The sequence below is a fragment of the Malus domestica genome, chromosome 12, assembly GCF_042453785.1.
Source record: "Malus domestica chromosome 12, GDT2T_hap1".
Taxonomy (NCBI): Eukaryota; Viridiplantae; Streptophyta; class Magnoliopsida; order Rosales; family Rosaceae; genus Malus; species Malus domestica.
This window is the reverse complement of record NC_091672.1, coordinates 24,348,638-24,492,816: the sequence shown is the minus strand read 5'-3', so window position 1 is coordinate 24,492,816 and position 144,179 is coordinate 24,348,638. Positions and strand designations below refer to the sequence as shown.

The window sequence follows — 144,179 nt, the reverse complement described above, 5'->3', positions numbered from 1 at the left end:
TATCAATAAATTTCACTAAACGATGAAAATCGATGGATTTGTAAAACTTAACAAACTAATTAGATTATTCGTGTAGTGTGACTAAGCCCCAACCGTCATTCCCAAAATTAGTGTATAAAAACAAAAAAAACCGGAGCACAACAATTGCTTCACTTATGGCAAATGAATGAAAAAGAAAATAATTGATAAATATGAAGAATTACTTCTGCCTCCTTAGCATCTTGATGGAGTTTCGCTTCATACTCTAGCTTCCTCATGTAAGCTCGTCTTGCCGACTCCCTATTGGCAAGAATTCTACACAATAAATTCAAATGTATTCAGCCATTAGAGAATTGAGATTAAATAATTAAACAAAGAAGTATTTGTTGATTTGCCCTCCCAAACTTGTATAAAATTGTCAATTTCTTCCTTGAACTTTAATTTTAGCCGATTAACTCCCTGAACTTTATAATTAAGCCAATTTTCCTCCAAAACTTTAATTTTAGCCGAATCCCTCCTAATCTTTTATAAATAGCCAATTTCCCTATGGTGTTAGGTTGTAAAAATTTCCTCTAATTTTTCACCTATCCAATTTTCTATCCTTTTTGCCCTCGTACAAATGTCATGTGTTGTCCGCGGATCAAGATGGATGGAAAATTGAATGAAATTTTTTAAAATCTAATGCCGGGGGGAAATTGGCTATTTATAAAAGTTAAGGGGGTAATCGGTTAAAATTAAAGTTCAGAAAAGAAATTGGTTAATTATAAAAGTTTATGGGAATAATCGGCTAAAATTAAATTTCAAAGAAGAAATTAGCTAATTATAAAAGTTCAGGAGAATAATTGGCTAAAATTAAAGTTCAGAGAAAAATTGGCAACTTCATACAAGTTTGGAGAGCAAATCGACAAAGATGCCTCAAACAAAACAAAACATGTGCTACTGCATATATCCTATTATCAGCATACGTAGCTACAGTTTACAACATCAATAATAGCAAACTTAGGGTTGGTTTGGTATTGATGTGCTTTGAAAAAAAAAAAAAAATTGTTTCTGCTGTGCTGTGAGAATAAGCTCAATTTTGCTGCTTCAAGTTTTCAGCTTTTTTTCACCAAAAACTGTGAAAATAAGTTATTTTTAAATGTTTACCAAAAACCTTTTTGAGCTCAGCTTTTTTTTTATATCCACTTTTTATAAAAGCATATCAGTACCAAATCAACCCTTACTCACCTCAGCAGTTTCTTGGGGTCAGATGGCCCAACATCTCCAACATTTGGGGTCATTTCCATGTGAGAAGACTTATCATCAAGTGAAGAAGGTGAATCGCTGGCAGAATGATGCCCTACAGAAGCCTTAGCTGCTTGTTTGGAGAATTTCATATTAAATGCTTAGTGAGTTCGAGATTTCTTTTTAGCTGCACAAACATGAAAGAAATTTGTAACCAAAAAATTTTAATTTATAAGCTAAAATCAAAATGCAAAATGAAAGGGAATGCGTGCACATTAGTAGCTTGGAGAATAGCTGAAGAGAGGAGAAGGTGGTAGGTGCATTTTCGAGGTTTGCCTAGACTGCTTTTATACAAGAAATTTGCAAGGAATTGTGTTACACCTAACAACAATGAACTTTGCAAGATATGTATCTAGCAATATATGGAAAGTGCATATCATACCTTCCAAAACTGTACTTTTGCATTGACATGTCTACCCTCAAGTACGCTGTCTGGCCAATTATTTAAATTCATATACCCACGGTTATCATTTGAACGGTCAAGATACCTTGGTCAAAGAACAATTTTTTTTTTCCAAAAAGAAGTAATAATATTATCAAATACGCTATAGATTTCCTACTATACGGTTTTTATTCAAGGCCAAAAAAAAAATATGTCGGATTTTATTTGTAGATTATTTTTAAACCAACCGTGCATCGTGTTAAACCTAACACAACGAGCTTTGCTAGATATGTATCTAGGAATATATGGGAAGTGCATTTTATACTTTTCAAAACTATAATTTTGCAGTGACATGTCTATCCCGTGCAAGTACACTGTCTGTCCTATGTAAAGCTATAGACAGTCAAGCTCAATCCAACGATCAAGAAGATGCCACTTGTCAAGAGATTAGCTGGTAAAAGTTGTTAGTTTGTAAAGAATTAGTTTACTTACTGTGTAAGGAGTGTAACTAGTATAAATAGAAAATCCTTGTATCCATTGAGATTGTGAAGAAATTGTTGGAGCAATATTAGAAAATATGAAAAATAACAATATAATTCCAATGATAATAATCATAAAGAAATTCACAACATCAAATATATATGAGATTAATATAAACCACTGTTCTAAAAATCCCCGCCTAGGCGCTAGGCCCCAGCCCACCGCCCCGATTAATGCCTAGGCCCCAGCCCACCGCCTAGACCACCTAAGCACCCGCCTAGCCCGCCTAGCCCGCCTAGACCCGCCTAGGTTGCAACTCACTTAGACAGAAAATACATAACTTTCATTTTGCATTTTGTTTTTTTCCAATAAATTGTAAGAGACTTGTTGCATACTTGAATGAACAAACATTATATCCTTATTTCACATGTTTTCATTATGTTCCAATACTTCATGATATATATGCATTCTATTTTGTAGTTTATGATGAAATTATATATATTTCAAGTAGAAGCAGACACTTATTTACCTGAAATATGATAGATTTACTTAAATCCGCCTAGTCCGCCTAGGCTCCCTCCTAGCCGCCTAGGCGCTAGGCCCCAGCCCGCCGCCCGACTAGCGCCTAGCGACTTTTAGAACCTTGATATAAACAATTAGAGACAAAGTTAGAATAACTGACAAATTTGGAGATTGAGGCTTGCATAAATGCAATGTCCTAAAGACAGAATTTTGCCCCTACTCTTGTGCTTGTAGTTCGATAGGCGACAATCTCCCAGGATTCAACAATCTATAATCCGAAGTCAAAGCACTTCAATCTTTGGACTTTGGCGAACTTTATATATTCCGTACTCTCAAGACACGACTTGGAAGTTGACACACGAATCATTTGAGAAACAAAGTGGGGAAACCCTATTTCTCAAGAGTAAAAATTAACTCTAATTTTCTATATCAAATACCAATGATTTCATGGGTTTATATAGAATCCAATTTCCACTTATTAAAGAAAATGTAACTTTTCATCTATAAGTATACATCACTTATCAAGGGTGTTGATGCACAAAACCGGAGGGATCTTGGAACAACATAAATCCGACCGTGAATCTACAAGAAAGTAAATAACACAAGATGTATCGTGGTTCACCCCAAGGTTTGGGCTACGTCCACACTCATATTGTATTTCTGAGGGAGAGAGAGCTCTGAATATGAGAGTGAGAGCTTTGAGAGAGCTTAGAGCTTAGGGGATGTGATGAGGCTTCATGGCCTAGGAATTGGCTTCCCCCAATGAGGAGAGTGAAGAGTCCTTTTATAGAATAAGGGCTCCTCACTTATTACATATTTGCCCTTTCCTTTATTACATAATTACATTTGAGTCCCCCGAGTATTTATACAAGATCTAAATACGGAGGCCCTAAGTATGGTACAAACAAAGGGAATACACCTAAACAACATAACCTTTCTAAGAAATTGGTTAACACTATTTTTCATTCAATTATTAAAATTATATATTACAATATTTCATATTATAATATATAATTTCCAACAGAAATAATATCGGTGAAATACTTTCTCATTCTCTTCGATCTCTCTTTCTCTCTCTAGATTATGTGCTTACACTTTCTCTCTCTAAAACACCATTGTTGATCTTCAAGCTCAAGACTGCTTAATTCAACATGGTATCCTCACCAGGGAAGGTTTCTTCTCTCCAATCCTAATCTTCTCTACTTCCGCGTTCATCTCTGTAGTTACTGTGGTATGCGATTCGTCATCTCCAATGATAGGAAATTACATGAAATTTAGTCAATTCTTCTGTGATAATCTTCTTTGCAAAATTGTATTCGCTTTTTTCTTCAAGATAAATCAAGAACATTCTTCAAAACACTAATTTCTACAAGAAATTTTCTCTGATCTTCCTCTTTGCTTACAAGATTTAAGTCAACATGGTGACTGTTGCACAGCTACAAATAGTGCAATCTCCAATCACGAATTTAATTCCTTATGTGTCTATTTCTGTTATTGTCAAATTAGATGATACGAATTACCTAGTCTGGCATTATCAAATGCAATTGCTTCTTGAAAGCCATGGAATTCTTGGTTTTGTTGATGGTTCTCACAAGTGTCCATCTCGTTTTGTTGATAATTATGATGTTAAGGGTATAGAAACTGAAGCATATCAAACCTGGAAAATGAATGATCGTGTTGTAATGCAACTTATCGTTGCAACTATATTTGTTACTAGTATGTCTTGTATCACTGGCTGCACCAATGCAAGTGAGATGTGGATGAATCTTAAAGATCGATTTTCAACTGTTATAAAAGCAAGTATCTTTCAGCTAAAAACTGAGCTACATAATATTAAAAAGGGATCTGAATCAATCTCTCAGTATCTGCAAATGGTTAAGGATGCCCGTGATCATTTGGCTGTTACTGGAATGCCATTTGATAATGATGATATTGTCATTATAGCTCTTAAAGGTTTACCATCGAAGTACAATACTATCAGAATAGTAATTAGAGGGGGAAACAATGTTATTTCACTTGAAGACTTTTGAGCTCAATTGATTGCAGAGGAAGCTACACTTGAAAATTCTCAGTAGACTGATTCTTTTATGCCTACTATGTTAACTCAAGGCAATGACTCTAAAAGAAAAGGTTTGTTACTTGCAAAAAGTTCATCAATGATGTGCCAACCTGTCAAATTTGTAACAAGAGAGGTCATATTGCTTGTGATTGCTTTTAGAGACACTTTCCCACCACCGTTTCTTCTTCCCCTATGCAATGCCAAATTTGTTGGAAATTTAGGCATTTTGCTATATAGTGTTATCATAAGGCAAATTTCTCATATCAAGGTAGGTCACCACCATCAACCCTCTATGCCATGCATGTCAATTACCAACCTTATGCTCCACATAAGCAATTATGGGTAGCTGATATTGGTGCAACTTCACATATGACATCAAACTTGGCAAATCTCAATCTGGCAACTCCTTTCGCAGGTAAAAACACTATAACCACAGCTAGTGGTTTATGTTTTCCAATATCTCATACTGGCTCTTCCATTTTAAAAGCTCCTAAATATGATTTTGAATTGAAAGAAATGTTGCATGTTTCCAAGTTATCTCAACACTTATTGTTAGTATATTAACTATGCAAAGACAATCACTGTAGGTTTATATGTGATGAGTTTTGTTTCTGGATTCAAGACAAGATCACAGGGATAATAGTTCTCCAGAGGTTGTGTAGAGCTGGATTGTACCTAATTTCGTTCCAAATACCTACATCCATACTCAAGCAAGCATATCAAGCATCTCACTTACCTACACACCATCAATGCATTATTGGTCATCATACATCTCTTGGGCACAACAGATTAGGTCATCCTTCTAATGTTGTTGTTGCAAGAATGTTGAACCAATCTCAAGTTCCTTTTTCATTAGATCAATCTAGGCATGTATGTGTTTCTTGTTTAGAAGGGAAAATCACCAAGTTACCATTTCCTTTTCCTGCCAATAAGATTGTAAAACCCCTAGAAATCATTCACAGTGATGTGTGGGGACCCTCTCCTACATTGTCAATTGAGGGTTACAAATTCTATGTTACTTTCATAAATGAATGTACCTGGTTTACCTGGATATTTCTATTAATGAATAAAAGTCAAACATTTGTGTAGTTTCATGCTTTCTTACTTACTCAATTTTCAACTGCAATTAAAATTTTTCAAAGTGATGGTGGTGGTGAGCATTGCAGCAATAACTTCAAACAGTTTTTACTTAACCAAGGCATCATAAATCTTGCCCTTATACTCCTGAACAAAATGGCCTTGCTAAGAGAAATCATATGCACATTGTTGAAACTGCCTAAACACTTCCGAATGCTTCCAAATTACCTTCAAAGTTCTGGTTTCATGCTTGGCTGCTTCAGTGTACTTAATTAATAGAATGCCCTGCACTACCTTATCCATGAAATCTCCCTATACTTGTCTGTTTGGCACAACTCATATTTTAACACATTTAAAAACCTTTGGTTGCAGCTATTTTCCTTTGTTAAAACCATATAATACAAACTTCAACCAAAAATTGCACAGTGTATTTTCCTGGGATATGCAGGACAATACAAAGGTTACATTTGTCTACAACCAAACACAGGGAAATTTTATGTGTCTCGAAATGTTTTCTTTGATGAAAATATTTTTCCTTACATGACTTTGGTCTCTAAACCAGCAATATCACCATCTATGTCTAAACCAGCAATATCACCATCTATGTCACAACACACTCTTACTCCAGTTATTCCTCTAGTTGCAGACACTAATATTGTTGTTTCACAACCTTAATCATCTTCATCACTATCATTATCACAGACACTTTAATCATCATGATCTGCATCATCAAAATCATCAATCCCTACTGCCTCAAGTCTTTTAGTAAACCCATTAGTGCTTCAGAGTCTTTGAATGTTCCAACTTTAGCTCCAGAGTTGTTCAATACCATGCCAATCCCCACTACCTCATCTAGTGCTTCAGAGTTTTTGTCTACATCTCCAGAATCTACAATAGCTACACAGTCCCATATTTATGTGGATCCTGATTTTCAACCAGAAAGTCTCATAGTTATTCTTCCAATACCTACAGTTAGTCTTCATCCAATGCAGACTAGATCTAAGACTAGAATTGTTAAAAGGAAAGCTCTTTCAACCATTATAAATACCTCTGAAAGTTCTATTGTTGAGCCAACTACCTACAGAGCTGCTAGTAAAGTTCCAGAGTGGCAAGCAATTATGCAAGATGAGATTAGTGCCCTGCACACTCAACAAACTTGGGATCTTGTTCCTTTTCCAAATTGTAAAACCTAATTGGTTGTAAGTGGGTTTATAAGGATCCATTTCCAGGTATAAGGAAAGATTAGTTGCCAAGGGATATAGTCAAGATGAGGGAATTAATTATAGTGAGACTTTCAATCCAGTTGTCAAACCAACCACAATGAGGTTAATTCTTGCACTTGCAACTCAGTTTCATTGGAATTTGAGACAATTGGATGTCAAAAATGAATTATTGCATGGAGAATTGAATGAAGAAGTATATATGGCTCAACCTCCAGGTTTTCTCAATCATATTCATCCTTCTCACTTTGTTTGCAAGCTGGAAAAGTCCTTGTATGGTTTAAAACAGGCTCCAAGAGCCTGGAATGAGAAGTTTACTAGTTTTTTACCAAGCTTGGGTTTTAAACCATCACTTGCAGATCCTTCTCTATTTGTAAAACACACTAACCTTGGTATTGTAGTGTTGTTATATGTTGATGATATAATCTTAACTAGAAGCAGCTCTAGTGATATATCTGCAGTGATCTTAGCTTTAAATCAACAATTTGATATGAATGACTTGGGACAACTTAATTACTTTCTGGGATTACAGATTCAGTATCGGTCTTCTGGTTTGTTTGTTTCTCAGACAAAGTATATCGAGGATTTATTGGCCAAAGTTGATATGCATGATGCAAAAGCATGTCCTACTCCTTGTCTCCCATCTCACAGATTACTCGAGGAAGAAGGCAAACTCTATCACATTCCAGAACAATACAGAAGTATAGTGGGTGCATTGCAATATCTTACATTTCCCAGACCAGATATTGCATTTGCAGTAAATCAATGTTGTCAATTCATGCATTCTCTTATGGATTCACATGTAGTTGCAGTCAAACGAATTCTTCGATATCTCAATGGTACTATTGACTATGGTATTCAATTTCAGCCTGGAAAGTTGTCTTTACAAGCATATAGTGATGCTGATTGGGTAGGGATCACAATGATAAGAGATCCACCTCTGGTTATACTATTTATCTAGGTTCCAGTCCAATTTCATGGGCTTCTAAGAAACAACACATGGTTTCTAGATCTTCAACTGAAGCATAATATAGGGGCTTTAGCTATAATTGCTGCAAAATTGGCATGGATAAGGCAGCTTCTGGGTGACTTACAGGTTCCCTTATAAACTCCTCCATCGTTGTATTGTGATCATATATCCGTTATAGCCTTGTCTGCTAATCCAGTTTTTCATTCGAGGGTTAAACACATCAAAATATACTATCACTTTGTCCAAGAACGAGTGATTCGAGGAGATTTAGTAGTGCATCATGTGTCTTCCTAAGAACAATTTGATGATATCCTTACCAAGGGTCTTTTGATTTCCTTGTTTTAGCATCACTGTTCCAATCTCATGTTTGGTTCCACCAAACATGCGATTAAGGGGGGATGTAAAGCTATAAACAGTCAAGCTCAATCCAACGATCAAGAAGATGCCACTTGTCAAGAGATTAGCTGATAAAAGTTGTTAGTTTGTTGAAAATTAGTTTACTTACTGTGTAAGGAATGTAACTAGTATAAATAGGAAATCCTTGTATCCATTGAGACTGTGAAGAAATAATATCAGTGAAATACTCCCTCATTCTCTTCGATCTCTCTCTCTCCATAGATTTTGTGCTTACAATTTCTCTTTCTAAAACATCATTGTTGATCTTCAAGCTCAAGACTGTTCAATTCAACATCCTATTATTTAAATTCATATACGCATAGTTATCATTTGAACGCTAAGGGTACTTTGGTCAAGAACAGTTTTTTCCAAAAAAAAATAATAATAATATTACCAACTACGCTAAACATTTCCTAATATGTGGTTTTTGTTCACGGCAAAAAAAAATATTATGTCGGATTTCACTTGAAGATTACTGTTAAACCGACTGTGCTTCCGGCTTTTGCTAATTAAATAATAAACAAACACTAAATGTCCAGCCCATTCCTTAATTACTTTAATACTTAGGCCCAAGTGTAAAAGTAGGTACAAACAGTTGTTAAGTGTTGAAAGGCAAATTAGAACATGAACTATGACATCCACAAATATGATTTTCAGTCTTCATCCAAGTGGTTTAAAGAGGGTCAAAGTCACTCGAAATCGCAACACAAATTCGACTGTTGATTAGGTCTTGATCTAATTATGTTTGGGGTCAAATCATGTTATATCGAATTTGACTCGTAAATAAATGTGTTAAATTCAGTTTTTCTTAGTATGAATCAAGATAGACATCTAATACGAAATTAACCATATTAAGTTAAAAAATAAAGGTTTAGGGCAAGATTCAGAATTCTCTAATAATCTTACAATCTTTAAAATAACTTCAGAATAACCATTATGGGTGTCCTAGTGGTTAGAGATGAATTTCAGGCCCGTATTCCACAATGCACATCCTGGATTTGATTCATGGCGCTGGTGAATCACACGATGGTGACCAAAGGAAAGCTGAAATGTCTTTGTGACTCTTCCCAGCTCCTAGAAGAGTTGATTGCCACAAAGCCATCAATTGGTCTTTTAAAAAATAAAAATAAAAAATACAACTTCAAAATTGTTGTAAACATTCCTAGTTTAAGTGTGATTGTGTAAATCCTAGATTAGATTTGATTCTAGTTATCATTTCCTATTACAACTTGTATTACTTGGGGAAGAAATAATATCTTTTCTCCTTGTACTACTATAAATAAAGGCACAATGTAGGAGGGATAGCAACACGTATTCCCCTACAATTTTACAAACACATCTCTCTTAATCTCTCTCCCTCTATTGTCGGCCCCCTTTAACCTTGTCAGATAAAATAGACCACAACACGTTATCAGTACGCTTCTACCACTACGCCTAGGAATCTGACGTTGAAGAATTTTTCTGCATCAAACCAGTTCATCCATATCATCATGCAATCAAGTTCTTTCAAAACAACGATTTTTATCTTGATATTTTTGCAGCCCTGATAGCATGAACATTCACCATAATGCATGACTCAACTTTACATTTTTCAAATTTTAGATTCTACATAAATTGCGTATGCATTATACTCATAATTGTTGAATTATGTGAATTTGATATTTGCCATAAATTGCATCAAATATATGTACATGCATTAAAATTATTGAATTGCATATGCATCAAATTGAATATATTTTGAATTAAAAAATAAATAAACTTGCGATTGGGAACCTAGGGTTCTTTGAACCCCCGACACCACCCAGGCCTGCAATTTGATGTTACGCCAAGCCGAGAACCACGGAGCCAAAAGCTTCGAGCTTCACAACTCAGAAAACTCAACACCATTAATGGTGTCTCTGTCCATGATCACCACAGGTATGGCCTGCAGCCACCACCCTGACCCTTTTGGTTATCAACACCGACGACCTGAAGTCGTCCCCAATGAAATTAGGACCGAGATTCGATTAAATCTCATTGAAATTTTTTCAAAAATGCGATTTAAATTTTCTAGGGTTTGGTTGTTATAACGTTGAGAGTACATCATCCCCGTTCACCACCAGGGTTGTCAACGACCACCATGACTCAACTCGAGTCCTAACAAACCCCATACCGCCACCAGGAGCGACAGGTTCGGCTTTCCTCTCCTGCGAAACGCACCCAGCACACACTAGGGTGTTTGGTTCCATAACCCGAGCCTTTCTTAGGCTTGGCCCATTCTCAGTGACAGCTCCAACCCGTTAGGCTTTGGAGCTCCCCTCAGCCCAACTATTTTCCCAGACCTGCCAAGAAAAAAAGAAAAAGAAAAAAAAAATTGGCCCGCCTAAAGCGGGTCATGTGCAATTTTTTGGAGGGCTCGCTTTTAGCAGCCCAACCCCTTTTTCCTCTCTGTTTGGGCCTGCATCCCCACCTCGAGACCAAACCCAGCCCACCCTAGGGCCTGGGATCCACAACACCATTTTTTTTAAGCCACCCGTGGGCTTTGGCCTATATTTTTAGGCCCCGAGGTTTATTTGCCTAATTATTTTAGGCCCAATGAGTTTTATATTTTTCCACCCACACTTTAATTTGGCCCAAAGTCCAAATAATTAATTCAATTATTATTATAGACCTAAAATTATATTTTGCATATTCTTGTTGCATATTTCTGTATATATTTGTGTTTACCTGTAGGAATATATGAACCTAAAGTTCATAATTATTTTGAAACATGAAGTTTCTTATAAACATGCCTTGTTTGAAAACCTGAAGTTTTCACTTAAAACATCACCCATGAAAAGCCGAAGTTTTTCATGAAAAATTAAATCAATACATGTCTATTAGAAACTGTATGTTCTACTCCTATGTGAATTGATTGATTTTTCTTCCCGCTATTGAAGAAGAGACGGATAACCATGTTGGCGAAGCTGAAAAAGCCACCGCTATGGTCTTCATCCAAAGACATATCCATGACGCTCTGCAAACTGAGTATCTTGCTGAGGAGGATCCAAGTGCACTATGGGTCGTTTTGGCTGATCGTTTTGATCACCAAAATGACATATTCTTGCCTGAAGCAAGACATGACTGGCAGCATTTGCGCTTCCAAGACTTTAAGTCTGTAAATGAATATAATTCTGAAGTTTATCAAATCCGATCACTTCTTAAGTTTTGTAACGAAACTTTGACCAAAGAGGATCTCCTGGAGAAGACCTATTCGACCTTCTATGCTTCTAATATTGTCTTGTAGCAACAATATAGAGCTCAGAAGTTCACTAAGTTCTCGGATTTGATCAGTCATATTTTCTACAGCAATGTTAACCCCGTGTTCTCGAAGCAGTTTCATTAAATCCACCATATGGTGAGGAACGACAGTGTAAACAATGGAAAATAAAGACTTCCCCGTAGCACGATGCACAAAACTTTTATAAGCAAACTCCATTTGAGGCAAGGCATAGTCCCATTGTTTCGAATTTTCTCCACGAATGTTTCGAGCCATGTTGCCAAGAGTCCTATTGGTGACCTCCGTTTGTTCATCAATTTGGGGATAGGTAGTAGTACTTCGAGTCAAAGTAGTCCCAAACATCCTCCATAATGTAATCCATAAATGACTCAAGACCTTGGTGTCTCAATCGGAAGTGATGGACATAGGTACTCCATGCCATCGAACAACCTCCCTAAAAAATAATTTGGCTTTGTTTGATGCTTTGCAGTCTTTCTGCAAGCAATGACATAAGCTATCTTGGAGAATCTGTCAACCACTACAAAAATTGAATCCACCCTTGACATCAAGCAGTTACGGTGGTCGCCATCAAGTAGTGATGACGATCGACATCAAGCAGTTGCGGTCGATCTATGCCCAGACCAAGCAAAAAAGTCGACGAATGCCCAGACCAACCACAGAGAAATCAATTTTCTTCTTATTATTTTTTCTTGTAATTGTATTGGTAGACATTATCCTAGACCAACCATAAGCAGCCCATGTTTATAATATCTTGATTCTATAATTCCTTGTAGTTTTATATAGGCCTAGCAATTCCTGACACGATCCGATAACTCGATAGGACACGACATAAAATTAACAGGTGTTCGGGGTCGATACGATAACGAATCGGGTCGTTATCGGGTAACCGATAAGCACTTGTTAAGATAACGGGTTGGTTCGGGTATACACGTGGGTAACACGATACACGATAAGAAAAATATTAATTTTATAATTTTATAAACCTAAAAAATACTATAATAATTATATACATTAATTTAACAAAAACTATGATAATTATATATATATATATATTAAATTAAATATTAAAAATTGGTGACCTTTGGATCGGCTTAAATATACATACCGTTCAATTTCTTAAGTGTTATATGTACAAAATAAATAAATTTAAATCTACTTAATAAATATATATATATATACACACACCATTGAACTTGATGGGATACAAATTCTACGAAACTAATTTCAACGATCCAACCGTCAAACTTGTTTGTATATGATTCGAGATCGCATCAGCAAAAAATCGCAAAAAACAAACATTCAAAGATCAAGTAACGGGACAAAACTTTTTTACGGTTATCAACGAAAAATCACGATTTAACGGTTATTTTAACTCTGATTTTGATTATTTTTTACAGCTACCCTCCTTGACCCTATATGAATACAATGAATGAACTCGATCTTCAATTTAAAATATTTACACTACTTAATGAAAGTATGAATAAACTCTTAAGTCTTAGTGAATCTATTGTTTTGATAGGATACGCATTCTACAAAACTAGTTTCAACGATCCAACCATCAAACATATTTGTATATACTTCAAAATCGCATACACCAAAAATTGCAAAAAACAAACATTCAAAGATCAAGTAATGGGACAAAACTTTTCGACAGTTATAAACGAAAAATCACGATTTAACAGTTATTTTAACTCCGATTTTGATGATTTTTTACAGCTACACTCCTTGACCCTATATGAATACAATGAATGAATTCAATATTCAATTTAAAATATTTACACTAGTGGATACTACAAAATCTTATGTTATACTTAATGAAAGTTTAAATAAACTCAAGTGTTAGTGAATCTATCCTTTTGATGGGATACGCATTCTACGAAACTAATTTCAACGATCCAACTGTCAAACTTGTTTGTATATGCTTCAAGATCACATACGCCAAAAATCGAAAAAAAAAACATTCAAAGATCAAGTAACGGGACAAAACTTTTCGACGATTATCAACGAAAAATCACGATTTAACGGTTATTTTAACTCCGATTTTGATGATGTTTTACAGCTACACTCCTTGACCCTTTATGAATACAATGAATGAATTCGATCTTCAATTTAAAATATTTACTAGTGGATACCACAAAAACTTATATTGTACTTAATGAAAGTATGAATAAACTCTTAAGTGTTAGTGTATCTAGCGTTTTGATGGAATACGTATTCTACGAAACTAATTTCAACGATCCAACCATCAAACTTGTTTGTATATGCTTCAAGATCGTATATGTCAAAAATCGCAAAAAACAAACATTCAGAGATCAAGTAACGGGACAAACATTTTCGACGGTTATCAATGAAAAATCACGATTTAACGGTTATTTTAACTCCGATTTTGATGATTTTTTACAGCTGTACTCTTTGACCCTATACGAATACAATGAATGAACTCGATCTTCAATTTAAAATATTTACACTAGTGGATACCACAAAATCTTATGTTATACTTAAATGAAAGTATGAATAAACTCTTAAGTGTTAGTGAATCTATTGTTTTGATAGGATACGCATTCTATGAAACTAGTTTCAACGATCAAACCGTCAAACATGTTTATATATACTTCGAGATCATATATGCCAAAAATTACAAAAAACAAACATTCAGAGATCAAGTAACGGGACAAAACTTTTCGACAGTTATCAAAGAAAAATCACGATTTAACGGTTATTTTAACCCTGATTTTGATGATTTTTTACAATTACACTCCTTGACCTTATATGAATACAATGAATGAATTCAATCTTCAATTTAAAATATTTACACTAGTGGATACCACAAAATCTTATGTTATACTTAATGAAAGTATAAATAAACTCTAAGTGTTAGTGAATCTATCGTTTTGATGGGATATGCATTCTACGAAACTAATTTTAACTATCTAACCGTCAAACTTGTTTGTATATGCTTTAAGATCGCATACGCCAAAAATCGCAAAAAACAAACATTCAGATATCAAGTAACAGGACAAAAATTTTCGACGATTATCAACGAAAAATCACGATTTAACGGTGATTTTAACTTCTATTTTGATGATTTTTTACAGCTACACTACTTGACCCTATATGAATACAATGAATGAATTCGACCTTCAATTTAAAATATTTACACTAGTGGATACCACAAAATCTTATGTCATGATGATCGATGAAAATTGAGGATTTTGTAAACGGAATAACATGCAAGCTTTGAGTTCCATTGGCAATGTTTAAACTTTTGAGAAAGGAAAAACAAACTCTTTCATTTTGCTTATCCTTGCACATTTAATATTTTGTAATAGACTACTAGTGTATGGATGTTTGTTTATTAGGCTCTTATTTTAGAGTGTAGATTTAGTACTTAAACGATAAATGTGTTTTAATGTTTTGAAGTAATATTTATGTGGCAATGTGTGGTATGTGCAAATTTAAGAAGAAAAAAAATATTTTTCTTAACGGGTCATAACGGGGTAAAGTGACCCGACCTGTTAAAGACCCGTTAAGATAATGGATATGACACGACACGACCTGTTAAGATTACAGGTGTTATATGAAAATGACACAAACATAACAGACACAACCCGTTTGTCTGGCCTAGTTTTATATATATAATCACTTTATCTTGGTTGTAGAAATATCCAAAACCAATCTCTAACCTCTCTCAGTAAGAGGAAAGATAAAACCTTAGCAATTCTAATGGTCCAATCATATTTTGAAATAACTGAATTCCCTAGAAAATGTCAAAATAATCTAATAGAAACTAACCAATATTTATACATGCAATATAGAAAAGGGGTGACTCAAACTCGATACCTCAGATGTAGAGTAAATATTATTAACCAATTGAGTTAAAAGTCTTTTGCAACCAATAATATTTAGACGAAAAAGAAATGTTAATCAATAACTTACTTAAAATAGCTAGCATTGGTAAGAATAATGGCAACACTTAAGGATAAGGATATATTTTACAATCAAACCTAGATGGGAATAAAAGAACCAATAACTCACTAATGCTTCATCTTGAATTATTATGAAGTTCTTCCATGCTATATCAGAAGATGGAAATAAAGATTCTGCCACACCCATTATTACTATAGCCAGGCTAGCTATGAGCATCCCTCAAATTGGGTCCATGATCAGCTTCATGTGAAGAACCAGGAAAAGTACCCCTTCTGTGGAGAAAGAGTAAGAGAGCAATGAGGAAGGTGGCAAATAGCAAGACTAGAACCAGCATCATAATCTCCCCTTGGACAGCGAATTTTGGGTGACTGATTAAGGGGAGAAGCTCATCGTTTTGAGACTTGTTGGGAGCCAATGAAGGTGACAATAATGGAGCACTTGCCATGCTGAATAAAATTAAGGTGTAAATTAATTTCCTTTGCTCTAGGAATTTAAGAGATTGGTTCATGCTTTGCCAGGCGTTTCAATTGTTAACTGATTGGTTGGTCCATACTTCTTGTTGTTAGTTGATGTTGTGTTGTCATGTCTGCATGTGAAAAATGAGGCCGACAGATACAGAGCACGCAAGGAATGTATTATGGGCTAGTCCAACAGGATCCTCTCCGGATCTTTTTCTTGAGGATTCGTGAATCGTGTCCATTTATCATACATCATGCTGTCAGTTTTTATTAAGTATTATTTATATTTATTTTTAAATATAAAAAATTAAAATAATTTCTAACCGCATGATGTACAATGAACTAACACGATTCACTGATCATCGGATCTTCACAAAGAGGATTCGGGCGAGGATCCGGACTTTGGCCTAGTTTGGTATTGATGTTTTTTTTTTTTTAAAGTTTTTTATGTACTGTGAGAATAAACAGCTGTAAAATAATATTGTTAAGTATCTGATAAAATTTTATATAAAATTGTTGTAAATATGTTATGATTAAAAAATATATATTATTTAATGTGATATAATAATTATCAAAGAGACTAATGCAATGAAAAATATTATAATTTTGTAAAATATGCAGAAGTATACTTGTTATTTAAAATTTTCATTAAACGGGTACTGTTCACTAAGTTTTGAAAAAAAAAACATTTTTTTAGAAGTATGGTAAACTCTGATTCTGCTTTTCTACTATTATTGACAACAATTTCTTAAATAAGTTTTTTTTTTTTTATTTTACCAAATTCTAATTTTTTTCCAAACCAACCCTTACATAATATACTACCATTAGATTTGATACAACGTCCGGCTACCATCTAATCACAAATCAAGTTCGCAACTATATGCCATTAAGTAACATCTATAAGTCTATACTATGTTCCCTCTCATCTGATCTAATGTACGTTAATGGACTTGAATGAGGATTCTTTCCGGATCCTCTTTGTGAGGATTCTAAGAGGATCCTCAAATCGTGTCTGTTCATCGTACATCGTACGGTTAGAAATTATTTTAAATATTTTATTTAAAACTAAATATGAATAGTACCTGACGAAAATTGGCCGCACGATGTACAATGAACGAACATAATTTGAGGATCCCTAAAATCCTCACTAAGAGGATATGGAGAGGATTCTCATTCAAAGGACTTATCCAACATTAGACCAGACATTCGTGTCGTGTTTTTTGTGTTCGTGTCGTTTTCGTGTCATACCAGATATCTTAACGGGTGTAATACCCGTTAAGGTAAACGAGTAATATGACCCAACCCGAAATCGACATGTTAATATTATCAGGTAATATAAGCTGACCAGTTACCCGTTAAAGAAAAAATATTTTAAATCAATAAATAATGAAAATGAAAAACATAACTTGACCAAAAAAAAAATGGAAAACAGAATACTAAATTAGTATAAGCCTGCATACCACATTGTCACAATAATAGGGTAAATCGCCAAAATGGTTCATGATATTTGCATAACTCATCACTTTGGTCCCTGAGATTCCAAATTGATAAAAGTGGTCCCTGAGATTGTCCACCATCCATCATTTTGTTCCTTCCGTTAAAAACTCTGTTAAGTGTCCGGAAGTTCTTGGCCGGAAGTTTGGGCAATTTTCAAAGCTTCGTAACTCAATCGTTTCTTAACCAAATTCGACCCATAATATATCAAAATGAAGATAAGAAAGTGTAGAATAAGATTATACCTATTTCAAAGCCCAATGGTTGCCGAAGATGGCCGGAAAATAGTCTCAAAGTTGACTGGTCCGAGTGAAAACTTGAAAACTCACCGGAAACTGGGTAAACTTTAAATGTTCATAACTTCTTCAATACTCAACAAAATCAAGTGATTCAAAAACAAAAATCATACTTCTCGATGAGATGAAGAGAATGGTACCTTTTTTTATGCTACCTTGCCGTGGTTTGGCCAAAAAAGAGCTTGAAAGTGGCTAACTCGAGACCAAGATAGCCACTTTTGAGCCATTTTCCGGCCAAACAATGGTGCTTTATCCATCAAAAAAATGTATCATTCTCTTTCTCTTGTCGAGAAGTATGATTGTAGTTTTGAATTACTTGATTTCGTTGAGTATTGAAGAAGTTATGAACGTTTAAAGTTTACCCAAATTTTGGCGAGTTTTCAAGTTTTCACTGAGACCAGTCAACTTTGAGGCTATTTTCTGGCAATCTCTGGAAACCATTGGGCTTTGAAATATGTATAATCTTATTCTACGCTTTCCTATCTTCATTTTGATATATTATGGGTCAAATGTGGTTAAGAAACGATTGAGTTACGAAGCTTTGAAAATTGCCCAAACTTCCGGTTAAGAGCTCCGAGAAACTTAACGGAGTTTTTAACGGAATGACCAAAATGATGGATGGTGGACAATCTCAGATACCACTTTTATCGATTTGGAATCTCAGGCACCAAAGTGATGAGTTATGCAAATCTCAGAGACCATTTTGGCAATTTACCCCACAATAATATTACTTCAAAACATGAAGAAGAAATAAAACATTTGTCTTTCAAGTATTATATACCCCAAAATAAGAACCTAGTGAAAAAAAACATTACTTCAAAATACCAAATATTTAAAGATATGCAAAATGAAGAGAGTTTTGTTTCAAGGTTGAGAAACCTTGCACGTTTTTTACAATAAAAATTCAAAAGATGATGTACCCATCCGAAAAGCTTAGAGGATGCGATCACAAGTGCATGCATATTTTCTTCATATTTTTCACACTTGTATTATAATTTTTTTTAATGTGTTTGGTTATTTTAAATTACTTGATATTTTATTTTTAATGTGTTTTATATTTTTTTAATCTCACTCTTTGCCTATAGTATACTAAATAAATAAATAAATTTTATAATTTTTAATTTATATAGAATAATAATACAATAATACATATTTATTATACAATATATACCTATACATCTTATAGTAAGTTGTTTTGTAGTATAAAAAATTAAAATCCTCAAAATAACTTTTTTTTCTTAACGTGTCGAAACGGGGTATCTGTGTGTCACCATCGTGTAAACCTGTTAAGGATCTAGTATTAACGGGTTCTTATCGTGTAACCCGATAACGATTTGATTAGTTATCGTGTTGATCCGAAATCCGTTATTTTCGTGTCATTAACGGATTATGTAAGAAATTGTCATGTCTATCCAACATGACTTAGGGCTAGTTTGTGAATACTTTGATAGGAAGCATTTATAATAATAATACTATTTGTCATCTGAAAGTACTTTTGTTAGAAATGTTATTTGTCATCTGAAAGTTCTTCAAGTGATTTGAAAGTGCTTTTCTTTCAAAATTAATTAGAGTCAAACAAGCCAATACTCTTGTGGCTTTGCAGTAAGCATGTTTACTAGATTCGAAATTAAAATGAAGTTTATTAGTTTTTTTTTTCTTATATTATTTTGTGTTCGTGCTAGAGTTAATTGTGATACAATATAAATGTGTGTATATATTATGACACGTTCATGGGCTGAATCTAGTAGACTAAAAGAAACTCTATGACGGATGTAGCCCCATTGGTCTTTCTGCTTATATGTTCAGCTTCTATGTCTGATGCCACTAACTAGAAAATCATTGACCAAAAAAAACCCAACCCCATAAGAGGGATAAGATCCTAGTTATTGGGTTTATATGTTTATGGTATTTTATCTTATCATTGTAGTAGTTGGTTTCATCCAACGATTCTGAGGATAGAGATGTGTTCCCATCCCTCTACTAGAGTTGTATATAAGCCTCATTTTAACATTTGAGAAATGGATAAATGAAAAGAACTTTTATTTCTTACTTTCCTTGCATTTTCCTTTTCTTCTCTATTCCTACGGAATGGGTCCTATCATCTGGTATCCAGAGCCCAGGTGTGCTTCCATGGGCAAGCGCTCGACACCGGTTTCTGTGGCCGACGTTTCGAATGCGGTATTTGACCGGCAATTTCCGCAAGAGCAAATCCTCACTCAAATCCAGACCCTACGTGACAAGGTCACGATGATGAACGTCCGTCAGGTTGAGCTGGAGCACCAACTCACCGATCTGCAACACTCTCTCACAGATCTGGCCATCCTCGATGCTCAGCATGAGCAGGTCCAACAGGCTTGTCTTGAGGAGCTCCGTTGTCTAAAAACCCAACCCCCCACCCTTCCTCAGCCCACATGGAGTACTTCTCCATCACAGCCCATCGCCATCTCCCACCCGAGGACCCTTTTAACTGCTGGTCCTTCATCCCCCTCTCCTACCACGCCGCCATTCCACTCCTCTTCCCATCCCGTTTGTCATTTCCCCACCTCCAGATATTTACCTCAGTCTTCCAGCGGCTCTGTTTTCCATCCATTTGACTCTGACCCACATTCCTCCCACCACTACCCACCCCCTCCACCAATCCACGGCCCTCATTTCACCCACGCCCACTCGACCCCTCCCAATTCGCCCATGACCATTCCAGCTCCAGACTTACAGGGGCCGACGACGTCCACACCCACCATCATGGAGTTCACAAAGGCATCGCTCGAGCTGATTTTTCATCATGCGAGTCTGGACAAGCAGGTTCAGCGTGTTACGGAATCCGTGTCTTCTGTGCCTGTTTGCCAAGACAGGTTGCAAACTCAGCCTATGGAAGGTGAAGACGAGATAGAGTCTCAATTGGAGGGTTTGGATTCAATGCTTGGATTGAACCTTTTCCATGCACTTGAATCGACGCCGTCAAACCCTTACCCGAGGTCGCTCATATACTCGCCACCACTGACCTCCATTCCGCATTTGGAGTCAGTTACGAAGGCTCCTTGCTCCTTGTCAACCATTTTGATTCCCTCAATTTTGCCGGAAATTGGGTTTTCTCCCACAGTGCCCATGGGCTATCTTCAAACCGCACCACATCTTCCATCTCAAATTCCATCACCTGCACCACCGCAGCTAAGACACCATCGTGTTCCACCGTTGCTTTTGACATCTCCGTTGTTGACAGCAATGGCAACTCCGTCCAGAACCCGGGCTTCCGTAACGGTTGAGGGCTCCCGCACAACGACTCGTTTTGGCCATGCTTCTACGCCAATCAAGCATGTTCTGCAACCAATTTCTTCCGTGGAGATGAAGAGGAAGCCTAAGCCAAAGGTCCTTGGCTCCCGACAGTCCAATAACTCTTCGAATTTTTCCTCCTCCTCTGTAGGATCAACTTTGCGCTCCTACTGTCGCACTGATGGTCTCGTCAATACCGTGCTGATTAACGATGTTACCGCATCTCGCTTGAAGGGTGGCTCTCAGACTAGCTGCAATGGCAGTCGAGTTGTGCCACCATTGGGTAACCCTACTCCTGCGATTGAAGATCTCTCTCCTAAGGAAGATTTTATTCAGATTGCTCACCGAGTTCCCCGACCAAAAGAATCTGACAAGGCCCTCTTTTGTCAGGTACCCATATTGCATTCTCCACTGAAAAATGCACGGTGGCATTTGGAATTTCTTACACACCATATGACCGTTGACATGATTATGTTTCATTCCTGTGGGAGCCGAAGAAACATATTTGATGTGTTTGACAAAATGCTGAAGAGAGAACTGGCCCAAACATATGTGCCTGACCTTTCACTTGATCCGCACCATTGGATGGAGATTACTAAATCGGTTCCTAACTTTCTGCTTGTTGAAATTAGGGAACGTTGTACCCTGGATGTGTTTCTTTATGCATTCGAATCCCTTGGTATTGGGAACAAGGTGTACCTTGAATTCTCACTTCATTGTCCTGATTGGTGGTTCCTAACGAATTCATTCCTAACTAGAAATGTTCAGAGTGATACCGAGACCATTTTGGTTTCTCCTGTTACCTTGTTGACTGGCACTTTTGGATGGGTGAGTTCGTGTTCCATGGATACTTTTTTAAGGATGATTGTGAAAACACCAAAGTGGGAGTTTACTAGTAGAGGTTCCATGATTTGTTCTACAATTTGGCAAAATAATATAACTCTGATGGCCAATGGTATTTTCTACCCTTTCATAAGTGGCTTGACTGAAGTAATTTCCACTTTTACTTTATCTAGACATATGATTGATACTATGACATCAGTTTGTCTCATTGTCTCCCATTGCAACACATGTGTTACTAGAACCATTATCAGGCTTTTGGAAAATCTGCCAACTTGAAATGGCCTACAAATGGACATTTTAGACAAGAAAATGAAGTGTTTGCCGTTCTTATCCGTGGACAGATCATCTCAAAATCATGGCAGAGTCACTTTCTCTTAATTTTAAAAAGTTGATTTCTATGGTTCTTTCTCTAGCAGTGGGTACTAAGCAGATTGGTTGCTCTTCTTTTTCTCCTAATCTTGTTGAGATTGAGAACTTCTATTGGATGCTCATTCTTCCCACGTTGCAGTCTCCGCATGCGACTGAGCATCCTATGCTCATGGATAATGCATTGGAAATTTTCATAGCAATCTGGAATGCTACACTAGAAACTATGATATTACAGTTTTCTCTAACTTTGCCTCAGTTCTTGAGTGTCAAGTCAACAGTTATGCATTCATTTGCTATCAATGACCTTGACCAGTCACAAAAAAGCAAGCACAATATTCTCCTGGAGCACTTTGGTGCAAGAAAAGCTAGTTTAGGCCTTGCTTACTTCAATTTTCATGATAATGGGATTACTGCTCTTCTCCAATTCAATCTGGCAATATCTTTTTTAAGCTCTTATTTCCCTTATGTTCATCGATGGCACATACTTTTATGGAGCCTATCAGCAAGTTATAAACTATATCTGCTTGGGATGTTTAAGGCTGCTATGTCTTACACAGGACCATGGTGTTTTGAGCTAATTATCAAGCTGGTGAGAAGTGTTGGGGTCCAGCTGTACCACACTATATATACCCACGCCATTTTGGGACTTTGGACTGCCAGGAGTCTTGAACAAACCTGTAGTGTGATGTATGGTGTTTTGAGCCATTTTGGAAATGTTCATGTTATCAAGACTTGGGCCATTTTGTTTGCAGATCATTCCTTCATGGTCAAAGAGCTATTACGTTTGGTCGAGTTGATACAATATTGTGTGGATGATGCCAATTTGTCTGATGCATCGCTACTTGCTCCGAGGATGCCAGATTATTATTCGATCAACACCAAATTTGATGATACCTACTTGTAGAATGTATCACGGTATAAATTGAAGATCATTTTGGGTCATTGTTCAGTACCATTATATGCATCAGGATCATTAATGCCAAAGTTCTTTGGTTATATCACTTTTCTGGATTTTTGGAAGCTAGTGTGCTTGTGGAATGCTAGCAGATTTGGGAATTTAGCATTTTCACCAAGGGTATATGCGGCTACATATCCAGCAACTGAGGTCAAGTTTGCTAGGATTGAATTGGTACCCCACTATTATATTTTCTATCCTTTGCCAGCCATGGTGTTTTGGGCTTTCAGCTTTCGTCAAACCAAAGGAGAGGTTGAATATCATTTTAGGAGATGTGTGCTTCATAGCTCCTGCACTTCTACAGAGACCATGCATGGTAGAAGCACAACTTGGCAGGCTTGGTTGAAAATCTGTTTGGAAGCCAATTTTCTTGTGGTCTGTTTGGAGATTCACACTGCACTGGTTTTGGAGGCATCTATCATGATACGTTTTTTGGAACCCCAAGGCTTGGGAGAACAAGCCGCGCAAGCCTCTACATGCCAACTTGACGGCATGAGGACATGCCTTATTTTAAGGGGGAGGGAATGTTAGGATCTTAGTTATTGGGTTTATATCTTTATGGTATTTTGTCTTATTTTTGTAGTAGTTGGCTTCATCCAACGGTTCTGAGGATAGAGATGTGTTCCCATCTGGGCACTCCTCTGCTAGGGTTGTATATAAGCCTCATTTCACCATTTGGGAAAGGGATGAATGAAAAGAACTGTCATTTTATTTCTTACTTTCCTTGCATTTTCCTTTTCTTCTCCATTCCTACGGAATGGGTCCTATCAAAGAGCGAGTTTGAGGGAATCAGCAAAGTTGCGACACAGACTAAACGAGGATTCAGTGAGCAGAAGTGGCAGCATTGTTTCTTAGTATGTGTATGAAGATTGATCTGCCGCAATGGAATACCACTACACTTGTACTAAGCAATGGAATACCGCTACACTTGTACTAACTTATAGTATCTACTGTACTAGTAAATTTACGAGGAAAACTAATGAAAAGGGCTTGAAAACTTTGAGTTTGAATGATAAGGACAAAATAAAGGGTAAAGTGAATAGTGTCATGATTGACTTTTTAGTGTAAAAATGTGGTTTTTCGTTAAAGTGAACAGTACCGGGTGCTTTTCGTTAAAGTTCCCAAATTTACGCCATCGATTAAATTATATATACTAAAACTGTTCATTAACAGTGATTTGACGAAATTGTCCCTCATTTGCTACCTAATTCTCAGCCATCGATTAAATTATATATACTAAAACTGTTCATTAACAGTGATTTGACGAAATTGTCCCTCATTTGCTACCTAATTCTCAGCCTTTTTCCTCTGTTATACATTGAAATCACGTATTTACCCCCATTGTACGCGTGTTGGTTATCGTGGAAGGAAATGGAGTCCAAATCTTCTGCACCCAAAAATCCTTGTGGCTTCTCTGTGCCTTTGATTTTATTAAGCATGTCAACAATCACACCCAATCAAATCAAACTTCAAGTCCCGAGTTCCAAGACATGCTCAATAAAATCAAAGGCACAGAGAGGCCAAAGGGGTTTTTGGGTGCAGAAAACTCTCTCTCCAAAAAGAGAGGTGGCATTAGGAATAATGGCTTTTTTGAGAGAATTAGAGTTTGATCTCTTCATTTGGGTTGTGCATATTTCATTTGATCTCTTACTTTTGGTTGTGCAGATTTCATTTGAATTAACTTGGGTTGTGAGGAAGTGAATAATTATTTGAATTAATTAATTTCTCTTGGGTTGTGCATATTTCCTTTGAACTAATTTGGGTTGTGTTTGAGCATTGTACATGCATGAACGTGGGTAAAGAGTATGAGGATAAAGGGAAGAGAAAATGTTGTGATCATCCACCTCAAACGATTTGTTGAGGTATTTTTTGTACCTTTTTTTTGTTTAAAATTATATATTTTTCATATGTTAGCAGTATGTCATCGAGGAATGTTAGTGCCTCTTTATTCAAAATTTTCTTTATTTAAATATATATATATGTGTTTAGAAGTGTAAATTTGTATAATTGAATCTTTGCTCCAATTTTATATTTCATTTTTTTGTGACCTTCTGCAGAACTTGGAATCAGCTTTTCACATAACATGGATGATGAATATAAGAAACTCATACACAGAATTACTCCACCAAGGTATATACAAATTAAAATCATAACTTGCGTCAATATAGAATAAATTATTTTTTAGCACACAAGTTTGACATAATAATTTTTCTCATAATTTATAAAATATTGTACAAATTTATGCTACCTGGCAATCAACGACTAATATTACTTTCAAGAAGGCAAGACTAACATATGACATGTCACATCGGTATATTTTTCACAAATAGATGGTAAAATTGTACACATCACATTAGACAAGTTTCATCTTTTTTGCTTCCATTGTAACACATTTCTAATTAACATTTCGTACTAAATTTTGATTAAACTTTATTTAAATGTTTGATTTCAGAATTTCACAAGTCGAATTACCACCTCAATAATAGAAAAAAATACATTTGATCTCCGGTTATAAGGTGACCTCACCTCTCTCTCTCTCTCTCTCTCTCTAAACTCAATTTTGAACTTTTTATGCATATTTTTTTTTTAATCATTGGCTCTCTTTATTATTTTTGTAGTTGTATTCACAACTGTCCAAGAGAGTACAACAAAAGGTCAATTTTTCCATTGGAAGCACCTCAAGTTAGGAACAAGTCTGTTATCCAATTACATTCATGGCATATAACACTTGAAAGGTCAATTTTCCATTGGAAGCACCTCAAGCTAGGAACAAGTCTGTTATCCAATTACATTAATGGCATATAACACTTGAAAAAGCTAATGATGTATTTCAACATTGTTTAGCATGTAGCAAGCTTTGTTTGACTGATATACTCAATACTGCATTTGTAATTTTATCATTGGTCCAACTTTTTGAATAAACAATTTCTCTTTCCTTGCACTTTGAAAAAATGGATTTTTATATTTTTTGTTAGTATCTAAATTTGTTCCATTCATGATAAGGTTTAGCAAAATATCTCATATGATTTTCAATCCCGTACCATCGCCGGTGCAAATTTCTAATATCAACTAAGTACCAACTGTACCATGTATTGTCAATCGGTACTTGTGTCAAACAATCTTTTCGTGTAACTTTTTAATATTAACTGACGTACATATAACATGACTAGTAGTTAATAAATGAGATTCACCATGGCACCGAACCAAAAAATTCTTATCCCTTGACGTATATTTATATTCCAACATCATTGTTATTCCAAGGGCAAGATCTTGATGGAATATCAATTGATTTTGGAATGAATTCTGCAAAGTTAATTTAGTGCCCTGGCTGATATAAGTTGTGGAATCCAAGTAGCAAATTGCAAGCGTGGTCCTCTAAACAGTGCCAACCATTCCAACTTTAACCATATTCCCAAGTCAATTTGTTGGCGTAAAATTCCAATTTTTTTGGTGATGGTTGTTCAGATGTTCTCCCCAATTCCAATCCCTATGCTCCGATAGAGATTTGCAGCTTCTTTGATAATGGATGGCATGGAAAAATACAAGGAGTAATTTACTTTAAAACTGTTGTCTATATATTGCAAAGAACATGCATATAGTTGGCCAAAAATTACAAATGGCTAGCATAGAGGATTGGGGAAGAAGCCAAACTCTACACAGGCTTGCCAAGCAGCTTGAGTTTTACAAACCTCCCTCCGCACCAGATAAATCAGAGGATGATAACGAAAGCGATACATCTGTGAACTCTGGTATAAGCTTCAACTCCTTAGCAGTCGGCAATGAAGAGTGTTCTTGTGTCAAGTTGAGATTGAGAGAGAGAAGAGCAGCTGTCCTGATATGCATCTTTGAGGGAGCTGAGGGTGAGCTAAGAGTTATTCTTACTAGGAGATCCATGAATTTGGCATCACACCCAGGTATAATATGCTAAATTTGTGTGGAAATAATTTCTTATTTGTTAATAGTCTCAAATTAATGTTAGACTTGGCCATGGACGCTAGGGCTTTCTAAATGTGTTCTAGAGATTACACAGGAGATGTAGCATTGCCCGGCGGAAAAATGGAGAAGGAAGATGCAGATGAATCTGCAACAGCACTAAGGGAAGCCATGGAAGAGATTGGACTCGATCCAAGCCTAGTTCAAGTTGTTGCAAAGCTAGAGTGCTTTATGTCCCAGGTACCACGTACATGTATATGCTCATTTCTTTTCTTTTGATATATCGGTACTACGAAATTTGAATCGAAGGTAATTTTTTTTTGCCTTGCGCAGCATTTGGTCACCGTTGTCCCAGTGATAGGACTGGTAGCTAGAATTGAAGATTTCAAGCCTGTACTCAACGCCGACGAAGTTGATGCCATTTTTGATGTTCCATTGGAGATGTTTCTCAAGGTTATTTCTACCATACAAAAACAGTGTATTGCACTAGAAAGGTCACAGGCAGAGCATGCATATGTCAATTTATGTTCTTTTGTCAAAACTTAATTAACAGTGATTTCTTCTTGTGTAATGCAGAATGATAATCACAGATTTGAGGACAGAGAATGGATGGGTTGCAAGTACATTCTCCATCTTTTCGATTTTGAATCAGAGCAAGGGCCGTTTCTAATTTGGGGACTAACTGCAAGCATTTTAATTCGGGTGGCCGCTGTCATCTACCAGCAGCCTCCATTATTCCAAGGACACAGCCTCCCTGACTTCCAAGAATTACAAAAAGCCTTGCATAGTGTGCATAATGTTGATGTAACATGAGATTATATACTACTACATATGTTGTAGAATTAAAATAAAGAAATGAATCCCTATTGATTCATCGTATTCCAGGGTCTTAGACGATGATTGAAACCATTTAATTTTTAGATTCTCTTTCAACGGTTATCCATCCTAAAAGTCAACAAAATTAGTGATTGCTTATATGCTTAATTTTTAGCTTTATACCAAACCACATTTGCACATTTTTAAGTGACCAAACAGTTTTGGATTTGGATGATTTTTATGCTAGGATAACCTTGAAGACTTCAAATATAGACAATTTCGATCGTTGGATTGCATTGTGGCACAGCCTTAGGAAGAACTAGAAAATATGCCCGTTCGTTGCTGCGGAAATTGAATGCATCACCCGTAACTGTATAAATAAGACATATTTAACCTGAATAAATTAAACACAATCATGAATGAACAGAGAGACACATGAGTGAATGAGGTCAAAAGGATAAGCAGCTTGGCTTTTATATACATTCAACTAAGCTGACATGTAAAGACATTGTACAATTAGCTAGACAAAACTGAACATTCAAGTAGCTAACTTTCCAAGCACAAACGTTCAAAGCAAAAAATATGCAGAAGGCTTGTTTCCATAAGAAACAGAATAAAAAGCAACATGCAGTTGACACATATTTTGCTTCTGCAGTTAAAGATGGCACACACTCAAATTGCACAAACACTGCACACACTCACACACACCTGCATGGCACAAAAGCAGTGTAAAATCTACATGTTTAGGCAATATCATCACGCTTGAGAATTCAAATTGTACAAACACTGCACACACTCACACACAGGGGAACCATATTATGAACCAGAAGCTTTCAAACTATGCATCAAAAGCAAAAGCAAGATATAAGAAATGAAAATGAAAAAACAAAATGAAAGCTAACATATGTCTTAGGCCAACATATTTATAAGATATGGATACCAATCCACTGGACTCTAAACACCTAATAGTCATGAATTTAGCTAAAGAATGTTAGCCACAAAAATCCTATTAATGAATCTCAAAATTTTCCCTAACCATTAAAATGGTAATGAAGCTCAGAATATTCCCTAAACACCGAAACCCACAGTACATGCTGCCTTGAAACACCCCAACCCCCTTTTTATATTTTAAAATTTGTTTAGTCCTTAATTGGTGAGCCCGTGGGGCCCACCTTGTTTTATTTTATGTTTTCTGGTCTCCCTCTCTCTTCTCTCAGTTCTCTCTTCTCCCTCACCTCTTCGGCAACTCTCTCCCCCTCACTCTCTCAGCTCTCTCTATCTTAACCCCTTCGAGAGTTTTTCTTACCAACAATCATCACCATCGTCTTTATCTCGTCGCTACGAACTCAACCATAGTCTTGGCATCTTGAAGTCGAACCACGAAGTCCCGTACACGAGCTCCGGCGAGCATGCCCCTTTCGAGGCCATTTCCGGCCAAACCACGACAAGTTAGACGTCGTGTGAGGTACCATTCTCTTCGTCTCTTCAAGGGCTACAACTTTTGTTTTTGTCTCGCTTGATTTCGTTGAGTAGTGACAAAGTTATAGCCGTTTAAAGTTGGGTAGTTTTCCGGCCGAATTTCCGGCCTTCTTCTTCGGCAAAACCAGGCCTCTCAGGCCGTTTAGAATCCCACGGGCCTTAAGCCCGTTTTGCCTTAGCCCAAATCCCCAGCCCGTTTGATTTTTATTTTTAGTTATTTGTTTTAAAGATCCCAAAGGCCACAGGCCTTATTTAGAATGGCCTTGGGCCGGTTTTTGGTTAAGGGGCTCTAAGCCCAGCCCTTTAATAAGGCCTTAGGGCCTGTGTGTATGTGTATGGGCTGTGTGTGTGTTAGTAGTGTATGTATGTGTGTTTGGGCTTAAGCCCAAACCACCATTTTTCATCCTAACCCTTTTTAACCAAAAACCCTAGGTTTCTAAAATCCATTTAAAACCCTAATCCGGATTTCAAGCCTAAAACCCGTTAGACCTAATTTGACCGTTGACCCCAGGTCAATGTTGACTTTAGGGTTGACTTTTCGGGTTTTCGTCCGAGACCCTTCTTAGGGTAATTCGACGTTCTGAATCTGTTTCCAATGTCCATTTTCTCAAATTCAATTGCTATTATATAGTTTTATTTATTGGACTCTTTATGTGCTTAGGGACAATTATTGTGACGTTTCCGTCTTCGCTAGTGGTGCAGCTTTTAGCAACTAAGTACTGTGAGTGGACCCCTTCTAAAATTACATGATTTTATAGTAAATGCATAAATGATTAGCATGCCTACGGATTTATGATTTGATTTATGTGAAGCTTGTTGATTTAATATATTGATTTTCGTCTCATGTTTTGGTGAGGAAATAAATTGTTAGCCTATTTTGAGCTATATTTTAATATATCGTATTTTCTATAAAAACCATGAACTGGTAGACTATCTGACAGATGACGATAGGATGCTAGAACATGTTTTTGAACCCCTCTTTATAGTGTAGACAATGATCGGTATCTATGCTATGAAGTGGTTATTTATGAGATGCGTAACTATTTGTGCGTACATAGTAGACACTATGCCGCCTGGGGCGAGGATCTGGTGTTGGCAGTTAGGCCGGGAGAAATAATCCCTAGCGAAAGGCTGAGGGACACGGTGACAAGCATTGGGCCGGGAGGGAGTTATCTCTGGCTACGGGCACAGAGACTTAGGTGCAGGCATTGGGCCGGGAGTTATGTTTATTCGGTGATCTTACTAGCAGCACACCGCGTTTACGAGACGATCTGTGAGACGATTCATGCTTTGGTTGTACGCGATGATATTCCGCGATATGGCTTTTGAGATATTTTTGGCATGCTAGGATTTTTATTAAATCCATCACTTATTATGCTAATAGTTTTCACTATTAAACTGTGGGGGTTAGTATCTTGATAACTGTTTTATTATTATTATATATATATAAATTTGGTCTACTCACCTTTGTTTTGCGCCCCCATTCAGGACTTAGGATCAAGGCATCTAATCCCGGCGTCAAGACACTTCCGCAGCAGCGTCTTTGAATTCTCTCGATGTAGGACCCACTTCTTTATTCATTCAATTTTATCTCAATTCTTTTTAGTGATTAGGTTTAGTTGTATGTTCTGAACATGTTCCTAAATTATTAATTCATGGTATTTTAAATTCATAACCCTTATTTATTTCTTATTCTTAGCTTTTGTATTAATTAATGGCTTTCGTCACCCTCGGGTGTCGGCCAGCACGTGTCTATCCTGGTATTCGAAGAATATCAGGGTCGGGGCGTGTCATGCCTACCCAACAAAGATAAATTAAAAACAACAATTGCAAGATCAATAAGGACTTTGTGAACCACAACGATTAAAAGGGCCGGAAAAACAATAATCCAGATAAATAAAAGAAAGTGCAAATTAAAGAGCACCAAAAAACCAAACACTTTCAAGGTTGTCAAACAAATTTTAGTTCAAGGGTTTGAACCCATTGATCTAACTGTAAACATACAAAGGACAGAAGAAAAAATGCAGAAGAGAAAATCCAAAAATAAGAATGCCCCCATGATTATTGTTTTCATTTATCTCTCACAAACCAATCACATATTTAAAATCCATGTATGAAAGCTTTAGAAAGATAAATAAAAAATCCATATAACTAAATAGGCTGTGAACCCTAAACCCTTATTTTCAAGCTCAATATATTTGCCATTTTATCATGCGAAACACATCGAAAGCCAAAGTTCCCGATCAAGTTTACAACGACAAACACATCACAACTTGCTGTTTTTACGCGAAACACATCCAAAAGTCAATACATTTGCTGTTTTTATTCATAAACCAAGCTCAACCCACTTTATGATTGCAAGAAACACAAAAAATACAAAAGAAAATGCACACAGCATGAACCTCACCAAAAAATCTTCAACAAACAACACAATCTCACCAGCGGTGAAACAATAATGGCCTTGCGCCAATAGCCATCAATAACCAATGGGTTCGTGCCTTAAAACTTATTAATAATAATTAACAAACAATGGAAGCAACAAAAGCTTGTTAATAATAATTAACAAACAATGGCAGCAACCTAACAACAGAATTAACAGCACACTAAGCATCTACAAACCATTAACATTATTTCCCAAAATTTCTTCCCCAATTTCATCGATGGCAATTTTATTGATAGCAATTTTACAAATGGTCACCTAAGCATCTGCAAACCATTAACATTACACCAACTTAAGACAGCAATTACACATTCCACTGTTATCGTGGTGACACATAGTCAAAGGATGCCACTATTACATAGCCAAATCCAGTCCTGACGTGCACAAAAAAAATGTAACAACAGTCATGAAACCACCGTGAATAAATATACCTCAAAAGCCAAAGGGCCAAGTGCTCCGTCCAACGATCCAAGTTTCTGAAAATCTCAAACACAGCAAATCCATTAGCACTAACTCACAGAACAGCGACGATAATTATAGCTCAAAAACCGTGTTGAAATTCCATTAGCACTAATCACACACTGCCGGAACAGAGATCATAGGAAAGCTACACCAATTAAATGACAAAGACTAAAAACCACAAACAGGAAAAAAAAAAAAAACAAAGTTATCAAACAGGAGGAAACTGCCAGAATGAAACTGGCAAGTGGAGAGAAATATATATATATTCGAAAATTAGAAGAAAAATAAACATGATCTTATTTGTCAACAAATTGGAAAAAGAATACAACGAAGGCCTGGAAAGCTTCAACAAAAAATAAACAAAGAAAAGGCTCAACTTGTAACCACACTTATGGAGGTAATTACACACAATAAATAAATTATGATTAGTTAATTGTCCAGTCCCCCAATTTAACAATTGTTACATGCATGCGATCGAATTAGACCTGGGAAGTGGGAAACATACATAATCCTTAAGCACTGGGTTGACTGCAGGGCAAGCAAGTATCAAATTAGAATCAATATATAACATCGTTAATTTAACCTAATTTTAAATGACTAAAACCTTTCCTCCATACACCTTAATAAATTAAGTTTTTTTCTTTTTCTGGTGTATTTTGATTTTCCCTCTCTTTGTTTGATTTGAGCTCTAGTAGAACATGCGTTGTGATATATTTGATAAGTCTGCTCAAAAAGAGGAGGCTAGAGCCTAGAAACGCTTATACAGAAGATATTCCATAACGTTTCCATGTTGAGCTATGACCAAGGCAGAGTTAGACTCAAATCAGGATCACTACAGGTTCAGGGAAAGGATTGCCAAAAGAATGCATGTATAACTTCTCCTACAATTACCTAAGCATCCTATTAATATATGTGACATGGTACAGAGACTTTACAATCAAGAAAACGAAGAATGCAACAGTTGTAAGGTCTTGTTTCTTATCAAAATAGATCCCTCTTAAGAAAGGGACTTATATGCACTAAATTTGAATACTACTTAGGAGATAAACACACAAATTCCTAATCAATCAAGTTATGAAGGTCCTAAATCCCAATCCCACGACCCCATTTTCTTTCCCAAATTTTCCAGGCAACCAAACAGACCCCAACCTAATCCTAATCGGCAAATTTCTCAATCAAACACCACTCAATCATCCATCAAAAACCAAGGAAATTCAAGAAAACGAAGAATGCAATAGTTGTAAGGTCTTGTTTCTTATCAAAATAGATCCCAGGAATGAGGCAATTTTGAGAAGCAATTGTTGGGTAAGAGTACAAAATTGCATGCTTTTCATTTTAAAGTTCAAAATTTTAATTTCTATTCTGAAGATATATATTATGTATCTTCTCATCTTTTTCATGCATTTAGATACCTTTTGAGAGAAAGTTGCATGCTATTTTATTTCCATTTTGTGGTGTTCTAATCTTTCAAAAGTACTCCACACATGCAGTGCTTCTTCAAAAGTGGAAAAAAAAAACAGGGAAACTATGCGCCCAGTCAGATTTTAAAGTAAGTTTGAAAGTCATTATACCTCCTGTTAGTTTCTCCTATCCTCACTTGGGCTCCATATGGAAAGATTTTCTTGACAGTTCCTTCTAAAAGTGTTCCCTCCTTAAGGTATAACAGTTCCTGAAACATTATATGGCAAACCAATGTCAGTTCTTATGAAAAATAAGATCATAGAATCTCATAACAAACAATGAGAGAACATTGCAAGCAACAAAAAACATGAATAGATTAAATGTTAAAATCCAACTGACCCAAGCTTCTTTCTCACTCAATACTAAGTCATTCTTAGCTTCATCTATTCGAGTAATCTGCACATACATCCGACAACCCACCTACACCATTAGGAAACAACATGTGTAAGAAGCAGATTAACAAATCAAACATATGCAACTATTTAAGGGAGGAAAAAGTTAAACAATGAAAAGTTGTCAGTGCCTTGTTTAGAGGTTGAGGCAGGATGCAAATACCCGGCGTACCCTGCCTGTTGCCATTCCTAGTCTCATTACTTGTACAAATAGCTTCACCAAAAAGGAGATTTTCAAACTTGAATTTAAAAATTTGACTTAAGTTCAAATACGTCACAGATGAATTGATTAACTACAATATCTGCTGAAAATATATGACAAAAAGTTAAATTTGAATACTGATCAGGAGGTAAACACACAAATTCCTAATGAAGCAAGTTACCAATGTCCTAAATCCTAAGCACAAAAAAAAAAGCACACTAATCAAATTAAAACATACCCAATTATAAACTATCATTAAAAATGAATATTTCATCATTTTGGTTTAGCAGCATAAAGCCTCATTAAAAAGAGAAAAGGAGAAAATGCAGAGAGAGAGAATACAACAGCATAATCAATCAAGTTGATGCATATTTCAATCAAGCCTCAGTAACAACAGAAAATATGGCAGCACAAAGCATAACAGAAGTCAAGAAACCATTTTTAAATTTGAGTCAGAAGACACACCAACTGAAAATAGTGCATTACCTTTTAAATCAAGGGAGGAAACAGAAAAATCAAACTCTCCCATATACCTCCCTCAGTAACCCCTTTCTGACCAGCTAACCCCACAAACTGCACACAACCATGCCTTCCCATCAATTCTTGCGGAAATGGCTTCCAGCTGGAACAAAAATTCTGAAATCAACCCTACCCCCTAGCCCTCCATTTAGGCTTGGCATTTTGGACCCAACCCGTTAACCCGACCTGACCCAACCCGTTAATATTTGTATTTGGATGGATGCTTAACAGGTCGGATCGCTAACGGGTGAACCCGTTAACAACCCGTTAAATAACGGGTCACTTTGGGTCAACCTGTTAGACCCATTAAGACCCGTCAACACCCGATAGCACCCATTAGTTGAGGATATTTTAGTAATTTTTGTAAAGTCTTAATAACAAAAAATAAACTTTATGCAAAATAATAATAATAATAATAATTGTTACCGAGTGTTAACGGATGAAACGGGTGACCCGTTAGCTTAACGGGTCGGGTTCGAATGACCCGTTAACTTAACAGGTCGGATTGAACCCGATCCAAACCCAATAAACCCGACCTGTTTACAAGTCTACCTCCATCCCTGCCTCGCCGTCTCTCTGTGCACCCGTTGTCAACAAAAACAAAACCAAACTTTCGGGCACCCCTCTCTCCTCCCATCTTTACTCCCATCCCTTTTGCAACGCATGACTCTTCCTTCTCTCTTCTTCTCTCACGCACGACACTTCCATCTCTCCTCTTCTTTATGCCATTCTGCAGGCTGCAGGTTAGCCTTTGTCGGTGAGTCACGGCATCCACCTCACCTTATACCGAAACCAACCAAAACAAACCCAGCCACGGCCCAAACCCGCAAAAAGCCCATCCTCCCAAACCCAAAAAAGAAACTCCAGCCCGAACCCAAACCTTCCACAGAGCCCACTGATTAAAGCAATGGCATGGCGCACATAGAGAGAAAATCGAGTCCAACCCACAAAGGCCACTCTGTAAAGCAGTGGCTTGGCGGTAAATAGAGTGAAATCCGGGTCTAAACACTGTTCATTTGAACAGTGCAATTGGAATCCCTTCCCTTCTTTAGACTAAAGTAATGTCTGTGATATAAAATTTATGGGTAAATTACACAAAACTACGGGTCGAACGACACTATTATACTTCATCTTTTAAAAATGATAATGTCATACCTCATTTTACGAATTTGTGCCAATGTCAGACTTCCGTCAGTTTTTCTGTTAATTTCTCTGTTAAGTGCTGACGTGACTAAAGACGGGACCCACTCATTAATCTAACTAGATTTAAAAATAATAAAATATATTTTTAATAATAAAATATTAAAAAATTAAAAATAAATTATTTTTTTGTATAAAATTGTGGGATCCACCTTTACAAATCCTTCCAACCGTCCCCCCCTAACCTACCTCCACCACCCCCTCTCTCTCTCTCTCTCTTCTCTCTCCCTACCAACCTGCATCCCTAAAATCCCAAAACCCATAAACCCTTCCCCACCCGTCCCCCCCCCCCCCAACCTTCCTCCACCACCCACCCTCTTCGATGCCAAGGAAGCCGACAATGGCTTCACCTGTAGCTTCTCGAGCTAGTCCCTGTTCATGTACAAAAAAAATAAAAATAAAAATAAAAACCAATTCGTCTTCCCCACCCGAGCCCACTCCCAAATCAGACACACCTCTTCTCCCCACCTGAGCCCACCCCCAAATCAAAGAAACTCATTCTCTCTCTAATCCCTGCACCATCTGGATAGGAAAGGTGAGGTCAAAGTCGAACAGGGCCGCCTTCTCAAGATTTGGTAGGTTTTGTCACATCCCGGCTCGGGGCGGATCACTTCCTGGGCCCGTTCCACCACCGTAGCACGATATTGTCCGCTTTGGGCTTACCATTCCCTCACGGTTTTGTTTTTGGGAACTCACGAGCAACTTTCCAATGGGTCACCCATCCTGGGAGTGCTCTGGCCTCCTTCTCGCTTAACTTCGGAGTTCCTACGGAACCCGAAACTAATGAGCTCCCAAAAGGTCTCGTGCTAGGTAAGGATGGGAATATACATTTAAGGATCACTTCCCTGGGCGATGTGGGATGTTACAGGTTTGATGAGATTTTTAGTTTTGAGATTTGTAATGGGTCTTGGGATTTTGAGGATGCATGTTGCCCAGAGAGAGAAGAGAGAGGCAAGAGAGATAGAGGGTGGGTGGTGGAGGAAGGTTGGGGGGGGTGGGTGGGAAGGGTTTCTGGTGGGGATAAGGGGATCTGGGTTTTTGGGAAAGGGACACGGGTTGATGGGTGTTTTTTTGGTTTTTTGTTTTTTGTTTTTGTTTTTAATTTTTTAATATTTAGTTAATATTTAATTATTTTTTTAAATATTTAATTATTTTTTAAATATTTAATTATTTTTTTAAATTTTTTATTAATTTTTTAATAGAAAGTGGGCTCCAAATCAAACCACGTCAGCATTTAACTGAGAAATTCACAGTCAAGATAACAGAAGGTATAACATTGGACCAAATTCTAAAGATGAGGTATGACATTGTCAATTTTAAAATATGAGGTATGATAGTGTCGTGAGACCCATAGTTGAGGTAGTTTTTTGTCATTTACCCAAAATTTATTGTAGAAAGACCATGAATAGTCATAGTTTGGCAGAAACCTGAGCCTCCTGAACAAAGAACATGGAAATACAACAGCTACAAATAGGGGGTCCCTCTAAAAGTTATAATAATTGTTGTCGTTGGATTAAAATTCAATGACCCGTGTTCCTTGCTTAAGAGGCTTAGCCTCCTAAGCTGAGGAGAGGATCCAAATCTGTTCTCCAAAATATAAAACTGGAAAGGTTAGCACAGAGTTCTTTGAAATTCAGTTATCTAATTCAATGTAGCTGATTTATGAATGAATGCATTCCCTTTGTTCATGTTGTTGCAAACCAAGAATCCTTCTATCAATTTGCTTATTAGTAAAGCTATAATTTCATCGAAAAAATCCGACAAAAAATGATTTATTCAGAGTCAAAACTATCACTAACATCCGTGTATACATATAAGCAGACTTACATTACATGTTCCCTTTGCACATGCTCCGTACCATGACCTAGTCAACTCTATAGAAACTTCACCGTAGTTTCATGCATCTTTCATGGCGGAAAAATAGGTGCTCAAATAACCAACCTTGTTATTCCTGGCAAAGTTGTATATACGATCGGTCGGATCACACTACTGATCAAATATTAATATTGTCATTAACTTAATTAATTCGTTGTGTAATTCAGAAAAATGTGTTGAGAAAAATTAGGATACACAGCTCTTAACACAAGTGTTAAAGAGACAAAACAAGTAAAAAATTTACTTGTATTACACTTACAAAATACTACAACGCAAACTCTTAAGGACACGCCTTAGAAGCTATGACACTCTTTTTCTTTCTAAAGACAAACTCTAGACCACTCACTCTTACAAAACTACTCTTGCTTCTCACTCTCACTTGGTTGCCTACTTACTTGATTACTTTATTACAACACCACACCCATATTTATAGATGTGATCAGCCGACCTTCCTAAATGCCCATCCGACTTGGGCTTTCATTATAATTAACCTTCTAATTGTTTCTACAAACAGCCCACCGACATAGGCTTTTGCTTCACACATATGTTACAAGCTTCTAGAACTTTTTAGCTTCATATGCATCAACCTTATCTAGCATTTTCTTAATATGCATGCACCGGCCATTGCTAGAATTCTCTAGAATCTAGACACCAATTAGGCTGGTGTTGATCTTCAACAAAATAAGGTTTCGTCACAAAAAGTCCTGATGCAACTAGTAGAGAAAACATTCAATATAAGGAGACTTAATTTGGTCAGGCGTCCAGACGTGGGACATGCTTTAACAACTCCAAATCTCATTAAAATCAATTACACGAGTGAAGTCCAACCCCATTCCCATTAGAAGTGAATTTCACACGAAGCCACTAATGGATTGATCAGATTACAAAAGCTTAAGGTCCATGCCTTTATTTCTCTCCACAAAAAGGATTAGAGACTACTAACTAGCCACGAAGGCAAAGCTCTTAGTCCCCAAAATTTGGCCATGGCCGGCCTAACAAATGCTTATAGTGTAATAACCCCGGCGGCCCCGCCGTGGCTAAACAAAGGCGACAACGCATGGCAACTTACAGCCGCCACTTTTGTAGGGTTACAAAGCATGCCGGGCCTTGTGATCCTCTACGCCAGCATAGTGAAGAAGAAATGGGCAGTCAACTCAGCCTTCATGGCCCTCTACGCCTTTGCCGCCGTGCTCATCTGCTGGGTCCTTGTAGGCTACCGCATGGCCTTCGGGGACCAGCTCCTGCCATTTTGGGCTAAAGGTGCACCCTCTCTTGGTCAAAAGTTCCTCATCTACCGAGCCAAAGTGCCAGAAAGCACTCACTTTCACGACGGCGGATTGATTGAGACACCGACGGTTGAGCCATTTTACCCCATGGCATCACTTGTCTACTTCCAATTCACTTTTGCAGCCATTACTCTTGTTTTGCTAGCTGGGTCTGTTCTTGGCCGCATGAACATCAAGGCTTGGATGGCTTTTGTCCCTCTTTGGCTTCTATTTTCGTACACTGTTGGAGCCTTTAGTCTTTGGGGTGGTGGCTTCCTTTACCATTGGGGTGTCATTGACTACTCCGGCGGCTATGTCATCCATCTCTCCTCAGGCATAGCGGGTTTCACCGCTGCCTATTGGGTAGGTACTTATGATTAAATCGTGAGCCTAGATCCTCTGCTGATGTTTTTTGTGCTGATACTGCGACGCATGCGGTTTTAGAATTTAGACTAATTTAAAGGTTTGCACATGTACTAATAATACCATATGTGTTCTAGGTTGGTCCAAGGTTGAAGAGTGACAGGGAAAGGTTTCCACCAAACAATGTGTTGCTAATGCTTTGTGGTGCTGGGATGCTGTGGATGGGCTGGTCAGGCTTCAACGGCGGGGCCCCTTATGCTGCAAACATTGTTGCTCCAATAGCAGTGTTGAACACAAACATATGTGCAGCTACAAGCCTTCTTGTGTGGACGTCTCTGGACGTCGTGTTCTTCGGCAAGCCGTCGGTGATCGGAGCTGTTCAGGGCATGATGACGGGGCTTGTATGCATCACACCTGGGGCGGGGTTGGTGCAGTCGTGGGCGGCTATTCTGATGGGAATACTTTCTGGTAGCATTCCATGGGTCTCCATGATGGTCCTACACAAAAAGTCTACCCTGTTGCAAAAGGTAAGAGTTTCTGCTTTCCACACTGTCTTTTTGTTTCTACAATTTTTTGGTATTGTTTTTTGGCATATGATACGCATTCTGTATTTTCTAATCATGTCGTTAAAAATTTAGACGTTCTAATCTTAAGATAATTTTTAACGTTCTAATCTTATAAAGAGAAATAACTTATGCTTCTTAGGTTTAAGTCTCCATCAAACATTTTAATTTGTTTATATTTGGTCTTTCATTTCTTTTCCTTTGTTTTTTTAAATATTCATCTAGCTTACTTAGTATTCAAAGATTTCCACCTTATAGTCCCAACAAAAATCACATCCATCATTTTCCGCTATACTAATATATTATATTCGTTCCTGTTATCCTTTAAATATGTACCTCCATCAACTGTAAATTGACCACAAGGAAGATTAGGTTTTCTAGAAGATTTCCATTAGTCCTCAATCCTCTTTCCTTAATGCTTGACCAATCATCAATGAACAAAAGATCATAAAAGAAATGAAAGGAATAGAAGGAGAAAAAAACTAAAACTAACATTACAAATCCGAGTTAGGTCAGTTAAAATAGCGTGTTCGCTTGTTGCACCTAATTTCAAATTACCTTTTTAAATTAGAACAACGTAGATTATCGCCTTATGGTCACATAAATTAAATTAAATTAAATTCTTACCATATACAATATTTGATTATTTACAGGTGGATGACACCCTAGGGGTATTTCACACACATGCAGTGGCAGGGCTTCTGGGAGGTCTGCTGACTGGGCTTCTGGCGGAGCCAGCACTTTGCAAGCTTATACTGCCAGTCGGCAACAGCAGAGGTGCATTCTACGGTGGCAATGGAGGGATGCAATTTCTGAAACAATTGGTTGGAGCTATGTTTGTGATTGCTTGGAACATTGTCTCCACCACTATTATACTTCTGGCAATTAGGGTTTTCATACCTCTGAGAATGCCGGAGGAGCAGCTTAATATCGGAGATGACGCGGTTCACGGAGAGGAGGCTTACGCTCTTTGGGGTGATGGAGAAAAATATGATCCAACAAGACATGGTCGGAATACAGCAGCGTACGGCGAAGAAATGGCACCGTCGCCGTATGTCAATGGTGCAAGAGGTGTGACCATTAACTTGTAAATCACCTAGTGCACTATGTCGGATGCATGTAACATATGATCACATAACTAATATGTACGTATCTGTTAGTAGAAGTTTTGAACAAATTTCCACAAAAACGTTTGAAATTTTGAATGTGATTGTGACAGGATGATTTTGTCAGAAATATTGTTTATGACTTTTTGTTTTGAGACTGTAACACGCGTGACATACAAATATCATCAAAATGTTTACATTAACAGAGTTAGATGAATCTAGCGTTCATATGACAAAATTTCCCTAACATTCCATTTTACTAGTTGTGATAGTTTAGTGAACCATATAAAAGCCAAGGGTTAGTCAAACGATTAAAAACCAGCAAAATTGAGTCGAAATTTGACTAGTGTGGAGACTAGTATAATTTTCAGACGAACAATAATTCTTTCACCATGTTGAGTGCACGACTCTGTATTCTTAAGGTCATCAAAACGGCATAATCCTGTGACCTCAGCAGTAATACCGTGCGATCGAGAACTCGACGCGAGTCATTAACCTGTTTGTCCATCCAATCCTGTATCTCCAGCCAACAGTCCACACTGTGTTCAATTTCTGAAGAAGACAACTCTTTTTATGCGAGCGACAATGGGAGGGGAGATCGAACTCAATACCTCGAGTGCAATCACAAATGCTCTGTAATGGAATACAAAAAGACGAGCAACATAACATGCAAAACGAATAATATGAATCCAAAGTTTACCAATTCCATTTGATCTGAGCAGATGGTAGTTTCCTTTACAGTGATTTAAGGTTGTTATACAAACCCTTGAACTGTTAACGTGGGACCAGTACCCAAAAATAGCTACTTTACATGCTAGAGTGTCGTATGTCCCACTATGAATCCTAAAACCCAGAAAAGCAGATAGAACTTTGGCTAATCGAAGTGTTCCCATTCCTGATTTGGTTCTGTTGAAGATGGCTCTGGCGTTGACGTTGGGGGATTCAGGGATCCAACTCCGGAGTCAAAGGTCTCCCATTCGGTTGTTACTGTGACAGCATTGCTACTGTTGTTAACTGGATTGCTGTTCCTCGTTTTTAGAGCATCCAATGCATCCACAAAGTTCTGGACACGTCGCACCTACACAAGAAAATTGTTAAACCAGCCATAACAGATCCCTAATCATCTATGGAACGTCAAAATTTAGAAACAGCCTATAAACTAGCCATTACATAACGACATAATTTTCGGCACAAAGAGAATAAGCTGCGAACTTAAGGAGACCTTTACAGTTTATATTCACATCCATAAAATTCCATCGGAAGCAGCCCACTTGTCCTATCTGCTGTACAAAATTTTAAGCATGGTTGTGGTCCAGTAAACAATGTAAGAGAGGCTCGCCACACCACTAGCAACCTGTAGCTTAGTGGTACCTCTTCCTATTTCTAACAGGAAGTTCTTGAGTTCCAATCCTAATATAGTACATAGTTGAATCTCCAAAGGCAGGACAAGGTTTTAAGTGAGGAGGAAGACAGCAGGACTGAAAAAGAGCACAGGGAAGGGGGAGAAAGATACTAACTATTGGAATTTGGCAGAGGGGTAACCGATCGCGTAATGCTGATCCATAAGAAAATCTATTCGCAAATACCAACATCAACACATATAATATATTGTTACTCTATGAACAATGTGACACAAAGTGTAAGACAGATGATACGTGGCAACCAATGAAAGCCATCAATGCTTATATTGAGCAATCCTTTAGTTGTTTCAAGCAACACAATGAAATGACCTCTGCGGTGGAAGCGCTCAAGCGGAGTTTACTATGTGCGAAGTTACCAAAGTTGGGTCCGGAGGACAAGCAGATACTGACTAATAAGGCCGATTGTGTGTCCTATTCCTACATATGACATATGTAACAGGGACTGACTATATCATATAGGTTTTGCATCCAACCTTTCCTCAAAAACAATTTACAAGAAACCTGGTGGGACTCTTTTTTGAATTAACACCAAGGTAGAATCCTAAGTAGAATCCCGATAGGAAATCTTTTGATTGTCCATTCCCATCACTTTCACATAGCTTCAATCACCGTAATCATTGGTGACGCTGCCATCTCACGGCTAGAATACATCAATTTTGATACAATGGATGCTACAATAAAAGACATGTTCACTTCCCTGTATCTAAAGCTACAACACCCCTCAAAACCGATGATCACATCGATTTCATCATGTGATCAGTACAACACAGCACATCATTTCCACTAGAACAAACAAAATGCGTGGCAATTCCATCATAAGAAACCAAAAATCATGCAAAATACAAACCTCTGCCTTGCGTTGCATTTTTTCTTCTCCTTCAGCTTGAATGCCGTCCAATTTCAGCAACTGCCTCGTGAGCAACTCTGTTGGCACAACAAATTCTTTATCGGAAACCTCGTTCCTGCCAGCCACAGCCACTTCCAAGGCAGCAACCTTATAAAATCAAACAAAGCATTGTGAGCACCAAACAAATCTAACATTTTGGTAACCAAATACAATTGGCACACGGAACTCACCCTCTCCGCGAGCTTATCAACCTCGGCTCTGACTTCAGCAATTGCTTGAGAAGCTTTTGACATGACATTGCTTTTGCCTCCAACATCTCCACCACCGGTTGGCACCTCTTTGCTGTTGACTCGAACTTCTCCAGCACCGACTCGCATCTCATTGCTTTGATTTACCTCCTCAACCTTACTCTCCTTTCGGGCTTCCAGAAGCAGCACCTTCGAATTATTCTTCACACCGGCAATGTCCAGATGCTCCTCATCTGCCTTCTCCATCCCCCTGAAAAAGAGTCTCTGCACCTCTGGCTCCAAATTAGTCTTCTGTGAAACATGCTTCTTCATATCCCCTGACGATATCCAAAACAACAAACAATCAAATTAACAGTGAGGATTAAAATGGAATGATAAGAACATGAACGAAAGAAGAATACCGAAAGTGGAGTGGGCAGGGAGGAAGAGCTCGTAGCGGGGCCCGTTGCCAGGGCCGAGAACGACGTCGATCTTGATCATGGGCCCACGAGAGGAGGCGGAAGCACCAACACCAGCAGCCACTGCCGCCGCGTCCTCATCTTCCCGCCTCTGGACCAGCATGCCACCTGGCCTCATCTCCCAATCGATCTCCTCGTTCTGATCGGGAACCGGCACCTTCGGATTCGGATTCGGATTCGGGTTCGGATTGTTTTTCACCATCATAAAAAATGGGGCGCGAATCGAGTCGGGGTATCTCGAAATGGAAGGTGTCGGGTGGGGGTTCGAGAATTTGGGAAAAGAAGGGCTTTGTATCGACGGTATTGACTGGATAGCGACTGAGTGAGGGTTTGAGGCAGAGATGATCGTACGGGTTTTAACGGAACGCGTTTCGTTAAAGGGTTGGTCGGTGTTTTCCATAAAAAAATTTAAAAAAAGGGTTGGTCGGTTCCAAAATCTGAGCGGCGCATTTGTCTTCACATACACGAGGGTTGATATTTCAACCATAGTAATAGTTGGCTATTTAAAAATTAGTAGGAATTCATATTTAAAATTCTTACTGTTTTAATCATAGAGTTTTGTGTTTATAATCAGGATCATTCATATTATGAATCACATTGTATAAATCATCCCTGCAAAAAATAAATTAAAACTAAAGTCATTTGGTCAATCAATTATAAAAAATACATAGATGGTTCATAATGCTTTTACTAATACCGTTCATTTGTTTTTAAACAATTTGATGATTAAACAACCTTAATTTTAATTGATTTTTTACAGAGGTAATATTTATATGGTGATTTATAATATGAACGGCTTTAATTATAAACAAAAAGTTTTATAAATTGGCAACGAACAATTTTGAGAAATTTTGAGTAGGAGTTCCTACTCATCTTTGAGTAGTTAAGTATTGTACTTTCAACAAACGTACATGGGGAGTGAATAAACAAAAAATTGTTTAGGGAGAGAAAATGCTCTCTCAAACTCCCACCCTCGCGGCAAGTGGCCATTTATTACAATGGTGAAAAGGTGTTAAGCCTTTGCATAACGGCATAGGTTTAAACCCCGTCGATGACTAATCTAACATCTAAAAAAAGAACTCCCACCCTCGTGTGCTGCCTTCTGCTAGCATTTTGAGAGTCGGTGGCATACTTCCTCAGCGTTCATTGGGCTATTTTTGGCATATCTTTTGCTCTCTTCATCTTCTTCTTAACTCTTCTTATCTTTAAGCTGTCATTTTTCAATAACCATCCTCCTCCATCTCATTCCTCTACCACTCATCCTTACAATCCATCGCACAATTACATTTTGAGTAGTGCTAGATAGACCAATTTTTAAACTATATTTGCAAACTAAATGATGTGTAATCAATAGGAAATAGATACATTAATCAACACTTAACTAATCTAATCATCAACCACCACATCATTTGATTTACAAATTCTGATTTAAAATTTTGATCTCTCTAGGATTACCCTTATATTTTCTCAAATATTCGCGCAACGAACCAAAGATGGACACCAAATTCAATTCCTCCCTTCACTGCCCCTCACCAACAGACATATTATATTTTCGAAACCAAGTGTGTCGTGACTTTGGCCAAAGCAAGAGTATTTCACATACCCCTTTACCTCACTTATTTTTTAATAAACCTTCCTCGGCTTCTTCCCGCCGCCCGCCTACCTCCTAGCAATATTTAGAACATTGTTAGGTACCTTTTTTATTCTTCAGAAAATGTATATAATCCATTTTTCTGAATTTTTATTTATTAGGCTCATTAAGAAAAAATTGTCGTGATTGAGCCTGAAAAACTTGTCCCAAAAAAATTATAGCTCAAGTGTTTATACCTTGAGCTAAGAAATTTTGTTTTACACAATGATGTTCTACATTGCAGAGAGGTTCCTAGTCAAGTTAAAATTATTACGTGTCAAAATCGTCATTTAAATAAATCAAATATATAAATTATTTTAAATACAAATTAGTTGTATTCATGAACCAATTGTGACATATATAACCAGTTTAAATGTTCTAATACAAATGCACAATTTCATTGCTCACTCTTTGCTACTTTCATTTCATTCCTTTCGCTCCAAATGAACCCTAACAACCTTTACAACGAAGAAAGTTGAGAAGATGTAGACATGACAACAATAATCGGTGAGTGAATTGTATGATATTGTTGTCGAAGAAGATGTTACTTTCAAACACTTCACAGATAAGAAAATCAGCATGATTTACATCAACGCCCAATGAAAGATTGCTTCGGTCTAGGTGATCAACCTCCAAGATGTATATACCGTCGAGCAATTTCAGAGGCGCTGCCGGTTGTGACCTTCATATGCACTTGGACAACAATGGTTGGAGGTAGGGAAGGACAAAATACCTGCGGTTATGGATAATCACGGTTAACTGCCTATTTAAACTTCACGGTTACGGTTATGGGTAACCGTTTAGATAAATAAACGGTTATGGGTATAACCATTTACCCGTGAAATTTAAATGGGTGCTTATGGGTATTAACCGCTGTTATAAACGGGTAACTGTTTACCCATTTATTTTAGGGTAAAAGACTGTTTACTACCCTCATGTTTTGTGGTTTTCAACATTTAGTACATCAAGTTTTTTTCGTCTTAGATTCATACCTAAAGTGTAAATTTTGAAACAGTCTCATATATCCGTTAGTCAAACTGTTAAGTCTTCTGTTACCTGTGACATGACACACTAACTGGGCGCCACGTGTCATCCACGTTTTTGTTTTTTTTTTTGTTTTTTTCTTCTTCTTCTTCTTCTTCTTCCTCTGACTGCAACTTTTATTTTTTTTTCCTCCTTCTCCTTCTTCATTCCTCCTTCTTCCTTCCCCTTCTTCCTTTTTCTTTCTTCTCCTTCTCCTTCTTCTTTTTCCTCCGAAATTTGGGGAAGTTTTTTTTTTTTCTTCTTCTTCCTCCTTCTTCCTTCTTGTTTTTCTTCTTCCTCCGAATCTGCCCAGATTCAGTTTTTTTTTTTTCCTCCTTCTTCCTTCCCCTTCTTTTCCTTCTTCCTCCTTCTTCCTTCCTCCTTTTTTCTTCCCCTTCTTCTTCTTCTTCCTTCTTCCTTCTTCTTCCTTCTTCTTCCTCAACAAAAAAAAAAAAAAAACCTTCATCTTCCCCCATATTCGGAGGAAGAAGAAGAAGAAAAAGAAGGAAGAAGGGGAAGGAAGAATGAGAAGAAGGGGAAGGAAGAAGGAGGAAGGAAGAAGGAGAAGAAGGAGAAGAAGGAGGAAGAAAAAAAAATTGTAGTTGGAGGAAGAAGAAGAAAAAGAAGAAAGAAGAAAAAAAAAGAAAAAAAAACTGAATCTAGGCAGATTCGGAGGAAGAAGAAGAAGAAGAAGAAGAAGGAAGGAGGAATGAGAAGGAGGAAGGAGAAGGAAAAAGGAGGAGGAAGAAGAAGAAGAAGAAGAAAAAAAAAAAAAAAGCTTTCCCAGATTCGGAGGAAGAAGAAGAAGAAGGAGAAGGAGAAGGAAGAAGAAGGAAAAAGGGGAAGAAGGGGAAGGAAGAGGAATGAAGGAAGAAGGAGAAGGAGGAAGAAAAAAAAAGTTGCAGTCGGAGGAAGAAGAAGAAGAAGAAAATAAAATAAAAGAAAAGAAAAAAAAAACGTGGATGACATGTGGCGCCCAATCAGTGCGCCACGTCATAGTTAACGGGAGACTTAACAGTTTGACTAACGGATGTATGAGACTGTCCTAAAATTTACACTTTAGGTATGAATCTGAGACGAAAAAAACTTGATGTATTAAATATTGAAAACCACGAAACATGAGGGTAGTAAACAGTCTTTTACCCTTTATTTTATATATGTAAAATTAACACAAACCATGTTCTCGGTCCAATAATACTTAGCACCTAATAAATTAGCAAGGAATTCATCGATCTTTATCTCAATAACACTGTTGCAGGAATGATGATTCTCATCTGCAATGAATTCGCCAAATTAATTTAAATTCCTTGCTGGTAACCATGAAATTGACTGAAATATCTTCGAAACAATTTTCGTAACCCACTAATACTTAGCAAATATTATATTACCTTCATTGGTAATAGTTAAAAATATCGTCCGTAAACTATTATTTCAATTATTGGAATGATATAAGGACTTAAAAAATTAAAATATGGAAATGTATGATGAATGTATTTATAACGGTGTTTAATTGTCAAAAAAAAAATTATGACAATTTTTTTTTTAATTTTCAAGTTGTTAAAAAACATGACGGGTGAAAAAGAGGTAATGGTAAAAAAAAGAAGATAAACGGGTTAAAAAGGGTAAATGGATAAAAGGGTATTAAACGGTTACGGTTAAATGGGTATGCGGTTATGGGTATGGTTAACTATTTATAAACGGTTATAGGTATAAGTATAACCGTTTAGGCAATTACCCAACGGGTAAATGATTATGTGGGTATGAGCATAAACGGTTATAGGTAAATAACCGCGATTACCCGCCCACTATAACCGTTGTCCATCCTTAGTTGGAGGAGTCGTCAACAATGATGATTATTTTATGCAGAAATCATATTCACTTGGAGTTATGGGTTTATTGCCCTATCAAAAGATAACAGGCGCGCTTCGGATGCAGGCATGCAGTGTCGGATCCAATAAAATATTTAATCACGTAAAGTTTCTGATTTTGTGATTAGGGAGTACAAAAACATAGCTTCACATAACTTCAAAAGAAGGAAAAAAAATGATTAGGAGGTAAGTAATTTGCAATTATTGGTTATGGAACTGTGGGAGTGGGTGTGTACCGACTGACAAAAACTCATTTGGAGTGGTCTATTTGGTAATGGCGTGCCTAAAAGCAGCGTAACATCCAATCCTGCCCTGTACTCTGTAGGGTGTTTGACAATTTTGAGCATCTACTCAAAAGAAAAACAGTTCCATCAGGCAGGCACGTGTTGTCTTACCACATTGTGAAAACATTCCACGTGTTATGTATGTATGTTTGGTTACTGGTGAAGTGATAGGGCATAGTAGGAGATCAGAACTGTGGACTGCCCCGGTTCTGATACGTCTCCATTGATCATGCGTTGTAAGGCCAATTCGTATAAACAAGATTTAGTATATAATCTTTTTCGAGTAACGTTAGATAGATAAAATTTAAAATTTAAATTTACAAATTAAATGATATGTCACCAATAGAAATAAGCATGTTTATCAACGTTTAAGTACTAAATCAATCATCAACTTTCATGTCCGTTAATTTTCAAAACTTTATTTATAAATTTAGGCCTGATTTGGTACTGAGGTGATTCTGAAAAAGCTGATATCAAAAAAAGTTTTTTTTGTGTTTGGTAAACATTCAGTTTCAGCTTTTTTTTCACAGTTTTGGGATGAAAAAAAACCAAAAACAAGAAGCTACAAAACCCAGTTTTGAAAAACTGGCTTTTTTCACATCTGTTTTACAAAAAAGTTTACCAAATACTATAATACTACTTTTTTTTTTTCAAAAGAATTTTTACAAAAAAGTTTACCAAATACTCTACAGCTTTATTTTACAGCCACTTTTTTCTCACAGCACAACAGAAACAATTTTTTTTTCAAAACATAGCAATACCAAACCAGCCCTTAGTCTCCTTAACATTACTCATCTTTCTTTGCAGGCGCAGCTCATATTTTCTTTCAGGAATTTATTGTTTTTTGCAGTCCTGAAACTGAATTTTGGAAGACTTATTTCTCGAACTTTACACGTAAAACGATATCATCTGAAAATCAAAATAAAGTAGGCGCTTAAGAACTTGCATGCCAGACTCGGTCATTGAATAGATTTATAAGAATGAGGTGCATAATGATTATAAGCAGATAATGAGCTATAAGTCGTTACATTATCATGTTTATGTACTATTTTTTTGTTGAAATATGAGTTTAAACTTAATTGGATGAGATAACTATATGTAAGTGATAGTGCCTTTTTTGGTCGATCAAGAGAACATTTCTATATATGTATGTATGTTTTACCGTTGTCAAATTAAGTTCAACTTATACTATCAAATTTATCATGTTTATTATGTATTCTTTTACTTTTGCACACATTCTGAAGAGAAAAATGTATGGAGTTAAAACCGCATAATAAACTAGCTATAATTAGGTATAAATCTCATTACAAACATTATATGTCATTGTTATTCATGTGAGTCGAACCTGATGCTTCTTACTTACAAATTAAAAAAAAATATTAATAAACCTGAATAGTAATTCGTATTTATTCTTTAATATATATGTATGTGTGTAAATTTGCTAAACAAATATGTCAAGTTGTCCAACTATAAACTTCATTTTATTTCTTTTTAACAGTGGGGAGTTGGGTACTCAAACTTTTAAATTCTCCAACGTTCTGAGATAATTACTACTAAACCAACTTTTTCAGGTAATAAATTCTATGTGATAATGTCAACTCAAAAGCCAATATTTCATAAGTTGGTTAAATTAAAATGATGTGTATTTTAGTCTGAGAGCGGAGCAAGAGTTCCGTGATTCTTATACTTGCGTGCGCTCTTCTTAATTCTTCTACTTTTACCGAATCGGTGCCGAAAACAGCATAATGCAGTAAGAACAAGTCAACTTCCATTAAATGCAGAAAGAGATGTATGGAAGGAGGAGAGGGTTTGAGACTCTGAAGGATGAGTGTAACACCGTGAAAAAACAAAGCATATGAAGCAGCTGGGGCAACACAGAAGACGTTTCGTAACGTTTCTGTTACTCAAAAACTGCAGCAACGGTAAAAAACCCTGTGCACTGTATTCACCTTATAAAGCTAAAAACCATTCCTGCCGGCCTCGTAACAGTAACTTACTTTTCCTCAATAGTAAGTCATCCCTCCATATGATGTCGATGTTTCCATTTCCAATCTTCACGGGGCCCAACACTCAAACATCAAGTGGCTAATCCGCAGGTTACCAACTCCCTCCGTCCCAGCACGTGTGGACAGTGGAATAATATATATGTTCCTTGTTTTTTCTCTTCATATTTTTGTAAAATGTAATGTTTTATGTTTTCTCCAAGGGCACGTGCCCGCTCTCACTTTTTCCGTGTGGGAACTTTATATGAAGCTTCTTAATACAATACGTAAAGAAAATATTAGAGAAAAATGTGCCAAATTTTGTAACAAGTCGAACAAATTACTTTTATTTGTCACGAAAATGAGCTTCGATTCTGTAAGTTATCCCACTTCATTAAATTTTTGGCTTCGCCTTTGTCCACATAGACAACTTCTACATGCATGCACATTCATAGGTTAGCTAGACAGACTTAATACTGATTGTATTTATTTGTTCACATCCTTAATTTGTATAGAGATCAGCCATACACACAACGAGAGGTATGATGGCGTTCAAATACAAAATCCGAAACAAATTTTATGTTAACATAATATATATGTGGTCAAAACTATCACCTCATACATCATCTGTTTGTGACTGATGTTGGTTTGACGAAGACAGATAAAGCAGGTAATTTTCTTTTGAACAAGTAAGAATAATTGGGGTTCTACCCACCCCCATTGTCAAATTAAACTGGAGCCTGATGTGTCCTGCTAGGGACCCCCCAGCCCCACCTGGTTCGGTTGCTTCTTTTAATAGTTGTTTTCATACTTGCTTTTATCTTTTATGTGGGAAAGCAACAATCTATCATTCGCACTGCTGAATGCAAAATTTTTTGAATCTACCAATTGAAACGGTACTTGTAGTGAATGTATCAATGTGTTCTTCTATGCCCATTGGAATGGGGGGACATTGATAGTGTTGTGATTTTTTTTTTCTTGAAAAAAATGATTCGTCACGACATTCCATAGTGTTGTTCATATAGCAAATAATTTCCATGCATGTGAACTAGTTAGGGCTAAAGAATTTGCATTCATCCTGAATTAAAATGGTAACTTGATCGAAAATTATGATATATATTTATATATAAAGAATTTGATTTCCAATAAATGTGTTCTTTTGTTTTGATAGTTGTTTACACAAGTACAAATATACTATCGTTACAACAATTAATGTTACTCGTACTCAAAATTTTGAGCTAACAACATGTATATGCAAGTCTAATATAATTTTACCAAATAATTTCTATGTGCCATCATGGATGAAATATTATAGAAAATTTCTCTTTTAAAATTTTTGAATTAATTCACACAAAGAATTGTCTAACTCCTAAGAGAAAATCTTATCAAAATGTGATTCTTTCAAATGTAAATGAAGAAATTTAAAAGTATTATTACGATATGAAATTTAAGAGATAGAAAAAAATAAGCATACAACGTAACACATTGATTCAACAAATTTCTTATCTAGAATATTGTACGTATAGTATTAATTATGGAGAATCGGGTTAAATATTCAAGGACAATATTCAACGGGTGTGTTTGGGGATCTAGCTTGAATCGTAGGACTAGTTGAAGCAATTTTTGATAAAAAACTATCTTCAAAAGAAGAGCTGATGATAAGACCTCGAATCCTTTTCTTTTTCTTCCTAAAGAGGTGCAATTGAGGGGACATGAATAGTATATCTCTTTCAGAAAACAGTGTATATCCTAAGGATAAAAATTATAAAAAGCATAATCGTACAATTTAAAAGCCCGGCAAGGATTTGGTCCTCGGATTTAGACACACCTGCAACTAGGTAACATCCACTTAGATTTCATAAAAAAGGACCCCTACCCCCGACTTCTCTCTTTAGTCTTTCCCTTCATTCCTGACCAGCCACGAAAAGCCAATTGGACTCCAACCCTAACAACAAGACACCGGACCCTCTCTCACTCTCTCTTGCCGACTGGTTCAGAGGCACTATTCCTTGTTTTTGGAGGGAGGTGTTTTCAATTAGTAATAAAAGAATCCGTCTTATAACATGTTATATGATACTTGTGAAAAAAAAAAAAAAACTCACAAAACAATACTAGCATACTACAAAGTCACTTTAGATAAATGTGTATATAGTACAAATGTATAATATCCATCAAATGCTAAAATAATAATAATAATAATTTGAAGAAATTAAAAGAGAAGCAAAAAGCAAAGGAAGCCTTTTGCTTAGGCTAAAGAACTCCTGGGCCTCTATATAGGACCCTAGGTAGACACCCGAATCCTGCGCCAAAGATTGGCTGACTTACATGACGACATCTCTCTCCATCTCTCCTTCCCCTTCATTCAAAATCATCAAATTAATAAAGAAATCCACAATCCATCTTTCCCTATCTATAAATACGTGCCCAAAAGCACTTCTTCCTACCAAGTTCTAGCTAGCCACAAAAGCCCAGATTCAAGTAACAAATAGCTACGGTTTACTGTGCCTGGCTAGCTAAATGGACTACTTCACTGCTACTAATGACTCTAGCTCAAATAATTTCTCTAAATCGTCTTCTTCCGTGACAAAAAACAATCGTGGTGGTGGGAAGAACAAAAGCAAAGGAGTGAGGCTGTCCACTGATCCACAGAGCGTGGCTGCTCGCGAGAGGAGGCACAGGATCAGTGACCGGTTCAAGATCTTGCAGAGCTTGGTTCCTGGTGGGACCAAGCTTGACACTGTGTCCATGCTGGAGGAGGCTATCCACTATGTGAAGTTCCTCAAGACTCAGATATGGCTTCACCAGAGCATGATCAACTCTGTGGACGATCACCATGATCCATCACCGTCCATGTTGATGGACATTCCAGCTCATCGTCATGGTCTTCATCCAACTGGGTGCTTTGATCAGCTTCCCCCGCAGCATCATCAGCAGACTCATGATTTGTTCGCTCACAGCAATTTCGTTAGTGCTGCTGGTTCAGTGCAACCACCATCGCCAGCGGTTAATATTCCAATAATGCCGGAGTATAATTGCTTCCAAGGTCAAGAAACCCTTGCCAATATTGAAGCCTATATGAAATATTATAGCTAGCTTTAGTAGAGAGGGGACGGCTGGGTTAGGATCGCCAAATCCTTCTCTGCTCTCTTAAAGAAACTAGTTAGATTAAGTCTCTCTCTCGTATTAGGTTATGTATTAGTATATGTTGGGAGCTAGATGCGATTTGATGGTAGTGGTGGTGTGTTTAAATAACAAAAATGTTGCTTTTAACTAATGGTACTTTGTGTTGCTCTAAAAATGGAAAGGAATGTTCTCTGTGTTTGATGGTTTCTGTCGAGACCGATTTAGATTAAGTGCAAATTTGGTGTGCTGATGAACCTAGGAATGATCCTAAAAGTATCGATTAGCTTAAATATCCAGTGGGTTTTAGGGTGGATTAGTAGGGCATGTTTGCTAAATACGTGCTTGGGTCGATACTCGTAAGTTTCCTTCCTATAGTATTAAGGGAGTTATCTTGGATCAATATACTCTTGTAATAAAAACTCCTAAAAAGTGATGCATTGTGAATCAATTTGCACTTTCTAATTTTATCTATTTTTTAGCTAACAAGTATTTTTCTTACTATATAATCTATCGTGTCCTAAAATTTCACCCTGACCGAATTATAGCGTTAGCGGAGTAGAAACCTCCCTAGATGAACCGATCGGATATATGTGAGTTTAGTTTCTACAAACTCAAGTACAGGTTTGTGAAACTTTTGAATTCGTACTTATTATGCTAAAGATAAAAAAGAATGTACAAAGAGTAAATTAGTCAAAATAAATAATCAAACAAACATCAATAACTTAGAACTCGTTTGGATGTGCTTTTAAAATGGTTGAAAGCGCTTTTAGAGAAAATATTTTTGGGTTTCAAAAGCACTTTAAGCGTTTTCTGCAAGAATCACCAATTATGTGCTTCTTCCAGGAAGTACTTTAAGTACTTTTTCAAGATTTACTTATATTTTTACCAATGATTGGTTCCAAAAATATTTTTACTAAAAGCGCTTTCAGTTATTTTAAAAACACATCCAAACGAGCTCTTATGCGTTTGAAACTACTTTTGAAACAACGCTAAAAGGGTTTTCTAACAATAAAAAACAATATTTTTATTACGTTTGCTAGAAAATACTTAGAAACGGTGTTAAGTTGTAAAACCACTTAATTAAGAGGTACATATTATGTACTTCATTCTGAAGCACTTGAATTCCTCAACTTTTGAGTTAGTTGGGATTCCCCTTGCCAATCATATCGTTTAGACTAAATATTAGTGTCTTTTTCAATTTAAAAATTGAGTTAGTCGTATGATATATAAATGCCTTACTTTTGATTTAACATATCCAACGACAATGAAGAAAAAATTTGAAGCAATTAATAGGACACATGGCACTCTTATACAATGGTGGTGAGCGCACACTTTAGTTTAGCAAAAATGATATTCTTAACAATTATTTGTACCATCATTCGTATTATATCTAGAATAAAAATGAAACTCACATGTTGGTGAACTTTATCTCTATGAGAAAATTAGTACAAATAAATTGTAAGTGTAGCACTACTCTTAATTTAATGATGACCGGTGAGCACAAATACTCCCAACACTTTGTCATGAAAAAAAAAATTACTTTATATAATGATCACAATTATTTTGTGAATGTTGTAGATGAATTCGAGGGACATTTTAATTAAAAGTCCACGACATTAATTGTATTCAAGTTCGAGTATTAAGACCGTCGGGTTCGTGTTCTTCATCCTTTTTTTCGAATCACATATGCAAGCAAGGTCACCAATCTCGGAAGCATTAGTCCATTATTAACCATGAAAACCCACCCAACCCAAACCGAATGTAGCTTATCTCCATCCAAATGGATTAAACATAAATCTGTCCAGAATTATAGTTTTTTAAGAAATTATTTTTAAATGAATAGTGTCGGAGTATATTCATATACCATCTTTAACCAAATGGGCTAAACATAGCCCTCTCACTAATTTATTAGTTTTAAATTTATTGCTTAATTTAGTTAAATTATTGTTGGATGTTTTCAAATCTTGCCATTAAATTTGAATCTATTATTGCAATTGCAGAGCTGAGTTCTAAAAAAAAGGCTAAGAGGAAGGGTATATTTGGCTAGTTTGATACCTCTTTGGTCATATAATGGCTTGGTGGGCTCCACAAAATTATAGCCCAACCATCGATTGAAAATGAATTTTTGGACAAATCAGGTTATTTTTTGGCTTTTGAACCTTTAACCATCTCCAATGGAGATGACCTAAGGGGATTGGATAGGTCACACCGCAAGTTCCATCAAATGATACGGTTAGGGCTGGGCACGGGCCGGGCCGGGCCCATTTTTGAAGGGACCGGACCGGACCCGGAATTAAAGGAGACGGGGCGGGCCGGGCCGGGCATTACAATTCTGAAAATAAGAACCGGACCTTACCCGGCCCGATTGAAACGGGCCGGTTCGGTCCGGGTACACGGGTCTTTTTTTTTTTTTTTTTTTTGCTATTTAAAAATGTTTGCTGCACAGATTGCAGTGTGAAAAAACTGCACAGATTCCAGTTTACAGTTTACACAGATTCCAGTTTGGAAAAAATCATAGATTGCAGTTTGAAAAAAATTGCACATATTGCACAAATTCCAGTTTGAAAAAACTGCACAGATTGCACAAATTGCTTTGATTCTGGCAGTTAGCACAGCCAACAAAGATTGGCAATATGGTAATTACACTGGCTAGGGTTTCAACATTCATTCATTCAACTTTTACATGATGAATGAGCTAATTCCTCACCACTTTTTCGCTTCTTCCACATTCACATACGAGATAATTGAGCATTGAAAATGTCCTAAAAGAAGATAGTGGCAGTGACTGTTATCTTAGTCAAAGTATTCAACAGTATCTCAGAAACCAAAAACCTGGTGTCAAAGATATATTACAATGCAGACATTTGGTTGTCTCTCATTTGATACCTTTCCATCTAAAACCAAAAACAACTCGAAACACTTATCGACTCACACTCACAGAACCCCCACAGCATCAGTCATTTAAAATCTCCTTTTAATAAAATCATTATGAAGAAAAAAAAAACACAGCAGCTGCACAGCCTCATACCACCTCAATCAGAAGACATCAGAACAAGGAATCATACAAAGAACAAATTTAAACCAACCCAATACAAATTTGTAATAAAAAAAAATTTATCTCATAAAATAAAAAGGTGCGTCAATTGAAATAAAAAAAAGGAAAGGAGGTACCTGGAGTCTGGAGATACTTGAGCAGTTGAGAAGATGCTTCCATATACGAGTCCAAAAGAAAGGAGAATGCGGAAGCCCGAGCCACCAAAATCCTGAAGAACCCAGATCACCAATTAGATAAACAATTACCAAATTGGTCCAAAATCCACACAATTAACAATTCTTCCCCAAAATATATACCAAAGAACACAAAAAATAGAAGAATTCAGCAAACAGTAAAGAATTCACCCGAACTGGCGGCGGCGATGGAGTGTTCGTGGTCGCGAAGACGGTAATGTCGTTGGGGACGAAAGAAGGAGAACGAGAAGATGGGTGGTGTGGGACCGCGGGTGCCTGGGTTCTTTAAGTCTGGGTAGGATGTCCGATGTCGTCGAGGAGAAGAATCGAAGAATACTCGATCAGAGAGGAGAGACATTTGAGTGACTTGAGTCACAGACGGCAGAGCATGACGGCGAGAGACGGAGAGGTTCGAAGACGGAACAACGGAGCTGCGGAAGAGCGGAAGAACCGAAGAAGACAGATTCAGAGAAGTCGAAGTCGATCAGAGAGGAGAGAGAGAGAGTAGACTAGGGTAAAATCAACGGTGAAGATTGGACGTTATGTTCCTTTTCAATCTCGTTCGTCCATTTGGTCTAAAAACGGGCCCGTCCGGGGCCCCGTTTTTCTATACATTTGGAACCGGCCCGCCCCTAAAATATCAAGGGCCCGCCCCGGCCCGCCCCGTTTCCCCTATTAAATAATTGGAATCGGCCCGTACCCGCCCCGAACCTTAATTACCCGCCCCGACTCGCGGTTCCTGTACCCGTTTGCCCACCCCTAGATACGGTTAATTGGGTTAGTTAAAAGCACTTGCCAAACAAATTCTAAATTCGTTTTTGAGAGAACAATGAGAGAGGCGACTGTCCATCAAATTATGTTGGGTGCATTTGATAGGTTCTTTTACAGGAAAACTAATGAAAATGACTTGAAAACTTTGAGTTTTAACGAAAAAGACAAAAAGGTGTTGTAAGTGAATAGTACTAGGATTGACTTTTTAGAGTAAAAATGTGGTTTTTCGTTAAAGTTAACATTGCTGGAAGCTTTTCGTTAAAGCTCCCTTGTTTTAACCATATATTAATGCATAATAAAAATCATGAACCAACCTAGATTTTGAGAAAAAAATAAATGTATTTGGAACATTGGATAATATACCACGTGTCACTAAAAAAATGGTGAAATATTTGTGTTAAAAAATTAACAACTTAAAATATAAAACTTCCCTCCACTTATATAATGACACGTGATATAACACCCGTGTTACAGACACAATAAAAAATTTCTCCTAAATTTCCTTATAGCACTTGTATGAAAAATAAAAAATAACAAAAATGGCGCACAGTTCCCAAAAAAACGAAATACTTTGGTAGTGTGTAATGTCATGTAGCCGGCTAGAAAATAAAACAATGTTTAGCAAAAACGATTATGAGCAACAATGTTTAGTACATAATTAAGTATTACTAAACGAGCCCTCAACGTTAGACATGAAAAAGCTGATAAGAATGCACGAAGCACATATCAAGTGGAAACTGGTCCTCCTAATGTCTTTCTTTCTCTTTGTTTTTTTTTTTTAAATGACAACTAGTAACCACGATTATCTACTCCTTTTGAGTCTGGTTGAAACTGGTAAGTTATGTTCATTTCCTCTAATTTTATCGGGCAAAAAAAATTAAATTGTAGCTTCAATCATATAAGAAGTAAATAAAAAACATGATTGATTCCCAATATGTTTTACCTAATTGAAATGTTTTTCTTCCTTTTTGTTGGAAAATTTGCTTTTACACGATACTTTCCAACTATCCATTGGGCTTATAGTAAGCCCAGATGCATCTTTATATGGCCCATACAGTTGTTCGTTTTTAAGTTTTAACGTCCAACAACGACTCCGTCGCAAGAGCCACGGGCGAGAACCGTAGCAAATCGAACAAATTCAAAACTTTGCCATGCCGCGCACCACATTTTGTAAAGAAGGGAGAGAGAGCATCAATGGCGCACTTCTGTTCAGGTACTTACCCTAAAAACTTAACTTGTAGACGCTTATTTGGTGTACTAGTTTAATGGCTTACCACCTGTTTGATGAAAGTCCTCACCGGCATTTCGGGGTTTATAATTATATGAAACTGTAACACCAGAAAAAGTAAAAATTAAGAAGAAATGTGAAGAAATAGAGAAGAAAGTCGAAAACAAAAACGCTGTGTCTATGGAGAAAATGAGTAGGAAGAGGAAGAAAATGATGTAATAGGTGGTGAAAAACTGCATGTACAGTTTGGGTTATGGATGGCCCTCTTCCTACTTATATCAAGTTTTGAACAAAACACACAATATGGACCCCGAAACACTCTGTCTTCTGAATCAATCTCGTCTCCGCTATAGTCTTGCATGATATATGTGCTCTCTTCTTCGGAATCTTCGTCCTCCTCATCATCGTCCCATTCGTCATGAGTTCTGTAAGAATATCCCATCATTGGAAGAATTACCAGAAGAATTTTGTCAATGCTGTCCTCTAACCAGTTTCTTCCTTCTTCCCACACCATTAAGAGGATAACAACGACTCCTCCTCCCACTCCATAACCCACTCCAGTATATATGGACTGCCAATCAAACTCAACTTTTGATGCTTTGTCTCGACCCTTTGGTGCTGCATTTGGTGACACGTTGGTATCACTGCATTTTACAAGTGAAGGTGGCCCACATAATCCTTTATTGCCTGCGAAGGACTCCGCTGGAAATGTTGAAATCTGGGTACTGATTGGTATCTTCCCGACCAGTTGATTGTTTGAGACATCCATGAAAGAAAGGAAAGTAAGGCCCCCAAACTCCACTGGAATTTGCCCACTCAAGCTGTTGTTTGAAAGGTCTAACGACTCAAGTTGTCGTAGGTTACCTAATGATGATGGGATTGGGCCTGTGAAAGAATTGATGGACAAGTTGAGGCCATAGAGGGATTTGAGTTCTCCCACCTCCGCAGGTATTGATCCACTAAAGTTGTTGCATGAGATGTCAATGTAGGTGAAAACAGTTAGAATCTTTACCAACTCCATTTCCAGACCTTTATTTGTAACTGTTATAGCATCCTGATAGTATACCTGACTGAACTTTAGAAATTGAAATCGAAGGTGATTAGTTTTTGACTTGGCATCACTTTCATCAGTCATCATTGCTTTCCAGGTTCTCAAGCATCTTCCTCGTATTTCACCATTAAAATTGTTGCGAGCTATGTCAACAATTTGAAGCTTTGGCCAGGTACCACTGATTTTGTTGCATACCATGTGTCCATAAAAACGGTTGGATCGCAAAACAAGGACACGCAAGGAGGATATCTTCTTCAACAAGCAAGGATAGGTATCTCTTATCTGATTGTTTCCAATGTTTAAAACCTCAAGCATTCTGCAATTGCCAAGAGATTTTGGAAATTTACCTTCTATCTGATTTCCATTGAGGTCAAGAGTTCTTAAACTGCAATGCTGAGGAAATCCATCAGGAACAGAACCATTAAGTCTGTTTCTCCTTAGATTAAGTATTGCCAGTGTCCCACCGCTTATGGTAGTCAAGCATTGGGGAATCGGGCCACTCAGAGAATTATTGGACAAATCAAGAACCTGAAGATATGGTGCCTTGCACATTGATTCTGGAATGCTTCCATTTAACTTGTTGCTTGCAAGAGAGAAGAACATAGTGTACATAAGGAAATCACCAATGTTGGCCGGAATGCTTGAGCTGAAATTATTTCTTGAGTAATCCATATAAATGGTCAATCTTGGAAGCAATGGAATTTGTCCCTGAAGCTGGTTGGAATGAAGGTCAAGCACAGACATATTAGAAGTAAGATTGAGGAAAGGACCTTGTAGATTTACCAGAGAGTTGCAAGAAAGATTTAGTTGACTAAGACTACTCAACTTCCAAATCCAGTTGGGTATCTCACCATGAATCTGGTTTTCTGATAGGTCCAAAGTGTTTAATGTTGATTGACTTCTCAAGAAACCTGGGATTCTTCTCAAATTGCAAGAAGCTAACTTCAATGTGGTAATATTTGAAAATGAAGAAGGAGAGGAATTGATGTCATTGTAATTAATAGACAAGCTATTGAAAGAAAGATCAAGATTCGAAAGATTTCTTAACTGCTGAATATCATTCAGAAGGAAAGAGCCAGTGAAGTTGTTTGAAGAAAGTAAAAGAATCTTAAGCCCTTGGAAATTCAAGATAGACTTGGGAATTGAACCTTCCAACTTGTTGCTACTCAAATCAAGGGTGTCCAGTACAGAGTTATTAGCAAATTCAAGCAGCAGACCAGAGAATTGATTGTTAGAAAGCTGTAGTTTCTTCAGCAAAGGAAGAGAAAACAGAGATGACGGAATAGTCCCATCAAGTAGATTGTGTCGCAAGTCGAGATTCACCAGATTAGTCAGGTTTTCCCAGTGCGAGGAATTAATCTGACCCGTTAGCTGATTGTAGGAAAGATTTATTAGGGTCAAATTCTTGGCCATACTGAAGGATGGAACTGAACCATTGAACTTGTTCGTCGCCAAGTCCAGATAAACCAACTGCGTAAGGTCTTCGATTGACTTCGGGATTGATCCAGTGAAATTGCAAGTTGCAATATCTATTTTGGACAGGAATTCGAGGTTCCCAATAGAGTTTGGAAGCAACTGGCCTGAAAAATTTGCCCCATTGAGAACCAGGGATCGAAGAGATCCATTCTTCGGAAATTCTGGTAAGGAACCTTGAAGCTGCGCATTATCAGATAAGTCAATAGTCTGCAGTGTAGGTACCTGGAAGATCTTCTTTGGGAATGCACCATGTAATCCAGAATTCACCATTCGTAAGGAAGTCAAATTCGGGAAATTCGAGAAGAATTCTGGAACTTTAGTAGACAAATTGTTGTTCTCAATACGAATAACTGAGAGAGACTGAAGCTTCAGCAGTGAACTATCAATAGGGCCTGAAAGATTACAAGTGGACAAGCTCAACACCCTCAGTTTTGGCAATGAAGATGATATCGCTTGGCACCAATGGGTCCCCTGTGCTGATATATTCACACCATCAAGATAAAGTTCAACAAGCTCAGAAAAATTCGCAAGCAGCACATTCAATTTCGGATTCTCAAGATTCAACGAAGGAGTTCCGGGGAAATAAAAGGTAGACAAATCAAGAGTTACCAACCTCGTCAAGTGCGAAATCTCAATCGGAACCTGCCCCGCAAAGCCAGCATTTGACAAGTTCAGATTAATCAATCGGGTTAGCTGCTTGAACTCGGAAGGAATCTGAGTGTAGTTGAAGTTATTGTAAGCCAAATTCAGGTTCTCGATTGACTTCAGACTGAAAAGAGAACTCGAATTATCAAGTCCACCACTAATCGCCTTGCCGCTCAGGTCCAGATTCGAAACACAACCCTTTTTGCAGGACACTCCTTCCCAAGAGCAGTAATCCGATCCATTCTTCCACTTCACAAGTTTTTTAGATGTTGCAGTGTCAAATACGAGGCTGTTCTTCAATTGTAGCAACAAAGATTTCTGATCCCCGGGACACTGGCCGGAGACAAGAAATATGTTGATGCTGAGTGAAAAGTAGTAAAAGGGTATTAAGAAAAGCCATGAAAACAGAGGAATTCTCATTGAAAGCTCAGAAAAAAGGAAGCAGAGCAGGCTAGGATTTTCTCAATGGATACATGAAGGCAAACATCCATGAAAAAACCCTTTTGGCCCGTGGATTCGAGTCCTTGACCGGACGAAAATCTAGCGGAGTTAGCACGGAAGGACGAAGAGTTTAGAGGGAAGAGCAAGGAGGAAGAAAAAAGCGGAGTGAACTGTTGGGATGGGGATTTGAAAGAAGACTCAGAAACGCGTGTTTTGTATAATGTGGACTCGTTCTTAATTGGGCGGCCTTTGATTATTATTATTTTTTAATTGTGGAAAAATAACGATTGCCTTTGTTGATCCAAATTTTAAGTGGCATGCGTTATGCATTTGGAGATTTTTGGATAAATCCTTTTGTTTTAAATTTATAGAAAAATAGGAAATTTGTAGAGATATTATTACAACGGTTGGACTTTGTGTAAGCCGTCTTGTCTGCGTGCTAAGAAAAGTTCACTTCTAGTCAATTTTTATACAACTTTAATTTCAATTATTGTCATTGCCTATTGTTTTGGGGTATAGTATCACTTTGATTGGCCCAAATTTGTTACTTAAAAACTAAAAAGATCATTTTCATGTTAAAGAATTTTTCTGTATTACGGACCAACGCATATGAAGTAAATGAATGTCACAATCAAGTATCAAACTCATGAAATCAGGTGCAGACTACTATCCTTAAACCGAAAACTAATTGATTTTATTAATTTAAAGTTAAAATAATTCTTGGAAAACAAAATCATAGAATCTTTTTTTTTTGTTTTGTTTTGTTTGTTTATTCAAAATCATAGAATAACTAGAAGAATCAGTCTTCAAATCTGACCAAACGGTGGTTGTCTCTCACATATTAATTAATCAATTATTGTAAGGCCTGGTTGTTGCAAAACCAGACCATTATCATCCTTAAATAATTTATAGCCTGAAAAAACTGTGTGTACGTTCTTATGTACCAAATGTCTTCGCTATTTTGGTTTTTAAATTGGTGCTTTTCGTGTTAAACAATGAACACGTGAATTTTTAATTTGGAATGCATCATTTTCTTGGTAAGAAATGTTGATTTCAGTGCCAAAGGATTAAATCTAGGGAATTTTAATAAAAAACTTCCGGTACTGTTCACTTTAACGAAAAATCACATTTTTACACTAAAAAGTCAATCCTGATACTATTCATTTTACCATTTATTTTGTCCTTATCGTTAGAACTCAAAGTTTTCAAGCTCTTTTTATTAGTTTTTCTTTAAATCCATAAATTTTAGGTGCATTTTTGCTCACCTAGTTAAGTGATAGTGATGTTATCATTGTACTTATTACTGTTGAATGAGTTTAAATTTTAAAATTTATGTCTATAATTTTAGGTGCATTTTTGCTCATCACGTTCAAGTAGAAATGATGTTATCACCATGCTTATTATCATTGGATGATTTTAAATTTTGAGATTTGTGTCTATCCACTACACAAATTTCAAAATTTAAACTTATTAACAATGATGAATAAGGTGATGAGTATCTATATTACTCGAGGAAGGTAAGTAAAAATATTACCTAATTTATTTGTGAAATCATTGATGAGTCGGGCATCTTGAATTGGAGATCAATCTTTGAAAAGAAGAACAAATAGACACAAAACTCAAAATTTAAACTTATTAACAATGATGAATAAGATGATGAGTATGTCTTCGAGGAAGGTAAGTAAAAATATTACCTAATTTATAGTGTGAAATCATTGATGAGTCAAACATCTTGAATTGGAGGTCAATCTTTGAAAAGAAGGACAAGTTTATTATTTATTTGTTATATTTTTAATTATGGATGATATTGTAGGTGATTTCATTGTCATTGTTGGTAAAGAGCAAAAGTCATGCAAAGTTGGCGGTAAAGTTTGACATTTAGCCATGGAGTTTGATAAAGTTGAGATGACTGTTAGTAATGTTGAGGAGATTAATTTTTTAAACTAAATAATGTGTCACCAATAAGTAATAAGTACGTTAATCGACATTTAATTAATAATCCAATCATCTTCAACCATATTATTTGATTTGCAAATTTGGTTTAAAAAATTGGTATTCCTAACATTATCCGCTTATTAATAATATATTTTTATATTATATTTGTATCACCTTTCTAATAGATGCACCAACACATGTGAGTCGTATCTTTATTAGACCATCTCCAACGCTTGAAGATAAAGTTTAAAATTTTAAGCCATAACTAGGAAATTGTTTTTTTCTTCCAATGATTATGGCTTAAAATTTTAGTCTGATATTATTAAATAATAATTTTAGCCTAATTATTTTTTGTCAATAACTTTTTTGAAAATAAAATTGATGTAGATTATCCTAATTTATTTTTATGAACATTTTAACCTAAACATATTTAAATTCCCATAAGTAATTTTAATTAAAAATACATAGGTATTTATAAAGTTGTAAGTGAAATTTGATTTAAATGATTTTTTTTAAATTATTTTAGGCATTAGATTTAATTTTGGGCCATCAAATATTTTTTACCATCAAATTTAATCTCATTTTATCATAGATGTTGAATTATAAGTAAATAAAATAAAATAAAATAAAATAAAAATATGACAGTTTGGTGAGTTCAAAATAGGTTAAGCCATGCTTGATTTCTAGGGGGAATCTAGCCCAATACTTAGCTCTAATGTGGAGTGCTTTAACTTTTCTTTTTGGTGACATAAATTAGTTATTTTGTTATATCATACTATGATCTGCATATAAAAAAGACTGCGAGCTCGAGGACTATTTTTGTAGGAAACATTTTTGTTCTTAAACACTTTTGCTAGAAGTGTTTTTATTAGAAACAAGTTTACTTAAATAAAACTCCAAGTGCTTTCCTACAAAATACTAGAAAGTGCCTTTCAAATAAGTACAAGTGTTTTCTCCAAAAACGCTTTTAAGATCAATAAACACTAACATTTTTTACCGAGCACAATCATAAGCAATACCAAACCTGCCCGAACTCATAAAACAGTGTTCACACCAAAATATACGAGGAAAAATCGAGGGAAATAAGCACATACACAAAGGTTAATGAACAAGGGTAATGATTGGAGTTCCATACCAATTTAGAGTCCAGACAAGCAAAAGGAGTCGTTGAGTGGTACATGTACTACGTATGGCCCCCCAGTTTTGGAGTCTTTGGAGTTGGATTTTTATTCTGCCTTAAACGGTCAAAAATATGGTCCCATGCGATGCGCCCTACCCCAACTACCCTGGTTTCCCTTAGACTAGGATACCCTGAATCTTTCTGCCCTTTAGGCAAAGGTAGATATGTTGTCACTAACAAGGGAGACTTGATTTCTTAGCTTATCAGTTGGATCACTCATCTACATGTCTACTCTGAGGTTCTACAATTTTCCTTCAATTTCGATCCGGTTGATTATTGAGGGTTCGATTTTAGGTTTGAACTATCAAATTGTGGGCAGTGACGCTATTAACCATTGATGCTAGAAAGTATAATTTCTAAATTTATGACTCTACATCCTGAAACAATTAACCGTGTCAATAAATGAGATCAAAGTTTTAATAAATTCCGAAGAAGTTGAAGCTTCACAAGAACAAAAACTGAAACTTCACATTCATCCAAACTTTACAAGAATAAAAACTGAAAGAAGTGTTTTGCTTTAAACAAGCACAGTTCACACAAAACATTAAGATTACGTTACAATATTCGACGAATCAGCAATTCAACAAGAAGCTAATGTATTCAGAACTTTAACATGCATTTATCTTACTAAGAACAAGATCAGCTCGTCGATATGATCAGACGGCTTCTTATTTGCTAGGAAATGAAAATTTGAAACCAGAAAGATAGGGTTTTGGTCAAGCCAAGCATGATTGAGTGTGAGTTTATCTCCAAAATCTGTTTATGTAAACATGTCTTCCTCTGTAACCGCTTCTTCTATCCAGACGAGGGAATATCTTGAAGAAGATGTTCTCCACAGTTTTGTAATACCATATCCTCCATCGCTTACAGAACACGAGAGGCCCGATGAAAGCTCCAAGGCCGAAGATAAATCCAATCTCAGCACTTATAAGATCAAAATCAATTTCAGGCCGAGCATTAGAATGACCTTTTTTCAGTGGTGCTGGTAGTGGCAATCCTGAGGGGATATAACCTGTCAAAGGAGGCCCCCACAACCCTTCATTGCCTGCAAAGGAATCTGCTGGAAATGTCGAAAACTGAGTGCAGGTTGGGATCCTTCCGGTCAGTTCATTGTTTGAGAGATTCAAGAATGCAAGGAAAGTGAGGTTTGTGAGCTGTGATGGAATTTTCCCGCTCAGGCTGTTGTTCGACAAGTCTAAGGACTCAACATGTTGTAAGTTGCCCAAAGATGATGGGATTTCACCTGTTAGAGCATTACTAGACAAGTTGAGGACATAGAGCGATTTGAGTTCTCCCATTTCCACAGGTATTGATCCGGTGAATTTGTTCCCCGATAAGTCAATTGAGGTGAAGATAGTCAAAATCTTCACCAGCTCCATCTCTAGACCTTTGGTGGTAACAAATACTTTATCGTCGTAATATATCTGAGAGAGTGATGATAGGACCTGAAATTTGATGTGGTCGAGTTGTGACAGGCCAGCACCTTCGTCGGCAATCATCGCCTGCCAGGTTTTCAAGCATCTTCCGAGTATATGACCACTGAAATTGTTGTGTGCTAGGTCAATAATTTGAAGCTTTGGCCAGCTGCCATAGGTCTTAGGACATCTAATGCGCCCATAAAATTTGTTTGATCGAAAAACAAGGACACGTAATAGGGGCATTTTGTTTAAAGAGCGTGGAAAAGTACCAGTGATCTGATTGTTTCCAAGGTTCAACACCTCTAGCTGGTTGCAGTTGCCTAGAGATTCTGGAAATTGGCCTCCTATCTGATTTCCATTCAGGTCTACCGTTTGCAAACTACAGGATGGAGGAAATTTATCAGGAATAGCACCAGTAAGGTTGTTGGTCCTTAAATTAAGTACTCCAATATAACTGCTTCCTGCAATTAAGCACTGGGGAATCATGCCACTTAAGGAATTACTGGACAGATCAAGAAGTTGAAGATATGGTGCCTTGCACATTGATTCTGGAATGCTTCCATTTAACTTGTTGCTTGCAAGAGAGAAGAACACAGTGTACATAAGGAAATCACCAATGTCAGCCGGAATGCTTGAGCTGAAATTATTTCTTGAGTAATCTAGATAAGTGGCCAATTGTGGAAGCATTGGAATTTGTCCCTTAAGCTGGTTGGAATGAAGGTCAAGCATAGACAGAGAAGGAGGATATCCAAGTAAAGGACCTTCTAGTGTTACTAAGGAGTTGCAAGAAAGATTTAGTTCAGAAAGATTAATGAGCCTCCAAATCCAGTTGGGTATCTCACCATGAATCTGGTTTTGTGATAGGTCCAAAGTGCCTAAATTTGATTGATTTCTCAAGAAATGCGGAAATTCTCTCAACTTTGTAGAAGACAATTTCAATGTGGTAAGTTGAGGAAAGGAAGAATAAGAGGAATTAATATCAGCAGAAGTAATCAACAAGCTGTTGTATGACAGATCAAGACTCGAAAGATTTCTTATCTGTCGAAGAGCACTGAGAGGAAACGACCCACTGAAGTTGTTTGAAGAAAGTGAAATAATCTTTAGCCCTCGGAGATTAGAAATGGACATGGGAATTGGGCCTTCCAAATTGTTGCTATTTAAATCAAGGGTGTCCAGTACAGAGTTATTAGCAAATTCAGGCAACTGACCAGAGAAGTGATTCTTGGAAATCTGTAGCTTTTGCAGCAAGGGAAGAGAAAAAAGAGATAGTGGAACAGTCCCATCTAATTGATTGGATCTCAAGTCGAGATACATCAGATTAGTAAGGTTTTGCCAGTGAGTGGAATTAATCTGACCCGTTAGTTGATTGTGAAAAAGATTTATCATGATCAGATTCTTGGCCAAACTGAAGGATGGAACTGAACCATTGAACTTGTTGACTGACATGTCAAAATAAACCAATTGATGAAGGTCTTCTATTGACCTTGGGATTGATCCAGTGAAACTGCACCACGAAATATCTATCTCGGACAACATTTTGAGGTTGCCAATAGAGTTTGGTAGTAACCCTGAAAAGTTAGCTCCGCTTAAAACCAAGGACCGAAGAGATGCATTCTTTGGAAATTCTGGTAAGGAACCCTGAAGCTGTTGATTGCCTGACAAATCAATAGTCTGTAGTGTAGGTACCTGGAAGATCTTCTCTGGGAATGTACCATATAAGCCAGCACATGTACCATATAAGCAAGAACCTCTGTCATATAAGCTAGAACATGTATATAAGCAAGAACCACGTAGGTGCAAGGAAGTCAAATTTGGGAACTTTGAGAAGAACTCTGGAACTTGAATAAAGAAATCATTGTAATCTAAACGAATAACCGAGAGTGAGTGAAGCTTCAGTAATGAACTATCAATAGGGCCTGAAAGATTACAATTGGACAAGCTCAACGCCCTCAATTTTGGCAGTGAAGATGATATAGCTTGGCACCACTCATTCCCCTGTGCTGATATATTCACTCCATCAAGATAAAGTTCAAGAAGCTCAGAAAAGTTCCGAATGAGCACATTCAAATTCGGCTTCTCAAGATTCAGTGAAGGAAATCCGGGGAAATATAAGGTAGACAAATCAAGAGTTACCAACCTCGTAAGGTGTGAAATCTCAATCGGAACCTGCCCCGCAAAGCCAGCATTCGACAAGTTCAGATTGGTCAAACCCGTTAGCTGCTTGAACTCGGTAGGAATCTGAGTGTATTTGAAGTTGTTGTAAGCCAAATTCAGGTTCTCGATTGACTTCAGACCGAAAAGAGAACTGGAATTATCAAGTCCACCAGTAATCGCCTCGCTGCTCAAGTCCAGATTCGAAACACAACCCTTTTTGCAGGACACTCCTTCCCAAGAGCAGTAATCCGATCCATTCTTCCACTTCACAAGTTTTTTAGACGCTGTATGGTTAAATGCGAGGGTGTTCTTCAATTTTAGCAACAAAGATTGCTGATCGCCGGGACATTGGGTAGAGACCACAAGCGTATGGAAGGTGAGTGAAACATAGCAAATGCGGAGTAAGAAAAGCCATGAAAGCAGAGGAGTTTTCATCGGAAGTTGTTGCTGATATGTGACACCAAATGTAAGGAAGGAACAGATTAGGCAGGTCCCTAGTTATTCTTCTTTGTAAATTTAATTTGTTTTTTGGTGGGAATGATTACGCATGCATCTGAAGAATGTGTAATGGTGTGTGAACCAAACACCAATTTGGTCTTAGTTGTTGGCATATATTCATGGGTTGAAATAAAAAAGGCATCAAAATGTTGAACGGGCAAGAGAAAAATCAAAGTGTTGAAAGGGCAAGTGACTGGTTAGTTGGTTGTGGTTTGCTTGACTTGTTGACTTCAAAGTCTTTCCCCATATCCCTTGTGGGGTTTTAAATGTAGGCTATTTTATTCAATGTTGACTGAATCTTGAGTGGAGAAGAGAGGGTAAAATTTGGCCCTACAACGGGGCTAAAGCTTACAGAAACTGAGTGATACCCACATTCAGATACATGGGTTCTACTAATAACAAATGGGATAAATGCAAAACAGTTTAACATTCTAGCTATCTTTCCCACTAATAACAATTGATTTGAAAATGCAGAGATGTAAAGTACAGGGGACTCGATATCGGAGTTAAAGAATTTAATCTTGTCATTACCCTCAAGAGGAACAGATGTTTCGTTTGCCACAAACACCGATTGTTAATTAACAGAAAGCTTGAAAATCATGTAAACATGTCTTAGAACAAATGTAAAAAGTCCAAAGATCCACCACACGAACACCCTTCTTTAGCCAATAAGTAAAAATAGAAAAGATGAAGCAAATGGAGAGAATAATACTTACAGAAAAGATTGGGTAGTTAATAATGAATAAAATGATGATGGAGAAAATGCTAATAATTATAGGGTTATTATCACCTTTAGGGACGGTTTGGATGAAAAAATTTAAAATTACTAAAGAATTTTAAACGGAAATAAAAATGACGAAATTTTATTTTCTTGAATTGTCAATTTTTTTGTTTGGTTAACCTAATAGAACAAAGACATAAACTTTTATTTTAACCTTTCACTTGTAGAAATTTGGAATGACACATTTATAAGGAATTTAAACTTGGAAATTAGAGGTCTCAAATTCCAAGTTTTTATTCTACACGGAAATTCTAAATTTCTATGTTTACGAATCCAAACAATATAATTGGTTCGTATTAATTTCTAAATTATGAGTTTTGTTGAAATTTCAAGTTGATTTCTCTTATCCAAACATAGTGTGGTGAATAGGGTAATAACAAATTAACAAAAAAAGAGTTACAATAGCTACATAAGAAGAAGGCTAAAAGACTCCATCTTAATTTCTTACTAACAAATAATTAGTTTATTTAAAATTAAAAATGCATTTGTTCAAAAAAAAAAAAAAAAGTACCAACATCTCTTATGTAAGAAATGCTATCAAACTTTTATTTTCTATTATTATTATTTTGTTTTGCTAGTCAAACCTTATCCATGAAATTTTTATTTGTGATGTTTTCATTCTGTCATTCTCATTGAAAATTTCAAACCTATGACTGTTCTGATTTTGAATTAATTTGTACATAAGATATAAATCTCGATTAAGATATATTGATCTCAGTAACAAGGAAGGAGGCTGCAGTAAAGATTAAACATATGAAGAAAAAAAAAACACCATAATTATTAAATAATAGTAAAAGGGTTGAAATTATTGCTCATTATTATATAATATGTTTGAAAGTATGAGAGCTAAGTTTTTGAGATATTTCTTTGGTAAAATAGCACAAACACTTAATAAACACAGACGAAATATACTGTCAACAACTAGCCAAGTAAGGAACTAACCGACAAGTAGACTCTAGCAGAGGAGGCTTACAAAGCTTGTGCCACGAACCGTTTCTTTCGACGGGGTTCAATCCCATCTGTTGGAGCTTTACAACTCAGAATACAAAACAGTTCAAGAGAAAACGTGACTGCAAGCACTTGTATTGTTCTTCAAAATCGTTTCAACGCGTCCACCTTTGGTGTATGTGAGCATGTCTTCGATGAGGGCCAAATCTTTCCTCCATCTGAGGGAATATCTTAACGTGAATGTGATACATAGTTTTGTAATACCATTTACTCCATCTCTTGCAAAACAAAATTGATCCACTAGCTATTCCAAAGCCAACAATAAATCCAATTTCAACACATATCAGATCCCAATCAATTCCTTGCGCAGAATTTGTTTGCCTTCTAATTTTGGTGACAACCTTGCTGATCCGTCATCTAATGGTGGCGGTTGGAATGCATGCAAGTCATATCTTTTGTTAAAATGCATGCATGAAATAAACATGTTGGATGACTAGTGAAGTTAGGCTAGTCAACCTTCTTTGTGTAAATTAGGCAAGTTAGGCAAGTTAGGAAATTAGGCAAGTTAGGCAAGTTAGGCAAGTTAGGCTTATGTTCTCTTTCTTTTCCTATATAATGTTTCATCTTGTAATTGTTTTGATATGAAATACACATCAAAAATTCAACATGGTATCAGAGCAGGAACTCGAAATTCCTGGCTCTATTGATCGTTTCCGCTAAGTTTCTTTTACTCTAAGCCAAGATGGCTGGAGAACATTATGAAGCTGAGTTCTCGATGGATGCTCTGTTGATCGTTTCCGCTAAGTTTCTTTTACTCTAAGCCAAGATGGCTGGAGAACTTTTACTCTAAGCCAAGATGGTTGGAGAACTTTTACTCTAAGCTAAGATGGCTGGAGAACATTTACTCTAAGCCAAGATGGTTGGAGAACATTTACTCTAAGCCAAGATGGCTGGAGAACATTATGAAGCTGAGAGCTCGATGGATGCTTTAGCTCTACCTAACGTTGTTCAAGTTTGCGGCACGAAGCCATTACTGTTTGTTTACGGCACGAAGCCATTTCAAGTTTGTTTGTTTGCGGCACGAAGCCATTACTGTTTGTTTGCGGCACGAAGCCATTTCAAGTGGGAATTTGGTAACATGGCGCAGCAAGAAGCAAAGCGTTATTTTTACTAAACCTCTTCCTACGGTTCAGTTCATGCGCATTCTGTCCAAGCTTGGCTCAAGGAATCCCCTCGATCCAGCTTGAGGGGGAGTGTTGGAATGCATGCAAGTCATATCTTTTGTTAAAATGCATGCATGAAATAAACATGTTGGATGACTAGTGAAGTTAGGCTAGTCAACCTTCTTTGTGTAAATTAGGCAAGTTAGGCAAGTTAGGAAATTAGGCAAGTTAGGCAAGTTAGGCAAGTTAGGCTTATGTTCTCTTTCTTTTCCTATATAATGTTTCATCTTGTAATTGTTTTGATATGAAATACACATCAAAAATTCAACAGTGGCAGGTATAATCCTTTATTGCCTGCGAAAGAATCTGCTGAAAAAGACTGAATCTGAGTGCCGGTTGGAATCTTCCCAACTAGTTGATTGTTTGAGAGATCCAGGAACGAGAGGAAATTAAGTTTGGAAAACTCTGCTGGAATTGTTCCGCTCAATCTGTTGTCCGAAAGGTCCAAGGACTCAAGATGTCGTAGGCAATTTTAAACTCGGCATCATCTTCGTCAGCCATCATTGCTAGCCAGGTTCTCCAGCATCTTCCTGGTAGTTCACCACTAAAATTGTTGTGAGCTATGTCAATAACTGGAAGCTTTGGCCAATGACCATTGGTCTTGAGGCTGAGGCATTCAATGCGATCATGAAATTTGTTGGAACGCAAGACAAGTACACGCAAGCTGGATATGTTCATCAATAAGCACGGAAAGACATTTGTTATCTGATTGTTTCCCAGGTTTAACACCTCTAACATTGTGCAATTGGCTAGAGATTTTGGGAACTGACCACCAATCACATTGCCATGGAGGTCTAAACTTCGTAGACTACAGTGCTGAGGAAAATTATCAGGAAGAGTGCGAGAAAGTTTGTTTCTCCTTAAATTAATTACTGCAAGAGACCTGTTCCTTGCAGTTAAGCACTGGGGAATCATGCCACTAAAGGAATTATTGGACATATCAAGAACATGAAGAGATGTCGCCTTGCATACTGATTCTGGAATGATCCCGTGGATGTGATTGCTTGCAAGAGAGAAGAACACAGTGTACATAAGTGTTGAAACTTTGTGTTTATTTTAAAACCATAGTTATCGTTTTATTCAGGAACTAGCCTTCTTATTTTGATGGTTGACCACTTGTATTTTATCAAATAGATTTTGGTTTTGAAGATAAAGGAAAAGACCTAGTCTTCCTCAACTAGGTGATCACTTCCAGATTTTTTGGCCTGATTCTTAGGCCACCTTTACTGACGCTCCGATTAGAAGATGCGACTATGGGACAGAGGTTTAGGGCCGAAGGGGTAGAGGAAGACCTAGGAAAACTTTGGAAGAGACTCTAAGAAAAGACTTAGAGTACTTGGATCTAATGAAGGACATGACACAGGATCGAGCACAATGGTGTTCTAAGATTCATATAGCCGATCCCACACAGTGACTTGGATTTTCCAAGTCTCCAACCGAGAAGTTTTCCTCACTCAAGAAATTAAGGGAACACTACCTCAACCTACATGCTCCACTCACAAAGCTTCAACATACAAGCTTCAATAAAAGAAAATTCAAAGAACTTAGCAAAGAAGGCTTTGGTGTATTTAACACAATACGTTGAAATGAAGGAAAGCTTATTTATTGATATCCCCGATAAGTTACAAATATGTACATATACATGAGTCAAAATAAACAAACAAGAGGGAGCTTTCACAAAGGTTGCTTAGGAGAAGTCTCAGCAGTCGGTAGAGCCCCAGAAAGAGAAGGCACCGGAGGGGGATCATTCGGAGCCTCAGTACTGGACAGAACCCTAGAAGGAGGAGGCATCAGAGATTGATCATTTGGAGCTTCATTACGCGGTACAGCCCCAGAAGACGAAGGCAATAAATGCCTTTGGAACAAACCCACAAATCTCTGATGATCAAGTAAAACCTGACCATCAGATTCCTTCATCTGGTCAAGCTTCCTTTTCATGTTTGTAGCATAGTCATGTGCGAGCCGGTGCAACTGTTTATTCTCATGCTTGAGCCCTCTAATCTCCTGTTTGAGACTCATCACTTCAGCCGCCAATGATTCAACTTGGCGGGTTCGAGCAAATAGGCGTTGGGCCATATTAGACACAGAACCTGCACACTGAACACTGAGAACCAAAGAATCCTTAACAGCTAACTCATCAGACCGTTTAGAAAGTAGTCTGTTATCTTTGGGAGTGAGAAGGTTCTTGGCCACCACCGCAGCGGTCATATCATTCTTCATCACGGAATCCCCAACGGTAAGAGGACCAATAGGGGAGACGAAGGATGGGCGCCATATGTTGTCTGGAGAAGGCAGGGCTGCCTCTTCAATAAGGTTCAAGTCAAAACGACGGTCGGAGGGGCCAGACATTTTCAAAGGTGTTGAAGAGAGAAGAGGTCGGACAAATCAAGATCTTAGAAGTGCAAGAATGGAGCTTCTACTGGTGGAGATTCAAGTGTGCTTTGGAACTTAATGCCAGCCCTTATAAAAATCTGCACTCGACGGAGCTTCAGAAATCAAAGAGGCGTCTGCTCAGAAATCGAAGAGGCGTTTGCTTTCTCAAAAGCTGGGCTGCTCAGAGACCACGAGGGTCGATCTCAGAAATCGAAGAGGCGTTTGCTTTCTCAAAAGCTGGGCTGTTTAAAGACCACGAAGACCGATCTCAGAAATCGAAGAGGCGCTTGCTTTCTCAAAAGCTGGGCTGCTCAGAGACCACGAGGGCCGATCTCAGAAATCGAAGAGGCACCTACTTTTCCAGCCTTGTCAGCACCTGTCACACGCATACTCAGCTTTGCGGAAATTATGGGCATTCTGTCGAAGACTACTGGTGAAGTAGAAAGCACATGAATCTTACTGTTCAACCCACGCGCAACAGTAGCTCATGGGTACCACAGATAACTTTGCCAAAGTTCTCTGCCAAAGTTGAGTCACGTGAAGCTTGCAGCTCCCACTACATCGCTCTGACCAAGAAGGGTAAAAGAATAACAAAGAAACAACACTAACAAAGTTTAGACACATAAATTTTGAAGGTCTAGCTACCATATTATTACCCACAAGGGTAAAGGAACAGTACCACTGCTGGATAATTGGAAAGTCCCTGTGTGTCAACCTCTGTGCTTCGTGGCAAGGTAGACTAGCAAACATGCCCAACCTTTACTCACGTTCGAGAAAACACTCCCAACAAGATTGCTTGCTCCAAAATCGAAGAGGCACCGTCCTCCGAATCTCGAGAGCCAAACTCCCAACATGACTACCTTCTCAAAAATCGAAGAGAGGGTAAAGGAACAGTACCATTGCTGGATAATTGGAAAGTCCCTGTTTGTCAACCTCTGTGCTTCGTGGCAAGGTAGACTAGCAAACATGCCCAACCTTTACTCACATTCGAGAAAACACTCCCAACAAGATTGCTTGCTCCAAAAGCGAAGAGGCATCGCCCTCCGAATCTCGAGAGCCAGACTCCCAACATGATTACTTTCTCAAAAATCGAAGAGACACCGCTCTCCGAATCTCGAGAGCCAGACCCCCAGCATGATTGCTTTCTAAAAAATCGAAGAGGCATCGTTCTCTGAATCTCGAGAGCCAGATCCCCGATAGGATTGCTTGTTCGAAAACCGAAGAGGCACCATTTTCCCAACTTCAAAAGCCGGATCTCCTTGGATAAAGCTTGTCTGTAATCTTCATACGCAACATCAGCTTTCCAGATACCACATACCACTTTTTCAAAGTGTTCTGACAGAGTTAAAACATGTGAAGTTGGCAGCTCCCACTACCGTGCTATGACCAAGCAGGGTAAAGGAATAACATTACTACTTGTTGTTAGGGAGACTCCTATATATGTAGACCTCCATCCCCAACGAACAGGCAGACCTGCAAAAATGCTCAACCCTTCCTCATATCTGAGAGGGCACTCCCAACGAAGCCTTTCGAAATATTCAGCTTTCTTTCCCCCCGATAATACCTCTGCAAACAAGCTATACTAGAGCAAGAATATCTCATATCATCAGGGTTAAAAGCAAGAGTATCCCATATCATGTTTTTTCCCTGTCTTTTCCTTTGGCCTTGTTCTTACCTGCAAGACAAGGAGAAAAAGAGCAATCAGTCAGCACTTGGAATCAAGCTTACAGCCAGGAACTGACTGCCTGGAACCCCTTACCTGATTACTTACCTGGCATTGCTCTCGAGTACTCATTTTCAACATCTTATGCTTCCAGGGAAGATACCGCATCTGCCTGAGGAACAGATAGGGCAAGTGAGAAGGATACAAGGAAGCATGTGGAGACAAGCGTAACAGCACACGTGCCGATACATCCACTATTCTGTCAAAAGCAAAAGTATCCCATATCAGCAGGGTCGAACGTACTTTAGATTTGATGGACTTGTTTTGACCCTCAAATTTTTCAGTCGGCCTTATACTCTGGAGGAAACCAGAAAACCTTCCAGCTCAGTTTATGAATAAGCCTGTGGAAAGTTACTTCTTCAAAAGCAAAAGTATCCCATATCATCTCTTCTCATTTTTCTTCTCTTTATCCTTCATGCTGCCTGCAAGATAGGGAGAATGTGAACAATCAGCCGGAGCTCTGATTGCTTACCTTGTCTGTCAACTCTTTCAGCAGATCCCCTAGCTCGGCGACTTGGGGGACTCCTACTACATGGTTTGTATCGCGCTTGACCAAGCCTGAAACTACAAGTAAGCTTCAAGTGAAATTGATACATTACCTTGTGCATCTCCACCAGTTAAAGATACCACCCCTGGATGGAGGAAGAGTACTTCCAAAGAAGATGCCACATCTACCTATGAGACAGATAAGGCAAATCAAGACGATACCACACTCCGATACTTAGAAGTTTCGTGATTACGAGATCATTCTCCCACAATATTTCCTAATGTCATTTGTACTAAATCATTCACTTGTACTCACTAAAGGAGAGTTTGAACCTATGTACTTGTGTAAACCCTTCACAATTAATGAGAACTCCTCTATTCCGTGGACGTAGCCAATCTAGGTGAACCACGTACATCTTGTGTTTGCTTTCCTATCTCTATCCATTTATATACTTATCCACACTAATGACCGGAGCAATCTAGCGAAGATCACAAAAAGCGACCGTTTTCGCTACCTAGGATCTACCTTGCAAGAGAACGGAGAATTAGATGGAGATCTCAACCATAGAATACAAGCTGGATGGATGAAGTGTAAGAGTGCATCCGGCGTGTTGTGTGACCGTCGTAGGCCACTGAAGCTCAAGGGAAAATTTTATAGGACGACAATAAGGCCAACGATGTTGTATGGCACAGAATGTTGGGCGGTGAAGCATCAACACGTACACAAAATGGGTGTAGCGGAGATGAGGATGCTTCGTGGGATGTGTGGGCATACGAGAAAGGATAAGATTGGGAATGAGGATATCCGAGGTAAAGTAGGAGTAGCCAAAATTGAAGGAAAGATGAGAGAAAATCGGTTCCGGTGATTTGGACATGTGCAAAGAAGGCCTATTGACGCTCCGGTTCGAAGATGTGACTACGGGAAACAGGTTCAGGGCTGAAGAGGTAGAGGAAGACCTAGGAAAACTTTGGAAGAAACTCTAAGAAAAGACTTAGAGTACTTGGATCTAACGGAGGACATGACACAAAACCGAGCGCAATGGCGTTCTAGGATTCATATAGCCGACCCTACTTAGTGGGAAAAGGCTTTGTTGTTGTTGTTGTTGTATTCTTAGGCCACCTTTCCCTCAACCTCTTCAACGTTAAACTTTGGTTTTTCTATATAAATTTGAGGACCTCTCTTTAGTCGACACACAAAAAAAAAAAAAAAAACTGAAAAAAACCTAGCTAATAACACTGAGTATTCTGAGCAACTAGAGGGTGAGTGTTTTCGGATCTTCCTCAGTGCAAAGGAAGGTCTAGACAGAGAGATTTTGGGCTGTTTTATCCTGGGGATGATGTGGTGTTATTTGAACTGCTTACACACATTGGGCAGAGCCGCGAAACGTCTTAAAGAAAGTGACATTGTCTACGACTCAACCCAAGACAGATTTTCATTTTATGTTCTTCATACTCCGGTAATATTGTTCCTGTTTTATTGTGTAGCAACTCTAACAATTTTAAGACGTTCAATTTCTGCAATGGAGAATGAAAACAACACTTTTACTAATGATCTGAACAAACCTATCAAGTTTGAAGGAATCTACTTCAAACGTTGGAGGCAAAAGATGTTATTTTTTCTAACCACCAAGAAACTTGCCACCCACTGCATGTCTGAAACGCCATCACATCTTGATCAACCCACTGCTGAACAGTTCAAGTTGTTTCAATCCTAGACTAATATTGACTTTCTCTGTAAATATTATGTCTTGAATGGATTATGTGATGACCTATATGATTACTACTATTCTCGTAAGATAGCTAAAGAACTATATGATGCTCTCTAGAAAAAGTACGACACTGAAGAAGCAGGAGCAAAGAAATTTGTAGTCAGCCGCTACATGAAGTTTCAAATGATGGATGACAAATCAATGGAAGTGCAATCACACGAACTGCAAAAGATTGCTCATGAGATCATCAATGAGGGCATGAATCTGGATGAACAGTTGCAGGTTGCTGTGATCATAGACAAGCTCTCACCAAGTTGGAAGGAGTTCAAGAAGGATCTGTGGCACAAGACAAAGGAATTCTCACTGGAAAGCCTAATCACTCGCCTTCAAATCGAGGAAGAAGCCAGGAAACAAGATATGAGGGAGGAAGTGCTGGTTGTTTCAAACAACAACAATCTCAAGAAGACTCATTCGAGGACTTATGCAGCAGTAGTGCTCAAACCCATGGGTAAGAATATAAAGAATTCCACCAAGAATCGCAACAACAACAAAAATCGACCAAACTTCCAAAATCCTCAGCAAAGTTAGAATAGGAAGGTACCCCCTCATGAGATGAAGCCGTTGTGCCATTTTTTGTGCTACAACTGTGACAAACCTGGGCACTTGGCTAGGAACTGTCACAACAAACGTCGGATTACTCATCAAGCTAATCTGACTGAGGATCAACTCATTGCTATGATATCAGAGGTTAACATAGTTGACGGATCCGAGGGGTGGTGGGTAGACACTGAAGCTTCGCGCCATGTCTGCCATGATCGCAGACTTTTTAAGTCCTATTCTGAAGCTGAGGACATAAGGGTTTTGTTGGGAGACTCTCACTCAACGAATGTTGCTGGAACTGGTGAAGTAGAGCTAAAATTCACCTCGAGGAAGACTGTCATTCTAAAAGATGTACTGCATGTTCCAGAAATAAGAAAGAACCTGGTTTCAGGTTATCTAATCAACAATGCTAGATTCACTCAAACTATTGGGGCTGATATGTATACTCTCACAAAGAATGATGTTTTTGTGGGAAATGAGTATGCCATTGATGGGATGTTCAAATTGAATATTGATGCTATTGGTACCATATTATATTGGACCTCGTTACTTGGGCTTCCTGACATTGAGCCCATGATTCATGTAAATGGGGAGGAGCCCTTAGTCTATAAAAGGGCATCCTCACCCTCACAATCCTCAAGCCTCACATCCCCAAATAGAGGCTCTTATATTCAGAGCAAAGCTCTCTCAAACTCTCTTTTTCTCTGGGGGATTCCCCCTTACAGAGAAATACAATCAACATCAGTGTGGACATAGCCCAAACATTGGGGTGAACCACGATACATCTTGTGTTCTTTACTTTCTTGCAGATTCACGGTCGGATTTACGTTCCAAGACCCCTACGGTTTTGTGCATCAACATTTGGCGTTGTCTGTGGGAAATCGACACGAAAAACTATGTCGGTTCTCTTTCATTTTTTTCATCTCACCACCGGGAAACTGCAGAAACCCAAAAACCTAGAAAACCTCACTCTTTGGGCTTTTCCAGAAAACCTTCGCAGACTCTGTGCAGTTTTAAAAAACCATCCAAAAACCCATTTTTCTCTTTCTCGAATCTTCCGCCCTATTTTTCTCCCAAAAAACTGCCTAATTTAAAGACAGAGACAAAGACCCATTGCCTTGACTATCATCTGCAACTTTGGCAACAACACAGCTACCACCATAATGTGAGAATTACTTGACACACAAATTAAACCCTCTTTTTGACAATTGTAGTATAGATGTAAGTAGGGTATCGTTCTAGGCCGGGGATTAGGAGGGATTGCTAATCTATTAAAAATATTAAATAAGACTCAAGGACACAAAACTAGGCTAAAAACTCTAATAACTTGAAACACACTTAGAATGACTCAAAATAATGAAAACAATCAAATTAGACACTAGGAACTGAAATGGACGGAAATTGAATTAAAAGACTAACAACAATGAAAACTAACTAAATAATATAATTTAATAATGGGGGGGTTTGGTTTTGACGAGAAGTAAATTAAATTTAAATAAATTACAGAGTTGACAAAAGCATGAAATTAAGGTGAAAGGATATGTGACGGACTAGCTAGAGGGTTCTTCTCCACACATGACACATATGCAACCTAAATTGATTTTCAGTTGTTCTTTCAATAAATTGTGAATGACAATGTTCCAAGTTAATTAGGTCCGCTTAAATTAACTCTTAGATTTCCCTAGATTCATTGGATTGAATGGAATACGCATTACAACCAAATTATTCCTCATCAAAGTCCCTAACTATGGAATACGCATGATAGAGACATTCAACAAAGATCATTAAGTTCAACGGAAATCATAAACATTGACTAGGCATTCATAACTATGGAATACGCATGTTAATCCAGCCTAGAATTCACTTAACACGATTGTGGATAACAACCTTCACTACTTGTGAATATAAGTTCATAACGATTAGGTGAAATTCACTTATATTCTAGCATCAAATTCATGCATGTAAATTAAGTATGCATTCTTAATCGACATACAAAAATAAGTTATCAATCAAGCAGTTAAGCAAATTAAATCACAACTCAGAAATCACAACTGAAGGTAATCAATTCATATTACAAATATATTCATGGCTTTGAATTAACCTCTAGCCAAAAAGAAATTAGTTCCACATGTTTAACATAATTGAACAGCAAGTTAAATTAAACATGAACATAGAATTAAAAGAAGAAAGAATTCCAAACACTCTAATAGTTGCAGATTGCATAAGCACGGCACTACTCCTCCTCTCCTTCAATGGTGGCGGCACAAGGTGGTTATGGTGGTTGAATGGTTGGTTATATGGAGGAATGGATGGGGAAGGTTTAGATATGTAGGGAGAGGCAAGGGAAGGCTTGGAGAATGGTTAATTTCTGGATGATTTGAATGAGGTTGCTGCCATGGTATTTATAGGAAAAGGATGGATTTGTTTAACACAAAATTTTGGTGGAATTGAGTAGGTGAGCATGGCAAAGAGTGGGAATTGTTGGTGGGTTAGGTATTGAGTCATCCATTCACATGTCATGGTGAGTTAAGCATTGCATCATCCACTCACATGTCATGGTGATTTAAGCATTGCATCATCACTCAAATTTCTGGTGAAAGTGAATCAATGCCCACGGCATTGAAGAATTTCTTGGTTTTGAGTGAAGTTTTGGTCAATCCTTCTAGAAATTTATCCCTTCTTGCAACTTATATTTGTTTCACCAGATTTTTAGCATGTTCATAGCCTCTTTTGTCTTCAAATTCGTCCATCCTCATGCCTCCATGCTTGCACAATCCAATCTTGGCCCAAAAATGCTCTAGAATGTTCCAAATTGCTTCTTTTTGCATACTTTGACACTAAAACCTGAAATTGCACGAAAATAACTTTAAACACTATAATTATCATAGTTTAGCTAATTAAAAGCAAGAAAACAAGCTAACTAAGTCGTATAAATATACTCCTATCAATTTCCCCCACACTTAGCTTTTGCTAGTCCTCGAGCAAAACAAAGAAAACAAGAACAAGTAGTAACAAGAAAAACATTAGCTTCCCCCTATGTGACCCTCATAGAATTTCATTTGAGAACACAAATCAACAAGAATCATAGCTAGCACCAAACAAGCTAATCCAAGTTCATCTTCCTTATTCAAATATTAGCAGTAATCTTTAAATCATCCTTGAAGTGTAGTGTGTGAGATAGCCATGCTAATGCAATTTCAAAATTTTTTTTTATTTTTTTATTTTTAAAATCATCATATGAAAACTAGCAACCTTCTCACGGGATATACACTCAATCACACATGTGTTTAGTTTAAATGTGTTTCGCTCAAAGAATCAAATGTGAAATTTCTACCATAAGCTTGCATAAAGATCACTTCTCCACAGTCATAATTGCAAAACTTAAATCAAGAGGACTTTTATTGGATGTAATGAGGCTTAGGGATAGGGTTATTGAAACGAAAGAATAGGAAAACACAAGTTCCAAGCTACATTGCAAGCAATTCTTTTGTTTAGATTTATAAGAACTCAATCTTTCCATCTTTCCAGCGATTCTTCTAGCACCTCCAACCACACCCTTAACTGAAACTTGAAAAACTTTTTATTTTCTTTGTATACAATCTTTCTTTTTCTTTTCTTTTTTTTTTCTCTTTTTTTTTTTTTTTTTTAAATACAAACATGAAATACCCCCACATTTATTCTTTTGCCAAACACCTTCAAAGTACTTCACAAACATTTCTCATAAGACAATCTCGCATTGCTCGCTTGGAAAGGGTAAGGAAAAATGTTTCAGGTATAAGGGTAGACATATCTGGTGATAAGAAATAAAAGGCTCAACGTACACGGCTCAAATTGGCAATCTAATTATATCATTTTTCTTTGGGAAACATGGTTATTTGGGCCATAGTGGTAAACCTAATGCCTCTATCATTTCCAAATTCATGCAATCAATGACAAACATTTCGAAAGATCGTTACGCAAGTTCTAGAGATGTATCTCACATAAGTTCATCACACATGAAAGAATAGGAGTGTATGAAAAATGCACACACTTTCAATCGGCTCAAAAACTCACATAGGATGTATATGGTCACTAAATTCACATATGAAGCTTTAAGTCATACTTTAGTTTCACATTAACAAGGCTATGTGCATTTGGTTTTTCAAAGATGGTCAAACATGTACAAAACTAACAAGAGAATTAGGAATTTCACAAAACACATGTTAACTAAGTTCTTGATGATCATGGTTCAAATTTGATCCAATTATATCATTGGGTCGGGAAACTAACAAAAATCTAATTCAAAACAATAAGGGAAACAAGACAATATTTTTGGATTTTTTTTAAAATTTCCGATTTTTTTTTAAATTTTTTTTTTTAAAGAAAACAAAACTAATTAAGAAAACAAAAAGCAACAACATGGAAACAAATGAAACTCGTTCGTAGTTGAAGGTACAAAAAAAAAAAAATTTCAATTTGGTCATTTTTATACTCTTTACCCCCAAACTTAAACTGGACATTGTCCCCAATGTCAGAAAACACTATAATGCAAATAAAAATAAAATAAATAAATAATAAGAAACAAAATAAAGCAATTGGACTGAAAACTTCCCTAGTTTGCAGTAAAACCAAGCGATGACCCCCCAAGCTAAAATTCTGCAATCAACTTCAAGGGTGGAAATAACCAAAAATTCCTGCAAAGAAAAGAAATAATTCAGTTAAGTAAGGCAAGAAAATGTAAAAAAAATTGCAAACGAAAAATTGAAAATCACGATAAAAGACAATGAATAGAACTAATAAGTGATCATTGGTCGTGCTTGTTGACTTTCCACAGCTTTCCTCTTGAACGGGGTGACACTTAGCTTTTTACTTGCAAGTGATGATTTGATGATATTGTACGGCGAAGCTTTGCTCTTTGGTGATGTTGCAGTTCCTTATTTGTTCTCCAAGCAGATGTGGCAGCTTCTCTAGTTCTTCATCTCAGACTCCTTCTGCTGGGATGATTGTGCAAGCTGCATTCTTCTCTGCTTGTTTCTTCTGCACGACGGGCAGGCACGAGTGAGAGGTGTTGGTCTGTTTCTTTCTTCAATCTTTCCAAGTGCCCACCTCTTGCTCTCTTTCTCCTTGTCCTTAGTTGAGGATGAATCAGCACGTTGTCTCCACATGCTTCGAGGTATCATCTTCACTTCCCTTATAAGTGAGAAACAAAGAGAAAGCATAAGATGATGAGTACTCGAGAGCAAGAGCTGGCTGGAGAAAGGACAGGGAGAAAGCATGATATGAGATACTCTTGCTTTCAACCTTCATGATATGAAATACTTTTGCTTTGGATGGGTTGTTTGCAGAGGTACCCCAAGGGATGAAAAATACAGAGTGACTTGAAAGGTTTCTTTGGGAATACATTCTCGGAGATGAAGAAGTGTTGAAAGGGTGTGCCTTTGCTGTGGGAAGGCGAAGGTAGATACTTATGGGACTTTTCTTCACAACCGGAACTATTCTCTCACTCATTGTCGGCAGCCGGTGGATGAATGAATAGTACATATTATGCGCTTTCTGACAAAGCTGCCCGTAATTTCCGCAAAGCTGCCAGTTGCATGTGACGAGTGACAACACGTCTGGACAAATTGATCTTTTGAAATCCGGGGTTCGGCTCGTGGTTTCTAAGCAAGCCCAGCCTTTAAGAAATGAAACGCCTCTTTTGAGAAAAGAATCCGACTTTTGAGAAAGGAGCCCCGACTCTTCGATTTGCGAAATGACGCTTCTTCGATTTCTGAGGAGCGCCTCTTTGATTTCTTCTTTTTATAGAGGCGTTAATTTTGTTCCACAACACACTTGAGCTCTCTCCTGTAAACACTCCCTTCTTGCACTTCCAAAATCTTAATCTGTCCGATCTCTTCTTTCTTTACCATTCTGAAAAATGTCTGGCCCTTCCGATCGTCGTTTTGACTTGAACATTGGTGAAGAGGCAGCTCCGCCTTCACCAGACAACATATGGCGCCCATCCTTCATATCCCCTACCGGTCCCCTTACCGTGGGGGATTCGGTGATGAAAAATGAAATGACAGCTGCGGTGGTGGCCCGGAACCTTGTCACCCCCAGAGATAACAGACTGCTCGCTAGACGGTCTGATGAATTGGCGGTTAAGGAGTCTCTGGCTCTTAGCGTGCAGTGTGCGGGTTCTGTGTCCAACATGGCCCAACGCCTATTTGCTCGAACCCGTCACGTTGAATCGTTGGTGGCTGAAATACAGAGTCTCAAAGAGGAGATTAAAGGACTCAAGCATGAAAATAAACAATTGCATAAGCTTGCACACAGTTATGCCACAAACATGAAGAGGAAAATTAACCAGCTGCAGGAAAATGATGGTCAGATTTTACTTGATCACCGAAGGTTTGTGGGTTTGTTCCAACCGCATCTGCCTTCGTCTTCTGGGGCAGCACCGCGTAGTGAAGCTCCAACTGATCAACCTCCGATACCTCCTCCTTCCGTGGTCCCACCGACTGCTGAAGCTCCGCCGACTACTGAAGCACCACCTGACCAATGAATGCTATTAGTTTACACATCATTGTAAAATATTTTTACTTTTATGTTTTTTTTTTTAAGTGTTTTTATTTTATTTTATTTTATTTATTTATTTATTTTTATTAAATATGTAAATTAATGTAAAAAGACTTTGTTTAACCTGCCCCCACACTTAAACTAAATAACACAAACTCACAGAAATCAACCAAATAACACAACTAACTGAACAAAACAAAATGAAAGCAGTAAAGATAAGGGTGTAAGAATGCAAATCTGATTTGGCTAGCGATTCCAAAGTCTCCCTTCGTTGAATGCTTGTGTTGCCTCCTAAGAAGCGCTTGATTTAACGTCTTTAGCCGGACGAATCTTTCCTTTAAACTCCCCTCGGCTCCAATGCATGGAATTTATCTTTTAATGGGAGGTGATACTTGAAATGATTCGGCAATGGTTTAAATTCAAGAGTGGGTGCCTGAATCATCAAAATCAGAAACATGTTAGTATAAATTAAAATTAAAATTGGAGAAGATGGCTTACTTTCTTTTTCCGACACAAACTCAATGACAAACACCACATTTTTGAACATTTCCGGGACTTTGAACTTGGCCAGGTTTACTATGATGGTTGTGGCTTATCCCGTGTCATCAAACTCAACTGCTTTGGGCTTGATTGTCTCATGCACAGCCTCTTGGATGTATTCTTGATATGCTTCAACCACTTCATTTTCTTGAATCCCTTTTCTTGGTGTGCAAGGTTCTTTGAACGTTTCAATACCATCGGGAACTTGTTTTGGTGCACCAAGAATTGGGATATCACTTTGCACCTTTGGAAGAGCTTCCACAATGTCTTTTTCACTCTCTTTGATATTTGGAATAAAAAACCTGCAAGGATAAAGGACGTTCAGTGGAATAATGTTAGAATGAAGTGAATTTAGAACTTCCTCACATGAGTTGGATGACATAGGGATTTGAGGAGCTTGCAGCAAGAATTCTTCTAAACTGCCCAGGTCGTCCTCCTCCTCTTCTGCTTGCAGCAGCAATTCATCCATGTTCGGGCTGTGTTTGGATAGTTCTGGGACAGCTTCATCCTTCATGTCACCTTCCAAAGTGATAGCATCGTGGATTTCAAAATCTTCCTTCGAATTTTCAACAGTTGAGCTGGAGAGTTCACTTTGCTCTTGAATTTGTACCATGAATTCCATAATCTCTCCCATTTGACTCATCAATTTATCCAACTTCTTGTCTTGATTTTGTTGGTCCTGCGTCAAAGAGATTAGTACTTGAAGAATTTGATCACTATCCATGGACATACTTGAATTTGATTGGAATTGTTGTGGGGTATGCGGTGGTGGATGCATAGGCGTTAAATAAAACTCCTCAGATTGCTGCCAATATCCATCTTGTTGAGCCTCCTTGGCTTGATTTTGTGAGCCCTGCACCAAAGAATTTAATTCATCAAAAATTTGATTGTAATCTATTGACGAATCTGAGTTTGATTGGGCATATTGTATATGAGGTTGTAGTGGCTGCATAGGTCCTGAATAGAACTCCTCATATGGTTGCCAATATCCTTCATGTTGAACTTGTTGAGCTTCCCACCACATAGAGTTTGAATGATCACTCCAATCTTTTTGTGAACATTGATTGGCTTGATATCCTTGCCTATAAGATGCACCAAATATAGGGACATTTTGCATTGTGGTCCTTTCGGCATACTGCGACATTTGAGAAGTAAGATTTGCCAATTGAGCTTGAATGCTAGCAAAATCCATGTCTTACTTCTCTAGTACCTAAAATCAAAGAAAGAAAACTAAATCAAATATCAAAAGTAAAATAAACAAAACAAAACAAAAACAGAAACTAAAAACATAAGACAAGAAAAGAAACAAAGTCAGTAACTAAAACAAAAGACACGAAAAAGAAATAAAAAGAAACAATGGGGGATTAGAAAAGTTGCTAATCCCCGGCAACGGCGCCAAAATTTGATGTGAGAATTATTTGACACACAAATTAAACCCTCTTTTTGACAATTGTAGTATAGATGTAAGTAGGGTATCGTTCTAGGCCGGGGATTAGGAGGGATTGCTAATCTATTAAAAATATTAAATAAGACTCAAGGACACAAAACTAGGCTAAAAACTCTAATAACTTGAAACACACTTAGAATGACTCAAAATAATGAAAACAATCAAATTAGACACTAGGAACTGAAATGGACGGAAATTGAATTAAAAGACTAACAACAATGAAAACTAACTAAATAATATAATTTAATAATGGGGGGGTTTGGTTTTGACGAGAAGTAAATTAAACTTAAATAAATTACAGAGTTGACAAAAGCATGAAATTAAGGTGAAAGGATAGGTGACGGACTAGCTAGAGGGTTCTTCTCCACACATGACACATATGCAACCTAAATTGATTTTCAGTTGTTCTTTCAATAAATTGTGAATGACAATGTTCCAAGTTAATTAGGTCCGCTTAAATTAACTCTTAGATTTCCCTAGATTCATTGGATTGAATGGAATACGCATTACAACCAAATTATTCCTCATCAAAGTCCCTAACTATGGAATACGCATGATAGAGACATTCAACAAAGATCATTAAGTTCAACGGAAATCATAAACATTGACTAGGCATTCATAACTATAGAATACGCATGTTAATCCAGCCTAGAATTCACTTAACACGATTGTGGATAACAACCTTCACTACTTGTGAATATAAGTTCATAACGATTAGGTGAAATTCACTTATATTCTAGCATCAAATTCATGCATGTAAATTAAGTATGCATTCTTAATCGACATACATAAACATGTTATCAATCAAATAGATAAGTAAATCGAATTCATAACTTATGAAACGCAATTAAAAGTAATCAAATCATATTGCAAGCATTAACATGGTTTCGAATCCCCCCTAGCCAAGGGGGGTTTAGTTCCTCATTATTACAAAACAAAGATAAACAAATTTAACCATTGAAAAACAAAGGGAAGAAAGCACCTAAACGTTCCAATGATCCATGTTGGATAGCAAGCGCGTCCAAGGACTTTTCTCCTTCTCCTTGCCGCAACAACAAGGTTGGAATGATGTTGAAGGGTTGGTTATTTGGAGGAATGGATGGGAAGGGGTTTAGATATGTAGGAGAGGCAAGGAAAGGCTTGGAGAATGGTTAATTTCTGGATGATTTGAATGAGGTTGTTGCCATGGTATTTATAGGAAAAGGATGGATTTGTTTAACACAAAATTTTGGTGGAATTGAGTAGGTGAGCATGGCAAAGAGTGGGAATTGTTTGTGGGTTAGGTATTGAGTCATCCATTCACATGTCATGGTGAGTTAAGCATTGCATCATCCACTCACATGTCATGGTGATTTAAGCATTGCATCATCACTCAAATTTCTGGTGAAAGTGAATCAATGCCCACGGCATTGAAGAATTTCTTGGTTTTGAGTGAAGTTTTGGTCAATCCTTCTAGAAATTTATCCCTTCTTGCAACTTATATTTGTTTCACCAGATTTTTAGCATGTTCATAGCCTCTTTTGTCTTCAAATTCGTCCATCCTCATGCCTCCATGCTTGCACAATCCAATCTTGGCCCAAAAATGCTCTAGAATGTTCCAAATTGCTTCTTTTTGCATACTTTGACACTAAAACCTGAAATTGCACGAAAATAACTTTAAACACTATAATTATCATAGTTTAGCTAATTAAAAGCAAGAAAACAAGCTAACTAAGTCGTATAAATATGCTCCTATCACACCATGTTTGTCAGCCATCTCGGAAACCTCCAGCTCTCCGCCATTTCCATTTCTCTCTCTCCGTCATCTGCACCTTCTCTGAAATTGCAGTTTCCATCTCTCTCTCAACAACACAGCTACCACCGCGTCTTTTCATGTCTCTAAATATAGACTACTTTTTGCCCTTTCTCAGAAGCCATAGATTCTCTGCAACCCATATCTCAAAGATGGTCAGGTCATGTCCAAGACTTTTCCAATTGCATCATGAGATGACCATTTTCCTAGATCTTGAAGATAGATACTCTTTTCCACACCCTGAAAATGGGAAGCGTAATTTATTGTCACCGACCATTCAGTGTGCAGTACCACCAGCAGCCTCTCTACACCCGCACGTACCAGATCGGAGTCCTCCTCTTGGTCGCCACCACCTTCTTCTTCACCAGCCTTTTAAACCGCTCCTTCTGCCCTTCCGCCTACTTCCCTACCGTAGATCTCCTCCCTAATTCATAAAGCTCCGTCCAACTCACCAACGGCCGAGATCTCTCAGCAGCCAACAGTAAAAGCAGCAATGCCCATGTCTCTCTCTCGTGTTGCAACGTTGTCCTAAACAAACACAAACCCACATGTCAAAGGTTTGTGTTCTTTCTGTTGTTTGGGGCTGGAGGGTTTCTGGGTTTTGATTCGATTTAGTGGTTGTGGGCTGTGCGCTGATGGGTCTTGTAAGAGGGATTAAAATGAGAAAAAAGGTTGAGAAGAAGGGTGAGGAGAATGCTTCTGGTTCTGGGTCATCAGAGAAGGAAAGTTTTGTGGATTGGTTAGATGAATTCTCTAGAAGAATTAATGTTCTGCACCTAAAGAGAAATGGGCTATGGTAGACTCCAGCTGTTGGACCCTAGAGGCTCCCCTAGTTTCTACGTGGTGGAAAACTCATCACTCCCACAAACTGCCACATCATCATTTTGCTCCAACGACCGCAGCCGCAAGAACAAGCTCATCCTAATGTTCCTCCTTGCTGTGGCACTCATCCTCGCCTCCACCGTCTCGGCCGTGGTACTCATCGTCTGAAAATCCAAAGCCTCAAACCCTGCCGCCTCATCCATCCTCCGCTGTAAGCAGACGCATGCCATCTCAAACGCGTAGACGCGTTTTCTCTCCCTCTGCGTCGACTCCCTCCTTGACTTCCCTGGCTCCAACGTCGCGTCGGAACAGAACCTCGTCCACATTTCCTTCAACATGACTCTACAACGACTCAACAAGGCGCTCTACCTCTCCTCACCCATCTCCTACTGCCAGTTATGTCTCGATGTGTTGGGCTAGGGTTGAAGGGTTTGGATTAGGGGCATGCAAGCATAGGTGGGTTGATGACCTCCAAAAGGATGTTTGGAAATGGAGCGGGAAACAAAAGCAAAAGAAGAAAGCAAAAGTAGAAAAAAAAGGGAAAAAGAAGGAAAGAAGAATATCTCATCCTCATCTCTCCTGATCTGCCTCTACAAAAACAAGGAAATGACATTATTCCCTTGTCTGTCATCTGCCAAAAGAAAGAAAAATAAAGAGAAAGGAAAAGGTAAAACATTCAGTAAGAGCAATACGCTCATGGAAAAAGATCTGTAACAACCCATTACGCACCAACGATCTGCAACTGTCAAAGCTTTTGTGTCGAAACCTTTGTTTTGAATGATGTGATTTACTTTTCTTATCTTTTGGAGACATCTGTATAACCTTAACAGAGGCTCATAAATAAATAAAGAAGGCAGCATGCCACAAAAAAAAAAAAAAAAAAAAGGGCAAGCCCAAAATAATGGGCTGGAATGTTATGTGGAGGGCGAAGACCCATATGCCTAAAAGAGCCAGGCCCTATGGCTTCAACCTCCATCCCTCTACTTAAAGGTTCACCCTCTATTATCACCAACCAGGTGATCAAAAGTACGTCCAGTACTCCAAAATTATTCGGCAGTCTGCCGCTATTATCACCAATCAGGTGATCAAAAGTACGTCCAGTACTCTAAAATTATTCGGTACCCTGCCGCTATTATCACCCACTAGGTGATCAAAAGTACGTCTAGTAAATTATTCGACAGTCTGCTTCTATTATCACCAACCAGGTGATCAAAAGTACGTCTTGTACTCCAAAATTATTCGGCAGCTCGCCGCTATTATCACCAACCAGGTGATCAAAAGTACGTCCAGTACTCTAAAATTATTCGGTACCCTGCCGCTATTATCACCAAATAGGTGATCAAAAGTACGTCCAGTACTCCAAAAATTATACATAAGCATCACTCATGTCAATCATACATAAACATTCAAGAGCATCACTCATGTCAACATTCATGAGCATCACTCATGTCAATATTCATGTCAACATCCATGAGCATCACTCATGTTAATCAACATAAATATTCATGAGCATCACTCATGTCAATCAGCTTCAAAAACTTCATTTACAAAAGCTCCAACTTCAAAGCTTCACTTTCAAAGCTTCACCTACAAATCTTCAGTGCATGGTATACAAAGACCGACTCCGAACTACCGCCACTTCGGCCCATACATGGATTGAATTTGAAGTATTTAGCCAACATACTCTATTGACTGAAGACTTGGGGGACTACACTATGTATTATATATTGGGCTTCCACAACTGGGCCTCATGAAAAATACTTGGGGGACTTAGCCCATTATTTATGTATTGAGGAGGGAGCCCTTATTCTATAAAAGAGACTCCCTTACCATCATTAGAGAGCATCGCCGTCTGCTGAGCAATCGCCGCGCCACGAGCATCAACTCTAGCCCATCATTTATGTATTAAAGAGCGAACCCTTATTCTATAAAAGGGACTCACTCACTTTTATTAGAGAGCACCCATTATTCATGTATTGAGGAGTGAACCCTTATTTTATAAAAGAGACACCTCACCTTCATTAGAGAGAGACTCTTAGCCCATCACTTATGTATTGAGAAGCGAACTCTTATTCGATAAAAGGGAATCCCTCACCTTCATTAGAGAGCATCGCCGCTTGCTGAGCAACCGTCTCGCCACAAGCATCACTTCTAACCTATCACTTATGTATTAAGGAGCGAGCCCTTATTCTATAAAAGGGACTCTCTCACCATCATTAGAAAGCATTGCCGCCTGCTGAGCAACCGCCTCGCCGCGAGCATCAACTCTAGCCTATCATTTATGTATTAAAGAGCGAGCCCTTATTCTATAAAATGGACTCCCTCACCTTCAACGCCACAAGCCAAGCCAACCAAGGCAACATAAGCCATAACCCGAGCAACCTTGCAACATGTGTTACTTCTAGTTGAGCATTATTTCACTTTGAGCCCCGCCTCATATCGAGTATTAGTTCTAAACGACATCTAGTTACTTCAGTCCACACATGGTCTGAATTTCAAGTCTCCAGCCAAAAGACTCTCTTAACTGAAGACTTGGGGGATCACTGTTGGTACCATATTATATTGAGCCTTGTTACTTGGGCTTCCAGACATTGAGCCCATGATTTATGTAAAAGGGGATGAGCCCTTAGTCTATAAAAGGGCCTTTTCATCCTCACAATCCTCAAGCCTCACATCCTCAAATAGAGGCTCTCATATTCAGAGCAAAGCTCTCTTAAACTCTCTATTTCTCTGGGGGACTCCCCCTCACACTTGTAATCCATACATACAATTACAGAGAAATACAATCAACATCAGTGTGGACGTAGCCCAAACATTGGAGTGAACCACGATACATCTTGTGTTCTTTACTTTCTTGCAGATTCACGGTCGGATTTACATTGTTCCAAGACCTCTCTGGTTTTGTGCATCAACTGATGCCATGAATAAAATTGTTTCTTCTGCTTACATGTTGTGTTCATTTAATATTTAGGATGCAAGATTTTGTCACGTAAACAAAAGGCTAGTAAAACAAATGAGTAACTTAGGTTTACTACCAGAACTTTCACTTAATAATTTTGAGAAATGTGAGTTCTACAGTTAAGCTAAGATAACTAAAGCTCCATGATAGGAGCATTTTTATGCAACTTAATTGGCTTGTTCTCGTGCGTTTACGTTGTGTTTCCATAGTTATTTTAGTGTTTAAAGCCATTTTCATTTGTTTGTAGGCCTTCATAACAACCTTGGCAAGAAAAATGCATTTTGGTGCATGTTGGATCAATATTGGGCTCAAATGGATTGCATGCATGAGGATGGACGTTTTGGGCATATGTGTGTGCAAGTGTGTGTGTGTAATTGCAAGGATAAACACATGCAAAGAAGCCCACATGCAAACTCAAGGCAAGAGAGGGAGAAAACACATGCAAAGAAGCCCACATGCAAAGTGAAGACAAAACTCATGGCAAAGGTGAAGGAATTGTGTGTGTTTTGTGATTGAAATGATGAAGCATGTGTGTGTAAATGTAAAGGGGAAAACATGGCAGCAAACACATGGCAAAGAAAGCAAACACATGGCAAAGAGAAGAGCATTGAAGCATACACATACAAAACTCACGGCAAAGTGGAAGGAATTGTGTGTGTTTTGTGGTTGAAATGATGAAGCATGTGTGTGTAAATGTAAAGGGAAAAACATGGCAGAAAATGTGTGTGTTTTGTGATTGAAATGATGAAGCATGTGTGTGTAAATGTAAAGGGGAAACATGCCAACACACACCCACACAAGCTCACATGCAAAGGAAATGGAGTGGTCCTATCTCAAGCCTATAAATACCACCTTCCATATTCATCAAAGTCATAACAAATGTTCTCTCCAAATTTAGCCAAAAACCACCCCTAGCCACACCACCCATCAATCCTAAACCTTTCCATACCATTCCCCATCCTTTCTACACCATAAAAACCACCAAAAACCGTCCAAAACCTCTAGTGCCGCTGCTTGCAAGGAAGGAAAGAGAAGGAACATCTTGTGCCGTGCCTATGCCCAAGCCTTGGGAGTGTTGGAGCGTTTCTAGGTGTTTTCTATCTTTGTTTTTAATGTCTAAATTTATGCATCTTTGCGTTGTAAGTATGAGGAACTAAACCCCTCTTAGTTAGGGGGTGATTCGAAACTATGTTCATGCTTGCAATATGATTTGATTACATCCAGTTGTGATTCATAAGTTGTGAATTCAATTTACTTATCCATTCGTATAAAAACTGATTTGTGTATGTTGGTTGAGAGTGCACGCTTAATTTTCATGCATGAATTTGACGCTAGAATATAAGGGAGTTTCACCTAATCGTTATGAACTTATATTCACAAGTAGTGAAGGTTGCTAGTCACAATCACGTTAAGTAAATTCTTGGCATAAGTTTCATGCAAATCATAGTAACGAGTGCCTCGTCAATGCTTATGTTTTTCATAGAACTTAATGATTCTTGCTTGTATCTCTATTATGCAATTCATGTAGGGAACTTGTAGGGAATGTTTTGGGTTGTCGTATGCAATCATCCAACCTAATAACTTGTGGAAAAACTGAGGGTTAATTAGTGCAATTCACGGTTAATTTGGGGCGTTGAGTATTCATAGTTTATCGAAAAGCAACTGGAAATCGTTTTGTATGCAAGTGTGACATGTGTGGAGAAGAACCTCCTAGCTAGCCTTCCATCCATAAGTTAAATTCAAATTCATTTACAATCTGTTTTGATTCACCCAAATTTGTCTAAGAATCTGTTTACTTTGTTCTTGTCTTAATTTAATTATTTTCGTCCAAAATCAACCCCATCTTATTTCTTTGAGTCATATTAATTAGAATTTGTCTTAGATTATGTTTTTAAGTGTTTTGAGTGCTGTTTGAGTCTTCTTGTTTATCTTAGTATTTTAAAATATAGTTTTGCATTCTTTGAGTCTAGTTTAGTGTTTTAAACTTTGTTTTTACGTTTTCAAGTCAGTTTCCAAGTGATTTAGCAATCCCTCCTAATCCCCGGTCTAGAACGATCCCTACTTACATACTTTACTACATTTGATAAAAAGAGGGTTTAATTTGTCTGCTTATATTTTACGCATCACTCCACATAGGTTAGTTCTTAGAAAAACCGAATTACTAGACCTGATACATTCTGATATTTGTGAATTCGATGGTGTAGTAACTCGAAATGGAAAATGGTACTTCATAACTTTCATAGATGATCATTCAAACTATTGGTTTGTCTACCTAATGAAACATAAAAGTGAAGCCCTAGACATGTTTAAATGTTTCATAAGTGAAGTAGAAAACCAGTTCAACCGAAAAATTAAAAGGTTGCGAAGTGATAGAGGACAAGAGTATGAATCTGGAGCTTTCACTGAATTTTGTAAGAAACTAGGAATAATACATGAAACCACTGCTCCTTATTCCCCAGAAATACACGGCAAAGCTTAGAGAAAAAATAGAACACTTAGTGAACTGACTGTGGCTATTTTACTTAACTCGGGGAGTGTTTCATATTGGTGGGGTGAAATACTTTTGACTGTTTATTATGTACTCAATAGGGTTCCCTCTTCGAAAACCAAAATTCCACCTTATGAAACCTAGAAAAATAAGAAACCAAATGTATCTTACTTGAGAACTCGGGGCTGTTTGGCCTATGTAAGAAAACCTAACCTTAAAAGATCAAAGCTAGCTAGTAGAGCTTTTGAATGTGTTCATTGGTTATGCATACAATAGCAAAGCATATAGGTTTTATGATTTGAAAAACCATGTTGTTATTGAATCTAATGATGCTGATTTCTTTGAAGAGAAGTTTCCTTTCAAGTTAAGAAATAGTAAGGGTTCTAATACTATTATGATGGATGCACCTAGAGTTAATGGAAATGCTATACTTGATTCGGCTGAAATTGACCTTGAGCCAATGAAAAGTAAGAGAATCAAAGTAGCCAAAGACTTTGGTTCAGACTTTCATGCTTATACTTTGCAAGAAGATCCAAGAACTCTTCAAGAAGCATTGACCTTGTTGGATGCAGACTTATGGCAAGAAGCCATAAATGATGAAATGGATTCTCTCGAATCCAATAAGACTTGGCACTTAGTAGATCTTCCTCCAGGGTGCAAGGTTATCGGTTGCAAATGGGTGCTAAAAAGAAAGCTAAACCCCAATGGTACAATGGAGAAGTTTAAAGCCAGGTTAGTAGCTAAACGTTTTAGACAAAGAGAAAATGTTGATTTCTTTGATACTTATGCACCAATCACGAGAATAACTTCAATTCGAGTTTTGTTTGCTTTAGCTGCCATTAATGATCTTGTTGTGCATCAAATGGACGTTAAAACTACTTTCTTAAATGGTGACTTAGAAGAAGAGATATATATGGAACAACATGAAGGTTTTGTAATACCCAAACAAGAACATAAAGTATGTAAGTTAGACAAGTCTTTCTATAGTTTAAAACAGGCACCAAAGCAATGGCATGCTAAGTTTGATGGGTTACTTATCTTTAAAGGTTTTAAAATTAATGAAAGTGATAAATGTATCTATTCAAAGTCTGAAAATAATCTGTGCACATTGATATGTCTGTATGTTAATGATTTGTTGATATTTGGATCCAATTTGCATGTTGTGAATGAAGTTAAAACTGCTTTGTGATAACTTTGATATGAAAGACTAGGTGATGCAAATGTAATCCTTGGGATCAAGATTACTATGTCTATGAAAGGTTTCTATTTAGACCAATCTCACTACATTGAGAAGGTTCTAAAGAAGTACAACTACTTTGATTGTAAACCAGCATGCACTCCCTATGACTCTAGTGTGAAATTGTTCAAGAACACTGGCAACAGTGTTAGATAACCTGAATATATGAGCACTATTGGTAGCCTTCGTTATGCTAGTGATTGCATTAGACTAGACATAGCCTATGTCGTGGAATGTTGTGCAGATTTACAAGCAGTCCCAATGATAAGCACGTGAGCTCCCAAAAGGCCTCGTGCAATATCGAAGTGGACATGTACATGTAAGGCACATCACCCCATCTCTGTTGGTCGATGTGGGATGTTACAATCCACCCCCCTTAGGGGCCCAACGTCCTCGTCGACACATCCATATCAAACGGCAGAGTGGCTCTGATACCATTATGTCACATCCCAGTCTCGGCTCTGCCATAGCACGATATTGTCCGTTAGAACCTGAAGTTAGTGAGCTCCTAAAAGGCCTCGTGCTATATGGAGGTGGGCATGTTCATATAAGGCACATCACCCCCTCTCCGTTGGTCGATGTGGGATGTTACAATCCACCCTCCCTAAGGGCTCGACATCCTCGTCGGCATATCCATACCGAACGGCGGAGCGGCTCTGATACCATTCGACCACATCCCAGTCTTGGCTCCGCCGTAGTATGATATTGTCTGCTTTGGGCCCCAACCACGCCCTCACGGTTTTGTTTCTGAGAACTTAGATGAGAACTTCCCAGTGGGTCACCCATCCTAGGAATGCTCTCGCCCGAACTCGCTTAACTTTAGAGTTTCGATGGAATCTGAAGCCAGTGAGCTCCCAAAAGGCCTCGTGCGATATGGAGGTGGGCATGTACATACAAGGCAAAAAGGATCCACTCCCCTAGGCGATGTGGGATCTAACAATCCACCCTTCTTAGGGGCCCAACATCCTCGTTGGCACACTTCTGGTCAGGGATTGGCTTTGATACCAAATTGTCACATCCAGGCCCTGTCTCCACCACATCTCGGGCATGACTTTGCTGTAGCACGATATTGTTCCCTTTGGGCCCCGACCACGCCCTTACGGTTTTGTTTCTGGGAAATCATACTAGAACTTCCTAGTGGGTCACCCATCCTGGGATTGCTCTCGTGCGAACTCGCTTACCTTTGGAGTTCCGATAGAACTCGAAGCCAATGAGCTCCCAAAAGGCCTCGTGCTATATGGAGGTGGGTATGTACATATAAGGCACATCACCCTCTCTCCGTTGGTTGATGTGGGATGTTACATCAAGATGACCATTAATCATGGTTTAAATTATGAGAGATTTCCTGCTGTCCTTGAAGGGTATAGTGATGCTAATTGGAACACACTGCCAAAAAACTCCAAAGCCACGAGTGGCTACATCTTTAAGATAACAGTAGCTGTAGTGTCATGGAAGTCTAAAAAACAGAAAATATTAGCACAATCTACAATGGAACTAGAAATGATTGCATTAGCAACTGCCAGTGAAGAGGCATGGTGGCTTAGAGATTTACCATCCGACACTCCATTATGGGAAAAACCTATACCAGCATTTCTCATTCATTGTGATTGCACTGCAACTATTGCAAAGATTAAGAATCGATATTCAATGGTAAAAGATGTCAAATACGTCGAAAACATAGCACAATCAGATGGTTTCTCTCTAATAGGGCTATTTGAGTGGATCATGTAAAGTCCGAGGATAATATTGCTGATCCTTTGACGAAATGATTAGCTTGTGAGAAAGTTTGGAAACCCTCCAAAGGAATGAGGTTATTGCCTTTAGATAGTTGAGTCACTTATGATGGTAACCCAACCAATAGACTAGAGATCCTGAGAAATTGGTTCAAAAGGTAATAACAAGTCATGAAGTGATATGGAATCATGCTATGAAGCTAAGAAATGTCATTTTAATCATTTACAGAAGCATGACATCCTATAGCGATTAGAAGGATGAGTTTGTGATACTCTTAATGATAACTATACTTTTATTTAGTGGGACATCTAGCTGTAGAAATGTCCTTGATAGTTTCACCTATGTCATGATGAAGGTGAGGCCACAAACTGAGAAGTTTAAGGGCAAACTTCTTAACATTATCACTAAACCGGGATACAAGCACAAGGCCGAAACGTGCTGGTTTCGAACTTCACCCTAGAAGAGATGTGTATGCTTTGTCGTCAGAGGTAGAGTTCAAAACCAAGTGTTACTCTTGTTGACACGTCTTGATCCCGATGTCCTCGGATCATCGGGATGGTCACGTGTTGGCCGACACCCAAAGGGTGACGAAAGCCATTTAATTTATGCAAATGCTAAGAACATGTGAACCATGCATATAAATTGGGACTAACCATGCAATAGGGACGAATAACACAATACTAAAGTTCAACTGCTAACAATTAATATTAAGATTATGCATGACATGTTCAGAGTATAAGTCTAATACAGAGTACAAGCGGAAATTTAAGATAGAGAGTGTTATTACAACAGATGCCGAAGCAGAGAGAATATAACACGATATCACTGGTAGGGGAATGCCTCATAGCTCAAATCGTATTCCTCGTTCCTAGATCCTGAAGGGGGCACAAAACAAACAAGGGTAGACCAAGTTGATATGGATATAATAAAACAGTTATCAACATACTAACCTTCAGGTTTTATGAAAACATATATAACATGATAAAATATATTTTCCGAAACATAGCATGTCGTGCAATGTCTCAAAACATATCTTGTATATATAATAATCACTAGTGAATATCCGATAACCCCCAGGCCCCATGTTAGCTCCCCGTCTCTGTACCAGTTGTCAGAAGAAAATAACCCCCAGGCACTATGCCAGCTCCCCATCCCTATGCTAATTGCTAGAGGAAAAAAAACTTCAAGCCCTATGTCAACACCATAACTGTCGCCCGGAACAGAATCTATCCCTCGCCCCGTAGCGGAATAGGGACCACTAGGTAAGTACAAAACCATTGGAACATACATTTATTTGAAAGGCAACTTCATAGTATAAAGTCATCCATCATCTATACTATAAAGAAGTGTTCTAAACATGTTCTAAATAGTATATCGTCATTCATAAGATATTCTATAAAGAACACGGGTTATAGAAAAAGTAATAGTAATTCAATCTAGCCTCAATAAGCATGTTATCTCATCATGTTTCATAGAACATTATTGTTAAATCTTGCTTTTCCATGTATGCATTTCTACTATTAAAACATGCATTTTAGAAGGGGTCAACTCACCGTACACCATTGGTGCAAAGCTATACCAAAAGAAATAACGGAACACTGCTATTAATTTCACCTATGCATATAAAGGGTACATTTAGTCAACTCTACTCAAACGACTTAATTTGAGAAAACGTACGTCAGAAATGGGTTCAGGACGTCGAAATTAGCCTAAGAGGAGTTTAGGACGAAACCAGAAAAGTCAACCCGAAAGTCAAAGTCAATGGTCAACGTTAACCAGGCCAACGGTCAGATCGGGTCAAAGTCAACGGGTTACAGGTCCAGGTCAAACCAAGTTAAACGGGTTAGGGTTGGACTGGGTTTAGGGAAATGGGCTTAGGGTTGGGCTGGAAGCCAAAGTTCTATTTGGCCCTAAGGCCTTACCTGGGTTTTAAATCACATGGGCCCAGGCTTAAATGCCTGGCCTAAATATAAGAGTTTTTAGGGTTGGGTCAACGGGCCAAGGCCCTAAAAGAATAGGCCCGAAGCTTTTTTGGTTTTAAAATAATTAAAATAAAAAAGAAACAAAAAAGGATTGTGGGCTGGGTTCTTAATAGGCATAAAGCCCGAGGGTTTGATACGGCCTAAAAGGCCTAGGCTTGACGGAGGTGAACGCCGGAGCTTTCCTAGCTCCGATCGACAGCAAATAATGACCCTAGGCTCCGATCTAGGTATCAACATGTAGAGGAAAGTGAGAGAAGTGATTTGATACCTTTGGTTCGTCGTGAAACGGCTGGTGGTGGTCAGAAAACTCCTCGACACCCACAAGGCTTGTCGGAGATAGGTTTTGTTTCCCCTAGCTGGTCTCGTTTTAGACCTTGCCAACAACAATTAAATCTCTCAACAATCGAACTCAACATCAACCTAAAATAGAAAGATAGAATCCTAAGGCTTACCTAGCTGGAAAGATGAGAAAATCTCACCGAAGAGTTTTCAGTCTTTCCCCGTCCTCGTAGCGAGCAGAGAAAGAAAAAGAAAGAGACAAGGTGTTGATGGTGGTGTTGTTGATGACGTCGGGAAGGTGGTGTAAGTGCTCTCGGGTGTGGGTCAAAGGGAGAGAAAGTAAAAGGATTTTCGAGAGAGGAAGATGGAGTGCACAGAGAGAGAGCTGAAAGTGAAAGTGAAAGAGAGGTCTTGAGGTAGGGGAAAAAGAGAGAAAAGTGAGGAGTGTTGGGTTGCTGCCACGTGGCAGTTTGAGGGTTGAGAGGAAATCCCACTTTTAGATCTGGATTAGGTAACAAACTAAGGCTAAATTTATAATTCCAATAAGCTTTTGGGGAAATTACGAATTTATACATATAATTGGGGGTGGAGTGTAACAATCTACCCTCTTAAAAAAGTTTACATCCTCGAAATTACAACCTCAACCAAATAAAAACGCGTACTGACTTCTCATCAAATTCTCCGTTTCCTACTTCGCTTCCTCAACAACATGGTTCCTCCAAAGCACTTTCACCAACGAAATAACTTTGTTCTTCAAAACTTTATCCTGTCGGTCTTATGCTACCTTTAGGTTTCTCTTAATCAGCTGGATGTTAGCATTGGTGGTGTCCACAATCTCTGGCCCCACTAACACTCGTTTGCCGACCTTTGTCTAACACCACAGTGTCCGAAACACTTTCCCATATAAAGCCTCATAAGGTGCCATGTCGATATTTGAATGATAGCTGTTATTGTATGTAAACTCAACCAACGACAGGTAGCTATCCTAATTACCCTTCCACTGAATAACAGACACTCTTAACATGTCCTCCAATGCCTGAATTATCCGCTCGGACTAACCATCGGTCTGAGGATGGTAGGCAGTGCTGTACAACAATTGAGTACCTATGGCAGTATTAAAAACTTTCCAAAACCTAGAAGTAAACCTGGGATCTCTGTCTGAAACGATGGAGACGGGTACATCGTGAATTCTGACAATATTATCGATGAACAACTTCGATAGCTTTTCTAGTGAATAGGTTTGCCGAACAGGCAATAAGTGAGTGGTCTTAGTGAGTCGATCTACAATTACCCAAATGTTGTCAAATCCCGACTATGTCCTCAGCAAACCATACGTAAAATCCATGGTGATGTCTTCCCATTTCCATACTGGTATCGGAAGATTTTGCATTAGTCCCCTAGGTCGTTGTTTCTTAGCCTTCACCTGTTGGTAGATAATACATCTACTCACATAATCCGCCATATCCCGTTTCATTCCAACCCAGTGATAGAACAGACGAATAGTGTGATACAGTTTGGTGCTTCTCGAATGCATGGCATATGCTGAAATGTGTGCTTCATCCAAGATTTCCTTTTTCATCACTTCGTTATCTTGAGGCATGTACAACATGTTTGACTAACTGAATGGTGCTTAGGTGTTCTCTAAGATTGATCTTCGCGTAGGTTATCACCAGCTACTAATCCGGGAGGAAGATGTACCGAATACTGCCTTCCGTACCAGGTATGGACACTTTGAATTCTATGTCAAGCCTTTTGGATTAACGAATGCACCTGCAGCGTTTATGGATTTGATAAACAGTGTCTTCAGACTGTATCTGGACTGGTTTATGATTGTGTTCATCGATGACATCCTGATCTATTATAAGAATGTTGCCAAACACAGGAAACATTTGAGGTTGGTGTTGGAAAGGTTGAAAAGTCAGTAGTTGTATGCTAAATTCAGTAAGTGTCAGTTCTGGCTAAACCAGATCAGCTTTCTCGAACATGTAGTATCTGCTGAGGGAATTAGTGTGGATTCTCAGAAGGTTTCGGCAATATCTACATGGGAGCAACTGAGGAATGTTACAAAGGTGAGGAGTTTTCTATGTCTAGCTGGCTATAACCAACGATTTGTTAAGGGTTTCTCAGCAATTGCCTTGCCTTTGACTAAGTTAAGTTGGAAGGAGGTCGAGTTTGAGTGGGATGAAAACTGTGAACAGAGTTTTCAGGAGTGGAAGCAACATCTTACTCAAGTTCCAGTCCTTGCCCTTCCGGAAGAGGGTGGTGAGTTTGAGATCTACATTGTTGCATCTCTTTCAGGTTTTGGTTGTGTATTGATGCAGCATGGGAAAGTCATTGCCTATGCTGCTAGGCACCTCAAGACCCACGAGAGAAATTATCCCACTCATGATTTGGAACTTGGCACAGTGGTGTTTACTCTGAAAATCTGGAGACATTACCTGTATGGCGAGAAGTGCCGCATCTTCACTGATCATAAGAACCTCAAATATATCTTTATGCAGAAAGATTTGAGTTTGAGGCAAAGAAGATGGATGAAGCTCATCATTAACTATGGCTGCACGATCGAATATCATCTCAGACATGCCAATGTAGTGGCGGATGCACTTAGCCGGAAATATCACGGACATCTTGCTTCTCTTGGAGCTATCCATGTTCCGTTACTATTTTCTCTTCGAGAAACCAGCATTACTGTGAAACCGCGTGATCAGAAAGCTTGGTTGGCACACTTCCAGGTTAGATATGTTTTGGTGGATATGGTCAGGGAAGCCCAGGAACTTGATCAGAAATGTGCCGACATAAAGAGTCAGGTGTAGAAGGGGAAGATGAAAGATTTTAATATCCGAAAGGGTCAACAGTCAGATCAGGTTAAAGTTAACGGGTTCGGGTCAGACCAGGCCAAACAGGGTCTGGGCTTAGGGTTAGACCGTGTTTAGGGTTAATGGGTTTAGGGAAATAGGCTTAGGGTTGGGCTGGAAGCCCAAGTTCTATTTGGCCCTAAAGCCTTAACCTGGGTTTTAAATCACACAGGCCCAGGCTTAAACGCCTGGCCCAAATATAAGATTTTTTTAGGGTTGGGTCAATGAGCTAAAGGCCTTAAAGGAACATGCCCGAAAGCCTTTTAGGTTTTAAAACAATTAAAATAAAAAATAAAAATGAAACGGAAAAGGATTTTGGGCTAGGTTCTTAACGGGCCTAAAACCTGAGGGTTTGAAACGGCCTGAAAGGCTTGGGCTTGATAGAGGTGAACGTCGAAGCTTTCCCAGCTCCGGCTGACGATAAACAAGGACCCTAAGCTTCGATCTAGTATCAACATGTAGTGGAAAGTGAAATGAGTGATTTGATACCTTTGGTTCGTCGTGAAACGGCCAGTGGTGGTAAAAAAACTCCTCGACACCCATGGGACTCGTTGGAGATGGGTTTCGTTTCCCCGAGCCAGTCTCGTTTTCTCGTTTTAAACCTTGCCAACAACTGACACGCCCTGACCCTGATATTCCCCGAATACCAGGATAGACACGTGCTGGCCGACACCCGAGGGTGACGAAAGCCATTAATTGATACAAAAGCTAAGAATAAGAAATAAATAAGGGTTAGAAATTTGAAATACAATGAACTAACAATTTAGGAACGTGTTTAGAGCATACAACTAAACCTAATCACTAAAAGAATTTATATAAAATTGAATAAATAAAGGATGAGGGTCCTACACCAAGAGGACTCGAATATGCTGCTGCGGAAGTGCCTTCACGCCGGGATTAGATGCCTTGATTCTAAGTCCTGAATGGGGGCACAAAACAAAGGTGAGTGAGCCAAGTTTATATATATATAATAATAATAATAAAACAGTTATCAAGATACTAACCCCCACAGTTTATATAATGAAAACTACTAGCATAATAAGTGATGGATTTAATAAAAATCATAGCATGCCAAAATATCTCAAAAGCCATATCGCGGAATAACATCGCGGAAATCAAAATAGTAAACGTCTCATAAATCGTCTCATAAGCGCGGTGTGTTGCTAGTAACATCACCGAATAAATATAACTCCCAGCCCAATGCCTGCTCCGTGGTCTCTGCGCCCGTAGTCAGAGATTAACAACTCCCGGCCCAATACCTGCTCCATGTCCCTCAGCCCATAGCTAGGGATTATTTCTCCCGGCCTAAATGCCAACACCAGTTCCTCGCCCCAGGCGGCATAGTGTCTACTAGGTACGCACAAATATTCACGCATCTCATAAATAACCACTTCATAACTGAGATTATCGATCATCGTCTACACTATAAAGAGGGGTTCAAAAACATGTTCTAGCATCCTATCGTCATCTATCAGATAGTCTACCAGTTCATGGTTTTTATAGAAAATACGATATATTAAAATATAGCTCAATATAGGCCAACAATGAATTCCTCACCAAAAACACGAGACGAAAATCAATATATTAAATCAACAGGCTTCACATAAATCACTTCATAAATTCGTAGGCATGCTAATCATTTATGCAATTAAACTATAAAATCATGTAATTTTAGAAAGGGTCAACTCACAGTACTTAGCTGCCAAAAACTACGCCACTAGCGAAGACGGAAACGTCACAATAATTGCCCCTAAGCACATAAAGAGTCCAATAAATAAAACTATATAATAGAAATTGAATTTGGGAAAACGGACGTTGGAAACAGATTCAGAACGTTGAAATTAGCTTAAGAGGGATTTTGAGCAAAAACCCGAAAAGTCAACCTTGAAGGCCAACGTTGACCGGGAGTCAACCGTCAAATTAGGTCAAACGAGTTTTAGACTTGAAATCCGGATTAGGGTTTTAAATGGGTTTTAGAAACCTAGGGTTTTTGGGTTAAAAGGCTTTAGGGTGAGAATTGGGGTTTGGGCTTTAGCCCAAACACACACACATACTACAAATACACACACACACGGGGCATGCATGTGCATGCATAAACACATACACACACTCACACCTAACACACACACCCACGGCACCAAGGCCCTAAGGCCTCACAAAAACTAACAGGGCTTTAAGCCCTTTAAGTCAAAACCGGCCCAGGCCTTAAGGGTTTTAAAAACCAAATAACAAACTTAAAAACTAAAGGGGTTAGGGTTTTGGGCTTAAGACAACACGGGCCTAAGGCCCGAGGGGAGGAAATGGGATAGGCCGGATGGCCTGGGTTTGTCGAAGGAGAAGGTAGGAAATTCGGCTGGAAAACTACCCAACTTTAAACGGCTATAACTTTGTCAGTACTCAACGAAATCAAGTGAGACAAAAATGAAAGTTGTAGCCCTTGAAGAGACGAAGAGAATGATACCTCACATGATGTCTAACTCGCCGTGGTTTGGCCGGAAAATTCCTTGAAAGACTCGGAGGTCGCCGGAAACTGGGTAAAATTCAAATGAGTATAACTTCTTCAATACTCAACGAAATTGAGTGAAACAAAAAGGAAAGTTGTAGTACTCAGGGAGACGAAGAGATTGATACGTTACATGCCGGCCAACTTGCCTTGGTTTGGCCGGAAATGGCCTCGAAAGGGTCAGTGCTCGCCGGAGGTTCCTTTTCTCTGCTTTCACCAATCTCGCTGCGATGGAAGAGAGACTAGAGCAATGCTTGATGATGATGATGATGTTCTCGAGTAGAGTAGCTGCAGGTGGTTATGGTGGTGGGTGTTCATGGTGATAGAGAGGGAGAGAGAGATGAGAGAGGTATACGGGAAAGGGAAGAAGAAGAGGAAGAAAGAGAACTGGGATAGGAGAAAGGGAGACTGGGAAACACAAAAAAATAAAACAAGGTGGGCCCCACAGGCTCACCAATTACGGCTTTAAAACAATTTTTTAAATAAAATGGGGTTGGGGTGTTTCAACAACAATTAATCTCTCAACAATCGAACTCAACATCAACCTAAAACACAGAGAGAGAATCCCGAGGCTTACCTAGCTGGAAAGATGAGAAAATCTCACTGGAGAGTTTTCTGTCGCTGGAGAGAGAGAGAGAGAGAGAAAGAAAGAAAAAGATGAGGTGTTGATGGTGGTGGTGTAGATGACAGCGAGAAGGTGATGTGGGTGCTGTCTGGTGTGGGTCGAAGGGAGAGAGAGTGAGAGGGTTTTCGAGAGAGGAAGAGGGAGTGCAGAGAAAGAGCTGAAGGTGAGAGTGAGAGAGAGGTCTCGGGGTGGGGGAAAAAAGAGAGAAAAGTGAGGAGTGTTGGGGTGCTGCCACATGGTAGTTTGAGGGTTGGAGGAAATCCCACTTTTAGATCCGGATTGGGTAAAGAACTAGGGACTAAATTTATAATTCCAATAAATTTTTGGGAAAATTACGAATTTATACATATAATTGGGGGTGGGGTGTAACACTTGTTGTTCTGAGGCAATGACACTATGTACTAGTTCAAGTTGATTAACACTTGTGCTTAAGCACAACTCTATAACTTGATTGCTCAATGAACAAATTTTGTTTTTAAATAAACAAGTGGGGGATTGTTGAAACTTTGTGTTTATTTTAAAACCATAGTTATGGTTTTATTCAGGAACTAGCTCTCCTATTTTTATGGTTACTTGTATTTTATCAAATAGATTTTGGTTTTGAAGATAAAGGAAAAGACCTAGTCTTCCTCAACTAGGTGATCACTACCAGATTTTTTGGCCTGATTCTTAGGCCACCTTTCCCTCAACCTCTTCAACGTTAAACTTTGGTTTTTCTATATAAATTTGAGGACCTCTCTTTAGTCGACACACAAAGAAAAAAACTAAGAAAAACCTAGCTAATAACACTGAGTATTCAGAGGGTGAGTGTTTTCGGATCTTCCTCAGTGCAAAGGAAGGTCTAGACAGAGGGATTCTGGGCTGTTTTATCCTGGGGACGACGTGGTGTTATTCGAACTGTTTGCACACATTGGGCAAAGCCGTGAAACGTCTTAAAGAAAGCGACATTGTCCGCAACTCAACCCAAGACAGATTTTCATTTTACGTTCTTCATTCTCTGGTAATATTGTTCCTGTTTTATTGTGCAGCAACTCTAACAATAAGGAAATTACCAATGTCAGCCGGAATGCTAGAGCTGAAATTATTTCTTGAGTAATCCAGATAATAGACAAATGGTGAAAGAACTGAAATTTGTCCCCGAAGCTGGTTGGAATGAAGGTCAAGCACTGAGAAAATAGAAGTAAGATTGAGGACAGGACCTTCTAGTGTTAACAAAGAGTTGCAAGAAAGATTTAGTTGACTAAGACTACTCAACTTCCAAATCCAGTTGGGTATCTCACCATGAATCTGGTTTTGTGATAGGTCCAAAGTGCCTAATGTCGATTGATTTCGCAAGAAACCTGGGATTCTTCTCAAATTGCAAGAAGCTAACTTCAAGGTGGTAATTTTTGGAGATGAACAAGGAGAGGAATTGATGTCATTGTAATTAATAGACAAGCTATTGAAAGAAAGATCAAGATTTGAAACATTGCTTAGCTGCTGAATATCATTCAGAAGGAAAGAGCCGGTGAAGTTGTTTGATGAAAGTAAAAGAATCTTAAGCCCTTGGAATTTCATGATAGACATCGGAATTGACCATTCCAATTTGTTGTAACTCAAATCGAGGGTACCCAGTAAGTACGAAGAGACATTTGAAAATTCAGGCAACTGACCAGAGAAGTGATTGTTGGAAAGCTGTAATTGTTGCAGGACGGGAAGAGAAAGCAGAGATGGTGAAATAAACCCATCTAATTGATTGGATCTCAAGTTGAGATACATCAGATTAGTAAGGTTTTCCCAGTGAGTGGAATTAATCTGACCCGTTAGCTGATTGTGAGAAAGGTTTATAAGGGTCAGATTCTTGGCCATACTGGAGGATGGAACAGAGCCATTGAACTTGTTCCGTGACAAGTCAAAATAAACCAATTGATGAAGGTGTCCTGCTGACCTTGGGATTGATCCAGTGAAATTGGAACCCGAAATATCTATGTTGGACAACATTTTGAGGTTTCCAAGAGAGTTCGGAAGCAGCTGGCCTGAAAAGTTAGCCCCGCTTAGAACCAAGGACCGGAGAGATGCATTCTTTGGAAATTCTGGTAAGGAACCCTGAAGATGTTGATTGCCTGATAAGTTAATAGTCTGCAATGTAGGTAGCTGGAAGATCTTCTCTGGGAATGAACCATATAAGCCAGAATCGCTTAGGTGCAAGGAAGTCAAATTTGGGAACTTTGAGTAGACAAATCATTGTTATCTAAACGAATAACCGAGAGGGAGTGAAGCTTCAGTAATGAACCATCAATAGGGCCTGAAAGATTACAACTGGACAAGCTCAGCACCCTCAATTTTGGCAGTGAAGATGATATAGCTTGGCACCACTCAGTTCTCTGTGCTGAAATATTCACACTATCAAGATAGTGTTCAACAAGCTCAGAAAAATTCCCAAGCAGCACATTCAAATTCAGCATCTCAAGTTTCAGCAACAGAGCTCCCGAGAAATAAAAGGTAGACAAATCAAGAGTTACCAACCTCGTAAGGTGTGAAATCTCAATTGGAACCTGCCCTGCAAAGCCAGCATTCGACAAGTTCAGATTACTCAAACCTGTTAGCTGCTTGAGCTCGGAAGGAAGCTGAGTGTAGTTGAAGAAGTTGTAAGCCAAGTTTAGGTTCTCAATTGACTTCAGACCAAAAAGAGAACTGGAATGATCAAGTCCACCAGTAATCGCCTCGCTGCTCAAGTCCAGATTCGAAACACAACCCTCTTTGCAACACACTCCTTCCCAAGAGCAGTAATCCGAGCCATTGTTCCAGTTCACAAGTTTTTGAGATGTTGCAGGGTCAAATGTGAGGCTGTTCTTCAATTGTAGCAACAAAGATTGCTGATCGCCGGGACATTGTCTAGAGACCACAAACGTATGGAAGCTGAGTGAAACACAGCAAATGCGGATTAAGAAAAGCCATGAAAGCAGAGGAGTTTTCATCGGAAGTTGCTGCTGATATGTGACACCAAATGTAAGTAAGGAATAGCTTAGGCAATAGGCAGGTCCCTAGTTATTCTTCTTTGTAAATATACTGTGTTCTGTTGGGAATAATTACACATGCATATAAAGAATGTGTAATGGTGTGTGAGTCAGAGACCAATTTGGTCTTAATTAGTGGCTGCTCTGGGGGCTAGGCCCGTGGACTATAATCGGGGAAAGTGATGGAAACTGAGAATGGTTGTGGTGGCTTTAATACGCATTGTTGAATCGGAAAAGGGGAAATGGGACGAATAGTTTTTCTTCTTTCATGTGGACTTTGAAGTCTTCTGCCATCTCTGTAGCCATGAAGAAATAGTGGTGCCAACACAAGAGAAGTGGAAGAAAGTGGATGCATGTCACACTCCCACCTACATGGGTGCTCATGATTGCTTTATATGATTTGCATTCCATAAACGCGTCATCGTGTTTTTTCTCTCATGGGTAAATACTTAAACCAATTGACCTACAAGTCCTTTATTTGTACGTTTGGTTGCATGAACGTCCTTCTTTTTTTGTCCAAAATAAAAACTTGCACTTAAATCACTCGCTTCTTATTGTGTTCATTCTATGTCAGGTGATAATTAACCGTTGCTAGTACATTTTTTTTTTCTCTTTAGATGTAAAAAATTTCTTCATTAGTATTTGAAAAAGAAAGAATCAGCGCCTACAACTTTGCTCAACCAGGTTTTAACATAGTTTGGATAGATGGTTGGAGGCTTTATTGCATGCAGTCTGCTTACTTCCAGAACACCTAGAGATTTTCAACCACAAACTCTCAGTACATTGCCACCAAACACCAGAAATTTTCAGTGGTCATTCGGTTTTGTGGTTGGGTTGATGTTCAAGTCTTACCGGGTTGCTTTCCTATCTTCATTTCCGGTGGCTGTTGACTGACTAAGGGCTGGTTTGGTATTACTGTGCTTTGAAAAAAAAGCTGCTGTGAGAATAAGCGGCTGTGCTGTGAGAATAAGCGGCTGTGAAATAAATCAGCAGAGTGTTTGGTAAACTTTTTTGTAAAAGTGCTTTTGGAAAAAAAAAAGCAGTCTAATATTGGATTTTTTCATTAAAGAAGCACTGTAGCTCCATGTGATTTGAAAAAAAGCCAGTTTTCCAAAGCTACAAATAGCAGCTTCAGCTTTTTCCTTTGATTTCAGCTTATTCTCACAGTAGCTTCCAAAATAAGCTCTTTTTTTTCAGTTTACCAAACACCTAAAACCCTCACAACTTTTTTTCATGGGTGTTTTTTTTTTAAGCACCTCACTCCCAAACTAGGTCTAAGTCTTCTCCCTCCAAAATTGCTCGACTTTCAAGTGTTCTCCCTCTAAAATCCCACATCTCAAAGTCTGTAACCTGCAACAAAAATAGGGTCCGAATTAAAAGCGAGGTGACCGTGGGGGCAAAGACTTGGTGGAGCAACCATCACCTCCGGGCCCCTAAGCAACTTCACAGAAGACGGATTTTCAAGCCTAGCATGTAGACAACATAAATCGTGTTACATGGAGCACATGTGGCCGTTCGGTTTCATACATAGAACAATCTGCTCTAGCAGCATGAAAAAAGTTGAGGTTGCACCATAAAACTAATTGGTAATATTGGGAGCATTTCAATTACTTATAAGTATGCTGCACATGTAAGGTCTCACTTTTCTCAAATGTGAAATTCATGGCCATGCCTGTAACTTCAGGGGCTAGCTGTGGAATTGTGACATTGTTAGGTTGACTTCTTTGGTATGGCTGTTTGGTAGGGGGCAGAAATTTTATTTTATTTTAGGGATATTTTGGATACGGTTCATAATCCTTAACATTCTTTGATTAAAACCTTAATCGTATTCAAAGTTTGATCAAGATCCCTTGACTTTGTACACCTCATTATATTACTATTAATATTTTTATTTTTATAGTTTTGACATTAATTGTTTGATATTTTATGAGATTTATAATCCTATAAATTTAAAATCTCTCATTATAATACTATTAGAAAAGGTTCCAATAAAAAAATTCAAACATTTTGATTAAATAAATGGATAAAAACTATGTAAAAATAAGAAATAATAAATGGCAAAAGAATGTATCCATAGTGTTAAAAAAAATTGGTACATTTCACATATAACAAATTGGTTTTGTGATTAGTGAATAAAAGAATGATAACCCCAAGCATTTTTTTGTATTGTGTTATCAAATTGAATAATTTCAACAAAATCAACGAAAAAGATTGAAAAAGGGTGTTTGGGGAGAAAGAAAGAGTGTATGATATATTACTTCCAGTAAAATACTATCATCAATAAACCAGGACAAGTGATTCAGTGAAACAAAGGCGAACAACAACTCCCCAAAGGAAAAAAAGGGAGGTCTTAGGTTTAATACTTTGTAAGTTGTGAATCTGCTTGATCGTGGCCTGGGATAGGATGAAATTCCCAACTACCATCATTCGGGCGCAAAAGGGGTAAAATAAGATAGAATTCGTATGGTATTTTTGGCATTCACAAATCTCACATGTCCTCTTAAAATAAAGTTCATCTAAAATACGTAGGAATTTTACTACATTATCTTATTTGTCTAACACACCCCATTCGACCTCACGCGGCGGCCTGGCTCGCTACATTATTTGATTTGTCAAATACTCCATCTAATAAGCTAGATGATTTGTATTTAATATGTGTTTGTACCCTCGTATAGATTATTTTCTTTCTTTTTCTTTATTTTTCTCTTTATTTCGAATGTCATTAATCAAGGTTACTGTGTATGCATCCTGATGCGTTCAATCCCTACCGATCCCTCGTCTCTCTCGTATTTAACAATTTAACCCACTAGCCACTTAATACTACGGTCTAGTGGTATTCATCTTCACTTGTAAGTGAGAAATCTAAGGTTTAAATTCATCTTCGCTTGTTAGCCTATTGTGAGGCTTAGCCCACTTCGTCACCGGATTCGTGTAAATAGTATCGTTCGTTCAAAACAAAAGAAAAACAATTTAATTAAAGCTATTGTTTATAAATTAAATATTAAAAAATTAAAAAAAAAGCCTGTATGTTTAATGTAACTAGTTTGCTCTTTCGTTTTATTTTTTGCTTTTTTGAATGAATTTAAATTTAGAAAATGTGATTAAAGAATTTTAAAAAAAAAACAGTCAACGAAACTACTTGCTTGAATATTTGGTAAAAAATAAAAAATCCTTGGAGATGGGATATTTTTAATATTTTGCTCTTCTCAATTAAAATGTCGTGATTAAAAATTTTCAAAAGAAAAAAAAATTACTAGAACTACTTCCATACTTGGATAAAAAGAAAAGGTACGAGAAGGAAGGGACGGCATGTTGCTTTGCTGTATGGGGCACAATCGGAAACTCAACCTTTAGGTCATTTTAATTGGACTGGTTTAGTGTTATGCTTTATTCTAACTATTAAATAAAGTTATTACATGATTTTTTATTAAAATTTAAAGTTTTGAAACTTCATTGTTAGTTTTTCTTTTTTAAAAAGGGAATGCTTTTTTAATATATTGAAAGCTTTACCATTTTAGGGTGCTGGCTTTGCCAGGTTTATCTCTATGTGCACAATATTTTCGATGAAATGCCTCAGTGGGCTCAAGATTGCTATTTTCAATACTTAGTGTGATACTCCAGATTTCTATTCATTTTGGTTCTTGTTTTATGCTGTTATAAGTTCACTTTTTATGTTTTTATATAGGATACTATCAAAAATGGTTGAAGAATGGGAAGAGTGTGTTTATAGGTAGGTGTAATTTAGAGAAAGCACAAAGGGATGATTTGTGAAGCTTGGTGGTAGTGCCCAGGTTGATGTTCATGCTGTGGTGCTTGATCTTCCCGCCAAGCTTGGTATATCACGGTCGTGAAGCGAACGGCCATGAAGGAAACGTGCAAGGCGGGAAAGCTGTTGTGATTGTGAATAGAATGCTGCAGAAGAAAGAACTGCCTAAGCTGAGTGAAGGGTTTGCTAGAATTACTTGTTGCCAGCGTGAGAGTGAAGTTCAATCTGCCGTTGATGCATATAGTGGACTTGGTCCGTTAGATACACTTCCCAGTGGTTATTTTGGTCAGAAGTGTCAACAATAGCTGCTAGACATTATTGGTATAGATAATAGACTTATAATTATTCCTCTAGCTAGCCATCATTACTTTACTTTATAGCTAGTCATCACTACTTTGCTTTATAACTAGTCATCATTACTTTGCTTTCCTTTTCTTCTTATTTTCCTCTTCGGTGTTTTCCTCATGTGATCATCATTTGACTTGTCCACTTGTTAGGACTAGTTTTTGGCCCTTTATAAGAGAGGACTTCCCTCTTGTAAACAAATAATAATGAAGTATATTTCAAATTTTGAGATGGTATCAGAGCAGTCGATCACGACTGACTCTTGAACCTCAAAAACAGAAAAAAGCTTCCGCCATATCATATCTCAATCATCATATCAGTTTTATTTTTATTTCAACTTCATTGATCTTAAGCCTATACAATGGCTAGTGATGATAAAGTATCAGACCCACCAATTCAGTCCTTCACACCATGTGAATCAAACTCCACCACACAAGTGGTCACCATTCAAAATGATAATTCCAATTTCTCTGCAGGAATTAAACCTGATGAGAACAACTATTCTCTATGGCATCAAGTCATAAAGATGAAAATTGTTGGTCGAGAAAAACATGGGCATCTTTCCGGTGATACCAAGCAGCTTGCAATCACAGACCCACTGTATAACAAGTGGCGAGCTGAAAATTGCCAAGTCAAAAGTTGGTTATTTGATGTTATGACACCCAATCAGATGAAGCGGTTCATCCGTTACGACACAACCATGCAAGTATGGGATGCCATAAAAAAGACTTACTCAGATGGCTCTGATGAAGCCAAAATTTATGATCTTCACAAAAGGTCATTTACCATGAAGCAAAATGGAGCTCATATTGCTAACTATTACAACAATCTCACCGAGATTTTTCAAGAACTTGATCAACTTAGTCCTACTAACATGAAGGACACAGATGATATCTTATCAAGGCAGCAAGAAATTGAGCGACTTCGAGTCTATATTTTTCTTGCAGGATTAGACAACAAGTTTGATCAAATTCGTGGTGAGATTTTGATGATGGAGCCCAAACCTGGTCTTGAAGGAGCATACTCTCATGTCAAACGTGAAAGCAATTGATAAGGAACCATATCAGAAAGTGCCACCATGCCTGAAGCTACTGTGCTCTTTACCACAAATTCTCGATCTCCACAAGGACCTCGACTTCAAAACATAAACTCCTCAACAGCTGATCGATTTCGTAATCGACCACCTATGCAGTGCACCAAATGCAGATTGAAAAATCATACTATTCAAGGCTGTTATGAGATTATTTGCTATCCAGAAGGATGGGTTCACAAAGGACCAAAAAAGGAATCCAGCAGAGCATCATTCACCACTTCTGAGTCTTCTCAAGATGTTAACTCATCTGACCATGTCCCAAAAGCCTTGAACACCTCAAATATATCTAACTCTACATCCACTAATACTTGTAATAGATCGTGGATTATTGATACCTACCACTGTTCTAAAAATCCCCGCTTAGGCGCTAGGCCCCAGCCCCTAGCCCACCGCCCCGATTAATGCCTAGGCCCCAGCTCACCGCCTAGACCACCTAGGCACCCGCCTAGCCCGCCTAGGCACCCGCCTAACCTGCCTAGGTTGCACCTCACTTAGACAGAAAATACGTAACTTTCATTTTGCATTTTGTTTTTTTCCAATAAATTGTAAGAGACTTGTTGCATACTTGAATGAACAAACATTATATCCTTATTTCACATGTTTTCATTATGTTCCAATACTTCATGATATATATGCATTGTATTTTGTAGTTTATGATGAAATTATATATATTTCAAGTAGAAGCAGACACTTATTTACATGAAATATGATAGATTTACTTAAATCCGCCTAGTCCGCCTAGCCATTTGACTAGCGCCTAGCGATTTTTAGAACCTTGATACCTACATATCACATGACATTTGATGCTAACATTCTTCACTCACTAAAAACAGCCAACCAGACATTCATTACCAGTGCCAATGGTTCAATCTCTCCAGTTACTGGAGAAGGCTCTCTTTCACTAACCTCCTCACTCAATCTTGATCATGTCCTAGTTGTACCATCCCTAGATTACGATCTTTTATCTGTTTCTCAAATTATTGACTCCCTTAATTGTTCTGTTTCATTTTGGCCACTATATTGTCTTTTCCAGGATCTGCTCACAAGGGCCGTGATTGGTTGTGGTACTAGAAGGGGCAAACTATATTATTTGGACTTAATGGAAGAATGCAGCAATAGATTGAGTCTAGTGCATCATGTAAGCAGAGACGAATCAACCCAAATGAAGAAGATTTGGTTATGGCACAAGCGATTAGGACATCCCTCATTTGGTTATCTTAAACTTTTATTCCCTAAACTTTTTCCCCAATTCAAAGAATCTGATTTCCATTGTGAAATTTGTATTTTGGCCAAAAGTCATCGTGTTTCCTATCCATTAAGATTAAATAAAAGTTTTGTGCCATTCATGGTCGTTCATTCTGACGTTTGGGGTCCTGCCAGAATTCTTACCACTTCTGGATTTAGATGGTTTGTGACATTTATAGATGACTGTACTAGAATGACCTGGGTGTTTCCAATGAAGCACAAGAGTGAAGTTCCTACCAAGTTCAATTTTTTTCATCAATATGTTGCAACCCAGTTTGACAAGAAAATTCAGACACTCAGGTCTGATAATGGAGAAGAATATGTCAATCATGCTCTACATAACTATTTGCAAGAGCATGGTATTGTTCATCAAACCACATGTGCCTATACACCTCAACAAAACGGTGTAACAGAGAGGAAGAATCGACATCTCTTAGAAGTGGTTCGTGCATCTTTATATAGTGCCAACATGCGTCATAAGTTTTGGGGAGAGGCACTGTGTTCTGCAACATATCTCATAAATCGAACACCATTCAATACTCTCCAATATCAAACACCATTCCAAACACTTAACCACATTCTCACCATTCCATCTATCCCAAACTTATAACCACGTGTCTTTGGTTGTGTGGCTTATGTACAGGTTTATCCACATCAACGGGGGAAGTTTGATCCATGTGCCATCCAGTGTGTATTCTTGGGTTATTCTGATACAAAAAAGGGATACAAATGTTTTCATCCTCCTACCCAAACTCTATACATCACTGCAGATGTCCAGTTTCAAGAAGGAGAAACATATTTTTCAAAGGGAGACATTGAGTATCCCCTTCAAAATGAGAATAGTTTGTTTGAAGAGGATACCCAAGACATTAGTAACATTAAAATTGTTGCAGAAATTTCAGAAACTGAGATAAATGTTGATAAGTCGGCAGACGACTGTAATCAAACAATACATGCAGAAACAGAATCATCGACTCCAACATCAGACACAGAAGTACATCCAGCAACGTTAAGTCCATATGGCTTGAGATTGCCTTCTTCGATGGTACCACATGATCAATCAGCCCCTAAACACAATCAACAGGTAACTGATCAATCTAATTCTATTGAGATCGTACCTGAGTCAAGGCAAATTGAGTCCATTAATTATCAACTTCCCTCTCGAAAATCTCGAGGGATTCCTAAACAGTTATATGATCCTGATCCTAGAGTCAAGGTTAAATACCCAATTGCTAACCATGTGTCCCTCCATAGGCTATCTACATCATGTGAGGCATTTGTGAATCAATTATCCACTGTATCTATTCCTTGTAGTGTAGAGGATGCTATGAAAGATCCTAGGTGGACTCGTGCAATGAATGAAGAAATGGAGGCACTCCAGAAAAATTCCACTTGGGAGTTAACTAACCTACCCAAGGGGAAGAAATCAGTTGGTTGCAGGTGGATATACAAGGTAAAATTTAATGCAGATGGCACTATTGAGCGATACAAAGCAAGATTAGTGGCAAAAGGCTACACGCGGACATATGGCATTGACTACGGAAAGACTTTTGCCCCTGTAGCTAAGATAAGCACTATTCGTGTACTCTTATCCCTAGCAGCAAACCTTGATTGGCCTTTGCAACAATTCGATGTCAAAAATGCTTTCCTGCATAGAGATTTAGAAGAAGAAGTTTATATGGAGCTTCCCTCAGGATGCAAGCTGGATCCTAATCAAACCAACAACGTTTGTAAACTAAAAAAGTCGTTGTATGGTTTAAAGCAATCACCGAGAGCTTGGTTTGGGAGATTTACCAAATCGATGAAATTTTTCAGATACAAGCAAAGCAACTCAGATCATACTCTTTTCTTAAAGCATAAGAAAGGTAAAATCACTGCTCTTATTGTATACGTGGATGACATGGTGATTACAGGAAATGATCCAGAAGAGAAGGCAACACTACAAAAGTATCTAGCAAGTGAATTTGAGATGAAAAATCTCGATGCTTTAAAGTATTTCTTGGGCATTGAGGTGGCCCGCTCACAACAAGGAATATTTCTATCACAACGGAAATATGTTCTTGATATTTTGACGGAAATTAGGATGCTAGCATGCAAACCAGCAGATACCCCAATTGAGCTGAATCACAAACTTGGTGAATATCCTGATCAGATACCTATCAACAAAGAGAGATATCAACGAATTGTTGGTAAGCTAATATATCTTGCACATACTAGACCAGATATAAGATATGCAGTCAGCATGGTAAGCCAGTTTATGCATTTACCAAGTGAAACACACATGGATGCTGTAAACCGTATCTTGAGGTATTTAAAGTTAGCTCCTGGGAAATGATTAATGTTTTCAAAACATGATCATCTTGAGGTTAAGGGCTACACTGATGCTGATTGGGCTGGTGATGTAACTAACAAACGATCAACATCAGGATACTTTGTTATTGTTGGAGGAAATCTAGTCTCTTGGCGTAATAAGAAACAAAAGGTTGTTGCTAGATCAAGTGCTGAAGCAGAATATCGAAGCATGGCACATGGAGTATGTGAACTGCTTTGGGTGAAGAATTTACTGAGAGATTTGGGATTTAGGCCCAAGCATGCTATGCGTCTACATTGTGACAATAAGGCTGCAATTGACATTGCTCACAATCTGGTTCAACATGATCGAACCAGACATGTGGAGGTGGATAGACATTTTATTAAAGAAAAAAATTAAGGCAAGACTTATTGAAGTTCCATTCGTTAAATCTGAAGATCAATTAGCAGACATACTCACAAAAGCAGTCACAAGTTCAGTATTTCACAACTCACAAAGCAAGTTGGACATTCATGACATCTACGCACCAACTTGAGGGGGAGTGTCAACAATAGTTGGTAGACATTATTGGTATAGACAATAGACTTGTAATTATTCCTCTAGCTAGCCATCATTACTTTACTTTATAGCTATCCATCATTACTTTGCTTTATAGCTAGTCATCATTACTTTGCTTTGCTTTCCTTTTCTCCGTATTTTCCTTTTCGATGTTTTCCTCATGTAATCATCATTTGGCTTGTCCACTTGTTAGGACTAGTTTTTGGCCCTCTATAAGAGAGGACTTCCATCTTGTAAACAAATAATAATGGAGTATATTTCAATTTCTGAGAAGAATGACCCCGGTGCAAAAATTCAACTAGGTATAATGAAGCTCTTAAAGAAAACAGATGGTTCTGCCAATAGTGAATCAACTTCGAAGAGTGTACCGGATTCTAATGCTTTTCAAATTACTGAAGAAAAGGAAACCTCTTTCTGAAAAATCTGGTAAGGAGTCAAAGGAAGGTGAAGAGCTAGTTGTAGGCTCTGTTGGCGATGACGGTTCTCTAAACGATGCTTCCACTCTGGCATTTTATTCCATTTCAAAACAGATTTTCAATTTGACCTTGCAAAGGCATCTGATAATATTGTTGAGAAAAGTTATAGAATTTAGGAATAAGCTTGGAAATTCTAGACTTGTTTTTGTGGACTTGAGTCATTAATCGAAGATTTTGTCTTTGGTAAGGGCTAAAGCTTCAGAGAAAAGCATTGATTCCAACAAGTTCTTCACATTTGTGCGAGATATCACCTGGCTTCATTCATTTAGAAGGAGGTTTACACTGCAATAATAGCTAATGCTACCAATTGGTAAGCATTTAGAAACACTACGCAATTTACATGTAAATATTTTATTGCGGTGCTAGTTCACAATATGAAATTACAAATCTGTAAGATATTGGCATTTGCATCCGATCTTTTTGAAAGAATTATGTTTACCCAGGATTCCAATGAAAAGAATAACTTGACATACTGTTGTTTTTTCAGGTTTAACGATGGAGGCTTTGTTGCATGCATTTTGCTTATTCTCTGAGCGTCAGAGATTCCAAACCAGAAATTTGCAGTGCATTACTCAGGTTTATGATTAGATCAACTCTAATTCACTTTGAAGTAGTCTAGGCATATCTGCAAGCTACATGTTACTCCTACTTTAGTCTGCTGTGTGGAGAATTTATTGGGTTGACTGAACACGCCCAATTCAATTCCTATTAAGTGTTAATCCTATCTTTTAGTAGTTAAGTGTTAATATGGAAGACCTAATCATTGCGATCAATACTTCGCATTTGTCAACTAAAAGTCTTAAACGATAGAAGTTTTTGTCCTATAATTGAAGTTGAGGTTCCTCCTAAAACCAGTTGAAATTGGGCGAGTGACTCAACTTTTGTAAAAGCAGATGAGTATTTCATTGTGCTCTGACATGAAAGGGAGAATACTGATTGAACCGTGGTTTGCTGATTTTGTATAAGCGGTTGAGTTTTTCATTTCTTGTTCTTACCTGAGAGGGTTGGCTTTTGTCTTTTGGTACGATCTCAGACATAAAAGTTGGTGAGGAAATTCTGAAACATAAATCATTAGGCGTTGTAGTACTGGATATGATGAGTTCAAAATTGAATGGCAAGATGTTAAAACATATCGCAATTCAGAAGTCAAGATTTTCTTTGTAGTACACTTTTGGGTGGAGTTGGTCTGGACATCGTACTACACAATTCGAACAAATAATACATTACATAAAGTACACTCTTGGGTTTATCAGATTACGCTAACTTCAAGAACCTCGATGGTAAGAGGAAGTTTATTGAAAACAAAGCATAAAGATAACACAATAAACTATTACAAATATAACTAGAACATACACAACTTTAAAAGGTAAAACCAAAAAGCAAACGTCTTATTTGTTGGATCTCAAGTTCCCCATGCATAGCTTGAGGTCCAGCTGCATTGGTCTCCATGATAATTAATTTATGCGTCCGAACCTTTGATTTATGTGGACATGTCTTCGGTGAGGACCAATTCTATCTTCAAGCTGAGGGAATATCTTAACAAGGATTTTTATACATTGTTTTGTAATACCATTTACTCCATCTCTTGCACAGCACAAGTGACCCGACCGCAACTCCAAAGCCAACAATAAATCCAACTTCAGCACCAATCAGATCCCAATCAATTCCGTGCGCAGAAGTAGAATGTTTGCCTTCGAATGTTGGTGGCAACCTTGCTGATCCGTCATCTAACGGTGGCCCATATAATCCCTTATTGCCTGCGAAAGAATCTGCTGAAAAAGACTGAATTTGAGTGCCGGTTGGAATCTTCCCGACAAGTTGATTGCTCGACAGATTTAGGAATGAGAGGAAATTAAGTTTGGAAAGTTGTGATGGAATTGTTCCTCTCAATTTGTTGTCCGAAAGGTCTAAGGACTCAAGTTGTCGTAGATTACCTAATGATGATGGGATTGCGCATGTGAGAGCATTACTGGACAAGTTCAGGGCATAGAGTGATACCAGCTTCCCCACTTCCTCAGGTATTGATCCATTAAAATTGTTGCAGGAGATGTCAATTGAGGTGAAGCCTGTTAAGATCTTTACCAATTCTCTTTCTCCACCTTTGACGGTAACTGCTACAGTATCCAGATAGTATGCCGCGTCGTGGTCTAGAAGATTTCCGAGGTAATTAATATTTGACACGGCACCATCTTCGTCAGCCATCATTGCTTGCCACGTTTTCAATAAACTTCCTGGGATTTCGCCAGTAAAATTGTTGCGAGCTAAGTCAATAATTTGAAGCTTTGGTCAGGCACTATTGGTCTTGAGGCATTCAATGCGATCATAAAATTTGTTGACACGCAACACAAGTACACGCAAGCTGGATATGTTCTTCAATAAGCATGGAAAGACATCTGTTATTTGATTGTTTCCCAGGTTTAACGCCTCTAACATTGTGCAGTTGGCTAGAGATTTTGGGAACTGACCACCAATCACATTGCCATTGAGGTCCAGTGTTTGTAGACTACAGTGCTCAGGAAAATTATCAGGAAGAGTGCCAAAAAGTTTGTTTCTCCTTAAATTAAGTACTGCAAGGGACATGTTCCCTGCAGTTAAGCACTGGAGAATCATGCCACTTAAGGAATTATTGGACAGATCAGGAACTAGAAGAACTGTCACGTTGCATACTGATTCTGGAATGATCCCGTGGATGTGATTACTTGCAAGAGAGAAGAACACTGTCCAATCAAGGAAATCACCAATGTCTGCCGGTATGCTTGAGCTGAAATTATTTCTTGAGTAATCCAGATAATAGGCAGATGGTGGAAGCATTGGAATTGGTCCCTGAATCTGGTTGGAATGAAGGTCAAGCACAGACAAATGAGAAGTAAGATTGAGGAAAGGACCTGGTAGATTTACCAGAGAGTTGCAAGAAAGATTTAATTCACCAAGATTACTAAGCCTCCAAATCCAGTTGGGTATTTCATGGATCTAGTTTAGAGATAGGTCCAAAGTGCTTAATATTGATTGATTTCTCAAGAAATCAGGAAAGGTTCTCAACTTTCCAGCAGCTAATTTCAATGTGAAAAGTTGAGGAAATGACCCACTGAAGTTGTTGAGACTGTCATAATTAATTAGCAAGCTATTGTATGAAAGATCAAGTCTTTCGAGATTTTTCAGTTGTTGAATATCATTAAGCGGAAAGGCAGACAAGAGTGAAAGAACAGTACCGGTTATTATTTCCTATAAATGTCGACATTCATCCTCCATGGCAAGGCAAACATACATAACCTTTTTCTTCTCAGAGAATGCCTTTCCAACAAACCCTCTCGAGTCACTCAGTGTTCCTTATTCCTTGGGGTACCTCTGCATACAACCCATCCAAAGAAAAAGTATTTCATATCATGAAGGTTGAAAGCAATAGTATCTCATATCATGCTTTCTCCCTGTCATTCTCCTTGTCTTTGTTTTACGACAAGGAGAAAGAGAGCAATCAGCCAGCACTTGGTATCAATCTTCCGATCTGGAGCCAACTGCCTGGAACCCCTTCCTGATTGCTTACCTAGCCTTGCTCTCGAGTACTCATCTTCATCATCTTATGCTTCCTCTTCGTCTACCACATCTGCCTGGGGAACAGATAAGGGAAGTGAAAATGATACCTCGAAGCATGTGGAGACAATTTACCAATTCATCCTCAGCTAGAGACAAGGAGAAAGAAAGCAAGAGGTGGGCACTTGGAAAGATTGAAGAAAGAAACAGACCAACACAGCTACCTTGTGCCTGCCCGTGGTGCAGAAGAAACAAGCAGAGAAGAATGCAGACTGCACAATCAAATCAACCCAGCAAAAGGAGTCTGATTTGAAACCAAGGAACTCTCTACCACAACTTCTGCAAAGTTTCTTAATCCCACGGGTTACTCACACATTTGTTCTCCTCGCCTACACAAATTGGTGTGTTCTTTCCTTTTCTTTATGTGTCTTTATTTCATTTTATATTTCTTTCCTTCCATTTTTATGTCTTATTGTTCAAAATTCCTTTCATTATCATTGGGGACAATGCTATAATTAAGTTTATGGGTGGAAATATATTTCGTTAGTTTACTTCTTGTTAAAAAATAAAAAATAAAAAAAAATTATTAAATTAAAAAATAATAATAATAATTAAAAAAAAAAGTTTTTGCATTTTTATTGTTGTTTGTAGCTACTTCTCAATTCAATGATGAGATTTGATTTTAATTTCCTTCTTACTTTCAAGAAGTCTAAGTTCTTTTCGTTGTCTTTGTGTTAACTGTGATTTCCAGAAATCAACTTGAAAAATAAATGTGCCTAGTCTTGTCAATGTGAAACTTGAGCATGATTTAGCGTTTCATATGTGAATCATGTGAGATTATGTAAACCTTGTGAGTTTTTGAGCCTATACATGATTGAACCATTATGCATCAATCTCATTCCTTCTTGTGCGTATGATCTCACTGTACATGTATCTCTAGAACTTGCTTTATACTACTCGATTCATTAATCAATTCATGTAATAACTTGGAAGTGATATAGGTCATCTTTGGATCGTTTGAGCCTTTCATGCCTACCTTATATGCTATGTTTATCCGTAGTAGCCCATTGAGCCTTTAACTAAGCCATTTCTTTGTTAGCCACATCTCTTTACCTTGCTCCAATATTGGAGTTGAGCCCATACACAAAAATCGATTCCTTATTGTTTTGATAAAGTATTACATGGGTTGTGCTTTTGGGGGTTTCATTTATGTAGAAAGATGGATGGAGCATGTGTATTACAATGAAATGTGAATTTGATGGGTGATGTAGCTTTTGCAGATTTGTTTCTTTCAATTGAAAAAAAAAAAACGAAATATATGAAAATTGGAGAGTGTTGATTTGTTGAAAATGTGTCTGCAGAGTATAAATTTCTTTTTGAAGTTGAATTTGGGGAGTAACTGGTGCTTGAGGTTTTATTATTTTGCTTTCAATTTGAGGTGGTGTGATATTGAGGTGTTGGAAAACTATCAAAGTGTACTTTCTCAAAATTTTTGATTTCCATATCCTTTCTTTCATTAGCCTATCACCTTTAGCCCCATTACAACCGTAATAAAGTCCTATTTATCCAAGGTATTACTTAAATATTGATAAGCGAGTTAGGTGGACAAGCAAGCATATGGCGGCATGTACAATGAGATCACTTGAGTGAAACACATTAACCAAAACTTATGAGTGAATGAGCGTATGTCTTGTGAGAAGCTCACATGTTTGCATATGATGATTTAAAGGAGTTTGGAATTGCATTGACATGGTTAGCTCACACATGGCATTTCAACGTTTTGTTTGAAGGAAATTTGGTTAATTATTGGATGATGTTTTGAACTCTTGATTAGTTCTTGGTTGTTTGTTTCATGATTAGCACTTATCTCTGAAATCGAAATTTAGAAGTTGGCTACTAAGTTGTTGAGTCTAGTTTTAGTTGAGTGTTTTTGTTTTGTGTTTTGTTTTACTAGAGGACTAGCAAAAATGCAAGTTTGGGGGTATTTGATCACTCATATATTTCATGCATTTATACCATCTATTTATAAAGTCTTTGTGTTAAAATTGTGGCATTTTTATTTTACCTTGTGTTAATGTGTAGTTAAATTTGTTTTAAGATCAATTTCAAGCAAAATGGAGAAAAGGAAATTGTAAAAACAAATAAAAGACACGGCAAGTGGAGAGTGGACTTGTCTTCCATTAAGCTTTTGTGGTGGAGAAAAAGAAAAGCATATAGCTGATTAGTGGAAATGGGGGACACAGACAAAGAAAAATGGAAGGAATAAGAAAAGGAAAGCAAGATAATAAAAGTGAGGGGAGACACTGACAGAATAGACAGAGAGGAGTGCGGGACTGGCAGAAGAAAAACAAAAGAAAAGAATAGGCAGAGAGAAAGGAAGGCAGAGCACGGACGAAGAAAAAAATATAAGAGAAAGGACGCGCAGCAGAGGGCAGACGGAACCAGAGGAAAAGAAAAGAAAAGAAAAAGTAAAAAGGGGGAGACTGACGGGAGGAAAAGAAAGAGGCGCAGCAGAGCACAGAAGCAGAGGTGTAGCAGAAGCAAAGAAGAAGAGGCGCAGCAGAGCAGAGGAAGTCAGGAGCAACAGAGAGCTCGTCTTGTTAAAACGGATGTTTTCTTTTTTTGTTATTTTGTTTTATGGATAATTTTTTATGTATCAAATAATTATGTGTAACTAATTTATTTTGTTAGAGTGAGGCCATGAGCCGCAACATGAATACGTAGATTTATTTTTCAATTGCTTAAGTGTTGTTACATGCTTGCTTTGATATTTTCAATCACTGAATTAAACTATCTATGTACCTTGATGCTTGATCACCATTAGGATGCTTAAAAAGTTATCGGATGCAATTTTGAACGAATGTCATGTTAAAATTGGTTGTGCTTCTTGTGATTGAGGATTGTACTCTCCTAAGGTAAATATCATGCTCTTAGGGATTACATGGTTTAACAAAAGGATTTTCACCAAGATTAATGAATCACTCATGTTTATATTTAATCCAAATGTCATGGATAAGTTGCATGTAGTGGTATGCGTTTTAACTTGAATGTCACAAGTAAAACATACACAAGGAAATTCCAACCTTCAAAGCATGTGTGTTTTCAATTATTTAAGCAATTGGAATAGCTACGTAGGAGTGTTGTTGGTAAAGGTTGAACTCTAGCATATTGTCAATCTATTTTTCTTCAATCAGTTATTTTATCTTAAATTTCCTCATTTACTTGTTTTGTTTAAGTTGAATCACTGTTCCTATAAACCAATTCCCATGTTAGATATTTGGTTAAGTCACATCCAGTAATATTTAGTTTCGTCAAATTAGTGTAATTCTTAAAGTTAAATAAGTTAAATACACAAAAACTCGTAAATTGTTTATATCAGTCCCTGAGGAGATCGACATTGCTTGAGCCATTCTATACTACAAACACTTGTTCTCTTGCAAGAATTTTCTATGGTTTAACCCTTTGTTTTACAAGTGGTAAAATCGCTATCAAGAAATTGAAGAGATCCTTACTTGTACACCAAGTAAACACGATTGTATGTATAGGCTTTTGTGCTATAAACGTAATTATCAAGTTTATAATTTCTATAGATTTACCATGTTGTAGGTTACCGGAATACGGAGGGCTTTAACATAATTATAGAAAAAATTATCACAGGAAGATGATTGAAATACCTAATATCATAAGAAAATGCCCTCGCAAATTTCTTACGAAATAACAATGTTAAACAATTAGAACAATAATTAAAGCAAACCCATCTTTAAAGGGCGCTCGTAAGGCCCGTGATTATAAAATACTTCTCATTTACGCATTAGCACTTGCGAGAAGGCTAAAATACGGATAAAATCCAAATCGAATCGGATCTTGTCAATTTTCGGGTCGACGATGTGTGACATGTGTCCCATTACGCAAGCACCAGGCACCGGCAATAGAAGCTTCAGGCTTCCAGCCCAGTGGAAGAAGAAACCGTTGCTTTTCCGCTGTTAATTCAAAAGTGCCTCGCAGAGTCTTCCAAAACATGGACATGGACATCGACGAAACAGTCAAAGGTATGCCCTTTCTCCAAAACGCCGCGTTTTACCATTCTCGGTCGTCGCCGCCTTCGGTGATCATAAAACCTGTATGCGTTTTTGACGGGGGAAGAAAAACAAGGAAAGCCTGTCGTAGTAATATTGGTAGGTGGGCCTGGAAGCGGCATGTCTACCTTCTGATAGGAGCATATTTATGCGACTTAGTTGGCTTGTTATTGTGCATTTATGTCGTGTTTCCTTAGTTATTTTAATGTTTAAAGTCATTTTCGTGTGTTTTCAGATTTTATGGACAAAGTAGGCAAGAAGATGCATTTTGGAGCAAAATGGGGCTTGGAATGGATGTCAAATGCATGGGCCAAGTGGATGGACGAATTTGAGAACTAAAGAGGCCAAGAATATGAAGAATTATGGTCCAAAAGATGAAGAAAACAGCCCAAAAATCTGTCACCCCAACTTGCATTCCTTGCCATGCAAACCACATAGAATTCCCTTTGGATTCCATGCCATGCTTAATCACTCTTGTCCCCTACATAATTTCTAATTTCATGCTTCAATTTATTTAATTATTACACTCAATTGCTTGATACCTCTTGTTCCCTTCACTCATTAGATTTTAGACAACATTTACATCCATTACATGCACCAATTGATGCTCCATCATTCACATTTGGAATCCAATGCCATGTGTAACACATGTTGTTGCACCTTTGACCCATTTGTTGACACATTTCACCTCCCTTTCCATCTCTATGCAATGTACACAATCATTCATGCTCCCTAGCTACAACACCACTCCATTTTACCCTTCACACTTTGCATCATTACTTCATTTTCACCCTTGGACCATTGCACACCACACACACAAATTGCCATGCATTTCATCCTTAACCTAACCTGATTTTCTAAGGTTTTTGGGGGCCTATAAATACATGTTTACACCCCTTGGCCAAAGAACAATCCCCCATATTCATCATTTTATCACAAAAATTCGTCCATACACACCCTAGGAAGCAAAACACCCCAAAAACACCATTCTAGTGCCTAGAAAACATAACAGCCACTCCACCTTCTTCCACCCTCTTTGCCTAGTTCTCCACCACCCTCCAACCCTCAAACACTCCTCCACACTCACCCTAAACCCTTCCATACCATTCCCCATCCATTCTACATCATAAAACTACCCAAAATCTGTCCATAACCCAATCTGCCGCAAGCATAGGGAAAGGAGGAATCTTGGATGCACTTGCTACCAAGTTGGAGCATTTTAGGTGTTTTCTTTCCTTTGATTTTAATGTCTAATTTTATGTATCTTTGTTTTGTGAGTATGAGGAACTAAACCCCTCTTAGTTAGGGGGTGATTCGAAACTATGTTCATACTTGCAATATGATTTGATTACATCCAGTTGTGATTCATAAGTTGTGAATTCAATTTACTTATCCGTTCGTATAAAAACTGATTTGTGTATGTTGGTTGAGAGTGCACGCTTAATTTTCATGCATGAATTTGACGCTAGAATATAAGGGAGTTTCACCTAATCGTTATGAACTTATATTCACAAGTAGTGAAGGTTGCTAGTCACAATCACGTTAAGTAAATTCTTGGCATAAGTTTCATGCAAATCATAGTAACGAGTGCCTCGTCAATGCTTATGTTTTTCATAGAACTTAATGATTCTTGCTTGTATCTCTATTATGCAATTCATGTAGGGAACTTGTAGGGAATGTTTTGGGTTGTCGTATGCGATCATCCAACCTAATAACTTGTGGAAAAACTGAGGGTTAATTAGTGCAATTCACGGTTAATTTGGGGCGTTGAGTATTCATAGCTTATCGAAAAGCAACTGGAAATCGTTTTGTATGCAAGTGTGACATGTGTGGAGAAGAACCTCCTAGCTAGCCTTCCATCCATAAGTTTCATTCAAATTCATTTTACAATTTGTTTTGATTCACTTAAATTTGTCTAAGAATTCGTTTACTTTGTTCTTGTCTTAATTTAATTATTTTTGTCCAAAATCAACCCCATCTTATTTCTTTGAGTCATATTAAATAGAACTTGTCTTAGATTATGTTTTTAAGTGTTTTAGTTCATTAGAAAACCAAAATTCGTCCAAGTTTGTGTTAGAGTCCCAAAACTGCCCAGATTGTGTGTTTAAGGTAGTTTTGAGTGTTTAGGGGCTGTTTTGAGTCTTTTGGTTTGTTTTAGTGTTTTAAAGTATAGTTTTGCATTCTTTGAGTCTAGTTAGTGTTTTAAACTTTGTTTTTACGTTTTCAAGTCAGTTTCCAAGTGATTTAGCAATCCCTCCTAATCCCCGGCCTAGAACGATCCCTACTTACATACTTTACTACAATTGATAAAAAGAGGGTTTAATTTTGTGTGTTTAGTTATTTTACGCATCACCTTCTGCGAACATGTCTACCTTCTGCGAACATGTCATGCGCTCCACTCGCCCTTGTGTTTGCGTTTGCCAGGTATATCTCTGTGGACACAGTGTGTTCGATGAAATGTCGCAGTGGGCTCTAGATTGCTATTTTCAGTACGTAGTATGGTACTCCGGATTTCTATTCATTTGGGTTCTTGTTTTATGCTGTTATATGTTCATATTTTTTGTTTTTGTAGGATACTATCAAAAATGGTAAAGCCCGAACGAAAGGGCAGTGTATAGAGAGTGCAATGAATGCGTTGAAGGATGAGAAGAGTGTGTTTATAGATAGGTGTAATGTAGAGGAAGAACAAAGGGATGATTTTGTGAAGCTTGGTGGTAGTTCCCAAGTTTGTTCATGTTGTGGTGCTTGATCTTCCTGCCAAGCTTTGTATATTGCGGTATGTGAAGCGAACGGGCCATGAAGGAAATGTGCAAGGCGGGAAAGCTGCGGCGATTGTGAATAGAATGCTGCAGAAGAAAGAATTGCCTTAGCTGAGTGAAGGGTTTGCTAGAATTACTTATTGCCAGAGTGAGAGTGATGTTCAATCTTCTGTTGATGCATTCGTGGACTTGGTCCGTTAGATACACTTCCCAATGGTTATTTCGGTCAGAAGAACCCCGGTGCAAAAATTCAACTAGGTATAATGTTCTTAAGGAAAACCGATGGTCCTGCTAATACTGAATCAACTTCGAAGAGTGTACAGGATTCTAATGCTTCTCAAATTACTGAAGAAAAGGAAACCTCTTTGAAAGGAACAGGTTCACTTTCTGAAAAATCTGGTAAGGAGTCAAAGGAAGGTGAAGAGCTAGCTGTAGGCTCTGTTAGCGGTGATGGTTCTCTAAACGATGTTTCCACTCTAGCATTTCCTTTCATTTCAACAGCAGATTTTCAATTTGACCTTGCAAAGGCATCTGATATTATTGTTGATAAAGCTATAGAATTTAGGAATAAGCTTGGAAATTCTAGACTTGTTTTAGTGGACTTGAGTCATTAATCGAAGATTTTGTCTTTGGTAAGGGCTAAAGTTTCAGAGAAAAGCATTGATTCCAACAAGTTCTTCACATTTGTGGGAGATACCACTCGGCTTCATTCATTCAGAAGGAGGTTTACACTGCAATATAATAGCTAATCCTACCAATTTGTAAGCATTTAGAAATACTATGCAATATACATGTAAATATTTTGTTGCGGTGCTAGTTCACAATATGAAATTACAAATCTGTAGGATATAAGCATTTGCGTCTGATCTTTTTGAAAGAATTATGTTTACTCAGGATTCCAATGAAAAGAAAATTAAACTTGATATACTGTTGTTATTTCAGGTTTAACAATGGAGGCTTTGTTGCGTGCATTTTGCTTATTCCCTGCACGTCAGAGATTCCAAACCAGAAATTTTACTCAGGTTTATGATTTGATTGACTCTAATTCACTTTGAAGTTGTATAGGCATATCTGCAATCTACACGTTACTCCTATTTTAGTTTTTGACTGACTAAGGCGATATATAGTCGATCATATACACATACGGTTATAGGTGGAAGAAAAACAGAATGGTTTGTGTATGCTCATGTTGATTTTCTGGGTAGCAAGAGAAATATATTCTCCGAAAAACTCATGTATTATATGTAACTATGGTATCGTGGGTTTGTGACTGTCGTAGTCTGCTCTACGGAGGATTTATCGGGGTAACTGAACACACCCAATTCAAATCCTATTGAGTGTTTATCCTCTCTTTTAGTAGTTAAGTGTTAATATGGAAGACCTAATCATCGTGATCAATACTTCGCATTTGTCAACTTAAAGTCTTAAACGATAGAAGTTTTTGTCCCATAATTGAAGTTGAGGTTCATCCTAAAACCAGTTGAAATTGGGCGAGTGACTCAACTCTTGTAAAAGCAAATGAGTATTTCATTGTACTCTGACATGAAAGGGAGAATACTGATTGAACCGTAGTTTGCTGATTTTGTAAAAGCGGTTGAGTTTTTCATTTCTTCTTGTTACCTGAGAGGGTTGGCTTTTGCCTTTTGGTGCGATCTCAGACATAAAAGTTGGTGAGGAAATTCTGAAACAAAAAGCGCTGGTTTGCTCTCTTATAAATTGAGGTGAAAAATAAATCATTAGGTGTTGTAGTACTAGATATGATGAGTTTAAAATTGAATGGCAAGATGTTAAAACATATCGCAATTCAGAAGTCAAGATGTTCTTTGTAGTACACTCTTTTGGGTGGAGTTGGTCTCGACATCGTACTACACAATTCGAACAAATAATACATTACATGTAGTACATTCTTTTGGGTATATCAAATTACGCTAACTTCAAGAACCTCGACGGTACGAGGAAGTTTATTGAAAACAAAGGATAAAGATACACAATAAACTATTACACATATAACTATAACATACACAAATTTAAAAGGTAAAACCAAAAAGAAAACCTCTTATTTGTTGGATCTCAAATTCCCCAGGCATAGCTTGAGGTCCAGCTGCATTGGTCCCCATGACCATTAACTTCAGCGTCTGAACCTCTGATTTATGTGGACATGTCTTCAGTGAGGACCAATTCTCTCTTCAAGCTGAGGGAATATCTTAACAAGGATTTTATACATTGTTTTGTAATACCATTTACTCCATCTCTTGCACAACACAAGTGACCCGACCGCAACTCCAAAGCCAACAATAAATCCAACTTCAACACTGATAAGATCCCAATCAATTCTGTGCGCAGAATTAGAATGTTTGCCTTCTAATGTTGGTGGCAACCTTGGTGATCCGTCATCTAACGGTGGCCCATATAATCCTTTATTGCATGTGAAAGAATCTGGTGAAAAAGACTGAATCTGAGTGCCGGTTGGAATCTTCCCGACAAGTTGATTACTCGACAGATTTAGGAATGAGAGGAAATTAAGTTTGGAAAATTCTGATGGAATTGTTCCGCTCAATTTGTTGTCCGAAAGGTCTAAGGACTCAAGCTGTCGTAGATTACCTAGTGATGATGGGATTGCGCATGTGAGAGCATTACTGGACAAGTTTAGGCCATAAAGTGATTTGAGCTTTCCCACTTCCTCAGGTATTGATCCATTAAAATTGTTGCAGGACATGTCAATTAAGGTGAGGACTGTTAAGATCTTTATAAATTCCATCTCTAGACCTTTGGTGGTAACTGTTACAGTATCCTGATAGTACACCTGGCCGAGGTCTACAACTTGAAATTGCTTTGACACGGCACCATCTTTGTCAGCCATCATTGCTTGCCACGTTTTCAAAAAACTTCCTGGTATTTCGCCAGTAAAATTGTTGCGAGCTATGTCAACAATTTGAAGCTTTGGCCAGGCACTTTTAGTCTTAAGGCATTCAATGCTATCATAAAATTTGTTGAAACGCAAGACAAGTACACGCAAGCTGGATATGTTCTTCAATAAGCATGGAAAGACATCTGTTATCTGATTGTTTCCCAGGTTTAACACCTCTAACATTCTGCAGTTGGCTAGAGATTTTGGGAACTGACCACCAATCACATTGCCATTGAGGTCTAGAGTTTGTAGACTACAGTTCTCAGGAAAATTATCAGGAAGAGTGCCAGAAAGTTTGTTTCTCCTTAAATCAAGTACTGCAAGAGGCCCGTTTATTGCAGTCAAGCACTGGGGAATCATGCCACTTAAGGAATTATTGGACAGATCAAGAACTTCAAGAAATAATGTCGCCTTGCATACTGATTCTGGAATGATCCCGTGGATGTGATTACTTGCAAGAGAGAAGAACGCTGTCTGCATAAGGAAATCACCAATGTCTGCCGGTATGCTTGAGCTGAAATTATTTCTTGAGTAATCCAGATAACCGGCAGATGGTGGAAGCATTGGAATTTGTCCCTGAAGCTGGTTGGAATGAAGGTCAAGCATAAACAATTGAGAAGTAAGATTGAGGAAAGGACCTGGTAGATTTACCAGAGAGTTGCAAGAAAGATTTAGTATATAAAGACCACTAAGCCTCCAAATCCAGTTGGGTATTTCATGGATCTGGTTTAGGGATAGGTCCAAAAGGCCTAATATTGATTGATTTCTCAAGAAATCAGGAAAGGTTCTCAACTTTCTAGCAGCTAATTTCAATGCGCGAAGTTGAGGAAAGGAGTAGGAGGAATTGGAACTGTAATGATTAATTAGCAAGCTATTGTATGAAAGATAAAGTTCTTGGAGATTTTTCAGTTGTTGAATATCATTAAGCGGAAAGGACCCACTGAAGTTGTTTGAAGAAAGTGAGAGTGTTCTAAGCTCTCGTAGATTAAAGATCGACATGGGTATAGGCCCTTCCAAACTATTGCTACTCAAATCAAGGACTTGTAGGGAAGAAAAATTACCAAATTCAGGTCACTGGCCAGAGAAGTGATTGTTAGAAAGCTCTAAACCTTGCAGCATGGGAAGAGAAAACAGAGATGACGGAATAGTCCCATCAAGTAGATTGGCAGAAAGATATATTAGGGTCAGATTCTTGGCCATACTGAAGGATGGAACTGAACCATTGAACTTGTTCCATGACAAGTCAAAATAAACCAATTGATGAAGGTCTGCTATTGAACTTGGGATTGATCCAGTGAAATTGCACCCCCGAAGATCTATCTTGGACAACATTTTGAGGTTGCCAATAGAGTTCGGTAGTAACCCTGAAAAGTTAGCCCAGCGTAGAACCAAGGACCGAAGAGATGCATTCTTTGGAAATTCGGGTAAGGAACCCTGAAGCTGTTCATTGCCTGACAAATCAATAGTCTGTAGTGTAGGTACCTGGAAGATCTTCTCTGGGAATCTACCATATAAGCCAGAACCGCTTACGTGCAAGGAAGACAAATCAAGAGTTACCAACCTCGTCAAGTGCGAAATCTAAATCGGAACCTGCCCCGCAAAGCCAGCACACGACAAGTTCAGGTTATGCAAACCGGTTAGCTGCTTGAACTCGGAAGGAATCTGAGTGTAGTTGAAGGAGTTGTTAGCCAAGTTCAGGTTCTCGATCGACTTCAGACCGAAAAGAGGACTGGAATTATCAAGTCCACCAGTAATCCACTCGTTGCTCAAGTCCAGATTCGAAACACAACCCTCTTTGCAGGACACTCCTTCCCAAGAGCAGTAATCCGATCCATTCTTCCAGTTCACAAGTTTTTGAGACGTTGCAGGGTCAAATGTGAGGGTGTTCTTCAATTGCAGCAGCAAAGATTGCTGATCGCCGGGACATTGGGTAGAGACCACAAACGTATGGAAGGTGAGTGAAACATAGCAAATGCGGAGTAAGAAAAGCCATGAAAGCAGAGGAGTTTTCATCGGAAGTTGTTGCTGATATGTGACCAAATGTGACCAAATGTAATAGGCAGGTCCCTAGTTATTCTTCTTTGTAATTATAGAATGTGTAATGGCGTGTGAGCCAAAGACCAATTTGGTCTTACTCAGTGTCGGCTGTGGGGGTCCCGAAGGAACAGGGATATATATTCAGTTTTATATATTCCAAACAAAACTGTATATGCATAACTTAACTAAGTACAAATTTGAAAACTACCCAAATGGTTTCTGTTTTAAAAATACTGTATCTTTTTATATATATTTTTTTTCTTGGTTAAAAACTTCATTTCTTTAACATATACCTTCCTTTAAATTCTTCTCTATCTATTATTCAGTAGAAAATATTGTGTTACAAAGTTGACTTTCAGATTAAGTTTTGTACTTATAAATATGCCATAGAAGAAAAAAAAAATCTTTTAAACACACAAAAAAAAAGTCTTGTGCGTGAAAGGACTACATTTTAATTTTCACATAGTGCCCCATTTTATTGAACTGTGATTTGTTATGATGTGGTTGTAATTTGAATTTCAGTTCCGCACAGCCAATTGCACAACATTTTCATGTATAACCATTTCATCTCCCATTTTCCCTTATCTCAAGTACAAAATGGTGAAAACTACAAACAAAAAATAAAATAATTTCCAAGCTCCAATAGGCTGTTTAATAATCATTTTGTTTTTATTTTTCGTTTATCATTTTTTTAATTTAAAACTTATTTAATAACTACTTTTAATTTTAAAAAATAAAAATAAGAAAATAATTATTATCAGACGGATTCTAAATAATAATTATCAAGCGGATTGACGTGTGTGATGGTTTCTACCAAATTTATGGTTTGATTGACTTGTTGACTTCAAAGTCTTTCCCCATATTCCTTGTGGGGCTTAAATTGTGGGTTGTTTTTCAATAGCGAAATATTATTGCTTAAGAGTAATTGTAGTACTACTTTAGGCAATGTGGCAAGTGGAAATTTGTCGCATGAAATATACTAATTAATATACTTGGATTTATATATGGCACTGTAGAATTGTTAGATTAGGATTTTTTTTTTTTGAAATGTTATAGGAATTTTTACACTTTTTTTTTTAAATTTATCATATGAACTAATATTTAAGCGATTTGTCATACCAACTCTATTAAATTTTCCATCTAAAATAAATCACGTACTTTGCAATGTTTTCATTAGCAAAGCCAACAAAGGTGCATTGAGATCCCTTGACCTCAATAAATTTGGAAATATACTCTTATGAGTTTTTATTTTTATTTTTGAACAAATGATATACTAAAGAGAAATTTTAAATTTAAAGTTATAATGAACTAATAATAACGTGGTTCAAATGAAATAGAATGTTGTTTTCCCTGCACAGCTAAAAGAAAAGCAGACTAGAATAAAAGGAAGGGGTGTGCTATCCACACACCTCATTTTACTTCTCACACACCCTTGATAATTTCTGTCCGTTAGATCTTCTTCAATTTATCCGATCCAACGGCTGAAATTTAAAAAAGTGTGTGAGAAGTAAAATGGGGTGTGTGCCTAAAAAGCAGAGACGAATGAAAGGCATTTTGATGCCTTTTGTGGTTATTAAATGCAAAGGGGAGAAGTGAGGGCGACACTCGTTGAAATGTCTAAAATTACTCCTGAACATAAGTTATGGGTGCCTTGCACATGAGTTATTTTGAATGAAAAACTTAACGAAGTTAGAGTTAGATGAAAAATTAATGATTCAGAAAGTTGGTATAACAAATCGTTTAAAATTTTAGTTCATATATGATAAATTGAAGGTGTATAATTTCATATAACATTTCAAAAAAAAAATCTTGGTTTTATTGGTTGACGTTGATTTTGAAGTCTTGATTGTCTCAATTCATGACTTTTGATAAAGTTTAATTGATTTCTAGATATTTTTAATACAACATGGCGTTCTAGTCTGACTGCGTTGCTTTCCTATCCTCATTTTCCAGTGGCTATTGACTGACTAAGGCAATACATAGTCAGTCAATACAAACCGAAATGACTATCTAAGCTCAGCTGAAACCATGATGAAGTTGAACTGTGAACGTGTGTTTATGCGCTTTGTTTATCCGAATGTGTAACAATTGTCCTATATTTTATAAAGTTCTTCATAGTCCAAATTATAGTTCTCACGCGTCAATTGTCCTATATTTTATTAATCATTCTATTTTCATTTTTTATTTTTTTTCAAAAATTAAAAATTCGTTAACTTAAGCGAGCCATACTACAGAAAACGTGGTGATGGGTATGTATAGCGGGTATAATTTTGTGGTTTGCTTGACTTGTTGACTTCAAAGTCTTTCCCCGTATCCCTTATCGTGGTGATGGTAATGTATGTATGTATGAAGAATTTTAAATTGTAGGTTGTTTTATTCAATGCTGACAGACCACTGAGTGGAAAAGAGAGGGTAAAATTTCGCCCCTACAGAGGGGCTAAAACTTCACGAAACAATGTATACCCCACGTTCAGATACATGCGTTATACTCCTAGTTTCATATAAAAACTTGTTTGAAAGTATTTTTAAAACAATTAAAAGCGTTTTAAGAAAAAAAATGTTTTTAGAATCAATATTCTATAAAAACAAAAATGAATCTTGGAAAATCATTTGAAGTGATGCTTCTTCCACAAAACACTTCAAGTGTTTTTGAGACCCAAAAACATTTTTTTTCTAAAAACGCTTTCAATAATTTTAAAAGCACCTCTAAACGAGGTCTAAGTCTCTCTTCTACAAGGCTACAAGTGAAGTAATTAATGAAATCATGTTTAATTTTTTGGTTCGAAGCGGCATTCTACAAAAGCGATTAAAGTGATGTTACTAACTGGATAAATTGAACAAATACTTTAGATTAGCTTCCATATATATTTCAATTTTATATATTCCAAAAAAAAAAAAAACTATATATGCATAACTTAACTAAGTACAAATTTGAAAAATACCCAAATGGTTTTCTGTTTTAAAAATACTGTATCTTTTTATATATTTTTTCTTTGTTAAAAACTTCATTTGTTTAACATATACCTTCCCTTAAATTCTTCTATATCAATTATTTAGTAGAAGATATTGTGTTACAAAGTTGACTTTCAGACTAAGTTTTGTACTTTTATAAATATGCCATAGAAGAAAAAAAATCTTTTAAACACACAAAAAAAAGTCTTGTAATACCCTGAAATTTTTAAATATATGAATTTGATATAAAATTTAAATATATGAATTTGATATAAAATTTAAATATATGAATTGGATATTCATAATTATGGATATGTGAAAAGAATCGAGAATTTATATAAATTCAATTGAGTTTAGTTTTCAATTAAACTGGTTACGAGGTTTAAAGTTTGGAAATTAATTATTTAAAACCCGTAGACCCTTTGAGGTCACAATTTATATTTTGGATAGAGCTCGATCTCATGAACGCGTAGGCGTGAACAGTTCGTGAAATGAAGTTATAACGAGGAAGATATTAATGATAGAAGTGGAGGGTAAACTAGTCATTTTGACATCTAGTGGGAACATTCCAGATTTTCTGGAATCTGTGGTGTGCCACTTGTGTGGCTGAGATGAAAAGAAAATAAGAAAAAAATGAGATGGACGGTTGGGATGAAAAGGAAAGAAGAGAAATGAGGGAAATGAGAGAAAGGAGGGGGCAGGACCAATGGGAGGAGAAAGAAATGAGGGAAAGGAGAGAAAAAGGAAGAAGGGGAAAAGGGGTCGGGTCGAACGGACCCGTGAACCCCAGCTACCCATTCGGCTTTTCCGACGGTTTTTCCAGTGAATTCCACGAAAAAGTCAATTGAAAACCTCCCCATAACCTTCCCTCTTCCTCTTACACCTCAAAAATCAAGGGTTTTGGCCTTGAAAATGGGTGAATCCACACGGTAGGGTGCGGTGGTGTTGTGTTCGAATCACCCAAATCCGAAACGATTTCATTAAATTACCACCACCATTAGATTCGTCTTGAAGCCTGGAACAAAGCCCAAGTAATGGTTGAGGCGTCGGAGTAGCTTTGGAGTCGAATCAAAAATACCCAAATTCAAGGGTTTCCGGCGGGTTTGAATCAAATTGGAGCCTTTCCAGGCCAAATTGGACTTGACCACAGGTATAAAGTTTGCTCTACTCTTTGAGATCTTTATTTATGTATTTTTATGAGAATTTTTAGAAATAGTGGAATTTTCCGGCAATTCGAGGCGGCCGACCACCACTGGCGGCGGCGGGTGCGGCGGCTCACGCCCAGGGAGCCGACGTTGCCATTTTTCATGTAAGTTTCGATATTCTGAATCTTTATTGGTACCCATTTGAGATGAACTGGGTTGTAACGGTTGATATGAATATGGTGGATTAGAGATTATGTTCGGAAATTGGAAAATATTGAATTATGAACTACAAATGGCTTGATCCCTGTTCAGGGTACGTAGGCAGTCTAATAAGATGTTAGATGCAGCCATAAATCAAGTAAGGTTAAGAAATTTGAGAATTAGTGTTGAAATCTAGAAATTTGTCCATGTAAAGGACTTGGTGATAAAATAGAAATTTAATTGTACATTTGATAAGGAATTTTTAATTAAGAGCCATTGGTGGAATCAAGGCTTTTTAGAGAGAATTGTGGTGAATGATCGTGGATAAGACATATATATCAATTGTGGGCCTACCATAGAAATTGTTTTTCCCGAAAATAAATATTTTGAAGCCGGGGCGTTACAAGTCTTGTGCGTGAAAGGGCCACATTTTAATTTTCACACAGTGCCCCATTTTATTAAACTGTGGTTTGTTGTGATATGGTTGTAATTTAAATTTCAGCTTTGCATAGCCAATTGTACAACATCTACATGTATAACCATTTAATCTCCCATTTTTCCTTATCTCAAGTACAAAAAAGTGAAAACTACGAACAAAAAAATAAAATAATTTCCAAGCTCCAATAGGCTGTTTAATAACCATTTCGTTTTTTTTTTTTTGAAAATTAAAAACTTATTTAGTAACTACTTTTAATTTAAAAAATAAAAAATAATAATAATAATTATGAAACGGATTCTAAATAACTGAAGTGACTCAAATGGATTGACGTGTGTATGTATGACTCTTAGAGACTCTGAGAAAAACATGGTTGATGGTTTCTACCAAATTTGAGGTTTGCTTGACTTGTTGACTTCAAAGTCTTTCCCCATATTCCTTGTGGGGTTTAAATTGTGGGTTGTTTTTTCAATGTTGACAAGAGAGGGGCTAAAACTTCACGCAAGGGAGTGTGTTCCCCACGTTCAGATACATGTATTATCTTCTCGATTTTATTTAATAGCTTGTTTAGAAGTGATTTTAAAATAACAGAAAGTTTTTTTAGTAAAAATATTTCTAGAATTAATTATTAGTAAAAACGCAAGTGAATTTTGGAAAAAACACTTCAAGTGGTGCTTCTTCGACCCAAAAAACACTTCAAGTGCTTTTGGAACTTAAAAACATTTTCTTTAAAAGTACTTTCAGTTATTTTAAAGGCACTTTCAAACTATGATTAAGTATCTCTTTTACAAATCTACAGGTGGGGTAATTAATGAAATAGTGTTTAATTCTACAAGTGAATTAAAGCATTTCATGATAACCATTTCATTGACTTTGGTTTTCACTTTTTTGTGCTTGATATATGAAGAAAGTTTAGGTATTTATAGAAAAATTATATTTTTTGTATTTATATTTAATTTATTAATATTTTATAATTTTTTAATAGTTGACGTCAGCTTGGGGGCTATACCCATGGATTTCGGCCTGGTGGACAGTTCAAGCTCGCCTGAAGCCTAGCTGATTGGATTGGGCTGGAGCCAATTGCTGGAGGGATTGGGGCATTGAATAGCCTACCCCATAGGGGATTGCCCAACTTTCAAAGTGCTCTAAATATACCATAGAAGGAAAAAAATTGTTTTAAACACAAAAAATAAGTCTTGTGTGTGAAAGGGTCCCGTTTTAATTTTCACACAGGGCCCCATTTTATTCAACTGTGGTTTGTTGTGATGTAGATGTAATTTGGATCTCAGTTCCGCACAGCCAGTTGCACAACATCTACATTTGTAACCAGTCCATCTCTTATTTTCCCTTATCTTAAGTACAAAAAGTGAAAACTAAAAATAATAAATAAAATGATTTTTAAGCTTTAAGAGGTTATTTAATAACTATTTCGTTTTTATTTTTTATTTATCTTTTTTTAAATTAAAAATTCATTTAGTAACTATTTTTAATTTTAAAAAAAAAGTAATTATCAAACGTATTGGGTGTAGTCAAACTTGTATTTGAGAGGATTCTAAAAGACTTTAAAATCCTAGTTTAGTAAATTAAAAGATTTTAAAGGATTTTAGAATCCATTAAAATATAGGTGTAGTCAATTAAAGGATTTTAGAATCCATTAAAATCTAGGTGTAGTCAATTAAAAGATTTTAAAGGATTTTAAAATTCATCCAAATCTAAGTGTATTCAAATTTTGGGGGATTTCTATAAGTTGTGGATTTTAAAGGATTTCTAAGGATTTCTATATGTAACCAAGGCTAAAAGGAATCCAACCTCACCCCCTAGGATTTCAAATCCTTCCATCACAATCCACCAAAATCTACAAACTATCCATTCAAATCCATATGAATTTTGTATGAATCTTTAATCCTCTTAAATCCTATCAAATCTATCACTTTTAAAATCTGAAGTGACTCAAGGGGATTGACTTGTTTATATGTATATTATGTATGGCTCTTAAACCATTAAAATAAAAAATAAAAAGTAATTATCAAATGTATTCTAAATAATTTGATGGAGAAAACGAATTTGAAGTCTTAAACCATTAAAATAATTTTCTCCGACTCGAACCAGGAAAAAAAGGTTTGAAGCGACTAATTCAAAGTCACTGGAGGAAATTGGCTTAAATTGAAATAAGCAGCTGTGCTCCAGTGACCCAGTCTTCTGGCCAGGCAAGTAACTTGATAGAAAATTAGAAATACTATATATTTTTTGTCAGGAAAAGTACAAGAAAATTGTAATATTTTTCTAAGAAGCACGTAAACTATTAGGTTGAGACACGTGTATCTCACTCTTTTTAAGGAGATTCAACTCCATTGCAATTTGACAAAGTTCACGAAGCCGTATGATAGTTTATCCCTTGACTGATCCCCTCTAGTATACAACAACACAAATGAATCGTTACGTAACATAAACATTACCTAATTTTATAATGTGAAATCATTGTTAAGTCGTGCATCTTGAATTGGAAGTCAATTTTTGGAAAAGGACATATTATTATTTTAATGTGATTAGTGATGGAAAAATAATATTGCTCACCACGATACGAAGGGATTTCCCCGCTCAGCTTGTATTGATGCGGTGCCGGCTTTAATGTTGGGGAAAATATCTCCATTAGATTTGTCGTTGTTTAGCTTGACTAGGAAGTCTTCGTCCAGAAAAATCAAAGCTAAAACAGAGTAAATGTTCATGATATCAGCAATGCAAACAAAGAGGAGAACCACAAAAGCAAAAGCTAAGAACCAAGGCCTAAAAAAAAAGAAAAAGCGAAGAGTCAGTCAAATGAAGCTCGATTAAGTAAAACTGTTTAATTTAATGTTGCTTGTATCACCTTTTTTGTTTAATTCTGTCTTCTGTTGAGCACCATTTTAGTTTTATGATTTGTATTTTATGTGTCAAATTCCGTACTTTTGAAAATTTGTTCAAGAATATATCATTTCGATAGTGAGTAATGCTGATTCTTGTATCGAAAAGAAGATTAAAAAACATTATGAAAAATTTGATCCTGAATATGTCGTTCTTTTCTACCTTTTAAAAACTTTCGACATCAAATTATAAAATTGTAACAGATCAAGCTCACACTACCGTTTACTCCATCTTTTTCACAAAACAATGACCCGACAACAATTCCAAACCCAAATGCAAATCCAATTTCGACACTGATAAGATCCCAATCAATCTCATCTCCATAATTTTGCTGACTTCCATATAATACATCGAACGAGTCCAGATTCAGTTGAAGAATATTATGATGCATGGAGTTGGTCTGGACATGTTACTAACCAGATAAATTGAACAAATAATTTAGATTAGCTTCCATATAAACACACTTGAATGAGTCAGTGCCTAGCTACAACTATACTAAACATTGGTTCGGTGGGCTTGCTTGATTCTTTTGTATGATTTCCAGTGAAAAGAAAATTAAACTTGATATACTGTTGTTA

At 37.6% G+C, this 144,179-nt stretch overlaps 8 protein-coding genes and 2 long non-coding RNA genes across 10 annotated transcripts in view; 5 read left to right on the top strand and 5 right to left on the bottom strand.

The window, feature by feature from the left end:
• The window catches only part of LOC103433767 (basic leucine zipper 19-like), a 1,973-nt gene extending 618 nt beyond the window's left edge, over positions 1 to 1,355 (bottom strand). The window contains exons 1-2 of the mRNA XM_008372054.2: positions 1,207 to 1,355; positions 204 to 294 (exon numbers count right to left, since the gene is read on the bottom strand). Coding sequence (XP_008370276.2) covers positions 204 to 294; positions 1,207 to 1,355 — 240 coding nt within the window. The remainder of the gene's footprint in view (positions 1 to 203; positions 295 to 1,206) is intronic.
• Positions 1,356 to 26,558: 25,203 nt separating this feature from the next.
• Positions 26,559 to 28,052, top strand: LOC103451207 (nudix hydrolase 15, mitochondrial-like). The gene is made up of 4 exons (XM_008390641.4): positions 26,559 to 27,154; positions 27,271 to 27,413; positions 27,507 to 27,626; positions 27,750 to 28,052. Exons 1-4 carry the CDS (start codon positions 26,830 to 26,832, stop codon positions 27,984 to 27,986), a joined length of 825 nt encoding a protein of 274 aa, XP_008388863.2. The 5' UTR covers positions 26,559 to 26,829; the 3' UTR covers positions 27,987 to 28,052.
• A 1,098-nt stretch (positions 28,053 to 29,150) lies between these two features.
• On the top strand, positions 29,151 to 31,212 carry LOC139189970 (uncharacterized). Its single transcript, XR_011573833.1, has 3 exons — positions 29,151 to 29,454; positions 30,130 to 30,189; positions 30,957 to 31,212. It is a non-coding gene; the product is annotated as an uncharacterized lncRNA (long non-coding RNA).
• Positions 31,213 to 38,782: 7,570 nt separating this feature from the next.
• LOC103450680 (ammonium transporter 2-like) lies at positions 38,783 to 41,446 on the top strand. Its single transcript, XM_008390053.4, has 3 exons — positions 38,783 to 39,647; positions 39,785 to 40,174; positions 40,864 to 41,446. Exons 1-3 carry the CDS (start codon positions 39,003 to 39,005, stop codon positions 41,299 to 41,301), a joined length of 1,473 nt encoding a protein of 490 aa, XP_008388275.2. The 5' UTR covers positions 38,783 to 39,002; the 3' UTR covers positions 41,302 to 41,446.
• A 554-nt stretch (positions 41,447 to 42,000) lies between these two features.
• On the bottom strand, positions 42,001 to 44,746 carry LOC103451206 (BAG family molecular chaperone regulator 4-like). Its single transcript, XM_029089681.2, has 4 exons — positions 44,234 to 44,746; positions 43,815 to 44,149; positions 43,585 to 43,731; positions 42,001 to 42,394 (listed from the first exon to the last, which is right to left on the bottom strand). Exons 1-4 carry the CDS (start codon positions 44,688 to 44,690, stop codon positions 42,191 to 42,193), a joined length of 1,143 nt encoding a protein of 380 aa, XP_028945514.2. The 5' UTR covers positions 44,691 to 44,746; the 3' UTR covers positions 42,001 to 42,190.
• Positions 44,747 to 53,389: 8,643 nt separating this feature from the next.
• On the top strand, positions 53,390 to 54,424 carry LOC103451204 (transcription factor bHLH140-like). Its single transcript, XM_008390637.3, has one exon. It carries the CDS (start codon positions 53,595 to 53,597, stop codon positions 54,168 to 54,170), a length of 576 nt encoding a protein of 191 aa, XP_008388859.2. The 5' UTR covers positions 53,390 to 53,594; the 3' UTR covers positions 54,171 to 54,424.
• Positions 54,425 to 66,597: 12,173 nt separating this feature from the next.
• Positions 66,598 to 135,990, bottom strand: LOC114820027 (receptor-like protein 7). The gene is made up of 2 exons (XM_070809473.1): positions 135,520 to 135,990; positions 66,598 to 69,739 (listed from the first exon to the last, which is right to left on the bottom strand). The coding sequence occupies exons 1-2, from the start codon at positions 135,940 to 135,942 to the stop codon at positions 66,899 to 66,901; spliced, it is 3,264 nt and encodes a 1,087-aa protein (XP_070665574.1). The 5' UTR covers positions 135,943 to 135,990; the 3' UTR covers positions 66,598 to 66,898.
• On the top strand, positions 130,939 to 132,291 carry LOC139189983 (uncharacterized). The gene is made up of 2 exons (XR_011573876.1): positions 130,939 to 131,782; positions 131,964 to 132,291. It is a non-coding gene; the product is annotated as an uncharacterized lncRNA (long non-coding RNA).
• Positions 132,858 to 135,325, bottom strand: LOC103453676 (receptor-like protein 7). The gene has a single exon (XM_029089881.2). The coding sequence runs from the start codon at positions 134,926 to 134,928 to the stop codon at positions 133,186 to 133,188; it is 1,743 nt and encodes a 580-aa protein (XP_028945714.1). The 5' UTR covers positions 134,929 to 135,325; the 3' UTR covers positions 132,858 to 133,185.
• A 7,280-nt stretch (positions 135,991 to 143,270) lies between the features above and the next one.
• The window catches only part of LOC103419938 (receptor-like protein 33), a 3,933-nt gene continuing 3,024 nt past the window's right edge, over positions 143,271 to 144,179 (bottom strand). The window contains exon 2 of the mRNA XM_070809162.1: positions 143,271 to 143,484. Within this exon, the coding sequence (XP_070665263.1) occupies positions 143,271 to 143,484 (214 nt within the window). The remainder of the gene's footprint in view (positions 143,485 to 144,179) is intronic.

Coding starts and splice junctions, on each gene's coding strand:
- LOC103451207 (XM_008390641.4), top strand. CDS start 26,830: ATGCATATAGTTGGCCAAAAATTACAAATGGCTAGCATAGAGGATTGG. Junction 27,155..27,270: donor GAATTTGGCATCACACCCAG/GTATAATATGCT, acceptor GAGATTACACAG/GAGATGTAGCATTGCCCGGC. Junction 27,414..27,506: donor TAGAGTGCTTTATGTCCCAG/GTACCACGTACA, acceptor TGCCTTGCGCAG/CATTTGGTCACCGTTGTCCC.
- LOC103450680 (XM_008390053.4), top strand. CDS start 39,003: ATGGCCGGCCTAACAAATGCTTATAGTGTAATAACCCCGGCGGCCCCG. Junction 39,648..39,784: donor GTTTCACCGCTGCCTATTGG/GTAGGTACTTAT, acceptor TATGTGTTCTAG/GTTGGTCCAAGGTTGAAGAG. Junction 40,175..40,863: donor AGTCTACCCTGTTGCAAAAG/GTAAGAGTTTCT, acceptor GATTATTTACAG/GTGGATGACACCCTAGGGGT.
- LOC103451206 (XM_029089681.2), bottom strand. CDS start 44,690: ATGGAAAACACCGACCAACCCTTTAACGAAACGCGTTCCGTTAAAACC. Junction 44,150..44,233: donor CCCTGCCCACTCCACTTTCG/GTATTCTTCTTT, acceptor GGATATCGTCAG/GGGATATGAAGAAGCATGTT. Junction 42,395..43,584: donor AAATGCAACGCAAGGCAGAG/GTTTGTATTTTG, acceptor TTTCTTGTGTAG/GTGCGACGTGTCCAGAACTT.
- LOC103451204 (XM_008390637.3), top strand. CDS start 53,595: ATGGACTACTTCACTGCTACTAATGACTCTAGCTCAAATAATTTCTCT.
- LOC103453676 (XM_029089881.2), bottom strand. CDS start 134,928: ATGTCGATCTTTAATCTACGAGAGCTTAGAACACTCTCACTTTCTTCA.
- LOC114820027 (XM_070809473.1), bottom strand. CDS start 135,942: ATGAAAACTCCTCTGCTTTCATGGCTTTTCTTACTCCGCATTTGCTAT. Junction 69,740..135,519: donor GTGCTGGCTTTGCGGGGCAG/GTTCCGATTTAG, acceptor TTTGCGGGGCAG/GTTCCGATTGAGATTTCACA.